General features: G+C 43.7%; 6 protein-coding genes and 2 long non-coding RNA genes across 8 annotated transcripts; 7 read left to right on the forward strand and 1 right to left on the reverse strand.

Annotated features, from left to right (window-relative positions):
* Positions 1-1,384: 1,384 nt before the first annotated feature.
* apoc1 (apolipoprotein C-I) lies at positions 1,385-3,494 on the forward strand. Its single transcript, XM_066719378.1, has 4 exons — positions 1,385-1,531; positions 2,243-2,303; positions 2,966-3,101; positions 3,212-3,494. Exons 2-4 carry the CDS (start codon positions 2,249-2,251, stop codon positions 3,276-3,278), a joined length of 258 nt encoding a protein of 85 aa, XP_066575475.1. The 5' UTR covers positions 1,385-1,531; positions 2,243-2,248; the 3' UTR covers positions 3,279-3,494.
* Positions 3,495-20,834: 17,340 nt separating this feature from the next.
* Positions 20,835-28,926, forward strand: LOC136764148 (uncharacterized). Its single transcript, XR_010821155.1, has 3 exons — positions 20,835-21,065; positions 27,719-28,369; positions 28,551-28,926. It is a non-coding gene; the product is annotated as an uncharacterized LOC136764148 (long non-coding RNA).
* A 14,425-nt stretch (positions 28,927-43,351) lies between these two features.
* Positions 43,352-56,324, forward strand: apoa2 (apolipoprotein A-II). The gene is made up of 4 exons (XM_066719380.1): positions 43,352-43,490; positions 44,357-44,393; positions 55,323-55,590; positions 55,771-56,324. The coding sequence occupies exons 2-4, from the start codon at positions 44,357-44,359 to the stop codon at positions 55,970-55,972; spliced, it is 507 nt and encodes a 168-aa protein (XP_066575477.1). The 5' UTR covers positions 43,352-43,490; the 3' UTR covers positions 55,973-56,324.
* Positions 56,325-64,697: 8,373 nt separating this feature from the next.
* On the forward strand, positions 64,698-69,817 carry LOC136764974 (uncharacterized). Its single transcript, XR_010821281.1, has 2 exons — positions 64,698-68,621; positions 68,824-69,817. It is a non-coding gene; the product is annotated as an uncharacterized LOC136764974 (long non-coding RNA).
* A 3,733-nt stretch (positions 69,818-73,550) lies between these two features.
* On the forward strand, positions 73,551-76,476 carry apoc2 (apolipoprotein C-II). Its single transcript, XM_066719381.1, has 4 exons — positions 73,551-73,689; positions 74,691-74,757; positions 74,954-75,116; positions 75,592-76,476. Exons 2-4 carry the CDS (start codon positions 74,709-74,711, stop codon positions 75,680-75,682), a joined length of 303 nt encoding a protein of 100 aa, XP_066575478.1. The 5' UTR covers positions 73,551-73,689; positions 74,691-74,708; the 3' UTR covers positions 75,683-76,476.
* Positions 76,477-80,409: 3,933 nt separating this feature from the next.
* On the forward strand, positions 80,410-97,380 carry LOC136764078 (transmembrane protease serine 9-like). The gene is made up of 12 exons (XM_066717904.1): positions 80,410-80,520; positions 80,735-80,897; positions 82,063-82,322; positions 82,496-82,632; positions 82,869-83,015; positions 92,626-92,748; positions 92,826-92,884; positions 94,997-95,037; positions 95,466-95,625; positions 95,744-96,003; positions 96,662-96,798; positions 97,043-97,380. Exons 1-12 carry the CDS (start codon positions 80,481-80,483, stop codon positions 97,190-97,192), a joined length of 1,677 nt encoding a protein of 558 aa, XP_066574001.1. The 5' UTR covers positions 80,410-80,480; the 3' UTR covers positions 97,193-97,380.
* Positions 86,084-88,245, forward strand: LOC136764976 (trypsin-like). Its single transcript, XM_066719382.1, has 5 exons — positions 86,084-86,160; positions 86,679-86,853; positions 87,016-87,275; positions 87,493-87,629; positions 87,821-88,245. The coding sequence occupies exons 1-5, from the start codon at positions 86,121-86,123 to the stop codon at positions 87,968-87,970; spliced, it is 762 nt and encodes a 253-aa protein (XP_066575479.1). The 5' UTR covers positions 86,084-86,120; the 3' UTR covers positions 87,971-88,245.
* Positions 91,283-93,476, reverse strand: LOC136764977 (trypsin). Its single transcript, XM_066719383.1, has 5 exons — positions 93,402-93,476; positions 93,020-93,176; positions 92,600-92,862; positions 92,150-92,286; positions 91,283-91,788 (listed from the first exon to the last, which is right to left on the reverse strand). The coding sequence occupies exons 1-5, from the start codon at positions 93,439-93,441 to the stop codon at positions 91,639-91,641; spliced, it is 747 nt and encodes a 248-aa protein (XP_066575480.1). The 5' UTR covers positions 93,442-93,476; the 3' UTR covers positions 91,283-91,638.
* Positions 97,381-103,909: the final 6,529 nt, after the last annotated feature.

A 103,909-nucleotide genomic window follows, 5' to 3' on the forward strand; every position in this document is an offset into this window, starting at 1 on the left:
GACTACATGGTTCTATACAATAGTGCAAAACAGCCGTCATAAAACGTACTGCACTATACTATACTGCACGATACTACACCGTACTATACTTTACTATTTTGCACTATTACTGTACAGCAATATATTATACTATACTTACTATACTGCCCTATTTCTCCACTATACTGTACTACACTATACTCTATTGTACTATACAATACTGCCCTATTTCTGCATTATACTACACTATATTGTACTATACCATACTGCACTATTTTTGTACTGTACTGAACTACATTATACTCTATATCTTACTATACTATAAAGCACTATTTCTATACTGCACTACACTGTTTGTACTATATTATACTGCACTATTTCTGCACTATACTATACTGTATTATACTATACTATACTGCATTATTTATGTGCTGTACTTCACTACACTATACTCTATTGTACTATAACATACTGCACTATTTCTGTACTGTACTGAACTACACTATACATATTATACTATACTATTGCTGTTTTGTACTACAGTATACTATACTCTACAATACTTTAATATATTATACTGCACTATTACTGTAATGTACTGCACTACACTATACTATACTACCCAGCTGTCTTTTGGGTCTAATTTAAGGTCTTTTGTTCCAAAGCTTTCGGAAGACCCGCCAACTAAGGTTCAACTAACAAACAGCCAGCTGGACTGTGCCCCCCGCAGCGCCGAGTGTGTGAGAAGGGACACAGGGGTCAGAGTCTGTGTGTGTGAGAGAGGACAGAGATTACAGCACAGCACAACACAACAGTACAGCTGTGCAGGGGTCACTGCAGGGCGATGGACTGGAGAAACTCTGCCACATGGACATCAACCACCAGCACTCACTGACTCACACCGGGACACTGACACACACTGACAATAACTGACTAACATAGACTCTCACAGACACAAACGGAGAGACAGACACACAAAGACAGACAGACACTGTGGCACTCTTTAAAAATATATAAGCTACTATATATATAGTACATCAAATATTATGTTACAAAAACGGTCATTGTGCAACAGTGTGTAAATATTCCAGCAGAGCAGCACTGTTACAATGAACACAAATTATGTTGACAGTAAATTGTACAAGCAACAACAACAATAACACAACAAGAACAAGTTAAAGTAGGTACATTATTAATAAAAGGATTAACGCTTATTTTCACAACAAAAACGTGGAAGGGAGAGATGGAGAGGGGAAGGCAGAGAGAGAGATTAAAAACACACATTCCCAGCACAAAATAAGATACAGAGGCACAGAGAAAGGGGGAGGAAGGAGAGGGAGAGAGAGCAAGATAAGGACTGTTTGTCCATTACTATGTTGCTGATGTCCACCACCCGCTGGGTCGATGGCACCGGGCTCGCTGGAGGTTAAAGGGCTGTTGGGTGACGTTGCAGGACAGTGGGGTATATTAGGGAAGCGGCACCGAGTTGCAGAAAACACACAAAAACAAAGCGGGACACATATACCTTAATTATTAAGAATTTTAGAACCAGGTGAGTTGTTTTTATTTTATTATTTATTATTATGATCACAAGTTTTTAAATAGGAATATAATAATGCAGATGATTTAATTTGCTTATAATAATAATAATAATAATAATAATAATAATAATAATAATACGTTTTGTATGTGTCTTCCAATGCAACAGAAATTAACGTTAAGAGTTACATTTTGTACATCTTTACGCATAATTAGAATAAGGCACAAGGTTATATAAACTATTTGTGTAATTAATTTGTTGAGACGAGGTAAGGAAGGGGGTATTCATTGTTAATAATAATAATAATAATAATAATAATAATAATAATGTTTAGACATATTTTTATTTTGAAAGTAAATACTGTTTAGAAATTAAGTGTATAGGGTAATACATTTCTGTGTCAATAATAATAATAATAATAATAATAATAATAATAATAATAATAATAAAAATAATAATACACTAGTAATACATCGGTTATTGAAAATGGATGGATGATAAAGTGCGTATTTTAACATTTATAATGATTATACATTATTATTGGTAAAATACGCACTTTGTTATCATCCATCCATTTGTATTATTATAATAAGAATAATTATTATTAGGCCCTACATGATACGCAATGTAATAAAATCTATATGAACGCAATAGCCTTACCGACACTATCAGTTCTTGTATTACCTGGATGATCTGTGACATCGCTCTGCTCTCTTTCCTAAGGGAAATATGAAGCTGCCAGTCGCCCTTGCCGTGCTGGTGCTCGTACTGGCCACTCACACAGGTCAGAGGCTGACTGGACACTGTATCTCTCTGTCTTTATCCCTCTCTCTGTTTCTGTCTGTCTCCCAATCCTCCCTCTCTCAATTACATTTGAATTAAAAAAAGCTTTATTGGCGTGACTAAGACTCTGTCTCACTTGGTATCTGTATTGTACTATAGTGCCATTCAATCTGTATTAACCAATCTCTCCCTTTCTCAACCTCTCCTCTATTTCCCCTATCTTTCCCTCTCTAACCCTCTGCCTTTCCACCTCTACACCCTTCCCTCTTCTCTCCCCTGTCTCTCTCCATCTCCCCTCTGCTTTCTTCACTCTCTCCCGCTCCCTCTTCCCCCTTCTCTCTTCCCCTCCTCACCCTTTCTTCTCTCTTCCCCTCTCCACCCATCTCTCCTCTCTGCCCCTCATCCCTCTATAACCCTCTCCCTCTCCCCCAATCCAATCCCCCCTCCGAGCCCCATCCCCCATCCCCCATCCTTATCTCTCTGAATTAAAATTGAAATGGGCAGTATTGGCATGGCACGAGTGATCCAGTGTCACCAAAGCATTTAAGGAACATAGATGTTAGAAATTCACACAATATTAATAACAGACAACATAAATACAATGACACAGATCCTCTCCCTCCCTTTCACTCTCTATTTGTCTCCCTCTCTCTCTCTGTGTAGATGCTGAGGAGCCCACCATTGAGGAGAGGTTCAATACGTTCCAGACGCAGGTGAAAGAATTCACTGCTGGCCTGACAGATAAGACCAAGGCTGCTGTGGACCAGCTCCAGCAGAGCAAGTTCATAGTCACCACCAAGTAATTAAATGCCCGACACCCAACACCCAGCAGAGCCCACAAAAATGGGCACACAATGCATAACTCTCGAGACACTCTCACCCTGACGCTGTGCTCTGTGTCATTTTCAGGGACTGGTTTGCAGAGCAGTTTGACAAGGTGAAGCAGAAACTGGATGAGACCTTTAACAAGCAGTGAGGACCCCCACTCCTGTGCCACCCCCTTCCCTCATCCCTCCTCTCTCACACTGCCTGTGTGTGTGAACTGCAAGAGGGAGGAATTCACTTTTTCTTGTACTATTTCTTTTCTGTGACAGGGCTTTCGCCAACTGTGCTGTGAAATGTGTTAAAGTGATTCAGGACACACTGATGCCTGCAGTGATGCTGGGGCAATAAAGACATATGACAAACAACACACTGCTGTCTCTGTGCTTCTGTACAGTGAATTCCCAATGGGCCACTGGGGGAAAGGATATATTTGTACTATTTTGTGTAACTCTGTACAGGGACAGTGCTGTGGAGAGGGGAGGGTAGTCGACACTGTGACTGGACTGTACCACAGACACCATATTAGCTTCAGTACTGGCTGTGAGTGTATGAGTGTGAGTGTGTGTAGGGGGTGATGTCTAATGAATACAATATGGTGTTACTAGGGTATTGTGGGACGCAGTGTAACTGGACTGGTCCGGACTGGACTGATGGAGACCACAACACAACATAAACCACACAATATGCACACCACAACACAAAATACAACACACAACATTCATGCCACAACATACACACCACAGCACAATATACAACTCACAATAAATGCACCACAACACAACAAACACACTTCAACACAAAATACAAACAAAACACCAAACAAAATACAACATAATACAACAAGTGTCTCTTGCAAGATTGAAGGTCATGGGTATGTTTTCATAAATTTTAACTTTGAAAAGCTAAACTATCAGAAACTGGGAGCATAAACAGGATTCGTAGGGCATTAGTTTAATCATATAAATACATCAATGTATTGGTGTTGGCCATGTTTGATTTCATGAGCATACAACCAAAATATATAGCAATATATGATCAAATAGGCAAGTGTTGATATGTGTAATATTCATATGATTGATAGACAAAGGTACACAAATCTAATATTTATACAGTACTGTGCCAAAGTTTTAGGCAGGTGTGAAAAAATGTTGTAAAGTAAGAATGCTTTCAAAAATAGACATGTTAATAGATTTTATTTATCAATTAACTAAATGCAAAGTGAGTGAACAGAAGAAAAATCTAAATTAAATCCATATTTGGTGTGAGGACCTTTTGCCTTCAAAACAGCATTAATTCTTCTAGGTACACTTGCACAAAGTCAGGGATTTTGTGGGCATATAGTCAGGTATATGATTAAACAATTATACCAAAAAGGTGCTAATGATCATCAATTCAATATTTAGGTTGAAACACAATCATTAACTGAGACAGAAACAGCTGTGTAGGAGGAATACAACTGGGTGAGGAACAGCCAAACTCAGTTTACAGTTTACTGTCAAAAGTCATACACCATGGCATGACTGAGCACAGCAACAAGACACAAGGTAGTTTTCTGCATCAGCGTCTCTCACGGGCAGAAATTTCAAGGCAGACAGGGGTGTCCAGATGTGCTGTCCAAACTCTTTTGAAGAAGCACAAAGAAACGGGCAACGTTGAGGACCGTAGACGGAGTGGTCATCCAAGGAGACTTACTGCAGCAGATGAAAGACACATCATGTTTACTTCCCTTCGTAATCAGAAGATGTCCAGCAGTGCCATCATCTCAGAATTGGCAGAAAACAGTGGGACCCTGGTACACCCATCTACTGTACGGAGAAGTCTGGTCAGAAGTGGCCTTCATGGAAGACTTGCGGCCAAAAAGCCATACCTCTGACGTGGCAACAAGGCCAAACGACTCAACTATGCATGAATACAGACGAAGTGGGCTGCAGAAAAATGGCAGCAGGTGCTCTGGAATGATGAGTGAAAATTTGAAATATTTGGCTTTAACAGAAGGCAGTTTGTTTGCAGAAAGGCTGGAGAGCGGTACATGAATGAGTGTCTGCAGGCAACAGTGAAGCATGGTGGAGGTTCCTTGCAAGTTTGGGGCTGCATTTCTGCAAATGGAGTTAAGAATTGGTCAGAATTAATGGTCTCCTCAATGCAGAGAAGTACAGGCAGATACTTATCCATCATGTAATACCATCAGGGAGGCATCTGATTGGCCCCAAATTTATTCTGCAGCATGACAACGACCCCACACATACTGCAAAAGTCATTAAGAACTATCTTCAGCGTAAAGAAAAACAAGGAGTCCTGGAAGTGATGGTATGACCCCCACAGAGCCCTGATCTCAACATCATCGAGTCTGTCTGGGATTACATGAAGAGAGAGAAGCAACTGAGGCTGCCTAAATCCACAGAAGAACTGTGGTTAGTTCTCCAAGATGTTTGGGTCAACCTACCTGCTGAGTTCTTTCAAAAACTGTGTGTAGGTGTACCTAGAAGAATTGATGCTGTTTTGAAGGCAAAGGGTGGTAACACCAAATATTGATTTGATGTAGATGTTTCTTCTGTTCACTCACTTTGCATTTAGTTAATTGCTAAATATAATCTATTAACGTCTATTTTTGAAAGCATTCTTACTTTACAGCATTTTTTCACACCTGCCTAAAACTTTTGCACAGTAATGTACATAAGAAAGCAATTCAAAATGGACCCAGCAAAGTGTCCGGAATCCAGCTTACATTCACGACAGAAATCTTAGATGGAGAAAACATCTTAAGTCATAATTGAAATTCAAATCCAGGCAAACGATACAAAATTGATATTCAATTAAATTATTTGTATATTACAATTCAAGTAGCCAATGCAGAACATGCATCACAAAATAGTAATAAATTGGTATTATACTTCTTATTGGGAACGTTTACTATATGTTATTGTACTTGCAGGATTTACAGGTTATATTGCAGTGATATTTCGGGATTTTTTCCACTCACTAAACGATGGCGCCCTAGGCGACCGCTTAAGGTTGCCTATTTGTTATCCGAAAATACAAAAAATAATACCTTGTTCAAAAACCTCGCCACTGCCAATGAATATTACAGTCAATCGGATGTTCCCGTCGTCTTTCACGATTGGTTGATTCCGGCTTTAGGTATTTGCGCACGTTTAGGTAATCCAGCAGGCATCATCAGCCTGCCTGTAAGGTATACAACTTTGCCACTCTCTGAAAGTGTTTATGGTAAAAAAAAAGTCGCCTAGGGTAAGGGCGTCTTCAAAGAACTAAAGAAGGAAAGAAAGAAAGAAAGAAAGAAAGAAAGAAAGAAAGAAAGAAAGAAAGAAAGAAAGAAAGAAAGAAAGAAAAAGAAAAAGAAATATTAATACAAATATGAAACGTGTAAAACTTCTTAATCTCGCAGGGTGCGTTATTATTATTGTTATTATTATTATTATTATTATTATTATTATTATTATTTATTATCAGACGCCCTTACAACATATAAGAGCATTATAAAAGTGCAATAAAACAGTATAAAATTACAAATCAAAACATACAATTACAAGTTCCAAATTAAACATTTACATAGGTAAATTATACAATTTAATACAAAATACCTACATCCTAGATTGTAATAGCTAATAAGTACAAACAATATGTGTCATAGGTAAGAGCTAAGGGGAAGGGGACATAGGGGAAATCAAAATAAACAACACTAGTACTAGTAAATTATAAATCAGTCGGTCTAACTAACGCTCCCTGCAAGATTAAATGGTTAGTGTATTTATTTATGTAGACCGTAGAACAGCCCATTTGGTCCATGAACAGACATTACAGTGTACAGCGTGGTGTCCACGCTTTCAGGGACAGGGGCACAGTGTGTGGATGTGTGTGTGTGTGTGTGTGGGGGGGGGCGTTATATAAAAACACGATCGCATGATGTATTCATCAAAAAATTAAAAATAAATTATTTGAACGGAGAAACAGAGCCAAGCCAATCTGGATACGAAGGGTCCCGTTCCGCTCTCCACACACTGGCCCTGTTTTCTTTCGTCTGTGAGTCACTGTTTTTTCCATATTTCTTTCCTTGTTTTTAATTCTCTCTTCATTCCCCTTGACCCATCCTTTCCTCCCTCCTTCTTTCTCAACATCCCGCTTCTCTAATGTCTACAAACAAATGGCTGACTCAGCCCAAGCACATGCCCCCTCTCCCCTTTGGCCTCTATCCCTCCACCTCTCCGTCCCTTATCACAGAGCAAACACCAAGCAAGACTGACCTCGAATTTCATTATTACTTTATTATTGTTATTATTTCTTCTTCAATGGTTCACTTCAATATGAAATTGTCCATCCCTTCCCTTCCTATTTTAGACGCGTAGTAGACTTTAGACTTCAATTAACACGAACGAACCAATTAACCAACTAAACAACGTACCACAATGCACCGCCACTACCAGTTCACTGCAGATACCATAACTCCCACAAAACAACCCAAACTAACTACAAAGTACCCCCAACTAGCCAAATATCACCACAAACTAAACATAAAGTAATGCATATAGCTCCACAAACGTACCACAAAGTAGGGCAAAGTGCGTCTGCAGTTCTCTGTGATAATCCTCAGAACACTTGTGCAGAGAACATTTTAGAGTGAATGTCAACACACCTCCAACTTTGCATACACGTATACACTGTATTGATTGATTGGCTTATTAATTTGACTAAAACACAAATTTTAATGCTCTATATAGTGGAATAAAGTTAAAGCTTATAAATGCATGAACCCTGCCTCCCATTGTTTTGCAATGTTGTCCAACGTTGATCATGGCCAGGAATCGAACTGTCCAAACACTGACTGTCTCCACAAATCGATACGCGTGGACTGCTCACTCCTGTGCCCCGAGTAAGCCCATGTCTGGTCAACCTATGGGGAGAAAGAGAGACGGACACATGGCCACAGCTGGGCAGACCGACGTCACACTGCCTTAAACACACCGGCACGGCCTGCTGCGGCTGGTGTCAGTGTGCGCGATTGTGTTTGTGTGTGTGTATCGAAGCGACAAGAGGTAACACTAAGACTAAGCATTTCTTTTGGGCGTTTGAGTTAATGTTACATTATGATGATTAGGGTGATGATGGATATGATTTGGCTGGCACCTTGGATTTAGACAAATGTATGACGATATTAAATATACCATTCTTTAATATCGGTAAACTTTTGATATGTTTTTAATTTTTCTTTCTCTGCCTCTCCCTCTCTCTCTCTCTAGATGTCCGTCAAGCTGTTGATTGTAGTTCTGGTTTTGGTGCTGCCAGGTGAGTTCAGATGCCTCGACAACCTCAACCCCAAAGATAGAGAGAGGGGTTAACACTGACACACTGACTGACACACTGACTGAGACTGCCTGTTACACTGACACTTTGATTGACCGACTGGTACAGTGACCACAGTGTTGTCCTCAGTAGGAGACAGAGTACTTCTGCCCCCTAGTGGCAATTCTGTTATTTATTTTCAAACTCCATGTTTTCTCTCTCCTCTTCTTGCTTCTCCCCACTCCCTCCTACCCCTCTCTCCATCCTCCTTTTTTCTCCCTTCACTCCCCTCTCATGTTCCTCACTCTCTCTGCCTAGCAGTGTGCCTGGCTGCCCCTGCACCCCATGATGAGGAGGGGAAGGGTAGCAGGAAGCCCGGTCTGCTGACCCAAGCCGGCGAGGCCACCCAGTACCTGCACTCTCTGTACGCTGATCTGGTGGACAGCGTGAAGACCTCTGAACCCTGGAAAAATGCCAAAGAAAGTCTGTCCTATCTGCCGATGTGAGTGTCCCCCCTGTGACACAATGAGAACCACTGAGAGACACAGATACAGATACACACTGAAAACCACTGAGACACACTGAGAGGTACTGAGGACAGACTGAGACATGCAGAAACACACAGACTCACTGATGCAGGTAGAGACACACAGACACACACTTTAAAACACGAAAATTCTCTTTCCCTCTCCATGTCTCCATGTCTTATTATCTTTCCCTGTTTGCTGTGTCTTCCTCTCTTTTTGTCACTCTTCCTCTCTTTCACTGTCTCTCGCTCTCTGTCTCCCTGAGTGTCTAATTGTCTTCCTCTGTGTCTGTCTGTCTGTCTTTCTTACTTATTCTCTCTCTCCCTTTCTCTCTCCTTCTCCCTCCTCCCTCCCTTTTGCTGTGCAGGCTGGTGGCGGGCAAGACAGAGGGGATATGGGGATATGTAGAGACATACTACGAGGATCACCTGAAGGGGGGAGCCACACCTGTGCTGGACTGGGCCTCGTCCACCTGGGACGGCCTGACCGCCCGCATCTCCGGCCTCTGGGAGTCTTAACACACGCTTTTGTGTAGAGAGATGGAGAGAGGGAGTGAAGGAGAGAGAGAATGGGGGATAGGGGAAGGGGGGAGAGGGAAATGGAGAGGAGGTGAAGGAGAAAGAGGGGGAGGGAGAGGGATAGTGGAAGAGAGAGAGAGTGAGAGAGGGAGGGAAGGCTGAGGGGAGGACAGAGAGAAGGAGGAGAGAGAGAGAGAATTTGAGAGAGGGGGAGGAGGAGGGAGAGGGGGCATCAAAGTTACCCCTACACTGGTCAGTGGGGTCAAGTGGGCTCTCTGACAGTGCTGACACGGGAGGGTCTGTGTTAACGCACTACCTGTATGCTGTGTAGAAATAACTGTGAAATAAATTGTGTTACTGAGTTACTCCCAACTGTGTCTCTGTTTTGCTGTTAATTTACTGGAGTTTTAAACTGATTTTCTAGAGGAGAGCCACTCCACTCTCACACCTGAGCTCCGCCTTCCCCACCAGAAGTATCTGGCAACACACACTTTCCCAGCTTTCCCTGCTTTGCCCCCCTCCTCCATTCCCAGATCTCCTGCAGCAGCTCCATTGGTCTTTCCACCCAGTGGGGGTGTTGTGTTGGCCTCTTCCTCATGGCCTTATTCCCTCAGCCAAACCAGTCTGGGACAAAATAAACTCTATTTACCTTCTACTGCACATCCCAACTCCTGAAACGGTTGGATTAGGAAAAGATATGTGTGTAAGAAAGAATGTGTGTGTGGGATTATGTGTGCATGTGGGAGTGGGTATGTGTCTTTGTGTGTGTGTGTACACGTGTCTGTGTGTTATATCAGCATGTCGAGTGCTGGACCCCTCAAAAGGGCCGACACATCGCTGCTGGACTGACCCGTCCACTCTCTCACTGCCTGACTGACCGTCTGACCACCTGCACTGCCACTGCACTGAACTGACCACTGGGACAGAGATTCCAAGGTAAATATTAAACTGTAGATCAATAGTACTGTAATCTATCTGTTTGTGTTGTCATAGAATACATTTTGTGATGTGTTAAAAATCTCTCTCTCTCTGTATGTATGTGACCAATCTCAATGATTTACAAAAAATAATTAATATTTGTCTGTGACTCTATTGGTGTTTCTCCAGCTCTCTGTCTGTGTCCATGAGTTTATAACCATCTCTGTCTGTCTGTCTTTAAATGTGATGTTCTGTCTGCCTGTCTGTCTCTATACATGTTGCTACATCTGTTGTGATATATCACAACTTTTCTGTGTCAGTCTCTATCTGCCTATCTCTCTCGCTGTCTTTTTCTAGGTCATTGTATCATTGAAAATCCACTTTTGAAAAGTCTATATAATAACAACTAAAAATAATATTAATGATAATTTAAATCTAGATCTACAGACTCTTTATAAGTGTTGTTGTGGCTTCCTGACAATGTGATCTTACCACGTCCTTGTGGTAGTGTGTTTACTGATATGTTTCCAACACGTCATTTTGTTTCTGTCATCCAACATTAAAGAATATTCAAAGGCAGACAGGTCCAATTGATAAGTGCCAACGAAAAAGCTTTATTCGTACACATGAGTAAATGTACTGTAATGATATTTAATCAATACAGCATCTAGATTCTCTATGTATTTACAAAGATAACTATAACACTAAAACAGAAAATAACAATAACAATGATCAATTATCAATAACAAAATCAAGTTAAAAATGGTCGAAGAAATGTATTTGCTCCCACTACTAACTCCATCTCAGTCCTTGCTCCAATGTGCGAGGGTATAATAACAACAGAGAAATATAATTAAACTAACATCAGAAGCACAGAGAACTATAGTGGAGCAAACAACTAAAAATATTAACAAACCATCTGTCACAATCCCAGTCTAATGCACCTCCACATATCCCCACTAGATGTCGCCATCACCCTTCCTTACCAGTCACTTCTCCCAACTCAATTTATTCAATCAATCAATCAATCAACATTCCTGAACACCATATGCACTTGTTCAGTCACCCACTGCCCCATTCGTTCTGCACCTCCCTACTTGGTTTCTTGCTTCCCTGTGCTCCACATATAAACCCCTCACTGTCTCTCACACTTTGTGAAGTTTTGTCAGTGTTATCTACAATCCCAAGCTGTCAACTAGTGCCTTGAAATAGCAGAGCCACCTGGTTTACCTCCCGACCACGACTTTGGACTGTTTGTCTGACCGTCTGACCCTTGCCTGTTACAATGACCATGTACTTGCCTAGCCCTTGTTTGCCCTGTCCCGCTGGTAACACCTCTACCACGCATTGCAACTGGGTCCCCTGTTTCCGTGCCCACAGTAAGTTACACTACCTATTTTCTAAATTAAATAAGTAATTTGCTAATTCGGCTCCCGCAGGTGTTTGGACTTTAAGTTCTGAATCTTTTTTACTTTTATTCACTTAATGCATCTCTTGTCTGTCATCTCTCTGTTCTGCTTCATTTTCTCTTTCTCTCACTTGCATCCCCTGCCTTTCCCCAATTACTTCCCTGCTTCTCTGTCTCCCTCGCTTTGTCTCTACTCCTCCTTCCATCCACCTCTCATTCCCTCTCTCTCTCCCTCCCTTTATTCCTCCTCCTCCCTTTCTCAAACATCCTAACCTGCCCCTCTCTCTCTAAAATCCAAAGGCTGATTATTGGAAATAGTAACATGGACAATGTTGCCAAAGCATGCTTACATAGAGCATTTAAACTGCCATTTCTGTACATTTGATCAGGATCAATGGTGTTGCGTTTACACTGCCATTTAATCAGGATCGACTTTCAGTTTCCACAGGGGTCTTCGCATGTGCAATAGCACACAAGTCAAAACTTAAATATATGCAAATGAGTCCTTTAGAACATCGTTTTTCAAAGTCACAGGTGGGTCGTGGGAGGTTAAAAATGGGTCGTCAAAACAAATTGTAGAATATAATTTCTCTCTCTGGTTTTCTCCCGCAGTATAATACAATTACTATGTGCAGTACACCTGATAGCCACATGAGGCAATATACTGCATAGCACTCTGTAGGCATTGCTCTTTAGTGAGCGCCCAACTGAAACAGTCCCTCGCTGGACCAAAATCTCAGCCACAGCAAGCTGTCCCCATCGCCAGTGTCGTCCTTCGTCGAACTATGAATGTGCAGCTCTGGTCCTCTGCTCCAGACCCAAAACTGATTATAGCAGACATGGAGGATGAAGCAGTTCAATTATTAATCAATTATTATCAATTGTTCTTCAATCAGAGACAACACAGCAAAAAAAAAAAAAAAAACGTCACCGTCACCAGGGTTACAAACCTGTCAAAACTAAGTTTGCGTCATGTATGTCCCGCCTCTTAAAGGTAAGTAACCAATCACAAACATCATATATATGTTCTGCCCCCAGAGCACACTTGCTCCCTCGTCCCCTTGCTTTGCAGAGCGGAAGCACTCCGGTGGCCTTAAGGGGTGTCCCAATCCCCCAGGGAGCGAGTGAAAGAGCCTAATCGCGCTGTTTGTCCTTCAATGTCCCTTCGGCGGAGTGAACAGAAGAGCGCACTGATGCGGAAGAGTTTTAGTCCTACAACTCTGTGCGTTAAAGGCGGAGACAAGTCAACTGGGAAAATATGGCAGCAGCGGGTGTATATAAATGTAATGCTAGCTAGACAGGTGTAGAAATTGTTAAATTATGTATCAAGGAAAGTATAATATATAGATAGATAATATAAAATTATTATATAATCATGATTTAAATATATGATTAGAGAGTTCAACCAAAAAACATTTTGGCACCTATCAATTAATTACTGAAGTAGTATCCTATAAAAGGTCATATTAATGAACAATGTATTTCAAAATTATGATTATTATTATTATTATTATTATTATTGTTATTATTATTATTATTATTTGAATTAAATACAGAGACAGATGACAAGAAAAGACTGCATCGGTCAAAGCCAAAGGCGCTGAATGCTGGCGCTGAAGTGTGTCCCATTGAGAGCTTTTAGCTTCACCTGCACCTACACCCTCCTTACTCAAGTGCACACTCTGTGACATCAGCACAATGTCACGCGAAGTGTACACTTGTCGAAGGGTGTAGGAGCACGTGTGCGATGTGGGACGCAGCCTTGTTTTAACAGAGTTGGTTTCAAAACCCTCGCTTCACTGATTGGCTCATTTACTTCCGCTTGAGAGCAGGACTATTCAGAGTAACAGTGCAGAGACTTTGACAGGTTAGAATTATTGGTTACACTTTAGATTGAGGTGATGCTTATTAATGTGTTATTAATGATTTATAAATTATTGTTAAATGATTAATAGATACTTTATAAAGTATGACTAATGCATTATAAAGTAGTTATAGCACTATAGTGGAATGGTCACAACATTTAACAGGAAGGTAAAAAGTGTCCCTTTTCACTACTGCTCTCCTAATGAATATTTTTTCAGTTTTTAATCATGATTTGTTTTATAGAATGCCCACTTTTTAGCTACCTGTTCGACAGTGGCCATTCCATATACACCGATCAGCCATAACATTATGACACTGACAGGTGAAGTGAATAACACTGATAATCTCGTTATCATGGCACCTGTGGGTGGGATATATTAGGCAGCAAGTGAACATTTTGCCCTCAAAGTTGATGTGTTAGAAATAGGAAAAATGGGCAAGTGTAAGGATCTGAACGACTTTCACAAGGGCCAAATTGTGATGGCTAGACGACTGGGTCAGAGCATCTCCAAAACTGCATCTCTTGTGGGGTGTTCCCGGTCTGCAGTGGTCAGTACCTATCAAAAGTGGTCCAAGGAAGGAAAGCGGTGAACCGGCGACAGGGTCATGGACGGCCAAGGCTCATTGATGCATGTGGGGAGCGAAGGCTGGCCCGTGTGGTCCGATCCAACAGACGAGCTACTGTAGCTCAAATTGCTGAAAAAGTTAATGCTGGTTCTGATAGAAAGGTGTCAGAACACACAGTGCATCGCAGTTTGTTGCTTATGGGGCTGCGTAGCCGCAGACCAGTCAGGGTGCCCATATGCTGAATCCTGTCCACTGCCGAAAGCGCCTACAATGGGCACGTGAGCATCAGAACTGGACCACGGAGCAATGGAAGTAGGTGGCCTGGTCTGATAAATCACGAATTCAAGGTGTTGACTTGGACTTCAAATTCCCCAGATCTTGATCCAATTGAGCATTTGTGGGATGTGCTGGACAAACAAGTCCGAACCATGGAGGCCCCACCTTGCAACTTACGGGTCTAAAGGATCTGCTGCTAAAGTACCACCGCACACCTTCAGAGGTCTAGTGGAGTCCGTGCCTCGATGGGTTAGGGCTGTTTTGGGACCTACACAATATTAGGCATGTGGTCATAATGTTATGGCTGATCAGTGTATTGCTATTACCGAATTATAACTACTTTGTAATGTGGTATCCATTATTTATAAAGTATCTATTAATCATATAATAAACATTTATAAATCATTAATAACACATTGATAAGCAGCACCTTATTATAAAATCTTATTTTAAAGAAAAATCCAGGAGAAAGTAATGCTGACATTTGGAAACCTTTGTGGAAGCAATCTGGATTTAACAGAGTCTGTATGCGACTTTGCAGAAGAAAATCCAGGCGGGTAAACTTTAATTAGTGGTAAGAATATACTTTTGCTTTCTTGCGGTCTGGTCAATGTTTTGGGGGAGTTAGGTCTGTGAAAATTAAAATGTATATTTTGTCTATGCAGATATGCATATAATCGATCTTAAGTTCCATAGAATCAAATAACTGTTTCTGGAATGGTGTGTCGCAGTTTCTGAGGAAACGCCGGGAAGGGCGGCGAATAGTGCTGTCGCACAGAGCACTCAAATGGCCAGGGCTGGGGCTGCATTTAGCCCTTTGAACACTGAATCCGATGATGCATCCAATTTTCACCGTCATGAAAAGAGAAAAAAATTGTGTGCATCCGTATCCCACCATGCACACTGAGGCCATCATTGTCGTTCGACAGAGGTGCGTCATAGAGGTCACGTGTTAAAATGGCACTCACCAATGGAAAACAGTACGGATACATGTGGATTGATGGAAAAGCTTATCTTATAATAATTATCTTATAATTAGACAGAAAATATATGACAAGCTATCACCGAGGAGTAGGACACTACTGATATAGCTAGAATTCTCCTAGAAAGTGGTAAAGCACAGAAAAACTACAGAAATGTGACCTACATTATTTACAAAGATTTGCACTTTCAAACAAATGGTTAAATGTTGAACTTTAGTTTTTTTGCTTTTGTTTCTTTATGGTGAGGTGTCATTTGTTAGTTACCCTCAGTAGCACTGTGCCACAGCTGAGGATGGAACATGATACTAGTTTTAAGAAAGCTTTTAAGGATCTCTGTTAGTTGCATGTTTTTAAATACTCTTATTGCTTTTTTATTGCTTGTTCCACTTTATTGGCTAACCTGATTGTCTTGCTTATTTTGTTTTGTCTGTTTGTGCTGCTTGTTGTATTTTTCATTGTGGTGTGCATGTTTGAGTTGCTACATGTAGCGGGGAAATAGCAGTCCAGCCTTTGTAGGGCTTCTCTGTACACATTTGAAAGGATCTTGGTCCCCGCCCTAAACCAATTCACCTCTATACTCCTGTACACCTAGTATGTACCTATTCTGCATAAACTAGAAAAAAACAGTTCTTTTAACTTTTGAATTTGACAAGGTTGGGGTCAGGATTTATACACACGGTGACTACCTGACTTGACAGCAACAGCATAACATAAAGTGTGATTAGTATGTCAGCATTCCCTCCCTCTCCAAATCCTACAGAATAGGTGAGACACCCCTACTCCGAGATAAACATATGAAACACTTTCAAACTCTATTTTACAGTTCTTTGTGCATTTATTATAGCACTTATGTTACAGAAAAGAAAAAAAATAAGGTTAGTTCAGATTTTGAATGTATCACCAATGACTTATCAGTTCAAATAATCCTTGTACAGACTAAAATAAAATAAAACATTCACTGTTCAGTATTCTTTCCTAAAGAAACAATAGTTTCACCTTTAAAAAAATGAATTATCTTGACTTCTTCCTATCACCAAAATATTTATGCTACCATAGGTTTAAGATTTGTAATTAACAACACCTATAGAGCAACATTGTATTATTTATGGTTACTATTTTCTAAACACAGCATACAAATACAAAAACAACAGTAGGAATACAGTACACCCTCATAAGTATTATTTGGCAGTGTTATGTGCAGCTCCTGTGCATAGAAGTTACACTGTATTCCTACAATGCACACATCATTTGAAAGCTTATTGTCTTGGCTACCAGAGCATTTCATTCTCAAACATATCTGTCTTAATAGTTTCCGTGTCACCCACCATCATTCAGAGCCCAGGGGGTAAACTGGTCCGGGGGTGGGGGCTTATTCAGACGGTCACAGATCCACTCAGTTTAGATCGGATTTATTTACAAATAAGCTTGTTTTTTTCAGAACAACCTAAAAATTAATCCAGTATATATTGTTTGACACACATCAAACACAGAGAAGTTCAGATCCAATAACGTAAAATCGTTGTGTAACACTGTAAACAGTTTTCCATCTTGACATTTTGAGCTTTCTATGGGTGTGTGTGTTGCTTCTACCAAAACGTGGATGGTCTTGTTTTGATCAGTAGACTGTCTGGTTCCAGAATGTCATAATTGTCAATATTTTCTTAGATTTTGTAGTCCTTCTCAGACCAAGTATCCCCCACCCTTTTCACAAAACCAGTTTTTTCACATCAGGGAGTGAGTGTCTCAGCTTTCTAGGGATACCAAACACTTGGCAAACACAACAGTGGAGAGCACACATGGGATTAAAGAGAAGCACATGGATTTGGTGCCCTTTTAAGGGTACCATAGGGGTTTGTCAGTTTAAGGGGTTACATTTTGTTAATCAAAATGATACCATGATTTATTTTTTATCTCCAATTATTTATTTGTCTTATGCTTTAATTTCAGAGTACATTGAGACATTAAACTGCGTACATTTAAATAAAAACTGGAAACATTTTGATTACTTCACTTAGATTGCTCCAGTAAAATGCCCAGCTGTATAAATGGGTACAAATGTCACCCTGGATAAGAGTGTCTGCTAAATGACAAATAATGTAATGTAATGTAATGTATTAGCTCTGCTCTTGGCACTTCAAGGTGAGTAACCCCACCCCCCGATCAATTCACTACTTATTTAAGATTGAGTAATTAATTAAAATTAATATTAAGAGAGCATTGTTAAGAGAGAGCATATTCATATTAAGAGAGCAATATTACAGTACAGCATTGGTCTCCAGCACTGTCCTGGAGAGACACAGTAGAGTACAGTAACATATGGTTTAGCACTGTACTGTCTCTCTCCATGGACCAGGGCTGGACACCCTGCTGTACTGCACTGTACAGTTTTTGTGTTAATGTAATTTTGTGTGTGTCTCCAGTGTGTGTTTCATTCCCTGTTGATGCACACTTCTCCCTGGACAAGCTGCTCCCGCCCAACCCAGAGCTGAAGCAGAGGCTCGATCGCTGGTTCAAGCTACTAGAGGACACTCTGGAGCCCTACGTGAGGGCTGTGGCCGAGAGCAGCATGATGCAAGAGGCCAGCAAGCTGAGGCAGGAACTGATTGTGCTGAGCCTGGACCTTTTGAAGAAGACTGGAGCCATATATTACATAATGTGAGTGACCACTGATCAGCTAACCACCTGACCCACTGACCCCTGACCTCTTGCTCCTCTTCAACTTCATCCTCTTTCTCGTCCTGCTCCTACTCTTGCTCCCAGTGCTGGCCATAGCCTTTTGGGGGCCATCGGTGAGATATGATTGTGGAGGGCCCCACCTCTCCGCAAAACGTTGTAGTGGTGCCCATCTTTATGGCGGAGAGAGAAAATGTAAAAGTAGAGAGCATGTATTGCACTTGAATGTACACTGATCTAAATTTAGTAATACATACAAATGTAAATAGCGCATTGTGCACAATAACAGGAATAACTAATAAACAGTTTAGGTAAGAAAAAACACTGATGCCAAACACAGAAAATACTATATTACACAGTAAACATTCAAAAACTATATATATTTAAATACAATACTATCAAAACTCATTAGCTTACAACTGGCAAAATATTGTAGTTAACTCCTAGCTAATCATTATCATCGTTTGGATGGCAACTGGCAGTTGGCTAGCTAACAAAGTGATATGACCCTCCACCACAAAACCACATCGGACTACATCAGCCACTCCAATCACAGCCGGCATATTGTGCGCAGCGCAAAAGCCCTGTTGGAACTTTTTTTTTTTTGAGGTAATTTTTTATTTATGTCCAAGGCCCTGAGAAAATCGGACTGTGCGGAAATCGTGAAATTAGCCAAACACCGTGATTTTTTTCTATTTTTATTTTCTTTATTTCCATTTATATATATGTAGCGCCCAGGACCTCGTCAGGGCTGCTATGGGTGCGAATGAGTGGAGCGGCGTTGGGAGGTAGCCGCCAGAAGGTTTTCACAATACATTATTTATTTTATTTAAAATGTACAGGTTTTTGTTAATTTAAATCAATTCAAATACAGGATTTAAAATGTTTTAAAAATACACAAACAACCAGCGAGCAGACCAGGCCAGAGGATCGGCAGTGGGGACTCTAAAACCAAAGCCTTTTCCTTTGCCCGCTGCCTCTGCTTGGACCGTCCTCTCACCAGCCCTGTCCCAGGAACGGCCACCCGTAGCTGGCAACACAGGGGCTTTAAGTACTCCTAATCAATTATTCAATTAAAACATACACTACACGGGGAAGAACACAAATTAAAACGTGCAAATGTGATGTTTATTTAACCAAAGTAATCGGTGCAAAACATGCAGTGCGCTGAGACCGCTACATATGTTATTTCATATTAACACGCTTTACCTACAAGCTCTGCAGTCACAGTAATTACATACATACTGTGTACAGCAGTGCAGCCTAGAGTAGCCCTTGTGCTCATGTGACTTTGAACCGTCATTCTTGTCATGTAACTTTTGAATTCTAAGCGGGAGCGCATACACTAAATTAACACAATCCCAAAATGCATGTCTAAAAAAAAAGCAAAAAACGTGTCTGCAAAGCAATATCCAACAGGAGTCTGTTGTCCCCAACTGCTGAGCGAAACGTTTCGGCACATGGGCAGGTTTTTACAGCTCAAAGACAATCCATGAAAGAGCACACGGTGAACCATCTGACGATGCTCAGCTTTAATTCAAAAATATATATAAAAAGAAAACAAAATGGACAATTCGTGGACTGTATATAGTTATTTTCTGAAAAATCCAAATTTTCATAAGTTTAATTCAAGTTCAATCAAGTTTTTTTGTAACTAACAGGGGGGTAGTTCTGAGGAGAAGTGGTGTCAAGGGTTGGTTTCTTGAGCAGTGGGATGACAGCAGCTTGTTTAAATGCAGAGGGGAAACAGCCAGAGAGGAGTGAGGAGTTGAGGAGGGATGAGATGAAGGGGAGAAGATCAGGAGCGGTCGCTTGGAAGAGATGAGAAGGGAGAGGATCCAGGGCACACATTGTAGATTTTTGACGTAGGAGGAGACCAGAAACTTCAGCCTCTGAGAGGGGTGAGAGTGAAGAAAAGGAAGCTTGATCGGAGGGAGGTTTGGGTGTGATGGGAGAGGTGGGTGAAGTATTGAAGAGCCTGCAGATGTCTGCAATCTTGGAGGAGAAGAAGGAGGCAAAATCATCAGCAGTGAGTGATGAGGGAGGAGGAGGGGGAGGGGGGGCAAGGAGGGAGGAGAAGGTGGAGAAGAGTTGTTGACAGTGGATTCGAAGAGTGATTGGAAGTAAGACTTCTTGGCTGAGGTGAGTGAGGAGGAGAATGTGAACAGTAGAGAGCGGTAGACTTCGAGGGCAGCTGTGAGTTTTCCACTTCTGTTCGGCAGGACGCAGACTAGTTTGGGTTAAACGGAGAACAGCAGAGAGCCAAGGGTGAGGAGGGGAGGGACGGGCAGGACGAGACATGAGAGGACAGTGAGAATCAAGGAAGGAGGTGAGTGAGGAGAACAAAGTCTGCTCAGTCTGCTCCCACACATTTAGAATGTGTGTGTGTGTGTGTGTCTGTCTGTCTAAGCAGTGTTTGCTGTGTGGCAGGCTGGCATTATACAAGCTGCCCTGGCCTAACCACAAATTGTTGCAGAAGGTGTGGACCTGAAGCCTGAGCTCTGCCTTTGCTTTCCCAGCATTCCCTGCTTTGTCTCCCTCCTCCACTCCCAGACTCCACCTCCTGCAGCAGCTCCATTGGTCATTCCACCCAGTGAGGGGGTTGTGTTGGCCTCGTCCTCATGGCCAGGGCATCATTCCCTCAGCCAAGCCAGTCTGGGCCAAAATAAACTCTATTTACCTTTTACTGCACATGTGTATTGGGGTTGTTCCAACTGCTGAATTGGTTGGATTAGGAAAAGGTGTGTGTGTGAGAGAGAGTGTGTTTGTCGTTGTGTGTGCGTGTTCATGTGTCTGTGTGTTATATCAGCATGTTGGGATATGGACCCCTCAAAAGGGCCAACACAGCGCTACCATACTGACTGCCAACGACCGCACTGAACTGACCGCTGGGACAGAGATTCCAAGGTACATATTAAACTGTAGATCATTAGGACTGTGATCTATGTGTTTGTGTTTTCATGGAATTAATTTTTGATTGTATGTGATTGATGACTGTGAATTACTAATATTAATTAATATCTGTCTGTGACTCAGTTGTCGTCTATCCGTTTCTCTGGCTGTGTCCATTTTATTTTCATGATCTGTCTCTTCGTATGCATATCTCTCTCTCTGCTTGTATACCTGTTGCTACATGTGTATCACACTCACATTTTCTGTATGTCTCTCTATCTTCCTGTCTGCATCTCTCTCTCTGGCATCCCCTTCCTTTCCCCAGTTAGTGCCCTGCTTCTCTTCTCTGTGTGTCTTCATTGGGCTCCCTCACTTTGTCCCTACTCCTCCCTCCCCCTGTCCATCTCTCTATCTCATTCCCTTACTTTCTCCCTCACTTTTCTGCCGAGGGCTCACTGTGGCCCCTCAAGCTGGGACAGGCTGCTACATATTTTGCCACCAGTGGGGCTGTGTGTCCTTCTCCCAGGACATTTTTTTGTTTCTCTGTGTCGGTCAGTTGTGTGTAATGGAGGAGAGGATGGGTGATTGTTTGAGTAAAAGTCTCCCTTATTGGTGCATATTTGTTGCAGTTCAGGAGACAGTGCATCTCTGTGTCCACCTCTCCTGTCTCAGTGACCATAGCGCCGGTCCTCTCTGAGCAGCATGATCTGCCTGTTTCGGCCAGTTTCTCTGGCCAGGCTGTGGTCACTGAGCCTGTACTGGTCCTGTACTGTTTAGTGTTGTGAGCTTCAGGGCAAGCTGCCTGAGGGGACTCTTCTCTGGGCTGAGCTCTGGGTGTTTTGCCCATTTAGCTCGCCTTCCTCCCCATGCTGCCCTGCCCCTTTTGTTCCTTGGAAGAGGGAGATAAGTGCAGGTGTAAAGTCAATAGTTTGTAGTGTTGGCAGCACCCCAATCAGTGCCAGTATTCATCTTCAGGTGGTACACCTCAAGTGAATAATAAATTAAACAATGCATAAAGAAAACCACACCAGCAACAAAATCAATTAGAAATGATAATAATGAACAAGTGTAAACACCCATAAGTAATAAAACATAAACAGTGAAGTGCAAAACACAAAATAATGGGATAAATGCATTCATTTGTGAATATTGATGAGCAACAGATATCTGCCTGATTGTGTACAAAGTGTTTCTTTGTACTTGTAATCTGTTTTGCAGGGTTTCTACTGGGTGTTTTTCCCATTTAGTGCAGCCTTGCTGACTGAGTGTACCCCACACTTCACTTCCCTACAGCGCAATGGGCTGGATCACACTATCGAATATTTTATACCACATTCCAATGGGTATATTACTTTTGTACAATTTTCGCCTAATGGCATAGAAGGCTCTTCTGGCTTTTTCTTTGAGTTCATTCACTGAAGCTCCCTGAAACACTGATTTTCAGGCCTAAGTATGTGTTCTGTGTGCTGTGTTCTAGGGCAGTGTTGCCTAATGTGAAACAGTATCTGCTTTCCTGACATCTGGCCATTTTTTTGGAAGATCATGGTTTTGTTCATGTTTTCTGCCAGGGCCCAGGTCCAGCAGGGACAGGTTCAGCTGAAGCCCCTGTTCTATGGGTGACAACAGCACCGGGTCATCTGCATAGAGCAGGAATTTGACAATTTTTTGTAATTGGTGTTCAGCGAGACCAGGGGCTGCAGATGGCTCCAACACCAACACTAACTCATTAATGTAGATATTAAACAGCATTAGACTCAGACTTACCCTGCCCAGGGCACCTCTTGTTGTTGTAGTTACCCAGTTTTCTTCGTTTCATATTTTAGTTAGTAGTTTTTCTTTGACCCTGTGCCGCTATAGTGGTAAAACTAACGTAACTCTCAGAGGAGAGGACCTTCCTGTTCCTGACTTTACCTAGTTCACTGAAATAAAGACAATACATACTGAAAAACCCACCGCAAAGCACAAGTGATTTGTGATACACCACTTTGGAGAAGTTTGTATTATACAGTGAGGGAAAAAAGTATTTGATCCCCTGCTGATTTTGTACATTTGCCCACTGACAAAGAAATTATCAGTCTATAATTGTAATGGTAGGTGTATTTTAACAGTGAGAGACAGAATAACAACAAAAAAATCCATATAAATTGATTTGCAAGTTAATGAGGGAAATAAGTATTTGATCCCCTATCAATCAGCAAGATTTCTGGCTCCCAGGTGTCTTTTATACAGGTAATGAGCTGAGATTAGGAGTACTCTCTTAAACGGAGTGCTCCTAATCTCAGCTCGTTACCTGTATAAAAGACACCTGTCCACAGAAGCAATTAATCAATCAGATTCCAAACTCTCCACCATGGCCAAGACCAAAGAGCTGTCCAAGGATGTCAGGGACAAGATTGTAGACCTACACAAGGCTGGAATGGTCTATAAGACCATCGCCAAGCAGCTTGGTGAGAAGGTGACAACAGTTGGTGCTATTGTTCGCAAATGGAAGAAACACAAAATTACTGTCAGTCTCCCTCGGTTTGGGTCTCCATGCAAGATCTCACCTCATTTTTCAATGATCATGAGAATGGTGAGGAATCAGACCAGAACTACACGGGAGGATCTTGTTAAAGATCTCAAGGCAGCTGGGACCACAGTCACCAAGAAAACAATTGGTAACACACTACGCCGTGAAGGACTGAAATCCTGCAGCACCCGCAAGGTCCCCCTGTTCAAGAAAGCACATATACACGCCCGTCTGAAGTTTGCCAATGAACATCTGAATGATTCAGAGGAGAACTGGGTGAAAGTGTTGTGGTCAGATGAGACCAAATTCGAGCTCTTTGGCATCAACTCAACTCGCCGTGTTTGGAGGAAGAGGAATGACCCCAAGAACACCATCCCCACCGTCAAACATGGAGGTGGAAACATTATGCTTTGGGGGTGTTTTTCTGCTAAGGGGACAGGACAACTGCACTGCATCAAAGGGACGATGGACGGGGCCATATACCGTCAAATCTTGGGTGAAAATGGGTCGTGGATGGGTATTCCAGCATGACAATGACCCAAAACACACAGCCAAGGCAACAAAGGAGTGGCTCAAGAAGAAGCACATTAAGGTCCTGGAGTGGCCTAGCCAGTCTCCAGACCTTAATCCCATAGAAAATCTGTGGAGGGAGCTGAAGGTTCGAGTTGCCAAACATCAGCCTCGAAACCTTAATGACTTGGAGAGGATCTGCAAAGAGGCGTGGGACAAAATCCCAAGCTCATTGTGGCCCCTCAGGCTGGGACAGGCTGCTACATATTTAGCCACTAGTAGGGCTGTGTGTCCTTCTCCCAGGACAATTTTTAGTTTCTCCGTGTCGGTCAGTTGTGGGTAATGGGGGAGAGATTGGTGGTGTTTCCAGGTGACAACAGGAACTCCCCCCCAGCATCTCACTAGAAAACACACCCTGACTATAACACTCCATATTCTATTACTGTGAGGAAGGGGACCTCACTATCACCCCCTTGTCCCATGCAGGTTTGGAATTTCAGGCACTGATGATGCACATACAAGTACAAATATATATGTATATGTTCTTATTGCATGTTACCTGACACTTGGTGTGTGACACCTTGCTTTGAACCCAAAAGGGTTACTGTTACAATATGTGTATGTATATATATAATAATACAAATCTGAGTGGTGTTTTAATGTAAAAGAATTGCAACACATACCTAAAACTGATTTTAGATGGTCATTGGAAGATTCATGTCATTTAAGCAGTTAATAGTTTTGGCACAGTAAATTATTTAGTCAAGTCCTGCCTTCATTCAAGGTCAAACACAACGTTGAGGGTTACGCTTAAACTCTATGTTTGAGAGATCTCTGAGACTACATGGAAAAGAAAAGAGTAAACAGAGGAATTGGGAAAGTTCTATTTAGAATAATCGCTAAACAAAGTATTAGCAAAACAGTAATTTGTGAACGTACAAGACTACAGCAAAATCTCATAGGATTGTTTAACTGTATGATTCTCTGCTGACCCAGCAGAGTTGTGTGAGCACTGTGTGCAATTGAATCGAAAATTCTCGAAGGTCAGGTCTTTTTTGCTTTATTGAAAGTGTCATCAAGTTATCCACCACTTCGATCTATGGTGGTGAGTCAACTCAACAAAATGACATAAACAGCATGCTGGCAATTGGATCAGAGGACACCTTGTCTTTCTCTTAATTTCCATTCCACAAATTGTGGTAGAATAAAACCAAGGGCCCATTATTTTATTTTATTAATTTGTTTTATTTGTGACATTTACCAAAGATGCAACTGGGCTGGATTTTTTTTTCTTTGTGAACGAAATGGTGATTTAGATTTAGAAGTTTCTAGAAACTTAATCTGCTTTGTAAAACAGCCATTGTGAGATTGTTTAAAAGAGTCTATGATGAATATAAGCATGTTAAACACCTTAAAAAAATTGTAGCTTTAAACCAGCTTCATACCTTTTCCTTGGAAGGATTTATGAGAACATTTTGCATTTGACCTTATAGGAAGGTCAAAGGTAATCAGAAAGGGTATTTTCAGAAAGATCACACATGGGTTCCTATATGTGTTCCATAATAACTATAAGCCTAACTGCACTGTGACCCAGTTCTCACTTTGACCTTAAGGAAATGTTAAAGGTCACAGTGGAGGACATTTTTGACCAGACCACATATGAGTTCCTATTTCAGTTCTATAGCAATCATAAGCCTATCTACACTCTTAGGACAATATAAATACTTTGAAGTATTGACTGACCTTTAAGGAGAGGGTCAAAGTTCAAGATCGAGTTTCTTGAACTATTTTAGCTGTAAACATATAATGTTCATTACAAATCTGCAGTCAGATAACAGCTTTGATCCTTGCTTCTAGGAGAAAAAAATAGTTTTTTAATACTAATAGTGAATTTGACCTGGAGGGGTCATATTTTGAAAGCCAATATATGGTTTCCTATATGTGTTCTGTATAGACAGTGGGTCTATCTCCTCTCTGTGAGGCGTTATAAAGCTAAAAGTGGTAAAATCTTGCATTTGACCTGAAACATGAAGTCAAAGGTCACAATCATGGGCATTTTCAAAAAGAAGACTCATGGTGTCCATACATTCAACAGTAAATGGGACTCCATCTTCAATCTGAAAGCAGATATAAGGGGGGGGGGAAATCATGAATTTGACCTTTGAACCCTAAAGGAAGGGTCAAAGGTCAAACATGGTTGGTATTTCGAATCTGTGAGCTTAGAATACAAAAACAATTGACCTCGAAGGAGAGGCAAATCTGGACCACCAATCAGCACCAAAAACAATAGCATAAATATTCAGATATAGTACAGGAAGTGTTTCAAGTGACATCTTGAAGGCTGAAAAATGTTAGGAGGAGATGTGTTTACAAAAAGTGGTCAGAAATGAGAAGAAGAAGAACAAGAAGCCTGCATAATAAAGAAACCAAGAAAGAACAAGATCTATAATAAAGATAATAATAAAGCAAATAATAATAATGCAACAGAGAAAGAACAATATTAAAAATGAACAGTGAAGTGCAAGATACAAAATAATGTGATAAACCTACTATTTAGGTCATTTAGACATTTTAGTGCTCTTTTTTGAATATTGATGAGCAACGGATATCTGCCTGATTGTGTACAAAGTGTTTTTTGTTCTTGTAATCTGATTTTACAAAGTTCTGAATGCAGAGTTTCTACTGGGTGTTTTTCCCATTTATTGTAGTCTTGCTGACTGAGCAGTGGTGTTTCCAGAACTTTTTCAACGGGGTGGGTAAGTCAGGTCACAGGGCCAATTTAGGGGGGCCATCCTTATTTAATCAAAGTCGTTTGTGTCGAGTGAGACCAGGGGCTGTAGACAGCTCCAACAACACTGCTAACTCATTAATGTAGATATTAAGCAGCGTTGGACTCAGACTGCAGCCCTGACTAACTCTGTGCCCTTGAGTGAAGAACTCAGTTATTTTGTTACCAAGTTTTACTCCACACTTATTTTCCAGATACACTGATGTGACAGGGCGCTGTCTGTCACTGCACGGTTGGTGATGGCGCACGCCGCTCTGCTGCTCATTAGCTCTAGCTGTGTCCTCAACTGAGTCGCATCGGCAAGCTTCAAGTTCATTGCGGCCAGCAATGAGTTCACCGCCGATACCATGTGATATAGCAGCTGTGCTATTTAAACTGTCCTTCTCTCCCTCTTGTAGTAGCTGTTCAGACCAAAGAGGGACTGTAATCTCCACCCTAACCCTGCCCAGAGCACCTCTGTTGTTGGAGCTACCCAGTTTTCCTTGTTTAATATTTTAGTTAGTTGTTTTTCTTTCACAACGATCCTGTGTCGCAATAGTGTTAAAACTAACAAAACTCTCAGAGGAGAGGGCCTTTCTGTTCTTGATGTTCACTGAAATAAAGATAATAGATACTGAAAAACACACTGCAAAGCCCAAGTGATTTATCTGTAACACTGAATCACAAATTATTTAATTACATCATATACTTTCCCCCTACACCACTTTGGAGAAGTTTGTAATATAGGCCCACATACCAGATTGCGTCAAATGTTGTTGTTTTGTTTATTATCAATGAAGCATGCAAAGATTTTTCAGTTATTTGCTTGATTATGTCTCTCTCTCTCTCTCTCTCTCTCTCTCTCTCTCTCTCTCTCTCCAGATGTCTATGAAGTTGGTGAAAGTAGCTCTTCTCCTGGCACTTCAAGGTGAGAACCCCCCCGCCACCAGATAATTCCCAAGACAATTCCATTGGCTACATCCATCCATCTATTAAACTTCGAAACTGCTTATCCTGGTGAGGGTCGCGGGGAAGCTGGAGCCAATCAAGGCAGGAATACACCCAGGACAGGATGCCAGTCCCATGGGCTACATACTGATCAATTCTCTATTTAATTAAGATTAAGTAATTCATTCAAATCAGCCATAGTCCCGGAGAGCTAAAGTACAGCACAGAATAATTCAGTATAGTAACATTTGGTTTAGCACTGCACTGTACTGTGTTGTGTTAATGTGACTGTATGTGTGTTTGGGTGTGTCTCCAGTGTGCGTTTCTCTCCCTGTCGATGCGCACTTCTCCCCGGGCAAGCTGCCCAAGCCTGACCTAGAGCTGGAGCAGAATTTTAATGACATTCAGCACAGATTTGTCTCAGAGGCTATTGCACATGTTCAAGCTGCTACAGGACACTCTGGGGCCCTATGTGAAGGCTGTGTCTGAGAGTGGTGTGATGGAGGAGGCCAGAAAGCTGAGCGATGAGCTGGACATGCTGAAGTATAAACTGCTGAGGATATTTGGAGAACACAAATATATTGAGTGAGTGACCAGCTAACCAGCAAGTGATCAGATTACCAGCTAAACACCTGTCACTCCTCTTCATCTTCCTCCTCCTACTCCTTCTGCTCCTACATATGCATCGTGTACCTGAGTGTCTATGTGAGCATGTGAGTGCATACATGTCACTGAGCATGTCTAAGAAGTGTTTTTTGTGTTTCAGTGAGGTGGTGATGACTTCAGTGATTATGATGTGGAAAGTGCAGCAGGCCACTTTGGGAGTCTATGGGGAGTACATCCGACCATGGGCGGGGCCCTACGTTGATAAAGGCATTGATCACATCCGCACAGTATTGGACACTGTGATGCGCCTCCCACAGTGACTCTGCCCCCACCCCCTCTCCTCTGCCTCCCTGGGACACTGGAACGCTGTCAGACTGTGTTTTTTAGGTTGTTCTTGCAAGTCCTCAGGGTGTCTGCTAATACCTACATCATCATAAAAATACATATAATAAATAATAATAATAGTAATTGCAAGGGGATGGACACAGAGCGCTAGAGAGGGAGAGATTAAGAGAGATTGGGAGGGAGATAGGGAGAGGATGGGGGAGTAGGGAGAGAGAGAGGAGAGGGGGAGGGAGAGGAAGGTAAAGAGAGAGAGCGAGAGAGAGAGGGTTGGGAGAGAGAGGGGCTGGCACTGCCAATGTGCTGTGTAGAAATAACTGTGAAATAAATTGTTACTGTGTTACTCCCAACTGTGTCTCTGTTCTATTCTGATGTCTAGGAGGAGGGCCACCCCACTTTCACACCTGAGCTCCACCTTCCCCAGCAGAAGTGTTCCGTGACAAAGCATTCCCTGCTTTGCCTCCCTCGTTCACATTTGAGGTTTTAGGAGGCCTACTGTAAGTGCGTTCACATATGCATCTTCCTTTGGCTACTTTTTTAACTGTAAGTTCCATCCACATTGTAAGCAGTGCTTTAATTTCTGCATCGTCCCAGTTGTTACCTCCAATGCTAGCATTTTGAATTGTACTACAGTCAGCTCAATATAATTGCATATTAGATTGAATAGTAAACAGCTGGTCCCAGTTTAAAATGCAATGTTTTCAATGGAAACCTGCATCAGTTACATTAATCATTTTAGTGCATAATTCTGATAAGTTATGTTGTCCCATTTTAAACCAGATAATTGCATTCTGTTAAATTTCAGACTTCAATCATACTCTGTAGATGAAAAAAAAATTAATCGAAAGTTTACCACCTACACACTTTATTTACATTGACACAGTAGTTTGAATTGTTTTCATTATAATTAATTACCTTTACTTTTTTGGTGCATATATTTTCTTTTGCAATGCAGAGAAGCAGTGTTTCCTTTGAAACAGCAGTTTGACACTTGAGTCTCTGGGGGCATGGTTTGAGTTGTGTCATGCACTGACACTTTTCACCCAGCCCTGGGCCGCCTCAAAACTATGACACTATTCACATATGGGTTAAGGTGGCCCTGGGCCATTCAAGTGTGAATGGGGTGCTATTTACTTTCTGCTAGATACATCAATTCAGGTTATCTGAACTCCTGAAATTAATGGGTAAGGAAAACATTTGTGAGAGTGTGTGCCACTGGAATTACAGTAAAACAATGGAAGTTTGATATTTACAAGTTTATTAAAACATCAGGGAATAAAAGGACAAGGGATTGCAAATTAAAAGTATAAAATATTTAAATATTAAAACCATTAATATAAAATAAAAGTCAAATATAGGGGATACACATTTAGGCTCTAAAGCACCCTATCAATCAGACTAGCCACTGTAAGAGTAGCTGAGCCACCGCCCAAACCCACTTACTCTTTTCTAGACACCTCTTGTGCTCTATGCTTTTAGCCTATTTTCAGTTTTATAGCAAATTTCTGCCTACAGATTTTGGCTGCAGTACCACCACTACTGGCTACAGGCAGGGGTGCTAAAGAGCACTAGAATTGGCTTTAATGATTGTGGATAGCAATTCCCCTAATAAAAAACATAAAATACACACATAAAATGGTAAAAATACAATAAAAGCTGATAAAACCCGCACAAATCAGGATTTCCCACTTCAGGATTTCCCACACCCTCAATAAAAGTAATTTTCTCTTTGCACTTATAGTATTCACTCAGTCAGTCTCTCTTGAACATGCAGTGAGATATGATGCAGCAGGCTCGGATCAGGTGAAGTACAAAGGGTTCCAGCAATTGCACAGCTGTACTGACACACAGACTGGGTAGATTGCAAACACAACGCAGGGCAGATCAGGGACAGGACATTCATGAAAGCAGGGAGACCATTTCAGAAGCAGCTCTACACTTTAATACAGGGAGATCACAGTTAAAATCACAGCACAGAGAACCAACCTTAATAAAAGCAGGGAGACTGTTTCAGCAGCAGCTGCTGGTATACAAAACCAAGTTCCTTTTACAAAGGCACTACACCTGGTATAGTAGTCTCGCAAACAATCAGAGTCCAAGTCTGGTACACTGACTACGCCACCTTGATTTAACAGAGTGGAGGAACTCTCCATGCTCTCCCAGCACAGGACCTTTGGATCTGAGCACACCAATAAGTTCAAAGGTAAGTTGCAAAAACAGTTATTGCATTTTAGCAAAGTTGTATAAAATACACAATGTAACAACTGGCAGAACAGGGCATTAAGTCTGTAGCTGCCTGATAACAATAAACACAGAATAAATAGAAAATCACAATTAGAGTAAAAAGAGCTAATAACACCTAATCTGAAATGCCTTCAATAAAAAATGGGCAATAATCATAAAATCCAATACTAAAAAACTTTTCATCTCTTTTGCAGATCTTCACAAAATTCCTAAATTCCTAAATTGAACACAGACAATAGTAATAGTAAATAAAGTACAACAGTGAAAGGTTACAACTCATTTAGCATTAATTAATCTTTTAACTTAGTTTCTTTCTAGGTCCCTAATGTCTCTACAGGACGAGCAGGAATAGAAGCAACCCCAGGTAAGTCTAAGGTACAATATGATGTATGCAGGAATCCCAAAAGATCAAAGTCAAGACTTTCAGGGGAGCAGTGATTCAGCTTGGGGAAGAACCACTGAAGTCCTCAATAAAAATCTTCTGATTACGATGTGCAGGGGTGTCGCATGTGGGTAGGCATCCTAGGCAATTGTCTGGGGCCCCAGGCTGAGGGGCCCCCGCTCCGCCGCACCCCACCCCCCGCCCCCCACTCTGAAAACTGTGCCGCATCCCCCCCCCCCCACCCCGCGCGACATCACCGTCAGAAATTATTTTGCCTGGGGCCCCCACATACCCTAAAATCGCCTCTGACAATGTGTCTCTGTCTCTAAATATTATAAATATCACACTGCACTTATCTCATGTCCCTGGAACTCGGTCAAGACACTGCTGTAGGAGGTCCAGTACCAATACGCTACACAGGTCTGCCGGTCACAGGTCCAAAGCCGTGGCTAGGCTCCTTCTTCAGATGACTTGGCTTAAACAGTGTCTGGCTATGCCAAGGATGAAACTGTGCTCTTCTCCGTCTTCTCTTCTCTTCCACCAGCTGTAAAACGCACACAGTACCTGCTTGCTCACTCCCCTGTAAAGTGCTGCTGTGCTGTTTGTAGTGTGAAGGTCTCTGGCTTTCTGGCACAACACCTGGCTTAAATGTCCACATGGAATGATAAATGAATTAAGTAAGAAACGCAAACCAACCTCACAAAACATATGAGGGGCCGTTCAATTAAAAAATAACAGAACCAAGAAATCATATACCAAAGTGTATGTCTCATACAGCAGAAAAAATAATTCAAATACCAAAGTAGATATTTATATAGCAGAAAAAAAAAACGTATACCAAAGTGGATATATCCTATACCAGAAAAGATATGTTACTCTGAAAAAAAATATATACCACAAAATATATGTCACGTTGCACAAAAAATATAAGTCACATGGTGGAGATGTTGGGTTGGACATATACCGTGTGCCCAGTTGGTTAGAGATGAGAGTGGATCCTTCACAAGGTCACATTCATTAGCTGCCAAATGAGGGAGAAATCGATTTGGACATTCATGCTCAGGCATTAATCAAGATACCATTCATGAAGCCAAAATTAAAGTTTACAAGTGTACACTTTAGTGAGGCTAGTGTATACATTGTTGGCTATGTTTTATTGTATTCTGTACTTTATTATTAATAGGCTATGCTTTTATCATGTTGGTGTTTTCAAAATCTCACTCACAGCAAATTAAAGATTTGTATTAGGACATCTAGTGCATCATATTCATTTCTTTGGTGTAGGGTTTGTCCCTGAACCATGATACTGACACACAATTCTAATGAAGATAGAGAGAGTGGGAGGGAGATAGGCAAATGGTGGAGTAGAGAGGGAGAGGAGGGATGGAAGGGGGAGGATGGGGGAATTAGGTGAAACAAAACTCTGTGGTTACCTACATACTTTAAAGATGGATTTAATGTATCCTATAATCCAAGTGTCCCAGATTAAAACTGCACGAGGATAAACTGAAGTCTAAAAGTCTACTCTAATTTAAACATATCAGAAGGATATGTTAGTTTTTAAATTGACAACAAATAGGATCAGCCTTCAGTAGAAAGAGAGTTGCGTTCTCTTTTCAGTCTGTCAAAGCTGCCATTGGCCCCTGCGCTCGTCACTCAGAACAGGTCCCTTCCCACATCCTGTTCCATAAAACGTGACGTCAGGTTCGTCCTCTTTTGCCACTTCACCTGGACCGAGAACGTGAGCTCTCTGTGTCTTGTCCATGCATTAGACCTAAACCTATTCGGTTGGTTGGCTTCACGACTGTGCTGTCACCACCATTTACTTCTGTGTCTATTGTATTGTTTAGTTATTATTATTGATAGCTATCCCGGCTCCGGTGCACTTCGGTTTCAGTTTCAGCCACAAATAGTACACTTTAAAAATAATAGTCGTGTTTATATAGTGCCTTGTATATATACAGAAATGCCAGCATACATAAAGCCTACGGGCCTACGCGACGCTTGTATCCAGCACCTGGTGCTTGGTATACACAGTGTTCAGTCCGGCAACAGCAAGGTTTGCATGTGGTTGGTGTCGCAGCACCCCCGTGTATATAAACGTTGCCAGGTGGAGATGCACTTACAACGGTGGGCCCGCTAGGCACTCTACTTTTCTCCTCCTGCTTCCGCTGCTGCGTCATGCCACGCGACTCCTTCCTGCAGTGCCCATGGTGTGCGCGAGCCCCCCTGCGTGTGCACATGACGGACAATGAAGAGCGATGGAGTGACGCCCCATGGCTCCCTCCTCCTCTTCGGCGTCGTCCCTCGCCACCTCCTGCTTGCTGCACCGTCGGCAAAGGAGATCTATCTCTGTGGACAGGGAACGCGATCAGGCCATCCTGGCTTTAAATAGTAGGATGGACCAGATCTGCACTCTCCTGGCCACGCAGGCAGTGCAGGCAGTGCAACAGGTGCCGCCCCCACCTACACCATGACGCTCCATCGGTTAACACCACGCCGGTCAAGACTGAGGGAAGTCTGTCTGTCCCATCCCAGGATGAGGGCAGTGGACGGACCACCTGGCAGGAGGACCGCCTGTCTCTGGGTCCTCACAAGAAAAACAGGAGATCCGATTTGGAGAGGTTGAGCTTGAGGTAGTTTGAGTGCATCCAGGTGGAGATAGCAGACAAGCAGGAAGAGATACGAGAGGGGATGAGAGGGTCAGAAGAGGGAAAAGACAGGAAGATCTGGGCATCATCAGCTTAGAAGTGGTAGGAGAAACCATGGGATGCGATGAGGGGGCGCAGGGAGCGAGTGTAGAGAGAGAACAGGAGTGGGCCCAGGACGGAGCCTTGGGGTACACCTGTGAGGAGAGGTTGGGGGATGGATGAGGAACCTCGCAATATTACTTGGTAGGTCCGGTCGCTGAGGTAGGAGGAGAACCAGGTGAGAGCAGTCCCAGAGATTCCAAGGTCAGCGAGGCATGAGAGGAGGATGGAGTGATCGACGATGTCAAATACTGCGGAGAGGTCAAGGAGAATGAGGACTGAGGAGAGGGAGGCCGCCCAAGCACAGCTGAGGGAGTCAGTGACAGCCAGGAGAGCTGTCTCAGTGGAGTGAGCTGTGCGGAAGCCGGATTGCAGAGGATCAAGGAGTGAGTGTTGGGACAGAAAGTCAGAGAGCTGACGGTGGACCGCCCGCTCGAGAGTCTTAGAGAGGAAGGGGAGTAGGGAGACAGGGTGGTAGTTCTGAGGAGAGGTGGTGTCAAGGGTTGGTTTCTTGAGGAGTGGGATGACAGCAGCTTGTTTAAATGCAGAGGGGAAACAGCCAGAGAGGAGTGAGGAGTTGAGGAGGGAGGAGATGAAGGGGAGTAGCTCAGGAGCGGTCGCTTGGAGGAGGCGAGAAGGGAGAGGGTGCAGGACACATGTTGTAGGCTTGTGACGTAGGAGGAGAGCAGAAACTTCAGCATCTGAGAGAGGTGAGAATGAAGAAAAGGAAGCTTGATCTGTGGGAGGTTTGGGTGTGATGGGAGAGGAAGGGGAGCCTGCGGATGTCTGCAATCTTGGAGGAGAAGAAGGAGGCAAAATCATCAGCAGTGAGAGATGAGGGAGGAGGGGGGGGGGCAAGGAGGGAGGAGAAGGTGGAGAAGAGTTTGTGGGGGCTGTTGACTGGATTCGAAGAGTGATTGGAAGTAAGACTTCTTGGCTGAGGTGAGTGAGGAGGAGAATGTAGACAGTAGAGAGCGGTAGACTTCGAGGGCAACTGGGAGGTTGGTCCTTTTCCACTTCTGTTCGGTGGCGTGGAGACGAGTTTGGGTTGAGCGGAGAACAGCAGAGATCCAAGGCTGAGGAGGGGAGGGACGGGCAGGACGAGACGTGAGAGGACAGAGAGAGTCAAGGGAGGAGGTGAGGGAGGAGAACAAAGAGTTGGTAGCACAGTTGACAGATAGATGGGAAAAACAGTCAATGGAAGGTAAGAGAGTGAGGGCAGTGGACACCAAGGGTGGAGGGGGAGAGAGAGCGGAGATTATGGCGGAAGGTGACAGAGGGAGTGGGTGGAATGGGGAGGGAGGGGAGGGAAAGCAGAGAAGGGAAATGGGAAGGCAGAAGGAGATTAAGTGGTGGTCTAAGATGTTCATGGGTGTCACGGAGAGTGTTGAAGGGGAGCAGCCTCTAGAGAAGATGAGGTCTAGCTGGCGGCCTGCCCTGTGAGTGGGTGGAGATGGGGAGAGAGAGAAGTTAAAGGAGTGAAGGAGAGGAAGAAGTCCGGCACAGTGGGAAGGGTTGGAGAGGTGAATGTTGAAGTCTCCCAGGAGGATGGTAGGTGAGGACAGCGAGGGGAGGGAGGAGAGAAGAAAGTCGAGTTCATCCAGGAAGGAGGTGAGTGGACCAGGTGGACGGTAGAGAACTAGATGGAAGAGGTGAGAGGGAGAGGTGAGTTCCACTGCATGGAATTCAAAGCTGTGGGTCATGATAGAGGAGAGAGGGGGGGGACAGAGAAGAGGAGAAAAGGGGAGAGCAGGAGCCCTGTTCCTCCTCCCCGCCCGGTAAGACAAGGGGAGTGGGACAGGACGAACAGAGAGGATAAGACAGCAGGGGTGGTTGAGTTGTCCGGGGAGATCCATATCTCGGTGAGAGCGAGGAAATCCAGAGAGTGGTGGGAGGCGAAGGCGGAGATGAAGTTGGCTTTGTTGGAAGCTGAGTGGCAGTTCCACAGGGCACCAGAGAGTGGAGTACAGGGGAGGGACGGGAGGGGAGAGGCAGAGAGATGAGGTTAGAGGGATTTGGGAAACCAATGGCGTGCAGGTGCACGCTGAGAAAATGGAGAGAGAAGGACGGGAATTGGAGAGAGATCGTCATGGCTTCTTGCCGCTGCTGTGCAGCGTCTCATCTCCTCGTCTCGTCTCCTTTTGGCCCCTCTGTGGAGGCGATGCTCACACCTCCAGGAGAGGGAGCAGTCCCTGCAGCTGGCCCGGGTGTACCCCGTGGCACCTCAGTCCCAGCAACGCAGCCGTCTGCGGCAGCTCGCCGGCGGGGAGGCACCCCGACCGCGGCTCTCAGGCCACAGCCCAGGCCCCAGGCCGGACCATAGCCGCTCAAGGTAGGAGGTAGCTCAGGTCTCTCAGGATGCATCCTCACCGTGATCGAGCACGCTGGGTCACAGTTACTCTGGCGTGCTGGAAGGCGCTCCGTTGGTGGCGGAGCCCTCACAATTTAACCCTCGGTGTGTCCCTGGGGCAAGTCTACCACCGAGCAGTTATGACGACAGACGCCTCCAAGCAGGGTTGGGGAGCAGTCTGCAACGGATGTGGAGTCCGAGGCAGGTGGACGTAGCCAACACGGGCCCTCCATATCAATGTCCTGGAGTTTCAAGCCGTACTCCTTGGACTGTTTCATTTCCTGCTGGTCCTGCGGGACAGACATGTGCTGGTTCGGACGGACAACACAGCGGTGGTCGCCTATATCAACAGGCAAGGGGGTCTCCAGTCACGCAGACTGTACTGTCTAGCGTGCCATCTGCTTCTGTGAGCACGGCCACAGTTTTGCTCCATCAGAGCAGTTCACCTCCCAGACCTGGCCAACACGGCGGCGGACCTCCTCTCTCTGGGAGGCTCCCCGGTCTCAGAATGGCGCCTCCACCCGTCTGTGATACAGCACCTCGGCAGAGTCCACACTGCCCTCTATGGTTCTCCGTCCAAGACCGCTCAGGAACCCTAGGGATCGACGCGCTAGCCCACATGTGGCCTTGCTGTCTCCTTTACGTGTTCCCACTGTTCCCCCTTCTACCAGTGGTCCTGGAGAAGGTCAGGAGAGAACGAGCAACAGTTCTGCTGATAGCCCCTCGGTGGCCTCGTAGATTCTGGTTCGCAGATCTGATCATCCTCCTCCATGGAGAGCCTTGGCAAATCCCAGTGAGAGAGCGGATTTGTTGTCCCAGGTGCAGGGCACGCTTTGGCATTCCAATCTGGGCCTCCTCCAGCTCTGGGCCTGGTCCCTGAGCGGGAGCAACTGATTGCCTGGGGTCTGTCAGACGCGGAAGTGGCAACTTTTCAGTTAGCGAGAGCTCCCTCAACGACGTCGCATTATTCCTACCGCTAGCGGACATTTAGCACCTGGTGACAAGATGGTGGTCAAGACCCAATTAATTGCCCCATCGGGGTCTTATTGCAATTTCTACAAGAGCTAAACTCAAAGTGTATCTGGCGGACATCTCCGCATGTCATGTCCGGATTGATGGCAAGCCCCCTGGGTCTCATTTCCTGGCTGTGCAGTTTTTAAAGGGAGCTCGACGGCTGCGGCCCCCTAGCACCCCTTCACTGCCTGCATGGTGTCTTGATGTAGTGCTGGACACACTTTCCCAAGCCCCATTTGAGCTACTGAACTCAGCTGATCTGAAGCTGTTGTCACTTAAGACTGAGTTTTTGCTGGCAATCACCTCTGCAAAACGCGTGAGCGAGTTACATGCCCTGTGCGGGCCCTCAGGTGCTATTTGGAATGCACTAAAGATATTCGGCGCTCAGACCAACTGTTTATGTCTTATGGAGCGTGGACACAGGGCCAGGTGCTTTCAAAGCAGCGCATCTCACATTGGATTGTGGACACCATTACCATGGCTTATGAGTCCACCGGGACTCCGGTGCCTGAACACCTGGTGGCCCATTTTACTCAAGGCGTTGCCACATCTTGGGCCTTTTTTCAAGGCTCCCACTTGGCAGACATTTGTGCGGCTGCAGCTTGGGCCTCGCTGCTTACATTTGCCCGGTTCTACAGGTTGGACGCCAACGGTGTTGGCTGCAGTCAAGCCCTAGTAGCCTACGGGCTCTGGCTCCTGCCTTTTCCTCTCCCAGTCTGCCCCTGTTCAGTGCATCCTGAGGGAGCTAGTGAACCGTGTCTTCCCTTCCATCGGACTATGCCTTCAAGTCGAGCACCCACGCAAACTGCTCCTGGATTTGCTGACAGCCCTGTCGATGTATTCCCAGGGTTTGTCATGCGGCCTACAGGCACGTTGCCTTACGAGGTCGCCCTGTGTATAGTTCGTTCATTATACATTGTGTTGCGGTGGTGCATGCATCTGGCCTGTACCCTGCTCTGTATATATATAAATGTGTTAAACAGCAGGACTGTGGCTCCATCTGACCTGTGCAGCATGGAGCTCACTGCCGCTGTTTCCAGCTGATGGCGCTCGAGTTTTGCTACCTCGCTGTGTATATAGTTCCTTGGTCAGCATGTCTGTGGCCCGCTCTGGCTGTGTATGCCATGGAGCAAGGGGACCGCTGCTGTTGTCCTCCAGCGGAGGGGCGCTTGAGTTTCTCCATACATAGTACATAGTTCATTTATTCACATGGTAAGATCTGTAGTCGCCCTGCGCCCTGCGCTAGCTGCACTATTCGGTAGGTGTCAACTGCTCCTGTGTTCCACGTGTGGCGCTGCGCCCTGTGGTGTATATATTTTGTTTGTCACAACATGGTCAAGCTGGTGTGGCCTTGCTTCTAGCTGTGCTAGTGGAGCAAGCGGCCACAGCTATGACGTCCCACTTGTGGTTCATGAGCCAGCTCCTGCGCCCAGTGGTGTATATAGTTTGTTTGCGTGAAATCTAATAGTCAGCATAATAGAGCTCTTCCACTCTGTACTATTCAGTTGAATTGGATGCTCCTGTGCTGCGTGCTGACAAGCATGAAGGTCTTGCTCTCATGCGATACATACATATTGTATATTTTTGTTCAGCTTGGCTACTCTGTTGACTAGCCAGCTATGTATTCTGTTGTTTTTTCATTGGGTCTGTGGCCCCGCTCCTATTGGATCAGGGGTCCACTGCCATGATATGTGCGAAGGCTGCACAAGTTGTTTGATTGCCCGCGCCAGATACTGTGCAAGTAGATTTGGCCTCACTCCTTGCTGCTGTAGCGTTATGTTGGGTGTATTTTGATAAGAGCATTTTAGCTCTGAGCTGAAGCACTGATCTAAAGAAGACCTCTCCCCCCCAAAGTTATCAGATTTCCTTAACTCATCAGCTTGGAACTGGTTTACATCAAAGTGACAGTTTGGTGGAGGATGGCACCGAGAATAGGCCAAATAGTTTGGAATCCTGCTATGAGATGTCTGGAGAAAGGGGCCTGTAGGTAATAAAAAACTCTTTGAAGTGGACGAGAGCCGAAATCCCGATATAGAGCTACGAACCCGGGCCAACCGGCATTTCCAAAAGATGGCATGGATTGACATCAGTCATAAATCAAGCCCCCCTCCAATAGGACACTGGGGGCTGAAAACGAAACCCAATCTCAAAAACTCAAGAACCAATCACCTATTGATCTGACAGACTATAAAGAACAGCGCACGGCCTCTTTTTCTCTCTCTCACACCTGAACCAGAAACTCGCTGCCACAGCTCAACCTGTAGCTCTGTTGCCCGAACTGGAACCAGAAACCAACCAAGTCTTTGCCGGCAACAGAAGAGTTAAACTGGGAGAAGGAGATTGAGCCATACGAATAATTCTTTTAAAGGACTTTATTAAATAAAGAACTTTACAGACTGCGAATGCCCGTCTGTGCCCACCTGATCAGTGGAGTTTTACAGCTGGACAATTGACTAAGTCGACTGTATACGAAAGTGTTCAGTCATTTAAATAGCTATTGAGTCTTAAGAAACTTGACCCTTGGAACAAACAGGGCCCTGCTTTCCTCAAAGATTTTGTCTTCAAGTAACTACGGTGGAACCCTGCTTACAAAGAAGATTTTGTGCACAACCTTGGAGCCTTCAAACCAGTGGAAAATTTGTTTGGAAAAGACTCTACATTCGCGAAACCCCAACTTCCAGGTGCATCGACTGAGTGGAGGTTCTTGGACAAAGCCAAACCGGACTGCCTTTGTTCCAAACCACACGGACCTCGTGCCGTGTGCTGTTATCTGAGCCCGAAGACAGAGAGGCCTCTCTGCGACGAAGTTCAGATAAGTTTAACAGTTTGGAGTTTGTGATTCATGACATTTGAGAAATCAATTAGAAATGTTAATCTGTGATTCATAACTCTAGAATGTGTAATATCATTTAGTTTTCTTAAATATAAATGTGTGTTGCATTCAACTGTTTTGTTAATAATTTTAGAAATAAAATCTGTCAACGCCGAGAAATATCTTCTCATTCCTGTTTAACTGTTTAGTCTGAAATTGACACAAGTTAATAGACACCAGATTATAGGTGGCCCTGCCTATCCTTAATCATTGAATAATAATCAGTTAAGGGAAATTGTGGTAACAAGTAATGATAGGATCTTTCTCGGCACCTAAACGTAAATGAGACTGATATATATATATATAACGAGAACTTATCTGACATAAATACTAACCTGCGTAGTTATTTAATGTCTGACTAACAATACTAATGAGAGACTCACCTTCGTCTTACTAACCAGTATTGTAGTCAATGTGTTTATAACCTTTTTTGTTTAACGATTTGTGTGTTATCATATGTGATCCCATGGTCTTTGATTTGGTCACGGAAGTGATTTGTCTTTGATTTGTTGATCTAGAGTTGAATTTTAATTAGTTTTTCCCTTTTGTATAATTAGTGTAGTGCTACATTTAGTCTTTGTTTTTGAATAAATTTGACAATTTATATCTTTGGAATTAGTGTCTGTGTCCAATTATTACAGAAATTGAGTTCTACAAGATTCCAGGATTCGTGATAAGGTGTTACTATAAATTCACTTCTTTAATTGAAATTTATAAGTGTACCTTACGCTACACTGCACTAGTAGAGCAGCCGGCATTGCTATTGTGAGTGCAGGGCGTAAGAGTTGACCTCTGTAGCTCCGCCTTGTATATGCTGATTCTAGGCAGTTCCCGGTTAGAGTGTGAATACGGTCCTCGCTCCTGGACGTCTCAGGTGAGGCCCTACGGGGCCTAGCATTACACCTCGGGGCAGGCTCCCTTATCAGCTTGCTGCCTCCTCCCTTGCTTTCAACAATAAAACAGTATTATACAGTAACAGGGGCAGGGGGGTCCCGGACGTTGTGCGGCTGATAAAGGCGCAGGGGCTGGCCTATGTGTTCAAGAACATCCAGGCTGCTGGCAAGAAAGTGAGTTTCATGAACCGCTTTTATTTTGCCAGCAGCCTGAGACCATTCGGCCTCTGCGCCATGGATAACACCAGGCCGCACTCGTGGGATCCCCCGCCGTTCTACAGGGCGCTCCGAGCCTTTGCGCTCGAAGTAGGCCTCCATAAAGTCGTGCTGGCCTCCTGGGATTATAAGACCATCTGTAGCCAGATGAGATCTACCCAGGAGACCAGCCAGATAGAAGATTTCCCTCCCGAAACCTGCCGGTCTATTTGGGCTAACGCTACGCACGTTTGCCTCACGAATACGCAGAAAGATGTCTCCTGGATGGCTGTGAGTCGGTGTCTCCCCACCCGAGTGTTCATGCACAGAAGGGGCATAGCTCCTTATGACACCTGCCCCTATAAGGGTTGCCTGGGGAAGGAGACGGAGGCTCACATCTTTAGTGAGTGCCCCTCCGCCTACAGGGTCTGGCTCCTGTTTTCTCCGTTCCTCCACAGGTTTGCCGTTCCTGCGCGGGCGACCGCCCAGCAGATCCTGTACGGTCCTACCAGGGGACTAACATCTTCTACCCTGAGGTGCTGGTGGCGTGTCGTCTGCGCAGTGAAGCAGGCCCTGTGGGAGGGACGGAACATCTGTCTATTCAATAAGCAGGAGCTGGACCCGATTGTCATCGCGCGGAGGGGCATGGTGCTCGTAAGGGACTACGTCAATCTGGAGGTCCATCAGAGGGGCAAGGAGGAAGCCTATAAGAACTGGCACATACAAGATCTGGGGGAGCTCAGGATTCCATGATGGGACCCACCTCCGGGGACGGTCAGTTCCCCCCGAGTCCAAGATCTTTTAATTATTTTATGGATGATTGTTTTTAAAACGATTTTAAAATGAATCTTAACTGTTTTTAAAGATTTAGTTGTTTTTAAATCACTAATTGTTTAGGGGTTTTTTGGTTTAGTTTTGTTATATTTTTTTGTCAAATACATTGTCCGTTTTGGATTTAATTTTAAATGCATTGGACTTTTTTTGTTTGTTTTTTATTTTTACATTTTTAATTGTTTTTTTATTTTGTCCAATGCATTTTCAGTTATTTTCAATGTATTTGACTTTTATGTTGGTGAGCAGTTTTGCTTTAATCACGTTTGTTTTGTTGTTTTGTGCACATGTTTAATTGAAGTTAATTATTTTGTTCTTCGTTAAATCACAAAGATTTTAAATGTTTTTAAGTGATTTTAAGAATTGATTTTAAAAGTTTTTAATCATAAGTATTAAAAATTTGAATTGTTTTTATATGTAAATGTAAAATACTATATACAATAAAACAGTATTCTACTGCACAAGTCTATCGGGGATGGGAAAACTCCTGAAATGGTTGGATAAGGAAAAGGTGTGTGTGTGTGTGTGTTTGTGTGAGGAAAAAAATAGATTGCACATTGTATGTGAATATGTGTGTATGAATCTAATTTTCTCTTCGAGTGTGTGTGTATATTTGTGTGTGTGCATGTGTGTGTTTGAGTGTGCATGTGTGTGTGCGTGTACACGTATCTGTATGTTATATCAGTGTTCAGAGTTCCTGGTTGTCTCTTTGAGTGTATGTGTATGCATTTGTGTGTGCGTGTACATGTGTCTATGCATTATATCAGCTTGTTGGGACCTGGACCCCTCAAAAGCGCTGACATAGCACTGCCTGACTGACCCAGGAAAAGTATCTGGTAATAACACACTTTCTCAGCATTCCCTGCTTTGCCTCCCTCCTCTACTCCCAGACTCTGCCTCCTGCAGCAACTCCATGGACTACTCCACCCAGTGGGGGTGTTGTGTTGGTCTCGTCCTCATGGCAAGGGCATTGATCCCTCAGCCAAGCCAGTCTGGGCCAAAATAAACTCTATGTGCCTTCTACTACACATGATTATTAGGGTTTTCCCAGCTCCTGAAATGGTTGGATTAGAAAAAGGTTTGTGTGTGCGTGTACACGTCTGTGTTTTAAATCAGCGTGTCTGGAGCCGGACCCCTCAAAAGGGCTGACACAGAGCTGCCAGACTGACCATCTGACCGCCTTCACTGTCACCGCACTGAACTGACCACTGGGACAGAGATTCCAAGGTACATATTTATTTAACTATAGATCAATAGTACGGTAATCTATTTATTTTTCATAGAATACATTTTCCGATGTGATAAAAATCTGTCTCTCTATGTATGTGACTGATTACAATGATTACAATTATACAAATATGAATTAATATCTCTGTCTGTCCGTGACTCTACTGGTGTCTCTTCATCTCTCTGTCTGTGTCTATTTTCTTTTCAAGACCTGTCTCTTCATATCTGTGTCTGCCTGTGTTTAAATGTGATGTTCTGTCTGTCTGTCTTTATGTTCTACCCCTTTCCCCTCCAACTATCTCTTGATCTACCTATCTCTCTCTGTCTTTTCTTCTAGTTCATGCCATCATTACAATTCTTCTTAAAACATCTTCTAAAACTTCTATAATATACATCTATCTAATATTTATAACAGCAACAACAATAACAATAATACAACTAATTATTATTATTATTATTATTATTATTATTATTATTATTATTATTATTATTATTTATGTATTAGAAGAAACCTTTATCCAGGGCAATGTACAGTTTAAACAAGAAGCATTGTAAATCATTACAAAAGAGCAGTAATACAATATACACTACTAACAATTGAAATCCAAATCTTCAAACTCTTTATCAGTGTTTTGATTTGAATCTTTTTAACTCATATTCACTAAATGTTCTCTCTTTTGCTGTATTTTCTCTCTCTCCCTCCATGTCTCTCTTTATCTCTCTGTCTCCTCCTCCCTCATTCCCCCTTTCCTCTATATCACTGCCTCACTCCCTCACTCCTCCTCCCTCTCCTCCACTTTATAACTCTTTCCTTTCCTCGCTTTATCCCTCCTCCCAGTCTCACACACTTCCCCCTCTCTCTCCAGATGTCTATGAAGTTGGCTCTGCTCCTGGCACTTCAAGGTGAGAAAGCCCCCCACACACACACATACACACTCACAACCACCCACTCCAGAAAATTCCCAGGGTGTTTCTACTGACTACAGACTGACTGAGGGATTGAGTTTAGACTGGGCAAGTGGCTGGCCCTGTCTTGTTCTTGTTCCTCTCGTCAAAAGCGTTTCTGTTGGTGATGGAAACGGCTTGTTGCCAGACCAGGTGGAGCTGGGAAAAGTGTTAGTTTATTATAACATGGCTGTGGCTTGTCACACGCCAAATGATGCCACGTCAACAAATTAAGGAAGAATGTAGTCCACAAAAATATTTTAAAAAATAAATGTTTCATGGCTCATGAAACAAACATTAGAAAACAATGCAAGAAAGAGAGAGAAAGAAAATACATATAAATGTATGAGGGGGCAAACAATCCATAATTAATTGTTTATAGTACGCACCAATATAGTCCTACACACAAACCAATATAGCCTACTATGCAAGCAAAATTGCGAACCAATATAGTACCTAAGCAATTTGATATAGTATGTCAGACGTGGGAGGGGTCCCATGTCAGTAAATAAACCAGCCGTTTGAAGCGGCAGTTGGGGGCTGCCAGGACAAAATAGGAGAAGGTGTGTTGTCCTAACCTGGAACTCCTGCTGGATCAGGAACCTTACGCAGGCGATTCACATTGCAACGTGACCCATCGTGCAGATGAAAAGTTGCTGCTCCCAACTTCCTGGGACACGCACCCAGTACTTCAAATTCAGTGATGGGTTTTGGCTCTCCTGGCCCGGTCAAATCTCTGCTGCATACGCTGCTGCTGGACATCTACCCGTAACCTTTTATCATCTGGTGTACAAGTCTGCTTGCTGAAGGTCAGACGATCCAGTGGAAGTTGTAGCTCCCTTTCCAACATCAGCGACGCTGGAGACACCCCTGTGGTCATGTGTTTAGAGGCCCAGTAGTGTAGGAGGGTTTGCAGGAGAGCCGCTTCAAACTGCCACCCTGCGGTCAAGTAAGCACGAATGCCATTTTTGATGGTCTGGTTGAGGTGCTCAACGCCTCCATTAGCCTCAGGGTAGTACAGTGCAATCCTGATGTGCTTGATGGCTTTCTCTGCCAGGTAAGTTGTGAAGTCAGAGGAAATTAATTTTGGGCCATTGTTGGTTGTAATAACATCTGGTAAACCCCAACGAGCAAACAATGAGTCCAACCCCCTCATTACAGCTTGAGTTGTGATGGAGCCTAGCGGCAGGGCTTCAGGCCATTATGAGTACAGGTCATACACAACCAGAAGATAATGAGCATGAGCCAGAGCCCCATGCAGTTCTCCACACAGATCCACCTGGAGATCTTTCCACGGTGACGACGGCCACGGCACCGGAGACAGAGGAGCAGGGGAAGGGGGTGACGATTTCCTGCTAAGGACGCATGCAGTACAGTCCTTGACCAGTAGCTTGAACTCTTTGTCAATGTTGGGCCACCAGACGATGTCCCTGCAACACTGTTTGAGCTTAACCACTCCGAGGTGTCCCTCATGTGCCATTCTCAGGACCTGTGCACGAAGAACCTCTGGGATCAGGGTGCGGTGACCTCTAGCAATACAAACTGCCTCCCAGCAAGACAAATCATCTGTCACCCTGTAGTATGGTAACAGCTCCCCTTCTGTGGTGGATGGCCCGCCCCCTCTGATGTAGGTGCAGAGCTTGTTAAACAGGGCATTCTACTGGGACTCACTCTCACTGCACAGTAACTCCATGGAGACAACAGCTGAGAGAGGCGTGAGGAGCAGCTGCACAAGGTCCAATTCTGTGTCCGTGACTTGCTGGGCAGATGAAGCTGGGGCCACTGCCCGTGATAAAAGATCAGCCACTGTGTTCTGCCGGCCAGGGGTGAATTACAAAGTGAAATTATACTGGTTTAATCTGAGCAGTCAAAAGGGTTTATGGCCTGTGCCACTCGTGGACAAAAGTGCTGTGAGAGCTTGGTGATCAGTGTGTATTGTGAAGGCCCTGCCATAGAGAGATGGTAGAGATGCCAACGCTCACATGCCCAAACGCATGCTAATGCTTCCTTCTTGCCCACTGAGTACTTTTGCTCAGCTAGAGTGAGGCAGCGAGAAGCAACGTTACCGGTTTCTCCACACCATCATGCACTTGAGAAAGTACCGCCCCCAGTGCTATAGCAGAGGCATCACAGGTAACCACTGTGGGCACCGAGAGACTGAAGTGTGCCAGAGTAGGGGCAGAAGTGAGCTGGCATTTAAGTGTCTCAACAGCGTGGTGCCATGCTGTGGTCCATTCCCACGGAACATCCTTCTTCAGTAGGTGGCACAGTGGAGCCATGGTGTAAGCAAACTGTGGGAGAAACTTGAGGTAATACGTTGCCATGCCAAGGAAGGATGCCAACTGGGCAGCCAACTGTGGTTCGGGAAGGTTCCTGATGGCGTCCACGTGTAACAGGATAGGTGCGATGTCAAACATGGAGAGCTTGTACCCCACAAACTCAATCTCGGCAACCTGAAGAAGACATTTCTCAGTGTTGAGAGTGACATGATGGGCAGAGAGCTGGCAAAACACTTGAAGGAGATGGGCATCATGTTCAGCCAAGGTGGCTCCGTGTACCACAATATCGTCCAAATAGATTGACACTCCCAGGATGGACATCATTTTCTGAAAACAACATGGGGCGGAGCATAGAAAACAGAAAACCCCCATATGCGTGACAAAGGCTGTCAGGTCCCTGCTGTCTGAAGCTAGTACTTGGAGATAGCTTTGCTTTAGGTCCAGCTTGCTGAAGACAGTGGAGCCATGAAAATGTGTGGTGAGCTCCTCAGCAGTAGGTAGGGGATATTTATCAGGGATGATGGCCTTGTTGACTGCACGCAGGTCCACACACAGACACAGCTCCCCAGATTTTTTCTTTACGATGACCAAGTTTGAAATCCAATGAGAGGTAATGATGCCTGCGTCAAGGAGTTGCTGAAGTTCCTTTGTGACTTGGTCCCGGAGATACAAAGGCACCCTCCGCAGGGGCTGGATGACTGGAGAGGCTGCAGAGTTGAATGTGGGGTGGTGTACGAACCCAGTGATGCAGCCCAACCCTGTGAACAATGTGGAAAATGTCTGGTGCCATGTGGAGGTGACCTGCAGGACGTCTACAACAGAAGGATCAGACAGGCGAAAGTGAAGGCTGTGAAACAAGTCCAGACCCATAAGGTTGGTACCCACAGCTGTAATGTAAAAAATGGACAGGACAGTATGGCTCTTATACCTCACTGAAATGTGCAGACAGGGAATCAACAGCTACTTGATACGTCTCACTGGCCAACTCCAAAGATGGAAAAATTTGCTGGCCTTCCACTCCTAAACAGTGTATGAGTAGAGCTTGCTTCCTAGGGGCCTCCACATCTTCTAAACCTGTCACCAGGAGATAAGTTTCAAAGGACTGGTGCCAGCGGCTTCAAGTAATAGCAGGATCACCAGGGACAGGCAAGAGTGGTGCCAGTGGAGGTAAAGACAACTCAGCCATCCTCGTCGCCATATGTTGTGTTCAGTAAGGAAGCAAGATTATTGTATGTTGCAAACACTCAGTATTTATTGCAATGCCGATCAGGTTACACATTGTCTGCCCGCACACACACATAACCCCGGAACATCACCGCTGATACACTTGTGCTAGTCACCACTCTCGTAACCTCAGCATTCACAGAACGTGTGAAACTCAGCCTCTCAGCCATGTAAATATAACAGCCTCCTAGATCAAGACTCTCTGCCTCAGCATTCTTGCATGCTCACTACTAGAGACAGCACTTTTGTTCTTGTCAGGCCAGGTGAAAACATTGCTGGTTGGAATAATAACTTGTATGTGTTAAGAAGCGGTGTCTCTAATACAATCCAGATGCATCATCTTAAAAAATACAATTCTTTTGTTAAAAAATCTTTGAAAATTAAATGAGGCAGGTTTCCATTAAATATATAGGGAGAAATGTGCCACCTGAGCTCTTTGTTACTCCAACAATGCATTGTGCCTCAAAGATGGAAGAAAGTTGACTAAATTGCCAACAAGGGTTTTGCCACCAAGTACTAAGTCGAAGGGGTCAAATACTTACTTCACTCATTAACATGCAAATCAATTTATAACTTTTTTGAAATGCGTTTTTCTGGATTTTTTTTTTTTTTGTTATTCTGTCTCTCACTGTTAAAATACACCTAAAATAGACTGATCATTTCTTTGTCAGTGGGCAAATGTTCAAAATCAGCAGGGGATCAAATACTTTTTTCCCTCACTGTAGGAAAACTAAATCAATTTCCCAGAAAGCTGGTCCCAGCAGGACAACCCAATCAGCACAGAACAAGACACATTTCCATGATGACAGGAGCATGGAAGTACATGCAAAGAAAAATGTGAACAATTAAAACCGACCCCGTTTACATTAGCCACGTTCAGGTGCGTATATTTACAGCTGCCCTATGAAGTGACTGAGAGACACGAAAGGTCAAAACGCACCTGGGACACTCGGAATACTCGGATTTAATGTTTTAAAATGGAGGCTGAACTTCCTCTAACATTAAAGTGCAATAAACTTTGGGGTGAAAAGTTTTTACGATATCTAACACAGTCTTATAGTATAAGTTATACCAGATATTCAAAAGTACAAACCGGGACACATTGAAACAATATATAAATTACATCACTTAAAATTTCATCTAGTTTATTTTGTTTACCAGCGCATCGTAAATAACCGTGTTACTACTCCCTGTATCATGATCCGATTAACATTACAATATGGCTTAATTTAAGTATCCTAGATATTCTCCCTTATTATTTATCTGTGGGAGCATGAACTGCGTTACATTATTAAATACAGTGCGCTGGGTTTAATTCTGTCCCGTGTTACCACTACATCTATATAATGAAATATACAGTATGACAGTCACAGTTTCTTAAGAAAAACTCATGTGTATATAAATTCGGCTACAACACTCTGGCATCCATAACTTACTGAACAGTTTTCCACAAATTCAGTGTTAGCATGTTTTCTCTGTATACCTGCAGCTTTATCAATGTGCAAAATAAAAGAGTCACATCAATAACATCGCGGGGCATCAGCTTTTATTTGAATGGGATTCCTTTAAAAATACCTTATGAATGGATCAGTTGTATTAATCGCTAAGTTTTGTAAGGTTGTATGGTTTGTATTTCTGCAGTCGAAGTGTCTATACTTGGATTACTATTAACATATAGTTATAGCGATAATGAGGGATTACAAATATAATTAAAATTTAAGATTCTTCATGCGATTGATCACATAAAAATGTGCCTGTTTCAAACATTTTAATAGTTTTAACATAGTGTAAACAGGGGGAAGCTAAAAACCGTGCCATTTAAATAATTTTGAGAGAATTTACAAGACATCGGGACATTTAAATTAAATCCAGGACGAATATTTCATATTTGCGTGTATTTATAACAAAAAAAAGGAATGTATTTTGTCAGGGCACACTGTATGCAGTCCGATGTAGTCCTTTCTCCAGCAGGATTTTCGCGATCTTTTCAAACACTCTTAAATGTCTTTCTTTCCCGTCCAAGCAATTAATCCTGTGTGGCACTTTTCCACCGTGCATTAATAACTGCTCCAAATCAATCGTTTTCCCAAGGTAAACACACATATTCCTTCTTTGCAAAAGTTTCTACCGCATCTATCGCATCGAGAGTGACCGCCATTACAATTTCCAAATGCAGTGGCGTTGCGTCAGGGACGTCACAGTACTGACCCAGACCAGATTGGGAATCAGCCGATACGATGTACGAAACTGTGCCTCCTGAAACTATAACCCCAATTCCGAAAAAGTTGTGACAGTATGGATTTTTTTTATAAAAACAAAGAGGGGTGATTTGTAAATGTACTTTGACTTGTATTTAAACAAAAACGTATAAAGACAAGGTATTTGATGTTTTACCTAATCAACTGCATTGTTTTTTTAAGGTAAACATTTTGAAATTGATGCATGCAACACGTTCCAAAAAAGTTGGGTCAGGGGCAATTTAGGACTAATTGCAATGTGACAAGTTGAAATAAGAAGGTGATGTGAAACAGGTGAGGCAATCGTGTAATCATAGTATATAAGGAGCCTCCAAAAAAGGCCTAGTCCTTCAAGAGCAAAGATGTGTCGAGGCTCACTAATCTGCCAACAGATGCGTCAGTGAATAATCCAACACTTTGAGAACAACATTCCCCAAAGACAAATCGGTAGGATTTTGGGCATTTCACCTTCTACAGTGCACAATATAATTAAAAGATTCATGGAATCCGGTCAAATCTCGGTGCGTAAAGGGCAAGGCCGAAAACCACTTCTGAATGCACATGATCTCCGATCCCTCAGACGTCACTGTCTTAAAAACCGGCATGAGTCTGTAATGGATATCCTGACATGGGCTCAGGAATACTTTGGTAAACCTTTGTCAGTCAACATCATTCACCGCTGCATCCACAGATGCAAGTTAAGGCTTTACTATGCAAAGCAGATACAGCCATACATCAACACTGTCCAGAAGTGCCGCCGACTTCTCTGGGCTTGGTCTTATCTGAGATGGACAGTAGCACAGTGGAATCGTGTTTTGTGGTCCAACGAGTCAACATTTCAAATAGTTTTTGAACAAAACAGCCATTGTGTTCTCTGGGCCAAAGAGGAAAAATACCATCCAAGCTGTTATCAGCGTCAGGTCCAAAAGCCAGCGTCTGTCATTTTATGGTGGTGTGTCAGTACCCATGGCATGGGTAACTTGCACATCTGTGAGAGCACCATTAATGCTGAAAGATATTTACAGATTTTGGAGCAACATATGTTGCCATCCAGTCGTCGTCTTTTCCAGGGACATCCTTGCATTTTCCAGCAGGACAACGCCAAACCACATTCTGCACGGATTACAAGCGCATGTTTGCATAAGCAGAGAGTGCGGGTGCTAGCATGGACTGCCTGCAGTCCTGACCTGTCTCTGATTGAGAATGTGTGGCGTATTATGAAGCACAAAATAAGGCAACGAAGGCCCCGTACAGTTGTGCAGCTGAGAAAATCCATAATGGATGAATGGGGGAAAATTCCGCTTGCTAAACTTAACCAACTGGTGTCTTCAGTGCCCAAACACTTAATAAGTGTTATTAAAAGAAAACGTGATGTTACACAGTTGTAAACAGTCGACTGTCCCAACTTTTTTGAAGTGTGTTGCAGTCATCAGATTTGAAATGAGTGTATATTTTCAAAAATATTTTCACAAAGTAAAACATCAAATAATGTGTTAATAATGTGTTTTCAATATAGTACAGGCTGAATTTAATTTTCAAATGACTTTCAAATGTTTTTTTGCATTTTCCATACTATCCCAACTTTTTCGGAATTGGGGTTGTAGTTCGGGCACAGGCAGAGGTGCAGCTGAGCCCTAGTGGAAACCCCCTGGCCCGGCACGGCCACCCTGAGATGGAGCTAAATGTTGCTAGTGGAAATGGGGTATGAGACAGCCCCGAAGGCGTATCTGCTAAGGTGGCCTTGAATGGAACCAGCTCTGGAATAGTGCGCGTGTCACCTTGGGGCCACATCCACAGTGCCATGAGCAAAGACACAGAGTGGGGGAGTGCTGCAGTGCCTCTGCCCTCACTGATGACAGTTTGTTACAACATACGAACTATGTACACAGCAGGGGAGCAAGAGTCCAGATCATATGTCCTCCACTGAACACAGATGCAGTCACCTCCTGCTCAACTAGCAAAGCTAGGAGCGGGCACCAACAAGCTCTTCTGTGCTGTAACAAACTAACTCTATAAAAAGTTACATGGCATCACACTATACAGATGGGTGACAAATTAAAGGAAAAAACAACATAAAGTGTCTCAGTAAGGTGTTGGGCCACCACTAACCGCCAGAAGTTTCAGTGTGCCTTGGCATAGATTCTACGAATCTCTGAACTCTACTGGAAGGATGGAACACCATTCTTCCAAAAGATATTCCCTCAGTTGGTGTTTTGATGATGGTGGTGGAGAGCGCTGTCTAACACGTCGGTACAAAATCTCCCAGAGATGTTCAATTGGGTTGAGATCTGGTGACTGCGAAGGCCATAGCATATGATTCACATCATTTTCATACTCATCAAACCATTCAGTGACCCCTTGTGCCCTGTGGATGGGGACATTGTCATCCTGGAAGAGACCACTCCCATCAGGACAGAAATGTTTCACCATAGGATAAAGGTGATCACTTGAAATAACTTTGTAATGATTTGCAGTGACTCTTCCCTCTAAGGGGACCCAAACCATGCCAGATAAATTGTCGAGAATATGGTGAAGGAAGACCATATCACTTTTTTCCACATCTCTGTAGACCAGTGCCTATGGTTTTTGCACCACTGAACTCTCAAATGTGCATTTGTCTATGTAATGAGGGGTTTATGCACTCCAACCCTACTATAATATCTCTCTCTGTGTAGTTCTCGACAGATTGTTCTTGCTGATCACATCCTGCATTGCCATTCTCAGTCAACTGGGAAAGAATTGGTGTTCTGTTTGTTCTGGTGTGGTCTCTCAACTGAAAGAGGGAGAGATGTACACTTTAGGTGTCTCAGATCCAAGATGGGGTGAAAACCTTCATCTTACTTGGGCAGCGAGGGTGGCAGATTGCCTGTCCTCTGCTTAGCGTGAGCCTTAGCGCCCCTCCTGGCTTGGGGGGCGTAGTAACCCTGAGACTGTGGATGGTGCACAGTGATCCAATAAAAATCCACAGTGATCCTCTGCCAGCTGCCTGGTCTGTTCCCTTTGCTGGATCGACCAATTTAGCATCTCCTTGACCAACAGCCCGAAGGTGAAGCCAGAGGAGATGGGGCATCCATGTGTCAAGTGCGGTCCACTTCCAGTACTCGAAATGCCTGCGAGAGCCAAAACTGTCGCCAATCTGATATCAAGGCTGTCAGGGAGCAACCGTTGGCCTGTACACCGTGATGCATAACTGAGACCATCTGGTCAGCCACTACCAATATCTTGCAGATCAGCGGGGTGACCACTGGCAGGGCAGATTTGGCAAATCAAGCTATGTAGAGGGCTATCAGGTTCTCAGTATTACATAGGCCTGCTGCCTGGGTGCCTGCAGCAACAAGTCCTCCGTTTCTGCATCTTCCTGGTGGGGTTAAGGGTAGGGTCCTCCTCTGCAACAAATGGGGTAGGTGGTAACACCTCAGCCAACTGTTTCATGTACTCAAGATCAAAGAGGATCAAAGAGACCATGTCCTCCTCTGAAGTAAACCGTTCACCCACTTTGGATGTAACTACCCGCAAATTAAAGATGAAAGTCTACACTTAAAGCACATCTTGATTGTTTCCTTTCAAAACCATTGTGGTGGTGAACAGAGACAAAATGATGACAATTGTGTCATTGTCCAAATATTTATGGACCTAACTGTATATGTTATATCATGTGTTCGAGGTCTTCGCCATGCCATTGAAAACAGAGCGGAAATGTCTAACAACAAAATGGTGGTGACCATGAAGTTTGCCCTAGAGAAACAGCTTTTGAAGTATAAAGCAATGGAAAGCTTTCAGTTGGCCACATGCTTGGACTTACGCTTTAACATGGATTGGTTCTCCATTGATGAAGTGGAGAGCATGAGGAAACTGCTCTTCACAAAGGTCAAATGTCTTCTGAGGAGAACTCCAGACATTCCCAAAACCCCTCCACCTCATAAGTCACAGTCCAAGCTTTTCACATACATGACTGACCGTTCAAGTGGAAGATGCATGAGTATGGCCATTTCTGATGCTTCAGTGGAAGTTTCAACCTATTTGAGAGAGCCATGCATCCCAGAAGACTCTGATCAAGGAGTTTCCCTACTTGACAAAGTTAACCTGCAAGTACCTGGCCATACCAGCTTCATCTGCACCAGTTCAGAGATTATTTAGTGTGGCTGGCAACTTTTTAAGACCTGAGCATTGTAACCTTGCTGACATAAGATTTGAACAATTGATTCTCATCAGATGTAATGACCTAGAAAACTAACTGTCTTTGTTTTTGCATATTGTAAAAAATAAAATAACACAAAATGCATTTTGTTCTCTTTCCATTTTGTGTTTTACTCCATTAAACACGCTATAGTCACATACATACACTATTGAAACAAAAGGGTTAAAGTACATTAATCAACCTGTTTTAGTATTGTGCTATTTTAATACCTGACAGCCCATTAGGTACTTTTGGTCATTTAGACAATGTAAGGTCTTGTTGGATATATGCAGTATTGTTTCTCTTTGATTTCAGTTATTGGTTTGTTCTACCTCTCTTTGTTTATTGAAGCAATTAATAAGGTAATATAAACTATCTACCATAGCACTGGATATAAACAGATTTCAATACAGTTTTGCCCTAGTACTAAATAATTGCGTGGAGGTAGGGATGCCTCAGAATTAAATGGAATTAATATTAAGGAATATTAGGAATTGGTGTGGAAGGAATAACGGATTGGAATTGAGTTTGCTGAATTGATCCAAATATGGAATTGAGATTAATTGAATTTAGGAAAGTGTTTTGGATAATTAATTGATCTGATGGAATTTAAAGGGATAAAGAATTGAATTGGAATTGAATTAGTGGAATGGACCCCAACCCTGCTCTCTGCCCATCTACTCTCCAACCCCCCATAATCCTGCTCTCTCTCCCATCTGCAGCCCAGCCACATGCTCGTCCAGGGCAGACCGCCTGTCAACCTGCAATCCGCTCTCTCTCTGCCAGTCTTCTGTCCTACATCGTGCCCACTTTCTGCACACTAGTCCAGTTTTGGGGCTGGGGGACAAAAGGGCAGAATGACAGCCCCCCCACCCCCCCTGCATATCACTGAAATGAATATAGTAACAAGTGGTTCAGTGCGCTGTACTGTGTTGTGTTAATGTGATTTTGTTTGTGTGTGTGTCTCCAGTGTGCGTTTCTCTCCCTGTTGATGCGCACTTCTCCCTGGGCAAGCTGCCCAAGCCCGACCCAGAGCTGGAGAAGAAGCAGATAGAGCTGCTGACAGAGCTGCTGCAGAGGCTGGAGCCAGGGTTCAAGCTGCTAGAGGACACTCTGGAGCTCTACCTGACGCCTGTGACCGAGAGCCACCTGGGGCAGGAGGCCAGGAAACTGATGGAGAACCTGACCAAGCTGGGCGAAGACCTGTTAGCAGAGACTGGAGTCAGGGATTACATCTTGTAAGTGAAAGACCTCTGATCTGTTGCTCCTCTTCACCCTCAATCTCTTCTTGGTCCTACTCTTCATCCTCCTCCTTCTCTGTGTGTGTCAGCATGTCTGAATGTGTTTCTGAGTTTGTGGGCGCCTGTCTGTGTGTGCGAGTGTGTGTCACTATCTAAACAGTGTTTGCTGTGTGGCAGGGTGATGGCGATCCAGTCGATGTTCTTGCTGGAGAAGGTGGATCAGGTGGCTCTTGTGGTCTATGGGGACTACATTCGACCTTGGGCGGGGCCCTACATTGAACAAAGCATTGGCAAGATCCGCACAGTATTGGACACTGTGATGCCCGTCCCAGAGCAATACCACCCCAACCCCTCCCCATCTGCCTCCCTGGGAAACTAGAACACCCCACACACACCACTGATCACACAATTCGCCAGGGTGTCTGCTAATAACTACATAATCATAATAAACATAAACAATACATGTAAAAAAAATTATATAATGATACTATTAATAATAATAATATTAATAGGAGTATAATAACATTAATACTCCACCTGACTTATTCTTAATAAGAGGAAATGCTGCTGCACAGCTAATAACTGATACAGTACATATCCCTGCCTGAGGCTATGCAGCAGAATGCACAGAGGAACGCACTGCACTGACCCACAACACAGACACTGTGTCAATCTGGTGGCCACTGTACCTGCGATGCAATACTGAACCCCCAATAAAAGTCTTGATTCTCGCTCTTTGCCTTCTCTGTGTGTTCATGAAGCCAACAGCATGCGTGTGTATGTGTATGCATGTTTGTATGTGTGTGAATGTGTACATGTGTGTTTTTAGTGTGTCACAGCCTGTGGGACACTGTGTAGACACACTGTACACACACATATTGAACTAACACAGTCTGAGGGACAGTGTAGACACACTGCATACACACACTGAACTATTACAACAGTCACTGTGTTGTATTTATAGTTTCCCCCCCCTCTCTATTTATTTATATATTTTCTAATAACATATTTAAAAATAATTATTTTATTTGATTACAATATGCTCCACCTCCCAAGGTGGTCTCTGTACCATGTTGTTTGGTTTCTGTACACTGTGTTGTTGCTCTAAAAACTTTGGCAACTCTAGAGCATTCCTGTCCTGCCAATAAAGCACATTTTGAAATTGAATTTGAAAGCAAGAAACGGCAGCAGTTCAAGTTAAAAATATATAAATCAATCAAATAAAACACCCAGTATGAGTCTTCCGTGGCCTGATTGCTGACACAAGTGTGAGGGTCAGGTCAGTCTGTGCAATAACGTCAACCTGGCCAGTGCATGTCAGGGTTTCGGTACAAAGTCCAAAATCAAAATCAAATACAAAATTAACACTCATGTGCCTGTGTTACATATACCTGTGTGCAGTCTACACCCCCTCTGTGGAATCCCCTTATTACAATGAGGAGTTTTTCCACAACCTCCACGCAGAGATCAGCCATTTCCAGGCCAAGAGGAATGTGTTGCTTGGTGAGGATTTCAATGCCAGAACAGGCACAGAGCCAAACTGTATAACCCCATCTGTATCTCATCCCTACCACAATCCAGTCATAAACAAAAATGGGACAGAGTTAGTAAGTCTCTGTCAAGCCTTGGGCCTGTACATCTTGAATGGCAGGATCAGAGGGGACTCTTTAGGTCGCTTCACCTACAGCTCTTGGGACTAATGTAGTAGATTATAGTATAACAGACATAGACCACTCCTTCATGTCCTCCTTCATGTTCCTGTCAGGCAGCAAATCCCCCTGTCAGATCACTGTCAGGTCACTGTGTTCCTGAAAAGAGCAGGACAGCACATAAACACACAGACACAGCCCTGTGAGATCAGCCTGAATAATCATACAGATGGGCTCCAAACAGTGCAGTGCTCCAAACACCCCTGGTCCTGGAGAGACCCTATCCAGTATGTTTTGGAGGTCACCCTTCTATTACCAATTTATAAAAACCTGAAAACATCTCTCAAGTCAAAAAATCCATTGGTTGATTTGCTTAATTGATTAATAACTCACATGCATTCCCAGTATTTAGAAAATCATGATTTAAGGTGACCTATGAGTTGAAGTGGATTGGGGCTCTCCAGGACCAGGGTTGGAGACCACTTATGCAGACCAGTTCACCAATGCAACCAATTCCCCTGAAATCACAAACCTCATCCATACCTTTCACTTAATACCATTCCACCCCAACCAGACAGGCGTAAACCAGGCAGTTCAACAGATCAAAGTCATTTTCCAAAGAGTCATGATTAAAGTTAACCTTAAAAAGAAAATTAACAACCAACCAAAAGTAGCAGAGAAATGGTTTGATGCAAAAATCAGAGGAAAATATGTCAACCATCAAATCAAAAACATCAGGCACTGAGAAACCCTGATTTACATCTCAAAAACGGTGAAACTATTAAAATATACAAACACTTAAACAGAAAGAGTTTTTTGGGGGGGGGGGGGGTTTCTAGACAATTTTAATAATTATACCAGTCTTTTCTGTCTTTTGAGAAAATCAGCTAATAAATAAATATAAAATCCTGTTGATCCATGTCAGGTTTATTTCTTTGTCTTAATTATGTACCATTACCTGAATATATTTGACCTTTAACACATCCTGGTATTAGCTGAGGCCATGGGGTTGTGCAAGTGAAAGCCACAATGCAGAGTTTTGCTTTCCTTGCCTCCTATTTGCAAATCCTCCAGGTGACACTGATGCAGCATGGTCAAGAACTGGAGGTACACACCTGCAAAATCTGTCCTCCAAAATACAAAACGCATTAAGTTTCTAGAGTTCATAAAACATGTGAAATATGTCTAGGTATGTTAGGTAGAGTGAATACTGCTGTTCAACTTAACAGTGCTTACCGACACACCATAAAACAGCACAATTAAGAAGTGTCTAAAAACCAACACATACTTACACACATCATTGAGTGTATAAAGTTCTATGGAGCTTTTGAATTGGCCATGATGAAACATTATCTAATTCTGGTATGTTTCTTGAACTGATAGACTTTGTTTGTCACATTTCTATCTCAGACTCTCAAAGAGCTTTACATGTTAGGGGGTCCCACCTCCACCACCACCAATGTATAGCACCCACCTGGATGATGTGATGGCAGCCATAATGTGCCAGTACACTCACCACACATGAGCTACTCAGTGGGGAGGTGGGCAGAGAGAGATTAATGACAATTATATTGGGACATTTTTTAAGAGTCCTTGATAGATTAGGGCCATAGATTTGGTCAGGACACTGGGGTCATAGCCCTACTCTTTTCGAGAAATGCCCTGGGATTTTTAGTGACCACAGAGAGTCTGGACCTCAGTTTAATTTCTCATCCAAAGGACAGCACTCATTCATAGCACAGTGAATCACTGTACTGGGTCATTGGGATCCACCACCCATCACTTATAATACGGAATCGTCCCATAATTAAATTTATTTTTGCAATTTCAGGTTTTACTGTAAGAAGCTTGCTATCAGTGTTGGGCAGTGTTCAAATTGGATTAGAGTTTATGTGGAGTCCCCTAATCCTGGGGGGGTTGGGGTGGTATGGCCAAAAAAAAAAAAAAAGTTGTATCTTCTTCGTAATGACATTATCCTTCAAGAAAAGACTATGGGCATAAATACCTTAATAAATCTCTTACAATCTCTCTTCAAAATAACAACCATTACAATGATAACCATACATAAACAAAACAACCTATGTTTTCAATTAAACTATTAACCCCAAACAAAACACAGTGGTGTTCACAAACTTTTTCTCAGATAGTTTCAACAGCACCCCTTCAACAGCAATTGCATTTTCAATTAAATATTTAACTAGTTATCACTGTCTAACCTCTGCTAGACCTAGATGAACAAACATGCATCACAGGTGCATTTCTTATGCACTATATAATTTTACATTTCCTGAATCTTTCACAGTAATAATATTTTTTTAAATTAGTTTTTATTGTTGCTAGATCTCACAATGATAAAATAAGGAAGATATGGTTTAGGCGACAATAACAAAAAAAACAGTTGGTAAAACATTTCTTTGCAGAGCACAAATAGATGACATGCAAATAGGCTGACATTAAATTAAAGATGAGTGTCTAAGCATTGTTTTCTCTTCAAATCATAATGAGGAGAAATTAATAACTGGAATAATTTCATTCAGAATGACGAAGTTTGCTCCATTTAACCATGTTTTTCAGAGTAACGATAGCATAGCTTCCTACAATGGTCTGATAGATTAAAAAAAACATAGCTATTGGCTACGTTACAAATGAGCTGATATTCAGCACGAAGGTGAAAAAATCGATAGTTATAGTAACTAAAGTGTCAACAATCCTAAATCAGAGAAGAATTTTATGTTTACACTTTGTGACAGGCCGCTGTCTGTCACGGCATGTCTGCTGCTGGCGCCCGCTGATTAGGTGCTCATGTGCTGCAGCTGTGTTATCCGCTCCCTCGCAACACAGAATCGGAGGACGTGAAGTCAAGGCCCTCCTGGACTCTGGCTGTAGCAAGACACTGGTCCAGGATGGCCTGGCTTCCCGGGGCACCGGGAAGTGAATGCACAGAGGGCACGCTCGTATCCCCAGTTCCATGTAGAAAAAGATTTACTATACAGAGTAACCAAAAATCGAGGGGGGGACCCGGTCATGAAACAATTGCTGGTACCACGTTTGCACAGGTGCTGTGTGTTTCTCTCTGCACACAAAGTACCTATGGCGGGTCACCTGGGTCGTGACAAGACCTTAAGCCGCATAACGGACCGGTTCTTCTGGCCAGGCATCAAAAAAGAAATAGAAAGGTGGTGTGCTGTCTGTCCAGAGTGCCAAAAGACCAATGCTAGTGCGGTAGTGCTCCGCTGGTGCCACTGCCTCTCATGGAAATACCATTTGAGCACATTGGGATGGACTTAGTTGGTCCGTTAGAGAAAAGCTCAGCGGGGTATCGATTTGTGCTGGTCATAGTGGATTATGCCACTCCTGTGATTCCTCTACGGACAATGTAAGCGACTAGGATCGCCGAGGAGCTGTTTAAGGTCTTCACTAGGGTGTGGATCCCAATGGAAATCCTGACAGATCAGGGCACTCCCTTCATGTCACACGTGATGTGAGACCTCTGTAGGCTGCTGGGGATAAAGTCCATCAGGACCTCAATTTATCATCCCCAAACCGACTAGTGGAGCGCTTTAATAAAACACTCAAAAATATGATCTGTAAGTTTGTGAGCACAGACTGGGACAAATTATTGCCGCCCCTGCTGTTCGCTGTACGGAAGGTTCCCCAGGCGTCCACCGGATTCTCTCCCTTCAAGCTGCTATACGGGAGGTGGCTGAGGGGCATCCTTGATTAAATAAAGGGGGACTGGGAGACGACCACCCCTGAGAGATCGACTTTCGGCACTGGGGAAAATTACACAGTCGAATCTCTTACAGGCCCAGGAGCGACAACAGCGCTTGTACAACAGGGGAGCCCGGTTACGATCGTTCACACCTGGGGACAAGGTATTGGTGTTACTCCGAACTTCAACACCTAAGCTGCTGGCTAAGTGGCAGGGACTCTTTGTGGTCACATGCCGCTTAGGGGGTGTCAATTATGAGGTGTGCGTGAAACTCTATTGCACCCCCTATTACAAAAAGCAGGCTGTCAACGCAGAAGTGCATAAGATGTTGGAGCTGGGAGTCATTGAGAAGTCACAGTCAGAGTGGTGTAGCCCTATAATCTTAGTGCCAAAGCCTGACGGCAGCACTAGATTCTGCGTTGATTATAGGGAGCTCAACACAGTGTCTAGGTTTGATGCCCCTCCGATGCCCCGTGTGGACAAGTTGCTGGACCGGCTGGGCGCTGCTCACTTTTTTACGACACTGGACTTAACCAAGGGATACTGGCAAATCCCCCTCAGTCCAGCATCCCAAGAGAGAACCGCTTTCTCCACTCCTCGGGGTGTGTACTAGTTCCACACTATGCCTTTTGGGCTGCATGGAGCCCCAACCACTTTCCAAAGGCTGATGGACTGTGTACTCCGACCCCACCAGCGAAGAACACCCAATAGTCTTTCTTAGCAAGAAACTATTGCCCCAGGAAGAGTGAGAAGGAGTGTCTCGCTATAAAGTGGGCACTCGAGACGCTCTGCTACTACCTCCTGGGGCATCCCTCCACCCTGGAAATGGACCATGCCCCCCTGCATGAAATACTCCAACCAACGCATCATCCGGTGGTATCTCACCCTGTAGGACTTCAACTTCCGTGTGCGTCACCGCCCCGGCCCACAACATCTCAATGCCGATTTCCTCTCCCATCCCTTTTCCTCCCCTTCCCTTGTCCCTTCCTCTTCTCCCTTCTCTCTCTCTCTCTCTCTCGTCCCGCCTGTCGGGCAGTCCTTTACTGGGGGGGGGGGGGGGTGACACGGCACTCTGTCTGTCACAGCATGGCTGCTGCTGGCGCCGCTGATTAGGTGCTCATGTGCCACAGCTGTGTTGTCCGCTCCCTTGCAAAGAGGCTGCAGACTCACGGCACTCACTGCCTTGTCTATTTAACCCCTCTCCTTCCCCGAGGGAGGGAGCTAACTACGGTGACACAGATCTGACAAGCATCCCTGTTAATTGCCTGGAGCACCCCATTTATGTGGACACTGTCGTGTGCTGTTGTTGCATTGCTCCCCTTTGTGTTGTTTTTTTGTTGGACTTAAAATAAAGCCCGGACACCACATTCCAAATCCCTCTGTCTCCACTAAATGTGTCCGGCTGGTACACACTTACTTAACTGGTGAAAACTCGAGCAGTCTCCGCGATGTCAGTCGCTGCTGTAACTGATTCACTGTGAGTGAATCCGTGATGGAGACCAATTGACGTGCTCCCCACGTGTGCGTGTTTAGAACGTCACTGAAGAAAAAACAATTGATTCTGGAACACTGATGAAAATTGGAAGAAGCCGACAAAGTCGTCTCGTATCCAGGCATTCATTTCGACAAAAAATTATATTTTTATTCAATAAAATATCGGGACCCCCCCAAGTTAAAAGTTCTCTCTCTTATGGGGGGGTCCCATACCCTCAATTCAAACACTGGTGTTGGGGTCATTACTGATAAAATATAATATATTAGTTGTTATTCGTTTCTTGAGAAAAACTAATAATATTAGTATTACATATTAGTTATTTTAAAATGTAGCACATCATATTACTCTTTACATTAACTGATACATTACTTCCCTTTGCCTTGCAAAACACTGTGACTAATCTACATAGTCTGGTAATGCATTTTGTGCCAGACAAATAAACTGTAACTTAGAGCTGTGGGTTACCTTAGTTCTCAGGTCATTAGTGTAGAAAACTTCGAATTAATCTGGCTGGACGATATTATCTTACTTCCACACAAGTTTTATGGATCGGCAACTTCATTACAATGGCTCAACAATAATAGAAAACAAAGTAATCTGCTAGTAGTCTTTAGTACTGGGTAACAGTTAAAACAGTAAATACACAAAAAGTGGAAGCTCAGTAGAGATCGATGCACATCTCCTGCACGGAATTCACTGCTGTTAAGGTACAAAATAAATCAACACTGTAAAAGACATCAAAAGACAACCATTAACTAATGGGAAGAGCCTTCTGACCTGCCAATCATTGAAAGTATGCACCAATGCTGCCCAATAAGGGCCCTGCTGGCAGGAGGAAGACCCGCCCCTGGCATCTGTGAAAAGTCTCCTCCTGACTGCATCTGCCTGCCATTTCTTCTTTCACCTGCCTGTGATAGTGCTTTAGTGTTGTTATCTTGCAATTGAATTAAAGTTTTTAGAAGTATGCTCACCTGCTCTTCGGATTTCGGTTTAATTTTTGCTAATCCTCTATGGAATATTATTCAAATTTTTTGCCTCTTCGGAGCACAGACTATGGTCTTTTTAAGTGCTATTGCTTCTCTTCGGAGATAAGTGTGCAGCAGGAGTCTTGCTCGGAGACGACCTCGGTCCCTCCACTGAGATCTGCTGTACGATTATTACCTCCTGTACCATCCATTCTTCTTTTACAGATTCGAGTAATGAAAGAGAGGAAGGGAAGACTGGAGCAGCCTCCAGTGGCTGGTCTGCTGACCATTCCGCTTGACCTCTGTCACCGGACTTTAAACTGCTTGACACATCAAAGAAATCTCTCGACAATGTGGGGGAAAAATATATAAATCCTATCCTTCCTTTGTCCTTGGTGTGCTGTTACTCCTAACTTGGTTATCAGCAGTTCACATTCCTTTCCCACAACGTATTATCTGCAAAGTATCTTCCAATGCAACTGGCAATGTAGAGGTTATTCATGAGTAAAGATTAAAATATTGATGAGATGGGAAGGCTTAGTTTAGAATGCCAATGAAATCACTGCTAGTTATTAGAAATTGCCATTCAGAGACTGTTTCTAAAATGTTAAGGCGCCTTGGGCGTATGTCCCAGAGGGGGTATAAAAGCTTTGTTCTGTCTTTTGGGGAACAGTGTCATGCAAGCCTAAAATCCTTTGAGTTCTGTGTTGCACTGTTCCTCCCGTGCACGTAATAAATTCTGACTAGAACACCCGACTCCAAATCTTTCTTCTACCACAACAACTCGACACTGTCGACCTCGACCAACACGTCGACCTCAACCGACTCTGTTGATCCCTTGACCACATTATTGATCCCTCGACCTCTCTGTCGACATTGACCTCGGATTTTCACCTCTCTTCCATCCCTTGTTGACCTCGACTAACTTTGTCGACCGCTCAACCAAATCCGTTGACCTTCGTGCCACTCTATTGACTGCTCGACCTCAAATTCATCACATCAACCTTCTATTGACCTCTGGACACCCGTGTCGACCTCTCGATCCTCGGGGTCGACAACCTCAACAAAAACATTGAGGTGAACAGTATCTGCACTGAGGAGTTTGGTGAAGTCTTCTGCCTCAGGAGCTGTCAATCCACATAGAGGGTCTGGACAAAAGAGACATAGAGATGGATCTTCTAATCGGGATGAAACTGAAGGGTGCATTTCACCGGTGTTTCTGCTGCCTGAATGAGGAGCATGCCCAGAGCACACTGACGGGAGAAGGGGGCTGTGTACACTGCACAGCTTTTACGGAGGCCACGCGCCGTAAGAGGGCCAGGAACCCCCTGACGACCAGCTGCCGCAGCAGAAGCTCCGCCCACCGCTCTTCTGTGGGCTTGGCTACGTGCGGACCCCCCGCAAGTGCTTCTCCGCCAAGGCAGGACAGGCGGCAGTCATCTTCCTCCCGGGCTTCACCAGTAAGGGTGCAGTCCATCTCCCCCTCTCGAGCGATCGAGCAAGACAGCAGACGTGCGGACGTGACCGGGAGTTCTGCGCCCCTGAAGTGAAGCAACAACAACAAGAGCGACACACACAGGAGTGCCTATACCATGGATCTACCTCCCACAAGTTGAGCAAAAACAACAGCGACACACAAAAGGGGAGTACTGCTAATATGTATTTTTCTAATGCCATTTACCGTTTGTCGTGCAGCATGTTTACCATGGTTAGATCCACCGACCATAACGATAATTTTACATGCACAAAATACGTAGTTAATAAGGAGTTGGCAGAACAAGTAGGCGTGTTGGTAGATACTCTTAGAAAAATAAAAGAGGCCGAAAATTGGATAGACTCTGTCTGTAGAACCCCGGATTCGTGCTCTGTAGCCAGCGATAGGCTCACAACGGCGGATCCACAGTCACAGCAGGATCGCTGGGTCTCGGTAACAAGGGGCTCTAGAAGCACGAAATCAAAAGCTAGAGCTCCGGCGCACCAGTCTCCCATCCGGAGCGCAAACAGATTTGAACCCCTCGGCGGTGCGACTGCTGAGAAGGTGCTCATTATTGTAGACTCCATAGTTAGAAATATAAAGATTGTGTCACCAGCAGTAGAAGTAAAATGCCTCCTGGGATCCAGAGTCTCTGACATCGAAGTTAAATTAGACGAACTGCCCAGGGGTAAAGTTTCTACTCTGGTTATTCACGCTGGCACTAACGATAACGAAGACAGTGAAAAAACTATGTCAGAATATAATTGTTTCCGGCCCGCTACCAACACTACACAGAGGGGATGAGGCCTTTAGCAGGCTGTCCTCTCTAAATCGCTGGTTGACAAGCTGGTGTGCATCAAATAATTTCACTTTTGTGAACAATTGGGATTGTTTTTGGGAAAGGCCTGGCTTATACAGAAGAGATGGGCTCCATCCTAGCTGGAGAGGAGCTCTAATGTTATCTGATAATATAGCTAGTTGTTTAAAAATGTGACTCCTCAGAGCACCGGTCAGGCTGCAGCCTCGCAGTCCTACACTGCAGTCTGCCTGTAACTTCCAGCATAGCCTGACCCCGATCCTAGATCCCTGCCTGTGGGCATCCAATAAAGTACATAGTCTTGAAATTAAATCTTATACTAACAAAATGAATAGTTATCCTATTAAAACAGTAATTTTTCATAGGCTTGAATGTATTCCTTCCTCTCGGTGCCCTCGCTTTAACAATAATAAAAGTTAAAACTACACAACAGAAATTCCCTGCTCAAATCACTTCTCCAATGTATAAGTTTGCAGTCTTAAACATTCGCTGACTACCTAGAAAAGCAGCCTTAATAAATTACACCATAATTGACACACACATAGACATGCTCACCTTGACTGAGACCTGGTTAAGACCAGACAACACTATTCCATTAGTAGAAGCCGCCCCTAATGACTTCTCTTAGTGCCAGAGGGCCCGTACAACAGGCCGTGGGGGGGGCCTAGTCACCATCTACTGTACAGACCTGCGCCTATCTATTAAGCCATTAGACAGCTTCACATGTTTTGAAATTCACCACGTAGAATTTAGGCTTAATCCACCTCTTCAGCTTATAGCTGTTTAACGGCACCAGGCCCCTATTCCATTTTTATGACCGAATTTAGCGATCTCTTATCTAACTTAGCCATACACTATGATAAACTCATTATTTTGGGGGACTTTAACATACATATTGACATTAAAGATGACCCCCTCACTTTTAGTTTCTTGTCCCTATTGGAGTCTGTAGGCTTCACTCAGCATGTGTCAGGACCCACACATCGTCACAATCACATACTAGATCTAGTTATTACCCGTGGTACAGATTCACAACCTAATTATATTATCAAAAAAACAGCCGATTTCTGACATTTTGAGCTACCTGGAGTAGAATCAGACATACAGGAGTGGAACCTAGAAACTCGTTGCCTAAATCCTACTGCTATTCATAAATTTACTACTCTGTTGCCAAATGTTAGCTTTATCAAAACAGGATCTGTAGATTAATCATTAAATAATTTCAACAATACACTATGCACTGCTTTAGATACAGCAGCCCCATTAAGGGCACGACAAATTAAACCAACGATACACTCAACATGGTTTAACGAGCACTCTCGGTCACTTAAAACAGAATGCCGTAGATATGAGCGTAAATGGAGAGCAACAAAACTAGAGGTCTTCCATATGGCATGGAATGACAGTATAATAAGATACAAGCTAGGACTGCCTACTACTCCGATTTAATAGAGATGCATAAGAATAACACGCGTTTTCTTTTTAACACAATAGTGACACTTACTAATCAGCAGGTAAAGCCTTCAGAGGTCATCCCCCCAATATCACCTGCAATGACTTCATGGACCATTTCAATAGCAAAGTTAACGGCATTAGAAAACAGATAGAACTGGAAACATACACAAATACTATAGCCGATGCCTGCAGTCCTTCTCTGCCCCTGCCTACCTTGGAATCGTTTAACACAGTAAATCACCAGGATTTACATTTGGTCTCTGTAATTACTCAAATGAAAACTACAACTTGCGCACTAGACCCTATACCTACTAAACAATCTCTGAAATTAATTATTCACCTAATACACAATATTATTAATGCCTCTTTATCCTCAGGATCTGTTCCCGAATCGTTTAAAATAGCTGTAATTAAACCACTTCTTAAGAAATCCAGTGCCGACCCTAACCTACTAAAACACTATTGACCTATCTCAAACCTTCATTTTTCTCCTACATGTCATCCATAGGAGTTTTTTGTTTTTCTCTCCTAAATGGTTTATTTATTTAAATGTTCACTTTATTTTAGATCATGTAAACTGTTTACAGGTCTATATTTATTTATTTTACTTTATTGTATTTATGCATTTTATTTTTCTGTACTTTGTTGTATGTTTTCCAGTCTGTAAAGCACTCTGTGGCTACCTGCAAAGGGCGCTATACAAATAAAAATGTATTGATTGATTGGTCCTACTCCTTGCAGGCGCTCTCCAGGGAGGGTGCCTCTGCTCAGGGAGTTCAAGGAATTTAAGCATAGGCTAGCCTCCACCCGTGTGGGCATGACTTCCACTGGAAGAGGATGCCCTCCCTCAGCTGCCACCACCACCAGCACCGGAAGAAGCGCTGTCCCATGTGGCATCATGCTCAGATATCTCTGATCCTCCATCTTTCAACGAGGAGACCGAGGTGGTGAGTTTGGTGTCTGGCAGGCACTGTCCTTGTGGAGAAATCAGAACAATCTGCACCTCGGCTCCCCCCTCAGATACCCACACAGAAGGGAAGTCATCACCACAGATGCTTCTGGAACAGGCTGGGGAGGGCAGGGGAGTCAAAGGACTGTGGAGCGTCCTCTGGTCAGCCACACACATCAACGTACAGGTGCTGCAAGCAGTGCGCTGCTGCACCACTTTCACCATGGTCTGGAAGACAGACACGTCCTGGTTCGGACGGACAACACGTCAGTGGTGTCCTACATCAACCACCAGGGAGGCCTACTCTCCCCCAGAATACATCGTGTAGTGTGTAGACTTCTTCTGTGGGCGCAAGACATTTTCTGCTCCATACGGGCAATTCACCTACCAGGCATATCCAATACAGCGGCGGACATTCTCTCCAGGGGAGTCTTTCTGCTCCAAGACAATTCTGCATCCACGCTGAAAGTTTATCTGGCTGTCACCTTAGCATGCCATGATAGTCACGGGAGGTGCGTAACGGGCAATTTAAGCACTAATTAGTTAATTAATGTATTTGTTTCTTTCACTTTTATATTGTTGTGTGCACTATACATTTATTAGTTTATTTTCATTTATGAAGTATGTTCTTTTACTTCCTTATTTTGGTTTTATTATTTTCCATGTTAATTGGGTTATTGGGTTTCTAATCGTTTTTTCCTTTGTTCGGCCCAGAACACGCCACCAGATACATTCTCACCTGGACCTACCTGCATAATCTCTCCCAATCACCTTCACCTGCACCCTGGTTCTCTGCTTGGACATATAAGCTGAGAGGGATCGTTCAGCAGAAGACAGACATAGAGGTTCACAGACGGCGCTGCTTGTGAGGTGGTGAACAGCGGACGCAGAAACAAAGCCAGTGCTGGAGAGGGGAGCAGAGGAGACTTTTGCGGGTCTGATGAACTCCTTATCTTCCAGTGGATTACAAATAGTACAACGGAGACTCTGAATCCGGAGACGGCGATGAGATACATTAAGGACTTGGCAGCAGAGCAGTGACTGCGAGAGCTTCGAGCAGCTAAGTCCATGGGTTTTCTTGACTGTATGCAGAGTGGAAATTAGGGAGCGCACGAGTAAAGCGGCTTGGAACACGAAAATTAAGAGCCATACGCATTCGTACTATTAAACTCCGCTTTATTTGGAACTGTGTGCATCCCCTCTTCCCTGGTATTTGCCACGTTCAGCTATATCTAGAGAAGAATATTATTGTGGGTCATATTGCAGAGTCATGGCGAGGAACGGACTGTGAACATTAATTCTTTTTTCTCCTTACCTGAGGTCTTTCATTTCCAGTCTGCAGCTGTCCGTCTGGCCACCAGGGTGTTGTCGGGCCGCGAGAAAGCGGATGAGGAGTTAGAACCACTTACCTGTGTTACTGGAGTATTGATATCTGCGAGAGGAAGGAGAAGAGTTATTAGTTTCTTTTGTACAGGAGATATATTTGTATAGGAATAGTAGTTTTATAGGATTTTACTAGCATCCTTTTCTCTTTCTTATTTTTGGTTATTTGTTTGGATAGGGTTTTTAGTGTTTTATTGCCCCTATTATTAAAGGTGGTTTTTAACTAGGTTTTACATAGTTATTTTTACATAGATAATCCTGTACATTTATCCAGGACAGTCTTCATGCCCTGCCTGGAGCTTGTTAAATAAATATTGTTATGTTACCTGCCTGTGTGAGTGTCTTGGGGTTCCGTCGAGCCTGCCGGGGAAAGCATTGGAGTGGGTAGACGAGCTCCTCCCTCGTATATCAAAGGGGGTGGCGTGGTCGGGTAGTGTAGTCACCCCTAAGCACCCACTAGGGTGTGACAATAAGATTGACAATGTTTCCCCAGGAGCCCATTTCCTGGTGATCCAGTTTCTGAAAGGTGTGAGATGCTTGAGACCACCAATAAAGGACACAATTCCAGCCTGGGACTTGGAATTAGTGCTGAAAGGACTGAGCAGTGCTCCCTTTGAGCCCATCTCCACAATGGAGCTTCGCTTCCTCTCGCTCAAGGTAGCTTTCTTGGTAGCGATAACATTGACAAAGAGAAATTGGTGCCTTGTCTGTGGATAAAGCCTGTCTAATCTTCTCGGGAAGCAACGACAGAGTCACTCTGAGGATGAATCCGGCCTTCCTACCCAATGTCGTGTCGGCGTTCCACATAAACTAACCTCTTCTCCTGGAGTCTTTCTATCCCCTCCACATACATCGGATGAGGACCGCAGACTACACACTTTGCCCTGTCCGGGACTTGACGTGCTATACAGTGAGGGGGAAAAAGTATTTGATCCCCTGCTGATTTTGTACGTTTGCCCACTGACAAAGAAATGATCAGTCTATAATTTTAATGGTAGGTGTATTTTAACAGTGAGAGACAGAATTACCAAAAAATCCAGAAAAACGCATTTCAAAAAAGTTATAAATTGATTTGCATATTAATGAGGGAAATACGTATTTGATCCCCTATCAATCGGCAAGATTTCTGGCTCCCAGGTGTCTTTTATTCAGGTAACGAGCTGAGATTAGGAGGACCAGACGACCTTTCTGGTGAAGAAATGGCAGACAGCTGCAGTCAGGAAGAGACTTTTCACAGACGCCAGGGGCGGGTCTTCGTCCTGCCAGCAGGGCCCCTATAAGGCAACTTTGGTATATACTTTCAATGATTGGCATACAGGATTTCATGGAAATTTCATAGTGTATCGTGGCCTTTACAGTTCAGCTCTATGCATCTGACAACAGCAGCACGTACACAAGCACGCGTGCGCAAAAGGCATGGGGTTCATTTCTTAATACCGGTAGGCTGTTCTTTTAATTACCAAACAGTCCAAGTGGTGCCACTGCATAGACATTACGGGTCAATTGCAACAAACTGAAAGCTGCATAGTAACTGGAGATGATCCTGTGGTAAGTATGCAGCTCCGTACTAAACTAGTACGCAAGTTTAATACCCATTGCAATGAACTTGGCGGCTGAAGTTAGTCCCCAACTGTGGACTAAAAAAGGTCTCCATTGCAATGAACCCCAAAATCACTGCTACTGCCCTCTAGAGGAGACTAAGTATGGGACTAACTTAGTCCTGCTCCAGCTACAGACTAACTATGGATAGTACTGTACTAAGGGGAACAAAATGTGCCAAATCACAAGGTGTTGACTACTTTTGTAATTGAACTACACACTCGATTCATAACCACTAATCGTTATGTTTTACATATCAAATTGTAATATGGACCCAGCTAAGAAATCTGAATTGCAGTCTGTCATGGCTGCCCAAGATGTCTGACTGACTGACCATGACGCCAAACTTCAACAAATTGTAGACACCTTGAATCGTCTGCTTCAGCAGCTACAACCCCTGTTGCTGCAGTCCCTGCCGCTGCTGTTGCTGCTGCCCTTCCTGCTGCTGCTGCTCCTGCAACAGGGGCATGGTCTGTGCACCTCACCATTCTGGAAAATTTTTATGGCAATCTAGATAGATGCGAGGGATTTCTATTTCTATCTTTTGTATTTTATCAAAAAACCCACAGCCTTTCCAAACGATTCCTGACTGGGAAAGCTTTGCAATGGACGTCTGCAATATGGAATCACCATGGGTCCATCACACGCTCCCTGAGGGTCTTCCTGTCCCATTTCAAGGACGACTTTAACCACCCAGCAGAAAGAAGGGGTGTGGGCGAACAACTGCTTTATAGTTCAAAACTACTATATAAATAAATATATATATATATAAATGTTTTACTGTGCAGAATAGAGTAAAAACTTAATTTTACAAAAATATATAACTTGTAAATATCCTTAATATGTACTGTGAAATAAGACATCAGGACAGCAATCTACATAGTTATTAGAAAATTGCCCTATGTTGTGTTTGGATGACTTAACCAATGTACTCATTGTATTTCATAAAAAACATAGTGGTTGACTCAATGATCTTGTGGTGAAAGATGTTTACAAACCAAATTAAAGCACAATCAGTTGTTTTTAATGTAAGATTTGCTGTTTTACAAGTGTGATCAGTTTGTAGTTTTGTACTAAGAGTTTTGAAAAATCACACTATTGATAATAGTACCAAAGCAGTTAAAAAAACGTAATGGAGAATATAACCTGGCTGAGTACTGTCAGTACAGTACAGGCTCAGTGACCACAGCCTGGCCAGAGAAACTGGCCGACACAGGCAGACCAGGCTGCCCAGAGAGGACCGGCGCTGTGGACACTGAGACAAATATGCACCAATAAGGGAGACTTTTAACCAAGCAATCACCCAATCTCTCCCCCATTATACCCAGCCAACTGACCAACACATTACCTAAAAGTTGTCCTGGGAGAAGGACACACAGCCCCACTAGTGGCAAAAAATGTAGTGACCTGAGGGGCCACAGTGTGCCTTGGCAAAGCACTGCACAGGCAGACACCTACAGGCCCTGGACCCATGGCTGATAACGGGTGTTCTGCTATTACTCTTATCATTATTAGTGTTGTCATGAACATGTGTTGTTCTTGTTATTCAGTTTCATTGTGAGATCTGTGTAAAACTGCTGTGGCAACAGTGCCATTGTAATTCATGCCAATAAAGCAACATTTTAATTTTAATTTGAGAGAGAGAGAGAGAGAGAGAGAGAGAGAGAGAGGCAAAGACTGCAGTCTTTGGGGTTTCCGGACTGTCTGTATGTGTGTTTATTAAGCCTTGTCACCGACTATTCTGTACCCACGACCCCGGAGTAAATATTAAATAATCACCAACCCCGAGTCCCTGTTTACACACTCAGAGATATACCGACGTGTGCAGGCGGACTTAGTACTACCCCAAGATAAGAGCTCGGCCAAAGAGCAACGACCCCAACAACTGGCAAAATACTTTTCCTTGCAGTGACCTGGCCGCTGCATAGAGATGCCCAACATATTTTTAATGTTTGCGTTTCAACTGCGGAATCTGTAATAGCGCTCACCGTTATGCACACACGACCTACGGAATGTACCTTGAACCCAACTAAGCATTAACATAATGAATATAGACATACGTAGAGCAATCTCAATTGAAAAACATAATTTGTGAGTGTGTGTGTATGGGTGCGTGCATTTGTGTATGTGTGTTTAGGCTATAGCTGCATGTATGTGTGCATGTGGATGCGTGCGTAAAGCTGTGCGTAGGTATGTATGATTGTACTGATCGCCGACGTGGGAAAACTTGACATTTCTTCAGCAGTCATGTCAGCACTTAACTTAATATTATTTACTTATTCCCCTTGCCAACCTCGAGGTCACGAACCCGATCAACCTGTATCGCCACTGTGTTTACTGACCGGCGCACTGGACGGGACTTTGGTACGGGACGGACAACACAGCGCGGACCGGCTGCTTATCGCAGCGGACCGCGCTTTGCAAACAGACCCAAACACATTTAACTCTATATAAACAGAGACACACGGGGAAAGAAAGATACACACAGACAAACAGAGAGAGAGAGAGAGAGGCGGGGGGAAGATAGTGTCCTATTCATTCAGTAAATCCTGCTCCCGAAGAGCTTTGGGGAAGAGAGAGAGGAAATCTTAGTCAAAGGTAAGTTCAGTTGCTAATTTGCTACATTTTAAGATATTGTCGTTTTTCAAAAGATTGTTTAACACGTTTGTGTCATTAGGTTCTTTATGGTGTTCTTTTAAATGTGATATATTTATTGCTATCCCGTTTATTAAGTTCTGTTTTAGTTGCATTAACGGCTTTCCAGCGCTTCTCCTGCGCGCAGGTCTTTACGCTGCACAGGGCTGGAACAGTTCCAGCAATAAAGGTCAAAACTCTCACACACCTGGACGTGGACGTACATGTGAAATAGACCCGTAAAGACAGAACATTTTCATCTAAACATTTAAATATAACATTTAATACACTAATGCGCGTGACTGCACGTTTTACCTAGAGTAGTACAAAGTCGACGTCACCAGAAGGTACAAGGTTTGACAGGGGGATGAAAGTTGTTTTGAGCAATGGTAGTTAAAGAAGGCAACTTGCTATTTGCAACTTGCTAGAAGTGAGGTGTATTTTCATTAAATATGGGAATAATGTGTTATTTGAAGAAAATCTTTACAGATGTTCCATTATTTTATATATTTAAAATAATGGAAATGTGACATTTACATAAAACAGTGCTAATCTACGTTACTCAACCATCCTCACACACACACACACACACACACACACACACACACACACACACACGCGCAATTTCATATGAAGCAGCACTAGCCACCGCTGTAGAGGATTAGACCCCCCCGATTACGCGTCAGGGATTTGATCACATGCTGCTACACACAGTTCACTGCACCTACAGATCATTATACTACCTGACACAGCAGCAGGGGCATACTCAATAATATTCCATGCGAACCGTGCGGCCACAAGCAGACAAAGTATTTTCAAATACTTTAATGACTAGATAGTGTTACTATTTATTTACTGGAGGAACTCAAACTGAACACGTTATACTATATTTAGGAAACAGTGCCGCCTGGTGCACACACATAACAGCTCCTCTGACTTGCTGTTCCGTTTATCATCTCTTACAGGTCCTGACCGAACAAAAGATGAACAAGTTCCTCACAGTCACGGTGCTTATGGCCTTACTCTGCTACGGTGAGGCAACTGATGTCATATACATACCCCTACTGCACTGTTCTGTGTCTCTCCAGGACCAGGGCTGGAGACCCTGCTTACTGGACTGTACTGACCCTGCTCCAGGAATTAAATGAATGTAGCAATATATTTTACCTACAATGCACAGCATTCACATCTACAGCTCACACCCCTCCCTTTCTCCCTTCCTCCACAGGTGTGGAGAGTTTCCGTGTGACTCGACGGGAGGCCCCCACCCCAGAGTCCACGGTGGTGGACAGGTTAAGCAGCACTCTCTGGGGGTACTGGGACTATACAACGTCCCTGGCCAGCAACTGGGTGAACAAAGCTAAGGAACTGGATCTGCAGGAGAAGGCAAAGTACGGACTCAATCCACTCCACTCCACTATAATATACTGCATTACAGTCCACTCCACTGTAATATACTGCACTGCACTCCACTATAAAATACTGCACTCCACTGCACTCCGCTCCACTATAATATACTGCACACCACTCCACTTTAATATACTGCACTACATTAAACTCCACTTTAATATACTGCACTACACTATAATATACCACACTAAACTACACTATACTACATTATAATATACTGCATTGAACTACACTCCACTATACTACACTATAATATACTGCACTACACTATAATATACTGCCCTATAGGGCAGTGTAGTGTATACACTATAATATATTTGCACTATAATGTACTGCTCTACCCTACACTATATATACTGCACTACAGTGTAGTCACAACACACCTTACTCCACTGACCCAGGGCCTGATTGAAAATGTCTTCCCTCTCTCTCTCCTCTCCTCTCCTCTCCTCCCAGGAGCATTTACGATGAGACGGCCTCAGCCGTGGGCACCTACGCTGGCGTCCTGCATGACCAGGTCTACTACTACATCTACCCCCAGCAGTAACCCCCACCCCCCTGCAGGTCACCACTCTAACCTATGACCTCCCCCAAGTCACCACTCTGACCCCTGACCCCTTCTCTAACAGCAGCCCCCCTGGACTGGATGCAGCCACTAGTGTATGGGGGCACAGTAGAATAGGTAAGTGCAGTACAGTACTGTGTAGTGCAGTAAAGTGCAGTGTATTACAGTACAGTACAGTAAAGTGTAATGCAGTGCAATACATTACACTGTACTCATAACTGTCATTAAGCTCAGAGCAAAGGAGCACAGGCATCTAAAGCTCACTGCAGTCAAGTCCAGTTACATTCAGTATAGTGCAGGTAAATACCGTAAAACTTCGAATACTCGCCGGGTGTCAAATAGCAGCAGGTCTCCAATAGTTTTGCATAATCATGTAAACAAAAGCCAGTCTCTAAGAAACACCAGGTTACAAAACAGACTTGACAGCATTTTATAAATGAAGAAAAGGGAAATAAAGATGCATTAATTAATTGAATGCAGTACAAATCAGTATAATACAGTACAGTTCAGAGCAGCGAGACAACACAACACTACAGTATAGTACAGTAAAGGGCAGATTACGACAGGGCAGAATGGTGTGCTGTACCACTGTCACCTGGAGTGAGAACACACTCTCGCCCCCTGTCTCCCTCCCCCAGTACTGTACATTCTGGTGTTGCTGTATCATATGCTTTGGGGACAAGTCTGGATGTATCTCACTTGCTCTGTTGCTGTAAGAGGTTTGTGCTCAGTGTCCGGCCTGCTGCACCCCAGTAAAACCTGTGTGTTTGTATAAATCGCTGGCTTGTGTCCTTTCTTTCGGGGAGAGGGAGGGGAGGGGGGGCGAGGGTGGTAGATATTTTCCAGTGAAGAGGGAGGAGTGAGGGTAAGAAACTCCAGCTGTTAACTGTACTGGTTCCAGCCACAGTATTGTAGGGGGTGGGGAAGCTATATTATAATGATAAAGTTTGTTTGTTTATGAAGCTCACGATTGGTTGATGTTTGGTTTGTCGGTAACAACGCGTGAACACCGGCGGTCCTTCTATGCCTTACAGTCCTTAAAATTCCGGTGCGTTTTAACCGGGTTCACCGACCTTTGACCCATTGATCGTGATCAAGATACAAGAATGACCCCGGAGTAGCAGGATTAAGTGCACCCCACGAGACCGTCTATTCCTTCTACTACTGGGGCTTCAACACGCAAATGCATGAGACAGTGCAGCCCATATAGGAACATTTCCTATTAATTACGCTTCCCTCGCAAACGACTGAAAATCTAGATGCAAGTATTTATGTTAGATCATCTAGGCACCATAAACTTACTAATATCTAAAGTTGAAAAAAAAATAATCTTCAACCATCATACTGTTTCAGTATCCAGATATTGATCATTTATGCTTCTGGTCTGTGTTATTATGTGGTTGGTTACAAAAACAAAATTAACACCAGCTAAATGAAAACTTGCTTATAGAGCACTTCACAATAAAACAAATAAAAAAATGGATAATGCAGTGAAGTTATTATATATATTTTTAATTACTACATGCTATGTTGCATTTTATCCAATTTAGCTGTCAAAAAAAATCTGCAGTATTGGTGTTTTGTGGGACTGGGTACTTGGATTCACCGTCAAAACAAATAATGAGAGACTCTGAGTTAACACAACAGCTTTTCCAAAAACATCACTATTCCTAACACTCTCTCTGCTTCTGAACTACTTCTGTCGGGCAGGAAATGGAGCACCCTTATATATGCCCTTGCACCCCATGACTGGCTCCCCCAATCTTGGCGCTCCCCCTATACCCGCAGGGGTGTTACTATGTCCAACTTACTAACATCAATAACATTCAACAAGAACTACCCACTGCCAACACATAGAAAAGACAGACACAGATTGCAGTCCCTACACAATCACAGTCCCAGATCGCTAAACTATAAAATGTGCGTAATAGCTCACTTGTTTGGTTATGGGACACTTTCCTCTAATCTAATCTGTAACCAGCAGTGTAAATTCAGTATATTTTGTTACATAAAGTTAAATCAAAGTGTTAAAAATGTATATAAATATATGTATGTTTATGTATGTGTAGCATTTGGTAAAACATAATTTTTTAATATTCTCCACAAATCACAAGCTGCAATTGTTAATTGTCTGCACAACTGAAAAATTACATCTGTGTTTAAAATTATATTTGCAACCATCAGAGACAAGCTGTTTACTCATACGTATAGGCTATTTTACTAAATAAAGTATAGTGTAGCTGCCTGCTAGCACACAGAAACAAGTGTGCATGCATGGTTCTTAAACCAAAAGGTTTTCAAAAAGCAGTTTAATATTAATAATCCACAGGCACACTTTACCATTAATGCACCTGTCAGGAGAGCAACAGTAGCTGAAAGTGCCCTGGCAGGAGATATGAGCATTAATGGTTACATAGTATCATTTCCAACTTAATTGCAGTATATACAGTATAAACTTTAACATTTATTTTAACCAAAATCTAAAAACAGTTGAATAGGGAATATATATATATATATATATATATATATATATATATATATATATATATATACACTCACCTAAAGGATTATTAGGAACACCTGTTCAATTTCTCATGAATGCAATTATCTAACCAACCAATCACATGGCAGTTGCTTCAATGCATTTAGGGGTGTGGTCCTGGCCAAGACAATCTCCTGAACTCCAAACTGAATGTCTGAATGGGAAAGAAAGGTGATTTAAGCAAGTTTGAGCATGGCATGGTTGTTGGTGCCAGACGGGCCGGTCTGAGTATTTCACAATCTGCTCAGTTACTGGGATTTTCACGCACAACCATTTCTAGGGTTTACAAAGAATGGTGTGAAAAGGGAAAAACATCCAGTTTGCGGCAGTCCTGTGGGCGAAAATGCCTTGTTGATGCTAGAGGTCAGAGGAGAATGGGCCGACTGATTCAAGCTGATAGAAGAGCAACTTTGACTGAAATAACCACTCGTTACAACCGAGGTATGCATTTGTGAAGCCACAACACGTACAACCTTGAGGCGGATGGGCTACAACAGCAGAAGACCCCACCGGGTACCACTCATCTCCACTACAAATAGGAAAAAGAGGCTACAATTTGCACAAGCTCACCAAAATTGGACAGTTGAAGACTGGAAAAATGTTGCCTGGTCTGATGCGTCTCAATGTCTGTTGAGACACTCAGATGGTAGAGTCAGAATTTGGCGTAAACAGAATGAGAACATGGATCCATCATGTCTTGTTACCACTGTGCAGGCTGGTGGTGGTGGTGTAATGGTGTGGGGGATGTTTTCTTGGCACACTTTAGGCCCCTTAGTGCCAATTGGGCATCGTTTAAATGCCACGGCCTACCTGAGCATTGTTTCTGACCATGTCCATCCCTTTATGACCACCATGTACCCATCCTCTGATGGCTACTTCCAGCAGGATAATGCACCATGTCACAAAGGTCGAATCATTTCAAATTGGTTTCTTGAACATGACAATGAGTTCACTGTACTAAACTGGCCCCCACAGTCACCAGATCTCAACCCAATAGAGCATCTTTGGGATGTGGTGGAACGGGAGCTTCGTGCCCTGGATGTGCATCCCACAAATCTCCATCAACTGCAAGATGCTATCTTATCAATATGGGCCAACATTTCTAAAGAATGCTTTCAGCACCTTGTTGAATCAATGCCACGTAGAATTAAGGCAGTTCTGAAGGCGAAAGGGGGTCAAACACAGTATTAGTATGGTGTTCCTAATAATCCTTTAGGTGAGTGTGTATATATATATATATATATATTTGAATGAATTTTGATTAGATCAGTAGCTGAGGATTATATCACATAATCTCTCTATATATTTAATTAGTAAATTGTACTACTTCAGTTCATAGTTCATGTTTATTTTTCTACTATTCAATTATCTGTCGGGAAACTGTAAAAACAAGTGTAAACTACAAAAAGAATCCTGTATTAGTCATGTGACATTGTATTTGAATCTCAGACTTCCGTAATTGAGTGTTGTGGTTGGTCACTCCCACCAGTATCCCACAACACTTCGGGTAACAAACCATGAACCAAGCAGGACCCGGGCCACTAGCTCAGAGCAGCGACCGCATCTTAAGTATAAAGCTTTCATTCAGGGCAAGACATTTTATTTTCAGGTTGTAGATTTATTTAGGATTTAGGAAGGTTTTCAGAGTGCCAAAGCTGTCCTCTAGTCTGAATTTAGACGATGATCTGACCAGCATGTATACACAGAGTTTAGTGGGAAAACAACTCCTTAGAAGAGACATGGAAAAAAGCAACATTTAACGATCAAACTAGAAATAAACTTCTGCCTTCTGATCTTGCAGGGTTGATTCTCAGGTCAAAAGAGTTTTCCATGCAAGAGAAAGATTCGGTGAATGACTGTAAACGTTTCAAACCAGCGCCCCGAATCGTTTTGAAAAGTCAGCACTAATACATCAATACACACACACACACAGACACACACACACACACACAGACACACACACACACAAATCACTTACACACGTCCTCACGCACTCACACACACTTTCTACCTTTGCCGATCACCTGCCACCACAAAGGTTGTCTAAAAATAAACCACAATAAAGACCTTGCCACCTACAGCCCAGGTGTGTCCTTTCCCAGAACTGTAGAGACAGGACTGCATGGTGTATAAAAACACACCCCACTGAGACACTGAGACAGAGACACAGAGACAGAGAGACACTGAGAGACTGAGAGACAGAGGCACCGAGACACAGAGGCACTGAGACACAGAAACATGAGGATCATTGTTCTGTTTTTGTTAGTGGGCTGCATTGGTAAAACTATTATTACTTTTGTTGCTGTTGGTTCATACGCTTTCTGTCTTCTTCCTACTTCCCCCGTTCCTTCCCAGCATCCTTTCCCTTCTCTCCCCTAAATCCCTTCTCCTCCTTGCCCGCTCCCTCTTCCCAGCTATCCCCTCTCTCTCTCCTCCCTTCCGTCACTCCCCCTCTCACCTTCTCCCCCTCCCTCCCTCCCTCTGTGTGGCAGGCTGTGCCCCAGCGGGGGACGAACGGGTGGTGAACGGGTATGAATGCCAGCCCCACTCCCAGCCTTGGCAGGTGTTCCTGACGCACAGCGGGGGGCAGCGCTGGTGCGGTGGCTCCCTGATCAACGAGTGGTGGGTGGTGTCGGCTGCCCACTGCTACAAACTGTGAGTGCTGACCGTGGGAGTGGGAGGGAGTGGGGTGTGTGTCTGTAGTCCACTGCACAGAAAGCAAGCGAAGTCCCTCTTTTATTGTTTAATGATCCTTCAGCATTATTACAGGTTCTTAACAACAATTGTAGTAAGAACCAGTATCCCAAAACTAAAATCCATTGTCATTTAGGAGTCTGCACATATCAGGGATTGGAGATCTCTTGTATCTCTCCATCCGACATCTCGGGATGGCCAGTATGTTTAAGGTCCTTGTCTGACCACCTGTAAGCTCCCCCCTGAGCAGAGGTAGCCAATCCCTAAAGTTGGACTTTAGCAGCTTTCTGGCACAACTTAGTGTGTCTCTCTGATAGGGTGCACAATGTAAGGGTGCGGAGTGCCTCTAAATAAATACCTCTGGCCAAGTATGATTTTAAAGGCTGTTTCTGTATGCTTTTGGTCTGGTCTGTACTCAGGGAACTGTGCCAGATGCATATTACAGTACGGGCCGCAGGTAGCCTGTGTAAATAGAGATCAATTCTGGGTCTTGGACACTCAGAGCAAAAAGCTCAGCATGTGATCCACCTGACTGTCCCATCGCAAGTTATCCTGGATGGTAACCCCCAGGACTTTGACTGTATTACAGACTTCCAGAATGTTCTGGGCAATGGAGAGAGTTGGCAGGAGTGGGTGCCTCATGTTGGTGACATGTAGAACTTTACATTTCTTTGGGTTTATTTTCATTTTGTGCTTCTTCACCCAAATGTCAAGACCATTCAGGGTCTGTTGAAGAGTGCAGGGTAGTTGGAGTGTCCATGTCTCAGCCATATTCAAGTCATCCACATATTTCCAGAAGTGTGTGCTTTCCTGGAGGGCACTCTTCTACATCATAATCATCGCCGTCGTGTTCAGTCACCTGGGCACTGCAGGCCAGGGAGGTCGGACCCAGACGCCTCTAGGCAGCTCCCTCTCGGAAGATCAGATCAGTGCTTTACACATGACTTTAATGCTGACAGTCTCCTCTTCAGGGTGGCATTTGGTGGCAATTTCGGTCACCGTGAGTCATTTTGTTGTCCTGGGTCACTTTTACTAAAGCAACAGAAATTATATATCTCCCTCTCTCACCTCTATCCCTCTCTCTTCCTCCCCTCTCTTTCCCTTTCCACCTCCCCTCCCCCCTCAGCCCCAGCTCTATGGAGGTACACCTGGGGGAGCACGACACGACACGAGTGGAGGGCACAGAGCAGCGCTTCTGGGTGTCCAAGGCCATCCCTCACCCCTTTTACAACTCCCAGAACCTGGACAATGACATCATGCTGATTAAGCTCGCCCAGCCGGCCCAGTTCACCCAGTATGTGCGCCCCATCGCCCTGCCCAGCGCCTGCCCCGCCCCCGGCACCCCCTGCCTGGTCTCTGGCTGGGGCAATACCATCACCAATGGGGGTAAGTGTGGGGCGACACACTGGGCGTGTTGCGTTAAAACCTCTGTGTCAAGATCGATATGACGCCGTCCACACCATACACAAGAAAAGTCGGACACGGCCTCTTTTTGACGCTGATGGTTTTTCTGCAACCCAGTCCTGCTATAACCTGCTGTGTTGTGTCGGCTCTCTCAGTCCAGTACCCCAGGGCCTTGCAGTGCCTGGATCAGCCCATCATTGACGACGACACCTGTCGCCGCACCTACCCCTATTACTACACTGAAAACATGGTATGCTCCGGCTTCATGCAGGGAGGAGCCAGCAGCTGCCAGGTGAGTGCATTCCAGAATGGAGGGGGGGGTTCCTGATCATGGACTCTACCAAACTAATTCACCTACTTCCATTCATGACTGCATCCTGTTTCTCTCTCTCTTTCACTCTATTAGAGTGCATTAACCTCTCTCTTTCTTTCTCTCTCAGTGCAGTGTTAGTGTATTATCTTTCTCCCTCTCTCTCCCCCTCTCCCTCTCTCACTGTTAGTGTGTATTAACTCTTTTCTCTCTCCTAGGGTGACTCTGGGGGTCCCCTGGTGTGCAGTGGGCAGCTGCAGGGCGTAGTGTCCTGGGGGTACGAATGTGCCCAGGTCGGACATCCCAGTGTGTACGTCCGCGTCTGTCGCTACAATGACTGGATCAAAGACACCATGAACTACAACTGACCTCCTGACCTTTGTCTGTGACCCCCCCCCCTCATTTCACTTCCCTTCTCTCTCCCTCCTTCTCCTCTTCCCTCCCCTTCTACCCATCTCCTTCCTCTTCCTCTTCCTCCCCTCTCTGTGCCAACCTCCCCTCCAGCTCTGTGTGTGATCAAATACAATCAAGTAATAAAGTCTTAACTATTATACCCCATGTTTCCGAGAGCTGTCACTGCTGCCCCACTGTAGAGAAAGTCTGACCCGATTACTACTGTAATATCACTGTTTCTGATGTACATACATAGTGTTAACTTGTACAGCAGCAAGGACAGTAACTAACCGTCACCAACACCGATATCAGTTCTCCTAGCCTAGTTGACAGGTTTTGACTTTAATCGTGGCACCCGTTGATAGACCTGCCCCAAGGCTTAACACTGGGCTATGACTCAATGTGGTCGGCAAGAACACAATCTCCAGGAGTATCTGATATCATCACCCTCTCCATCAGCATCGTCTCATATCGATCCACTGCTGGATGAAGGCCTCCCCTAGATGTTTCTACTTGCTTCTATCTTCAACTTTTATTTTCCACATCACCCCAACAAAGTTTATAATTTAATTTCCCATGTTTTATATTGTGGTCTTTTAGGTCTTTTTTCATCTCTTGGAATCTATTAGATTGTCTCCTTTTGTCCATATTTGGCCTGTTTAGCCCATTGCCATTTTAATATTTTCACTCTTTTGGCCTAAATGATATTGCATATTTTAATTTGTTCTTGGATCCATACATTTATTTTTCTATCTCATCTTTCCATGCTCCTTTATATCATCCGCTGTTTCTATATAATTTTTGCATAAAGTGACCAGGTTTCACAGCCATAAGTGAGCACTGGTAGTACGCACTGATCAAATACTTTTCTCTCTTCGGGCAACTGGGTAGATTTCCTTTCAATAGTGTGTGGTTTCTTCCAAATGCACTCCATCCCATTTTCACTCTTCTTTTGAATTTGGAGTGCAGTATCTGATATATCTTATAATATGTACTACTGTTTCTCTGCTATATGCTGCTGTATTACATTTTTTCTTTGACCTGTAACTCATTTTGTCTGTGTACTCTATATTGGGGTCATATTATAAAGTGGTGATTATATACACTCACCTAAAGGATTATTAGGAACACCATACTAATACTGTGTTTGACCCCCTTTCGCCTTCAGAACTGCCTTAATTCTACGTGGCATTGATTCAACAAGGTGCTGAAAGCATTCTTTAGAAATGTTGGCCCATATTGATAGGATAGCATCTTGCAGTTGATGGAGATTTGTGGGATGCACATCCAGGGCACGAAGCTCCCGTTCCACCACATCCCAAATATGCTCTATTGGGTTGAGATCTGGTGACTGTGGGGGCCAGTTTAGTACAGTGAACTCATTGTCATGTTCAAGAAACCAATTTGAAATGATTCGACCTTTGTGACATGGTGCATTATCCTGCTGGAAGTAGCCATCAGAGGATGGGTACATGGTGGTCATAAAGGGATGGACATGGTCAGAAACAATGCTCAGGTAGGCCGTGGCATTTAAACGATGCCCAATTGGCACTAAGGGGCCTAAAGTGTGCCAAGAAAACATCCCCCACACCATTACACCACCACCACCAGCCTGCACAGTGGTAACAAGGCATGATGGATCCATGTTCTCATTCTGTTTATGCCAAATTCTGACTCTACCATCTGAATGTCTCAACAGAAATCGAGACTCATCAGACCAGGCAACATTTTTCCAGTCTTCAACTGTCCAATTTTGGTGAGCTTGTGCAAATTGTAGCCTCTTTTTCCTATTTGTAGTGGAGATGAGTGGTACCCGGTGGGGTCTTCTGCTGTTGTAGCCCATCCGCCTCAAGGTTGTACGTGTTGTGGCTTCACAAATGCTTTGCTGCATACCTCGGTTGTAACGAGTGGTTATTTCAGTCAAAGTTGCTCTTCTATCAGCTTGAATCAGTCGGCCCATTCTCCTCTGACCTCTAGCATCAACGAGGCATTTTCGCCCACAGGACTGCCACATACTGGATGTTTTTCCCTTTTCACACCATTCTTTGTAAACCCTAGAAATGGTTGTGCGTGAAAATCCCAGTAACTGAGCAGATTGTGAAATACTCAGACCGGCCCGTCTGGCACCAACAACCATGCCACGCTCAAAATTGCTTAAATCACCTTTCTTTCCCATTCAGACATTCAGTTTGGAGTTCAGGAGATTGTCTTGACCAGGACCACAACCCTAAATGCATTGAAGCAACTGCCATGTGATTGGTTGGTTATATAATTGCATTAATGAGAAATTGAACAGGTGTTCCTAATAATCCTTTAGGTGAGTGTATGAGCTTAATTACTCTGGGGGGGTATTTCCACTGTGCGATCAGTTATAATAATAATAATAATGACAAGAGTAAAATATAATAATAATAATAATAATAATAATAATAATAATAATGAAAAGAATACAATATAATAATAATAATAATAATAATAATAATAATAATAATAATAATAATAATGACAAGAATACAATATATTAATAATAATAATAATAATAATAATAATAATAATAATAATAATAATAATAATATACTTACATCTACTTATACTAACTGTAGTGGGAAAATGTACATTTATTATTTTATTTATATTATTTCTTCAATATTGTTCAGTTTTGCATATAAAGCAATCATTAGTGTGTATTTACTCAGTTCAGTTCTGTTAATTGTTAATTGTTTCTTGAATTGTATACAGCTATTGTCTTTTTGTTGTATCAATCAACTACTGTCTTTAGGTTATTCAATCAGGTTATTCTACAGGAGGGCACTTTCTGGCAGTGGCAGGCCAAAGGGTCAGCCCCTTTCACCCCCTCCTGTGCATGTGCCTGCACACAGCTGTATGGTATATCTCTGTGTCCATTGAGCAAGACAGAGATGGAAGGATTACATGGCAGGTGGCATTTTCCCAGCCCCCCCCCAACTCTCCTCCAACTATTAATACCTGTTATCAGGGCCTCTCAATGCCACCCCCCATATATACAGGCAGCTGTGTGACCCTGCCCTGTTCTCTCTGCTGTCCTCTCATTCTCTGACATGAGACCCACAGTGTTCACAGTGCTGATCATAGCTGCAGGTAAACAGGGCAGTTACTATTATTATTATTATTATTATTATTATTATTATTATTATTATTATTATTATCATCAGCAGCAGCAGTGGCAGTAGTAATAGTAGTACTAGTGGTAACATTATAATTATATAATAGCCTACATATAATTATATTATTATAATTACTGCTATTATTGGTTGTAGTAGTTATAACAGTTAGTAGTAGTACTAGTGTTATCATTATTATTATTATTATTATTATTATTATTATTATTATTATTATTATTATTATTATTATTAGCATTACATTCTTCTTGTTTTGCTAGTTAGTATAATAGTAATAGTGTAATGTGCTGTGTCTCTGTCTCTGTCTCTCTGTGTGCTGTTTCTCTGTTTCTGTGTCTGTCTGTGTGCTGTGTCTCGCTCTGTGTTTGTCTGTGTGCTGTGTCTATATCTCTGCTTTTCAATTTTTTGTACCTCTCTTCCCTGTCTCCCTTTCTCTGTATCTTTCACCATGTCCTTCTCTCTCTCTCTCTATCTCAGTGGGCAGTGCCCGGGGCAGTGGTGTTGATGATGATAAGATTATCGGTGGGTATGAGTGCCAGCCCCACTCCCAGCCCTGGCAGGTCTACCTAACCTACGACGACGGGCAGCGCTGGTGCGGCGGCTCCCTGATCAACGAGTGGTGGGTGGTGTCGGCCGCCCACTGCTACATACCGTTAGTACTAACCAAGAGTGGGTGTGTCTGTGTGTCTCTGTGTCCCTTTATCTCTCTGTCTCTCTCTGCTGCATTTCTCTTTCTGTGTCTCTGTCTCTGTCCATGTCTCTCTGTGTAGCACTGCCCTCACAGTCTGGTTCCCGCCCCCTCCTGTCCCCCCAGCCCCCCCCGCCTGGCTGTCCACCTGGGGGAGCACCACCTCTACCAGGAGGAGGGCACAGAGCAGCGCATCTGGGCGTCCAAGGTGATCCGTCACCCCAGTTACCACAGCGATTCCCAGGACAACGACTTCATGCTCATCAAACTCAGCCAGCCTGCCGTCTTCAACCAGTACGTGCAGCCCATCGCCCTGGCAAGCAGCTGTGTCACAGCGGAAACCCAGTGTCTTGTCTCCGGCTGGGGAAACATGCTGACCAGTGGAGGTAAAGAGAGGGAGGGAGGGAGGGAGGGTATGTGTTTGTCAGTCTTTTTCTCTTTGTAGCCTTTCTTTCTGTGTGTCTGTCTGTCTATGCATCTTTCTCTCTCTCTCTCTCTGTCTGTGCCTCTGTCTTGGTTTCCTCTCAGTCTGCACCCATTCTGCCTCCCTGCCTCTGCGTCTGCACCTGTGTGACCTGTGCCTTTTCCCTGTGTGCTGTGCAGTGAACTACGCCTCCGTCCTGCAGTGCCTGCAGGTGCCCGTGCTCAGTGATGCCCAGTGCTACGGCGCCTACCCTGGCAGCATCACAGCGAACATGTTCTGCGCCGGATACCTGGAGGGGGGCAAGGACTCCTGCCAGGTGAGAGCAATACAGACAGGCACAGAGAGCTATAGAGACAGACAAGGTGGCAGACAGGGAGTCAGTGTGTCAGTCAGTCGGTGTGTCAGTTAACTCTCTCTCTCTCTCAGTGCAGTGTGTGTATTAACTCCTGTCTCTCTCTCTCTCTCTCTCTCTCTCTCTCTCTCTCTCTCTCTCTCTCTCTCTCTCAGGGTGACTCTGGTGGCCCAGTGGTGTGTGGGGGTAAACTGCAGGGCGTGGTTTCCTGGGGGTACGGCTGTGCCGAGAAAGGTCACCCCGGTGTCTACGCCAAAGTCTGCCGCTACAACACCTGGGTGGCACAGGTGATAGCCAACAACTGAGTGAAAGCCATATGCCAGCCATATGCCAACCATGACCACCCCTCTGCCAACACAGACCCAACTCTGGAACCAATGTACTACTATTGGAATATAGACATATAATAATCAAACAAACTGCAGTATATATGATTCCCTTAATAACTTAACTTAATAATACACACACACAAACTCACTCTAATTATATAAATTCATAATAATAATAATACAAATAATGGTAATAATAATAATAATAATTTCAGATTTTCTGTTATGTTCAAAATCCAAATAAAAATATTTTTCTTCTCATCTGATCTAAGTTGTGTTTGATGTTTATAAACACATTGAGATTTTGTATTCTTCTGCATCTCTCTCCCTTCCTCCCTCCTTCACTCCCTCTTTCCTTCTCCAAACCACTTCCCTCTCTCCTTCTTCCTCTCCCTGTGTTTGTGTGTGAGAGAGTGTGATGTATGTGTGTGTGCGTGCGTGCATCTGTCTCTTTGTGAGTGTGTGTGCAAGATATGTGTGTGTGTTTCTGTTTTTGTTTGTCTGTGTCTTTGAGAGTGTATGAGTGTATGTGTGTCTATGTGTGTATGTGTGTGCATGTGTGTGTGTCTGTATGCGTTGACGTTGTGACTATGTTTGCAGTGCAGGACTGTGTGGTTGCCTCACTACAATAATAATAATAATAATAATAATAATAATAATAATAATTATAATTATAATTATAATTATAATAATAATAAAACTGGGTGCTTGCTTCTTATATAGAAAACCCACTGTGTAAATTGCAGTTCAGCTGTAGTTGCAGCTCTGTGTGTATTAAAAACAAACATCTCAGAATGACTCTAGGAATCACACTGAAAGTTTATTTAGGAGTAAAATTACTCCTCGCTCAAAGTAGGAGGTAGGAGTTAGTTATAGTCTCTTACACCTACTTTTAGCTGGAAGTAGGATCCAATTGAAGGAAAAGCTTTTAGCTAATTTTCATGTCAGTTTACATTAGAAAACAGATCAGTGTGATGCATTTTCTTCTTCAAAACGGGAGATCACATGTAGACAAGCAGAAGCGAAAATACAACTATACGAATATGCTAAGCTAACTCAGGCTTTTATTTGTTTATAATTTGACACAACATAATAACTATTTTCCCCTCATTCCTTCATTACAAGGATATTAAGGTGTTACATGGAACGAAAATGCTAGATTAATTTCACATTCATAATCGCAATCATACATAAAACATCTTCAATGTAACATATGTATCCTTCTGTTGTGCAGGTGAAAACACTGGGGTATAATCATAAAGGCTTTTACAGCAATTGGCTATTTCAGACACTTTTTCTGCACTGAATAAAATACAAATTAAAGTTAACATGCATTCATCACCGCATACAGTTTATTATCAATATGCTTTTATGAGTGGCTCATTTTTAATTTATTTTGTGGCTTATTTTTTACTTCTGTTTTTATAAAATAGTCATATATTGTAACATTCCCTGATCAGCTCTTCCCAGGTTCTCCACCAGAGGCCACCCTTGCCACAGTCATTACAAGCCCATTTTTTCCACTCTCCCATTTCACTCACCTAATTATTGAATTATCACCAGAATCCATTAACTCATCTGATCCTCTTCTCTTGCTCATCACCCATTGTCTATATATACCCTTCAGTGACACTCCATTAGTGTCAAGTCTTGTTTTGCTATCCTGCTACATTACTATGCCTATCTTCTAGTATTTTGCCTTTCTTGTGTTTAGACCTTTGCCTGTTCCTTTGCCTTATGATTTTTGGATTTCCTGCTCAACCCTGTTTGCCTGATCATTGACCTTTCACCTGCCTTTTGACTTTGACTTTGGATTCTCTCTATTGCACTGTTTACTAGTATTCGACCCTCAGCTTGTTTCCTGACCTGCCATCCTTCCTTGTATTTCACCCCGCACTTGGGTCCTCAACCCCTGGCTGCTGGCTGACATATATGGAATTGGTGTAATGTGAAACCCAGGCTTGCATTAATTATGAGTGTGGCTTGTTTTGGGGATATTTGCCATGCAGTAGCAGGCAGTAGTTGGACAATCTCGTGTGCTTATTGAAGGCTGTGATGATGGTCCCAAATCATCACTGCTATATTGTTGCATTTTCCTGTGGCCAGACACCGCAACATTGTCACCACCTTCTCTGCTGACAGTGCTGCATTTCTGACAGTGGCGGAAGAAACTGCATTTCTGACTTGTTCAGTAACCAAGAATATTAAATTTCTGGCCAATCTACACTCACCTAAAGGATTATTAGGAACACCATACTAATACTGTGTTTGACCCCCTTTCGCCTTCAGAACTGCCTTAATTCTACGTGGCATTGATTCAACAAGGTGCTGAGAGCATTCTTTAGAAATGTTGGCCCATATTGATAGGATAGCATCTTGCAGTTGATGGAGATTTGTGGGATGCACATCCAGGGCACGAAGCTCCCGTTCCACCACATCCCAAAGATGCTCTATTGGGTTGAGATCTGGTGACTGTGGGGGCCAGTTTAGTACAGTGAACTCATTGTCATGTTCAAGAAACCAATTTGAAATGATTCGACCTTTGTGACATGGTGCATTATCCTGATGGAAGTAGCCATCAGAGGATGGGTACATGGTGGTCATAAAGGGATGGACATGGTCAGAAACAATGCTCAGGTAGGCCGTGGCATTTAAACGATGCCCAATTGGCACTAAGGGGCCTAAAGTGTGCCAAGAAAACATCCCCCACACCATTACACCACCACCACCAGCCTGCACAGTGGTAACAAGGCATGATGGATCCATGTTCTCATTCTGTTTACGCCAAATTCTGACTCTACCATCTGAATGTCTCAACAGAAATCGAGACTCATCAGACCAGGCAACATTTTTCCAGTCTCCAACTGTCCAATTTTGGTGAGCTTGTGCAAATTGTAGCCTCTTTTTCCTATTTGTAGTGGAGATGAGTGGTACCCGATGGGGTCTTCTGCTGTTGTAGCCCATCCGCCTCAAGGTTGTACGTGTTGTGGCTTCACAAATGCTTTGCTGCATACCTCGGTTGTAACGAGTGGTTATTTCAGTCAAAGTTGCTCTTCTATCAGCTTGAATCAGTCGGCCCATTCTCCTCTGACCTCTAGCATCAACGAGGCATTTTCGCCCACAGGACTGCCGCATACTGGATGTTTTTCCCTTTTCACACCATTCTTTGTAAACCCTAGAAATGGTTTATATCACTCTCAGACGCTTTATGTATGAATGCACAGTGTGAGCAAGACAGACAGACTGATCCCCCAGCCCCGGTCCCCACACACAGACACACACACTGCATTCACAGAGTCCCAAATGCTTTATTGATTCAGTTTGTCTGGTTTTCACAGGGGTTATTGCGACTGCTTCCTCCTCAGAGCCACACAGAGAGAGGGGCAGGGAAAGAGAGGACACGAGGCTTTCGCAGTGGGGGGAGGGGTAGAAGGGATAGGGAGGCAAGAGAGGGGATAAAGAGAGGGAGAACAAGAGAGGAAGAGATGGGAGAGGAGTGGGCGGTGGGGATTAAGGAGTGGATACAGGAACAGGGAAGTGGAAAATAGAGGACAGGCACAGAGAGAGAGAGAGAGAGAGAGAGAGAGAGAGAGAGAGAGAGAGAGAGAGAGAGGGAAGGAAGGAGAGAGGGGTTCTGTCCATTCTCAGTTGGAGGCCATGGTGCTCTGAATCCAGGGCAGCAGGGCGCATATCTTGGTGTAGACGCCGGGGTAGCCGGGCAGAGCGCAGCCCTGCCCCCAGGACACCAGCCCCTGCACCTCCCCCCCACACACCAGAGGACTGCCAGAGTCTCCCTGGACACAGAGACAGGGAGGGGGGGGGAGGAGAAAGAGGAAAGAGAGTGAGTTTTAATCTGACATTATTTTTTACGGTCCAGTTCAGTCCAGTCCAGTAAAGCAAGGTCTGAGACACAGTACAGATTCATATAAAACTTGCATCAGAAGAAGCTGAGACTGGACAGATTTTAAAGGAACCACAGATTTATGCAGGGTGCCATGAGTATGCAGTGATGCACCCCCACTGACTCTCAACCCCACATCTGAGGCTGCAGCTACAGAGAAACAATGACCAAGATATCAGATTGTGTGTTCACCAGCAGCACACAACCCCCCGTACTGGGTCTTCACCCAGGGACAGCGGGAGCTGGTTACATACATTGCATGCGTCCTTGCCCCCCTCCAGGAAGCCGGCGCACAGCATGGTGGAGGTGATCATGCCCGGGTATGCGGCCTGGCACTCAGCGTCACTGAGCACAGGCAGGTCCAGACACTGCAGCAGGATTGGCATGTAGACTGGGGCGGGGAGAGAGGGAGAGAAGGAGAGGGGGGGAGAGAGAGAGAGGGAGAAAGTGAGAAAGGGGAGAGAAATAAGGGAGGGTGAGTGGAGGAGAGAGAGAGAGAGGGAGGAGAGTGAGAGAGGGAGGAGGGGAGGGAGTGAGAGGGGAGCCGGACAGGACAGGGAGAGATAGAATATGGGGAACGGGCAGGCGGGAGAAAGAGAAAGAATGAGAGAATTTAGTTAACATTGTTTATTTTGTTCAGTTCTACCACCCCTCACCCCCTATTTAACCCACACACTCTCCCTCTGTGCCCTCCCCCTCCTCACCCCCATCAATCCACGTGTTGCCCCAGCCAGACACTCGGCAGGATAGGCCGGCAGGGGGAGGGCAGGCGGTGGGCAGGCTGACAGGCGCCACGGTGGCGGAGGGCCGGATTGGTTGGTACAGCTTGATGAGCATGATGTCGTGGTCCAGGGTCTGGTAGTCGTAGTCCGGGTGCCACACAATGGTGTCGGTCTTCATGAGCTGCTCGGTGCCCTCGTACTCCCGCAGGTTGTGGTCTCCCAGGAATATCTGCATGGCATAGGGACTGGGGAGAGGCGGGGTGTTAGGTGTGGACAGACACACACTCACACACACACTCAATCTCACACACACACATACACAATCACGCAGAATTACACACAGACTCAAACTCACACAGACACACACAAAAACAGAATAAAATCACCACTGCTGTTACTCACTTGTACCAGCAGTGGGCAACAGAGAGCACCCATTGCTCATTGATGAGGACTCCACCACAGAAGTGGTAGCCATAGTTGAGGGAGGCCATCCAGGGCTGGGCGCCAGGGGTGCACTCCTGGCCCCCGATGATACGTCCGACATCCATCGGGACAGCCACTGAGACACAGGAATAAGTAGAGAGAGAGGAAGAGGCACAGAGACAAAGGGACACAAGGACAGGGAGAGACAAAGACACAAGAGATGCACAGGAAATTCAGACTCCATTCATTTACATTAATCATCACTACTGGCATAGTACTTATTATTATTATTATTAGTAGTAGTAGTAGTAGTAGTAGTAGTAGTAGTAGTAGTAGTAGTAGTAGTAGTAGTAGTATTTACCTGCGGCTCCAACAAACAGTAACAGTACCAGTCCTCTCATGGTGTCCAGTGATTTCCTGCTGAGACTCACTAAGAAACTGCTCTCCTCTATTTATACCACAGCTACTGACCTGAGCCCTGCCCACACACACTAGTACACACAGACACACACACTGACACACACATACACTGAAACACTCACTGACACACATACACTTACACATACACACACACACACACTCACACACACACACACACACAGGCACAGACACACACAATTCTCTGAGTTAATGAGAGAGGGGGATAAAGATCTTAGGTAAATGAGAGCAAGTGGGCAGACTCACACACTGAAGGACAGGTGGTATTGTATTGATTGCGTTAAGCAATAAAAGCAGGTGTTTGTAATGGAATAATAATAATAATACCTAGAATTAAAAGATTCTCAAGATAACTTTTCTGAACGTAACGGTACTTTGTGCATATATTATGGAATAAATATATTTTCAGTATACACACCATACAACACTTTACTGTGTTTATACCACAGCACACCACACTACAGTTTACTGTTTATACCACACTACACATTACTATGTTTATACCACACTATACTTTACTGTGTTTATACCACACTACACTTTACTGATAGGAAATCACTGCAGCAAAAGACAGCGGAGAGGACCAGCGCAACTATAGGCAACAGCCAGAGGTGCTGTACAAGAGGACTGTCATGTAATTATATAGAAACATACAGACATCTTCTCAAAGGCCTGCAAATCCTCTCTGCTGATTGGCTTTCATCAGAGCAATACAATACAATACAATACAATCCAGTCCAGTCCAATCCAGTACAGCACAGTCCAGTACATTACTATGTGCTGCAGTATAACACAATATAAAACAGTCCAGCACAGTAAAATACATTGAAAAACATTACAGAAATCCACACTGTATTCAACATGTATTGTATCGCACTACACTGTGCCTACTATATTGCATTGTATTCTATTACAGTGCAATAAAGCACAGTACAACACAACACTACACAACACAACACAAGACTAATATTGCACTTTATATAATGTTTTTATCATACTGCTTGCTTTTACATTGCTAGTACTCATGTTGTTTATTTTGATTTCCCCTATGCAGACAAAGGGAAGAATACCAAACAAGACACTTTAGTTTAAAATGAATAACCAAACATTAAATTCATGATCATGTTATACTGGGATATACAGAATGTGCTGCAAACTTACTATCTGTATATATATATATATGTATGTATATATTGTAATTTGTGTTTTTTGGACAGCTGAGGTAACCTTCACAGACAGATAAACCACAAGGCTGCGAGAGGTGCACCTGGTGCTGAGGTAAAACATTCCTCTAAAAAAAAAAAAAAAAAAAAAATTTATAGAAAAATACCTGATAACGAACAAAGTTTTTTTATAGAATTAAAAAAAAAAATGGCTTGAGGGGATGGATAAAATGAGAGAGTCTACACCATAAACTCCCACCCCCCTAACACACACAGACACACACACAAGGCTATATAAGTGCCTGGAAGGCGAGGCAGGCTGTCAGTTGTGTTGGGGTAGCTTCCTGGACTGAAGAATGAAGTTGTTAGTTTGTATTGTGCTGCTGGGAGTTGCAGGTAGGCAGGCCGTCTGGCCAGTGAACCGGTGGCGGGGCGCGGCTGTGTCCGGTTGGGCAGTGCTGTTTCATGGCAGACAGTTGGTGGGATTGAATGTTAGTTAACAGGTGGGGTGGTGACATGTTAGTCTATGACTGCTGCTGCTAATGTTACTGCTACGGCTGTTACTGCTGCTGTTACTGCTACTGGTGATACTGATACTGACACTGATACTGATACTACTGATACTGCTGTTGCTAATCCTGTTAGTGCAACAAGGACTGGATAGTAATATACACAATGTAGAGCACACTACTCTCCAGATGCCTCTCCCCCTCTACCTCTCTTTCCCATTCTTTCCTATCCTCTCCATCTACTCTGCTGTCCAAACCCTCACCTCTCTCTCTCTCTCTCTCTTTCTCTCTCCACCCCGCTTGACACCCCCTCAGCCGCAGCCCCGGTGCAGGATGATGAGAAGATCATCGGTGGGTACCAGTGTGCTGCCCACTCGCAGCCCTGGCAGGTCTCTCTGAACATCGGGTACCACTTCTGTGGTGGCTCCCTGATCAACGACCAATGGGTTATCTCGGCTGCCCACTGCTGGATGAAGTGAGCACTGCACCACTGGGGCAGGGAGTGAGGAGGGCCTGCACATGCCAGTCTGAGACAAACTGACTGATTGACTGACACTTTTTCTCTCTATATATCTGTCTCCCTGCCTCCCCAGCCCCTACAGTCAGCTGGTGGTCCTGGGTGACAACCACATCTGGGTGGACGAGGGCACTGAGCAGTACATGGCAGTGGAGAGCATCTACTGGCACCAGAGCTACGACTACCAGACCCTGGACCATGACATCATGCTGATGAAGCTGGCACACCCCGTGACTGTGAACGAGTACGTGCGCCCTGTGGCCCTACCCAGCGCCTGCCCCGTTGCTGGGGAGATGTGTGTGGTGTCGGGCTGGGGCAACATCATCACCGATGGGGGTAAGGAGAGCCAGAGGGAGTGGGGGTGTTCTTTGTGAGTTTTGATTTGCTTGATTGTTCTCTCTCTGTCTCAGTGCATACAGTGCTTTAACCCCTCCCGCCCTCTTTTATTTTACATATATGGAAAAATATTTGTATTAAATATAATATATTAAAGGACAAATCAATATGAATTGAATGGTAAAATAATCTCAGTGATTACAGATGTTCAAAGTGTCACAGTGTGCCCCTTAGGTTATGGCAGGCTGCTACATATTGGGCAGCCATGGGGCTCTGTGTCCCTCCCTTTGGCTGGACTGCCAGTTTTTCTTTGTTTTCCATTCTCTCAAAAATTGGATGGGCATTTTTTATTTTATTAAAGAATATGTCCCTTATTTGGGTGCATTTATTGTAGTGCAGGAGGAAGTGCATCTCTGTGTCCACCTCTCCTGTCTCATAGTGATCACAGCGCCGGATCTCTCTGGGCAGCCAGGTCTATGGCCAGGCTGCTGTGGACACTGAGCCTATACTTTTTCATGATCTGTCTCTGCTGCATAACTCTGAAAGAGAAGAGATACTATGCCAGGGTATAGTTTCTATTTAGGGCATGATAACAATCCAGTCTCTCTCTCTCTCTCTCTCTCTCTCTCTCTCTCTCTCTCTCTCTCTCTCTCTACAGTGTTTAATCCTTTCTATCTGCAGTGCGTGGAGGTGCCCATTCTGAGCCAGCAGGCGTGCGAGAACTCCTACCCAGGCCAGATCACAGGCACCATGGTGTGCGCCGGGTACCTGGAGGGAGGCAAAGACTCCTGCCAGGTCAGTCCCCGTGACAACACCAGGCCAATGCAAATGCTAACACTGGGCCAAAAAATCCATCTTCCATCCCTCTCCTCCCTCCTCCTCTCTCCATTTTCCCCCACTGCTTTCTCTGCTTCCCTCCCCCCCTCCCCCGCACCTTACCATTTCCCTCTCCTCTCCTCTCCCTGCCCTCCACCCTCTCTCTCCCTCTCAATACAGTGTTACAGTATATTAATCCCCCCTTTGTCTCTCTCTCTCACAGGGTGACTCTGGGGGTCCCCTGGTGTGTAACGAGCAGCTGCAGGGCATCGTTTCCTGGGGTTATGGCTGCGCACAGCCAAACCACCCTGGCGTCTACACCAAGGTCTGCGCACTGCTGCCCTGGATCAATGACATCTTGGCCAATAACTGAAGGGGGATGGGCCAGAGGGGGAACTCCCTACAGTGAACAGAGGCTTCTCCCACCACCTGCTCCCTGGTTGGCTGGCCGCCTGGTTCAGCATCAAAACCATGAGAATTGGAGCCTCCAGCAGGGAAGCCCATTTGCCATCAGGCCAGCCTGTTTCCTGTAGCTGCAGCCAATAAAAACACATAATTCCTCCAGACAACAGAGCCTCCTGCCTTTTCTTCAAGTATTTTTTTCTCCTCTTCTTTATTTATTAGTTTTTTCTTTAATATTAATAATTACAGTAGTTACTGGTTGTCTTTATTTATTTATTTTTATTGTTCAGCACAGTTCAAACATAATTCACATACATACACACACAAATATGTACCCTATCATGGTTGAATGTATTGTTAGAATCCACTGTACGCTATTTATAAATCAAAACTCGACAAGTTACGACTTCGTAATTTGCAATTCAAGGATGGCTCAAAGTTTGGATTTGGCCTAGCTCTTAGTTTGTGTGAGAAGACCCCATCTTGCAATTAGCAATCTATATAATTCTTCAAAAACTTGTATCAGCCAATCCATTATATTTACCAGTCAGTTCCCATTGCAATGACTCCTTGTCAGGCATGTGTTATCTGCATTTGTTTATCCTGACAGATCCAAATACACCACATTGAAAGTTTACTCTTTGTGTTGAAGAATACAGATCTATTAGGATGAATGGATCACGTTAAACAAAATGGTGACAATTTAATTAGAAGTTGGTCACATAATTGTGTTTCTGCATAAACAAGAGAAAAGCAAGTGGAGAGGACCAGTAACCGGCAAGCCTGCAACAGGAAGAGTCAATGGGCTGTCTAATAAGGACAATGCATGAAGAGAATATACTTCAGGATTACCAGTGTTGAACTAGCAACAGAACTGGCAGAAGAATCTTGTGTGCTTCTCTGTCAATCAACAGTACAATGCTCCTCTTTTAAACCAGTACTGCAAGCAGAACTGTCACAGTCTCTACAATGACTGGGTTAAGCACTTATATGTTAGAAGTAATTCTTCAGTTTAAAACAAAAAGTATCACATATAACACAGAATATGTAGAAATGTTTTCATCATGTATTGAAATTACACTTCAAAAAGTGTACTGCATACAGATGTGCTCAAATTTGTTGGTACCCTTAAAGCTCACTGAAATAATGCTTCATTCCTCCTGAAAAGAGATTAAATTAAAAGCTATTGCATCATTTATACTTGCATGCCTTTGGTATGTCATAGAATAAAGCAAATAAGATGATGAAAAAAAGAGATTAATTATTGCTCATTCTACATTCTAAAATGGCCTGGACACACTTAGAAAAGATAATAAATAATTGGATTATAGTAATATTCCAAACTAATTAGTTTCTTTAATTAGTATCACACATGTCTCCAATCTTGTAATCAGTCATTCAGCCTATTTAAATGGAGGAAAGTAGTCACTGTGCTGTTTGGTATCATTGTGTGCACCACACTGAACATGGAGAAAGGAAAGGAAAGGAAAGGAAAGGAAAGGAAAGGAAAGGAAAGGAAAGGAAAGGAAAGGAAAGGAAAGGAAAGGAAAGGAAAGGAAAGGAAAGGAAAGGAAAGGAAAGGAAAGGAAAGGAAAGGAAAGGAAAGGAAAGGAAAGGAAAGGAAAGGAAAGGAAAGGAAAGGAAAGGAAAGGAAAGGAAAGAGCTGTCTGAGGAGATCAGAAAGAAAATAACAGACAAGCATGGTAAAGGCTACAAACCATCTCCAAGCAGCTTGATGTTCCTGTGACAACAGTTACAAATATTATTAAGTTCAAGGTCCATGGAACTGTAGCCAACCTCCCTGGGCGCGGCCGCAAGAGGAAAATCGACCCCAGATTGAACAGAAGGATAGTGTGAATGGCAGAAAAAGAACCAAGGATAACTGCCAAATACATACAAGCTGAACTCCAAGGTGAAGGTACGTCAGTTTCCATCCATCGCTTTTTTAATTAGTGAAAGTGGTCTCCATGGAAGAAGACCCAGGAGGACCCCACTTGTGAAAGAAAAACATAAAAAAGCTAGACTGGAATTTGCTAAAATGCATATTGACAAGCCACAATCCTTCTGGTAGAATGTCCTTTGGACAGATAAGTCAAAACTGGAGCTTTTTGGCAAGTCATATCAGCTCTATGTTCGCAGATGAAAAAATGAAGCTTTCAAAGAACACCATAACTACAGTAAAACATGGAGGAGGTGCGGTTATGTTTTGGGGCTGCTTTGCTGCGCCTGGCACAGGGTGCCTTGAATCTGTGCAGGGCACAATTAAATCTTAAGATGATCAAGGCATTCTGGAGCGAAACGTACTGCCCAGTGTCAGAAAGCTCGTCATGGGTCCTCCAACAGGATAATGGCCCAAAGCACACAGCTAAAAGCACCCAAGAATGGATAAGAACAAAACATTGGACTGTTCTGAAGTGGCCTTCTGTGAGTCCTGATCTAAATCCTATCGAACATCTATGGAAAGAGCTGAAACTTGCAGTATGGAGAAGGCACCCATCAAACATGAGACAGCTGGAGCAGTTTGCTCAGGAAGAGTGGGCCAAACTACCTGTTAACAGGTGCAGAAGTCTCATTGAGATCTACAGAAAACATCTGATTGCAGTGATTGCCTCTAAAGGTTGTGAAACAAACTATTAGGTTGAGGGTCCCATCATTTTTGTCCATGCCATTTTCATTTGTTTTATTATTTACTATATTATGTTGAAAAACAAAATCAAAAAGTTTATTTCTCTCAAATGTGTTTACATCTGTGTTAGTTTTCATTTCTCCTTTGTAAAGAAAATCCATCCACCTGACAGATGACATATCAAGAACCTGATTAAACAGCATGATCATTACACAGGTGCACCTTGAGGTTGGGACAATAAAAAGCCATTCTAAAATGTGCAGTTTTGTCACACAACGCATTGCCACATATGTCTCAGGGTTTGAGGGAGTGCACAATTGCCATGCTGACTGCAGGAATGTCCACCAGAACTGTTGCCAGAGAAATTAATGTTAATTTATTTGCCAACAGCATTTTAGAGAGTTTGGAAGTACATCCAACCAGCATCACAAGCACAGATCACGTGCAAGCATGCCAGTCCAGGACCTCCACATCCAGCTTCTTCACCTGTGGAATCGTCTGACCAGCCACCCGGACAGCTGATGACACTGTGGATTTGCACAACTGAAGATTTTCTGCACGAACTGTAAGAAAGCATCTCAGGGAAGCTCATCTGCAGCTCGTCATCCTCACCAGGGTCTTGACTGCAGCTCTGGTGGACATCCCTGCAATCAGCATGACAATTGCACGCTCCCTCAAAACTTGGGATTGAAATCCATAGATCAGGGCCAAATGCATTTATTTCCTTATATGAACTGTTCTGTTGCATGTTGTTGGGGTTATATTTTTGTCCAGTGAATATTCTAAAAAACATTAGAAGGCATACATATATATACCCCACATATAAGAACATAAGAACATAAGAAAGTTTACAAACGAGAGGGGGCCATTCGACCCATCATGCTCGTTTGGTGTTTATTAATATCCAAGGATCCTATCCAGACTATTTTTAAATGTTCCCAAACTTTCAGCTTCAACCACATCGCTGGGTAGTTTATTCCAGATTGTGACAACTTTCTGTGTGAAGAATTGTCTCCTGTTTTCCGTTTTGAATGCCTTGAAGCCCAATTTCCATTTGTGTCCCCGGGTGCGTGTGTCCCTGCTGATCTGGAAAAGCTCCTCTGGTTTGATGTGGTCGATGCCTTTCATGATTTTGAAGACTTGGATCAAGTCCCCACGTAGTCTCCTCTGTTCCAGGGTGAAAAGGTTCAGTTCCCTCAGTCTCTCCGAGTAGGACTTTCCCTTCAGACCTGGAATAAGTCTGGTTGCTCTCCTCTGAACTGCCTCTAAAGCAGCAATATCCTTCTTGAAGTGTGGTGCCCAGAAGTGTACACAGTATTCCAGATGAGGTCTAACTAGCGCATTGTACAGTCTTAACATTACTTCTCTTGTTTTAAATTCTACACTTTTGACAATATACCCTAACATTCTGTTTGCCTTTTTTATTGCTTCCCCACATTGCTTGGATGGAGAAAGTGAGGAGTCCACATAGACTCCTAGGTCTTTCTCATGCATTACTTAATCTAGATCTGTACCTCCCATAGTGTAATTATAGTGGACATTTTTGTTACCTGCATGAATTACCTTGCACTTGTCCACATTGAATTTCATTTGCCAGGTGTCAGCCCACAACTGAATATTATCTAAGCCCCTCTGAATAGCCTGTGCTGCCAAGATTGTATCTGCTGAGCCACCTATTTTAGTATCATCTGCAAATTTGACAAGTTTGCTAACTATCCCAGAGTCCAGATCATTAATATAGATTAGAAAAAGCAAAGGCCCTAGTACTGATCCCTGTGGAACTCCACAAACAACCTCACTCCAGTTTGAAGTGACTCCTCTAATTGACACCCTCTGTTTCCTATACATCAACCAGTTCATAATCCATCTACATTACCCTGAATGCCTACAGCTTCCAATTTGAGGATCAGTCTTTGGTGTGGAACCTTATCAAAAGCTTTTTGGAAATCTAAGTATATCATATCATATGCTTTCACATGATCTACAGCTGCAGTTGCATGTTCAAAAAATTCTAATAAATTAGAGACATGATCTGCCTCGTCTAAGCCCATGTTGACTATCTCCAAGAATTTGGTTTTCATTAAGATGCTCCTCTATTTTCTGTCTAATCATTTTTTCCAACATTTTACAGGTGATGCAGGTGAGACTGATTGGTCTGTAATTTCCTGGCTCAGTTTTGTCCCCTTTCTTGTGGATTGGTATGACATTTGCTGTCTTCCAGTCAGTTGGCACATCCCCTGTTCTAAGTGTCATTTGGAATAATCGAGTTAGCGGCCTATAAATAATTTCCCTCATTTCTTTAAGTACTGTTGGAAATATCCCATCTGGCCCAGGTGATTTGTTTGTTTTTAATTCTGCTAGTCCCTTTAGTACCTCCTCCTCATTTATCCTGATCTCTCTTAGGGTTTGACTGGACTGATTGTCAACCTGTGGCATGTCATCTGTTTTTTCTTTTGTAAAAACCTCTGTGAAATACTCATTTAGAATATTTGCCACATCTTGTTCGTTTTCCAAGATACCTCAATTTTTGCCCTTTAGCTGTTTCACCTCCTCCTTTATTGACCGCTTGCTGTTGTAATATTGAAAAAAGCTCTTTGCATTGGTTTTAGCTCCAAGAGCTATGTTTCTTTCTATTTCCCTATTTGCTTTCCTGTTCCTTTTCTTAAGATCTCTTTGCAGCTCAACATATTCTATGTATTTTGTTTCATCACCATCCCTTTTGTATGCGCTATACAACATTTTCTTCCTCTTTATATTTTTTTGCATACCTCTATTAAACCTTTTTGGCCAGTGTTTTTTGTTCCTCAATTTGCTAAGTTTTGGTACAAATTGCTCCTGAGCCTCAAGTAGTATATTCTTAAAATATACCCATCCATTTTCAACTAACTCTGTATCCAGTGTGCTCCAGTCTACCTCTTCTAAGTGCCGTCTCATACCTTCAAGGTTTGCTTTTCTAAAATTGTAGACCATTGTTTAAGACTTGGACCTTGTTTTTTGAAAGAATGCCTCAAAGCTAACCATATTGTGATCACAATTTGACATTGGTTCTCTAACTACTGTCCCCCTGACTCTATCTTGGTCATTTGAAAAGATCAAGTCAAGACATGCACTCTCTCTGGTTGGTTCGCTGACAAATTGGGTTAGAAAGCAGTCATTTAGCATCTCAACCATTTCCATTTCTGCTTCTGTAGTCCCCACTGGGCTTTCCCAGTCTAAGTTTGGGAAATTGAAATCCCCCATTATAACAGCCACATCCTTGCTACATGCAGTCCTGATTACATTGTACAATGCAGCATCTTTCTGAATATCTGAGTTTGGTGGCCTGTAACACACTCCTACCGCTAATCCTCCAGATCTCTTGTTCAAAAGTTTCACCCACAAAGATTCTGTTCCGTTACTGGGATCTAATACAAGTTCTTCTGCCTCAATGTCATTTTTCACATATAATGCTACCCCACCCCCTCTTCGATTTTGCCTGTCTCTCCTAAACTGTGTGTATCCTTCCAACTTGTATTGATCCCCATCATTTTCTGTAAGCCATGTTTCTGTCACTCCTACAACATCATAGTCACACGCCAGCACTGTGGCTTCTAGGTCTAACATCTTGTTCCTTATACTCCTGGCATTGAGGTGTACAAACACTTCAGGACTTTCCTACTGGCAGTTTCCCTTGGTTTTCTTTCCTTAGTGGAACATCTCCCATTGTCAGAGCTCCCTGCCCCCTTGGTTCCTAGTTTAAATGATTCTCAATTTCACTGCACATACGCTCTCCCAATGCATTAGCCCCCCTTCTGTTTAGATGTAGACCGTCCGGTTTGTACAGGTCCCATCTATCCCAGAAGAAAGACCAATGCTCCATAAACCTAAACCCCTCTTCCCTACACCAAGCTTTCAACCACATGTTAAACTTTCTAATCTCTGCCTGTCTCCCTGGCCTGGCACGTGGTACCGGAAGTATTTCAGAGAAAACTACCGTGGAGGTTCTGCTCTTTAGTTTTGTTCCTAACTCTTTAAATTTGTCTTGCAGAACCTCTGTCCTACCTTTTCCTATGTCATTGGTTC

The sequence above is a fragment of the Amia ocellicauda genome, chromosome 12 (assembly GCF_036373705.1).
Source record: "Amia ocellicauda isolate fAmiCal2 chromosome 12, fAmiCal2.hap1, whole genome shotgun sequence".
In the NCBI taxonomy this organism is placed as follows: domain Eukaryota; kingdom Metazoa; phylum Chordata; class Actinopteri; order Amiiformes; family Amiidae; genus Amia; species Amia ocellicauda.

Coding starts and splice junctions, on each gene's coding strand:
- LOC136764977 (XM_066719383.1), bottom strand. CDS start 93,441: ATGAGAGGACTGGTACTGTTACTGTTTGTTGGAGCCGCAG. Junction 92,863..93,019: donor GTTGCCCACTGCTGGTACAA/GTGAGTAACAGC, acceptor GCCTCTCCCCAG/TCCCTATGCCATGCAGATAT. Junction 91,789..92,149: donor GGGGCAAGGACGCATGCAAT/GTATGTAACCAG, acceptor CTCTGTGTCCAG/GGAGACTCTGGCAGTCCTCT.
- apoc1 (XM_066719378.1), top strand. CDS start 2,249: ATGAAGCTGCCAGTCGCCCTTGCCGTGCTGGTGCTCGTACTGGCCACT. Junction 2,304..2,965: donor CGTACTGGCCACTCACACAG/GTCAGAGGCTGA, acceptor CTCTCTGTGTAG/ATGCTGAGGAGCCCACCATT. Junction 3,102..3,211: donor AAGTTCATAGTCACCACCAA/GTAATTAAATGC, acceptor TGTCATTTTCAG/GGACTGGTTTGCAGAGCAGT.
- apoc2 (XM_066719381.1), top strand. CDS start 74,709: ATGAACAAGTTCCTCACAGTCACGGTGCTTATGGCCTTACTCTGCTAC. Junction 74,758..74,953: donor TATGGCCTTACTCTGCTACG/GTGAGGCAACTG, acceptor CTTCCTCCACAG/GTGTGGAGAGTTTCCGTGTG. Junction 75,117..75,591: donor GATCTGCAGGAGAAGGCAAA/GTACGGACTCAA, acceptor CTCTCCTCCCAG/GAGCATTTACGATGAGACGG.
- LOC136764976 (XM_066719382.1), top strand. CDS start 86,121: ATGAGACCCACAGTGTTCACAGTGCTGATCATAGCTGCAG. Junction 86,161..86,678: donor AGTGCTGATCATAGCTGCAG/GTAAACAGGGCA, acceptor TCTCTATCTCAG/TGGGCAGTGCCCGGGGCAGT. Junction 87,630..87,820: donor GGGGCAAGGACTCCTGCCAG/GTGAGAGCAATA, acceptor TCTCTCTCTCAG/GGTGACTCTGGTGGCCCAGT.
- LOC136764078 (XM_066717904.1), top strand. CDS start 80,481: ATGAGGATCATTGTTCTGTTTTTGTTAGTGGGCTGCATTG. Junction 95,038..95,465: donor TGTGCTGCTGGGAGTTGCAG/GTAGGCAGGCCG, acceptor ACACCCCCTCAG/CCGCAGCCCCGGTGCAGGAT. Junction 96,799..97,042: donor GAGGCAAAGACTCCTGCCAG/GTCAGTCCCCGT, acceptor TCTCTCTCACAG/GGTGACTCTGGGGGTCCCCT.
- apoa2 (XM_066719380.1), top strand. CDS start 44,357: ATGTCTATGAAGTTGGCTCTGCTCCTGGCACTTCAAG. Junction 44,394..55,322: donor TCTGCTCCTGGCACTTCAAG/GTGAGAAAGCCC, acceptor GTGTGTCTCCAG/TGTGCGTTTCTCTCCCTGTT. Junction 55,591..55,770: donor GGAGTCAGGGATTACATCTT/GTAAGTGAAAGA, acceptor GCTGTGTGGCAG/GGTGATGGCGATCCAGTCGA.